This window comes from Tinamus guttatus, unplaced genomic scaffold, assembly GCF_059628265.1.
Source record: "Tinamus guttatus ecotype Peru unplaced genomic scaffold, ASM5962826v1 Tinamus_guttatus_pri_ptg000637l, whole genome shotgun sequence".
Classification (NCBI taxonomy): domain Eukaryota; kingdom Metazoa; phylum Chordata; class Aves; order Tinamiformes; family Tinamidae; genus Tinamus; species Tinamus guttatus.
In genome coordinates this window covers 340,275-448,889 of record NW_028289171.1, presented here as the reverse complement: position 1 = coordinate 448,889, position 108,615 = coordinate 340,275, and the positions used below count along the sequence as shown (strand labels likewise).

The 108,615-nt window shown below is 40.0% G+C and overlaps 4 protein-coding genes across 5 annotated transcripts; 2 read left to right on the top strand and 2 right to left on the bottom strand.

Annotated features, from left to right (window-relative positions):
• Positions 1 to 5,984: 5,984 nt before the first annotated feature.
• LOC104567561 (mediator of RNA polymerase II transcription subunit 18) lies at positions 5,985 to 6,812 on the bottom strand. The gene is made up of 2 exons (XM_088535618.1): positions 6,719 to 6,812; positions 5,985 to 6,638 (listed from the first exon to the last, which is right to left on the bottom strand). Exons 1-2 carry the CDS (start codon positions 6,789 to 6,791, stop codon positions 6,085 to 6,087), a joined length of 627 nt encoding a protein of 208 aa, XP_088391744.1. The 5' UTR covers positions 6,792 to 6,812; the 3' UTR covers positions 5,985 to 6,084.
• A 6,243-nt stretch (positions 6,813 to 13,055) lies between these two features.
• HMGCR (3-hydroxy-3-methylglutaryl-CoA reductase) lies at positions 13,056 to 25,670 on the bottom strand. Of its 2 annotated transcripts, XM_088535630.1 has the most exons (19): positions 25,472 to 25,670; positions 24,936 to 25,047; positions 24,390 to 24,477; positions 24,210 to 24,294; positions 23,412 to 23,517; positions 23,020 to 23,126; positions 22,339 to 22,455; positions 21,416 to 21,567; positions 20,479 to 20,723; positions 20,171 to 20,343; positions 19,432 to 19,626; positions 19,026 to 19,184; positions 18,686 to 18,843; positions 17,524 to 17,629; positions 16,407 to 16,577; positions 14,943 to 15,083; positions 14,685 to 14,843; positions 14,306 to 14,460; positions 13,056 to 14,154 (listed from the first exon to the last, which is right to left on the bottom strand). In XM_088535630.1, the coding sequence occupies exons 1-19, from the start codon at positions 25,634 to 25,636 to the stop codon at positions 14,100 to 14,102; spliced, it is 2,649 nt and encodes an 882-aa protein (XP_088391756.1). In that variant the 5' UTR covers positions 25,637 to 25,670; the 3' UTR covers positions 13,056 to 14,099. The 2 variants fall into 2 exon arrangements, with proteins under 2 accessions (XP_088391756.1, XP_088391757.1); XM_088535631.1 differs by lacking the exons at positions 24,210 to 24,294; positions 24,936 to 25,047; positions 25,472 to 25,670 and having other exon boundaries at positions 24,390 to 24,497.
• A 5,071-nt stretch (positions 25,671 to 30,741) lies between these two features.
• On the top strand, positions 30,742 to 85,139 carry ANKRD31 (ankyrin repeat domain 31). The gene is made up of 26 exons (XM_088535621.1): positions 30,742 to 31,310; positions 32,091 to 32,140; positions 33,490 to 33,572; positions 36,810 to 36,859; positions 37,403 to 37,497; positions 38,513 to 38,559; positions 41,749 to 42,399; positions 45,264 to 45,529; positions 45,853 to 45,983; positions 48,535 to 48,714; positions 51,339 to 51,481; positions 53,673 to 53,823; positions 54,200 to 54,261; positions 56,243 to 56,708; positions 57,284 to 57,539; positions 63,114 to 63,232; positions 64,302 to 64,444; positions 66,972 to 67,135; positions 67,187 to 67,201; positions 67,619 to 67,694; positions 68,129 to 68,213; positions 70,462 to 70,558; positions 73,129 to 74,176; positions 76,747 to 76,884; positions 77,510 to 77,606; positions 84,965 to 85,139. Exons 1-26 carry the CDS (start codon positions 30,742 to 30,744, stop codon positions 85,114 to 85,116), a joined length of 5,334 nt encoding a protein of 1,777 aa, XP_088391747.1. The 3' UTR covers positions 85,117 to 85,139.
• Positions 85,140 to 93,962: 8,823 nt separating this feature from the next.
• GCNT4 (glucosaminyl (N-acetyl) transferase 4) lies at positions 93,963 to 105,108 on the top strand. The gene is made up of 2 exons (XM_088535617.1): positions 93,963 to 93,994; positions 103,731 to 105,108. The coding sequence occupies exon 2, from the start codon at positions 103,732 to 103,734 to the stop codon at positions 105,097 to 105,099; it is 1,368 nt and encodes a 455-aa protein (XP_088391743.1). The 5' UTR covers positions 93,963 to 93,994; position 103,731; the 3' UTR covers positions 105,100 to 105,108.
• Positions 105,109 to 108,615: the final 3,507 nt, after the last annotated feature.

Below are 108,615 nucleotides of genomic sequence, written 5' to 3'. Positions count from 1 at the left end.
GTCTTACTCTTATGAAGACCTCCAAGTCTGAAGGAGTAAGAGTGTGAAAAGCTTTATTTTTTTCAGATATCTTTATATTTCTATTGTATTTTTCAGTTATGTAATGTGCTACAGATTTTTGTTATTAAACATGATCCAGAAATTTCTAGGTAGATTCTGTATGAGAGAGCATGAAAGCTAAAAGCTGGCTGAAAGCTAGAAGTCATCTGTCCATGCTACATGTGGACTGCTTTCTTGCATGGTATCCAAGACTTTTCTGAAGCTGTGAGAAAGGTACACTATAATATTTATTGAAGCAATTGGGACTACTTAGGACCACATTCCCAGTCTGGAAATGAGGATGAGTATGTTTTCTTATCCTGCATGTTTTTTTTCCCCTCATCTTAAAGCCATGCTATGAGGTTCATGTAGAAAATGTGAATCACTTTAATACTTACCTCTTGATCAAATATCCAGCAGAGCTGTGAGGAGACATAGTTCCTACTGGAAAGTTCCCCTTAGTTGCTGTGAGAATTTCAAAGTTGGATATTTTGCCTGCCTTTGATTCTGGAGATGCTCATTAGGAGAACTGTGGCAGACCAGTACTCACTTTCAAGGTATTTTTATTCTTGTCCTGTAGTTGGAGACTATCCGGAGACTGCCAGGTGTTTCACTAACGTATATGTCTCAAAATAAAAAATTCAGATATATTTTTTCAAAAGAAAGCCGAAAGTCTTGTTTGGTATATTATAGTAGGTGCCTGAAAGTAAAAGCAAGATATTTATTTAATGAAGATTTGGCAAATGATTAAATGCTATCTGCACAATGTTGAGAGAGGAGAAAAAAAAATAAAATAAAATTTTACCTACTCATCTTCTCTATGGAGATGGAAGCATACATAACACATTAGACATGCACGCAAGTTTCATGCTCCATAACTTTTCCTTTTTTTATTTGCCTTTCTCTAATGGTGTGCATGGAATATGCCTTATTACAGAATTATTCTGTTGATTTGAATATGTAGAAAAGTGCCTATATGGTAATGCTAGTAAGGCAAATAAGATGAAAATTTGTACATGTTTACTATATCACCAGTGAGCATTTTATATAGTGATGTTTTAAAAACAACAACAAAAAATATTACCTCAAATGTACTTCATCTTTTTACAATCAACCAAATGATGGTTCATTCACCATAGCCACTGATGGGAACTTTAAAAAAAAATACAGAGAAAAAAACATAAAGAAATAACATTGTCCAAAATAGAAAAAGTTTGATTCCTTATTTGCTATTTTTGGTATTGTTGAACACAGGTGAGTAACTGTTTCTTAATTTAATTGGATAGCTTTATTTTACAAAGGTATGGAAAGTTTACAAAGCAGTATATAAATCTTATATCATTAGTTGCATTTGCACTAAATGTGATGTACTTTTGTGATTTATTCTGTAAATAAAATTACACTACAGATGCTATTTGTAAAGAATACATTCTACTTGTAGAGGAAGGCACTGCGCTTCACTACAGCTAGCCCTGCCCAACCAGGTGGTAAGAGGCCTCTAACCCAATGTGGAAGGAGCTGCAATACGTGAAGAAGGTCGTGAAGAAGGTCAGTCAGTCCCTAGGAGAATATCTGTTGACCTTTCAGACTGTCCATCTGTGAGGAGCAGCTATGTCCTTTTTCCTGGAAGGCACCTTTTATGGGTTTAGGAGATTTGTTTTCCCCTGTCCCTTGAGGCCATCTGTTTCTCCAGTCACTGCCCCACATATGTGCTCTCTGAGTTCTCTTCTTCCAGGTGCTGGAGCCATTACATTTATGCAGTGATGGCTTTCTTCCCAGAAGAAGCCCCTGACTGTAGAAGTATTTTACAGACTGAACCAACTTGAAGGACTGAGAATGCAGCTATCCATTTTCTGAATGTTATCTGCCTCCATTCTGGAGAATTTGGATATGTTGCCACACTAGATCTGGAAAAAAAATCAAAAATAAAAATACTGGATACAACTTGTGTTGGCAATAGGGATGAGATATAGTCATTCTCCTGCCTGAAAATCTGACCATCTTTCACAAATTTTCTGTAGAAAAGATGTCATGCACTTTGAAAAAAAAAATGTACCTTTTACTTGGGCTGAGCTGGTTTGTCTGAAGTTGTGCTGATTCTCCAGTTCTCTTTAATCAGATTGTCCACCTGTATTTTTGTCAAGTTGTACAGATAACGCTGTATTTGAATTGCCACTCTTCATCTACAGACTGAAAACATGAATCATATTTTTGAGTACCCTGAGTGTGTAGAGTGTAACTGTTTGTTCTATAATAGCTTTATGATCCTAATGATAAGTTTTAAAATTTAAAGAAGTTGGCTCTTCCATGTTACAATCACAAATTTAAAACCAGTATTTAAAAGTGAAAAGTATTAAAAATATTATGAAGAAAAATCTGTGGTTTGTGTTATTTCTCACACATGGAGAAACCTACATTTAAAATGCTCGGCCTTGTAACCATCATCTAGGTTAGGTGTAAAATTATATATCATACTATCATGGATGTAAAACTTAACAGGAAAGCAGCTTTCTTGTGTTATTGAGGTTACTGAAATGACAACTTGTGAAATGACAACATCAGCTGTCTTTCAGCTGTCTAAAGCTGTTCTTTCTATAGAAGAGCTCATTTTGTACCAAGATCAGAAGCATGTTAAGAGATGTTTTATATTGTTAAACTGTATGGCAACAACTCCCCAAATGAACTGATGATTAGTAAACATTTCTTTTTGTCATGTTACCTTGCTGGCTTAAACTATATATTATGCTGGTGTGCTAATTCCACTTCAGTTGGCTTCAGGTCTTGGACTATCCATCTTGCTCAGAAAACTTGAACTCTGTAGGCACAGGTCACACTGTCCCTGCTTAAGTGTCTGTGGGGCTGCTTTAACCTAGTCAGTCAGAGCAAATTCCCAGGAAACTTACCCACTAAATCAGGTAGGGCTGAAGATCCCTTTAAGTCTAATCCTTGACATTAACTAGTTGTAGATCCCTAGGGGAAGGTGATACTTGAGAAGGGGCTTGTCTAGCATGTTCTGTTGTGAGGACTTATCAAAACTATTTAAGTAGATAGATTTTATATATATATATATATATATATATAAATAAATAAAATCTATAGATTTATTTAAAAGTTGTCATGGTGAAAAGGCCTATTCAGAGAAACAGAGCTTTCTTTTTAGGAAAGCTGAGTATTTTAATTAGCTTCTATTGTGAGATAGTATTTTAAAATATCTGTGAAATGTCTCAAAGATTAGTTCCTCTGCAGGCAAAGCCATCACCAAACAAAATTATATTTAAGTCTTTTGTCTTCTTTTGTACAGAAATAGCATTAACACTTCCATGGAAAGAACAGAGATGCGGAAGTGTGCGGAGAAGTAGGAAGTGTGAGTCAGGAGAGCACCCACAGCTTCGCATGGGCTGCAGGAGAACAAGCTTCCCCCACAGCAGGAATAGCTGGTGCTCCCTGGATCAGTAGTGGTCCTGCCTTGACTCGCTGGGCAGGGATCGCTGCTCTTCATAATCTAAACAGCCGTAGAAACAATGCAGGAAGGTGCAACTGGAGAAACAGTTTGAAGCAGAAGGTGTTACTTTTTGGACAAAAGGAAAACTTGCAGCTGAGGTCTTAAAAGATTTTAAGGTCTTAGGTAATACAATGCAGTAAATGAAAAGCCTTTACAAAATGCAGTTATTTTAGCCGAAGAAAGGAAGGAAAAGTTGCATTGTTGGTCTCACAGGTTATGCCTGTAACTTAAAGAAAAAAAAAAAAAAAACAGCTGTTAGCAAGAGGTGGGTTCTCCTGTAGTCACGTGTGTAACTAAAGGTAATTTGGCACTTCATAATGAATTAACAATAGGTTAACACTATAGCATGGAACTTACCAGTGTACAGCACTTAGATGAAGAAAAAAAAAGTGCACTTGAGTGCCTGAAAATGATTTCCCCCCCACCACCCTCCGGCTGCAACCACTGGCTCTTTCTCTCTACACATCTGCCTCTTGTACAGACAGACTGCTGCTAGAATAAACACAGCTCAGTAATACAGATTTCAGCAATTTGGGGGCTTTTTTTTTTTAATAGTTTTTAAAAAATTAAATTTTTATACCAAGTATCCTTATAAGCAATTTTTTTGTTAGACCAAGCAACAGTTAATCTGTAATCTAAAGCTTAAATTTCTATTAAGGGGACCTTTCCATTCAGTCCCCCTCGCCTGAGCTGATCTGCCTGGAATTTTTCTCTACCAGCATTAATGCAGCTGATTAAGAAGCCCGTTAAGAGATAAGATTAAAAAAAAAATGCTCAAATGTGCATAGCTTGGCTTTGAGCACCATATCATTGTTAAATTTTTAGAGAGGGGCATTTTTCTGTGTATCATAACATGCATATAGCTAATTGAAAGCAACCCTGAAAAGCTACCGTGTGGTGCTGAGCTTTTCTGATGATCCAAATTGCGTTCCACGGTTTCGTGTTGCAAGAGAGGCCGTGCGTCTCTCGCGCCTGTGGCAGGGGACATCTCCTGGCCATCCTGCAGCCAGGAGGTGACGCCAGCCCTGAGGAACAACCACCACCAGCTGAATCACAGGGCAACTCGGCAAGTTCCGCTCCCTCCTGCAGCCGGTGAAACCATGTCCTGGGACAACAGGAGTCACGTGGAATGATGCAAAAGGAACAGATGCAAAACCCCTGGGTCAGGTGTAGTCTCACGAGGGTAAGTCATGCTTCAGTATGGACAAAACAAGTGTAGATGTGTTCTCATCCTCAAAACATTTCAACCTTTGATAACGACCAAAATCACATAGGCTGTGTCACCCTCTGTATCCTGTTTGAAAAGCATTGCTACATATTAAACACAATGGTGTTTTCAGCTATTTGCCTCAGTGAAGCTGTGCTGGAATAGTCAGCGTTCCTGTGCCTCAGAGGACCATTTGAGAGGCATGCACACAGTGAGCACTAATCCAGTTAACAGGGCTTCAGCTGCCCAAATTCCTGTGATGAAAACTCAGTTAACTTGAGATTTCTTCCTAAAGGATTGGTATTTGGCAGCTACATACCCTTAGCTGTTACATATCAAGCAACAAGTTAAAAAAATGGCAGTGTCTCTGGCAGACATTGTTGCATTTTTAGTAGTAAGTGGTTGCCTCCTAAGTTTCTGTAAAGTATAAGAAATGTAAATATGCTTTTGTGAGCTTTGTTTTCCCAACGTTTTGTTTGAACCATATCAGAAAACTCTCCTACTTCAAGCAGCACTGAAATAAAGGGTAAGCAACTCTCCTTCCACTGAGATGCTAAACAAAATGATTCCTGTAATAAACTTGACAGCTCTATGATACTGTTTTTAACTAAACGAAACTTTTCTCTATCACCTGGAGGGTGTGAGGGTTCTAAAAAAAAAAGGAAGTAAATTAAAGCTCTTACTTACTATCCTATTAACTGAGATTGTCATGGACAACTTCAGTGGAATAAATGGAACAGCTAAAAGGAGAATTTGAATACCTCTTACGATTGTAATATTGTTAAACTGCTTTTCAATTCTAATTTTGGCTATTACCAGAAACAGTTTCCCTATAAAGTAGCTGTGTAACTATATTACTATTTGTCTGTAAATAGACACACTTAGTCTCTTATACGATGTGTAGATCCTGATTTTATTCTTATGTCAAACAACACTTTCCAAATCTTGCAGTAAGGGGTATTACTTGGAAGAAAAAGGATTGCTAGACAGTATAAGAAAACAGTGTCTAAAAAAGGGCAGTGATGAGATGTGGGTATACAGAAGGATGAATTCCAGTAAGTTTGATATTTTGGATTGTTAGGCTCTATGTCTTCTAACTCATTTTTTTTTTCCTGGTAGGAAGAAGAATACTGATATTAATGTTTGTTGGTCTTCTCAAGTATTTGCTTTTATTCACATGTACAAATGAAAAAAGAGTAATTGCAAGTGATAAAACATCCACGTGCAACCCTTTATTCCCCTCCCCTGTTTTAATTTGTCCTCCAAAGCTCTTTTAAAGGAATAGCTGCTTTGGATTCACTACTGCAACCAATGCCTTAATTGCCTGGTTTCTCAATCACATTAGCCTTTTGGGGTCAATTTTCTCCAGGTGAACTAAAGGCTTCAGTTGCTCAGCAAAGTTCCTCATGTCATCGGAAACGACGTCCTGCCCCGCTGGCGCCACCACGTTGAGCTCCACAAGGTAGGAGAGCGACAGGGGCTCGATGCTGTCGGTGTTGCCCGGCATGAGGATGCGGAAGATCTTGTACACGACGATCTTCATGATGCCCTTGCGGAACACGTGCCCCTTGGCCACGAACTCGTGGTCCATGCGGAAGCCCATCTCGACGAGGAAGTCGGTGAGGTTGTCGGAGGTGGCGATGTCGACGCAGTTGCGCACAAGCGCGTGGCGGCTCTTGTCGCCGATCTCGGGCTGGCCCAGGTAGCGCAGGTGCCAGGGCAGGCCGCCCTTGTCGAGGGCGCGCCGCGCGCGCAGCACGAAGGGGCTCGCCTGCTGCCCCTTGAGCAGGAACACCAGCTCGTGGTCCACGAAGGTCTCGGGCTCCATGTTGTCGCAGAGGCCGCGCAGGCGGTGCAGGAGGCTCTCCAGGCTCTGGTCCAACACGCTGCCTGCGGGCCGAGGGGACACGGCGTGAGCGGCACGGCGCCCTCCCCACCCCCCCGCCCCGCGCCGCCTCCCACGCGCCCACCTTGCAGCAGATACTCCATCATGTTGATGGTGCCGCCCGTGACGGGCATCATGGTGACGGGGGGCGCCTCCATGGCGCCGCGCCGCCCGCCGCACCAAGCGGCGTCACCCGGCACGACGCGGCGGGGCCTGCGCGGGGCCGGGCCGGGGCCTGCGCGGGGCCGGGGCGGAGCCGCCGCCGCCCGCCCCCGCGGCAGCGCCACCCCGCGGCCCGGCGGGGCGGGACGCGCTGAGGCGAGGGCGGCGCGCGGAGGGAAGGTGGGGCGGGGCGGGGCGGGGCGGGGCGGGCCCGGCCCCGCGGCCGTTGGGGCCCTGCGGCCGTTGGGGCCCCGCGGCCGTTGCTCCGCGCTCGGGGCGGGTCCCAACGGCCGCGCGGTTGGGGCCGCCCCTTGCGCGGCGGGGCGCGCTGAAGGCGTCGTTTGAAATCGGGTAGGGTCGTCGCGGACGTCCCCTGCTGGCTGCGTTAATGCTCGGGGTGAAGCTGGTGCCTCTTAAGCAGTTGTTATGATATGTATATTTATGTGTATATTACATTTTTTAACTGAGATCGTTTGTATAGAATCAGCATAATATGCGAGGGTAAAAGAGTATGTTGCTTTATGGCGTGTTCCCATATTTTCAGTTTAAATAATCCATAATGTGTTGTGTGTAACTGACTATTTTCTACTAATTTTTCTTATTTAAAAGTATTAAATTGCAGTTTGTTGATTTGGGCTGTGGAAAGGCATTTCTGTAAGCGCAGTCCCCAGTCTGACTCTAGCTGAAAGCAGGAGCCTCAGTGAAAACAGCAGGTAACTCTGGTGCGAGGTTTTCAGCAGCTCTGTCCCCTTCCTGCCTGCGCAGGGTGGCTGCGATGTCCGAGCATGAAAGGGGGATATGCAGTTCAGACAGCAGCAACACAGTTGCTCCGTTTCTCACGTTTCTCACCAGGTCACTATGGGCTAATTCCATTCAGTCTTGCAGCTCACAAATTTAGAGCTATTTTGTTTTTTCCTGTGCTGCATTTTGTGTGACTCTTGTCATTTCTGAACTCAGTGTCTCAGTATTGCAGTCCTTCATGTCCCATGGAAAGTAACCAGCACGACGTGTCTTTCCGTTACCGGTTAGTATCTCCATGCAGTGGTGGTGTCCCCTCTCTACCAAAAATAATATAAATGTTGACAGGGGTCAAACACCTCCGAAGAAAAATTGCAAAAATAGTAATAGGTTTTGCTTAAGCCCCGATAGGTGGGAGCTAGTCAGAAGCACAGCCCTAAAGGGCTCCCCGTAAAGTGTAGCAGGGAGAAAGTGCACGCGCGGTGACCGCCACCGCCTGTCACCCTGATTGCCCAGAGAGGCCTCTGTGGAAATACACAGAGAAAATAGTAAACAAAAGGCTTGACTTACAGCTTTAAAGCTTCCTTACGCTTCTAGGAACATGAATTAGATTTTCTTTTGTGTACGTAACAGCTTTAGTTAACATGGTCATAATGCAGTTAGGATGAAAATTGTATGTGTGTATAAAAGATAGCTAGGAAAAGTGAAAAAGAGACAAAATGCACTTTTCAAAATACAAAAGCATGTTTTGCAGGTACAGTTTGCATAAGACCTCTCTCTTTTTCCCCTTTTCCTTGCTCTGCTTAACAGAGGTATATGACAACATTAAAACAAATGCTTGAGGAAAGTGATATCAGCAAAGGGGGTGTCTACCTTTCCGATTTGACATACATGTTATTTGAAATTCCCTAACTGCAGCTGCCTCTAGTAACTCAGCCCCATCGTGTTAGGAACTATGCAAAACAAAGCAGAACACCAGTGTCACCCTAAAATGGGCAAGCTGCGGGTAGGACTAAACAAAACAGGTGAGCACGAGTGGCTTTTCCACCTGCACAAAGAGAACTCTCCCAAATCCCCTCACAGTTGTGTCCAAGGCAGCACTGACACAGTGCTGCCGCTGCTGGGCTGCTGCCCTGGAGTGCACGGTTATACCTGGAAGGTGTCTTGAATGGGGCCTTCTTTGCCCTTTCTGAAGATGGATGCAGAGGCAGAAAAGGCAGCAGGCCAGACAGATGGGAGATAGATAGAATTTGGGATAGAAATAATGAGAAAGCACCTTACTCCCAGCTACCTATTTGATTTCTGCTCAGTTGCTTTTGATGCTTTTTTTCTGTCTGCGTCAGGGAAACTGGATGTGCATCTTGGGCCAGAACATAGGCTCAACTCTGGATCCCAAAATTTCCAGTTCAGAGCAGAGTCCTCCCTGCAGAACGTCTGAAGTAAAATATCTGGTGAAATGGGTGATCAGCCCTTGTTTGTACATTGAAGTAGCATGAGCAGTAAAGGGAGGGTCTATTAGATAAAAGCTTAATGTATTCTTTTGTTCTGCTTTTTTCTTATTACAACTTGGACATTTTTTCTAGCCATCCACAGGCTTTGGGCCTGCCTCTCATTTTACAACTTCCTATAACAGAAATGCTTTCAGAGCAGGTGTACCACACTTTCCATTCATTGGCAGTGAATTCATAATAAAAAGCCTTCCAGCCCAGAAATCTGCATGCAAGACTGTTAAAAAGTTACTCCATTCAGCTATATAACGTATCATGACTCTATTACATAATTTAACTTTTTACAAATTGCTGACAGAATTTCAACACTGGGCTAATTCAGCAATTGCTTAACAGGTAACTCAAGAATGTTTCATAATTCATTTCAGCACAAGGGTATGTCAGTTTGTGAGGCACCATTTTAAGTTAATGGCATACATAAGCTTGCAGAGAATGACAGAAACCAAAGATGGCAAAAAATCTTGTAACTGATCACCTATAGTCATAACTAGTTTGTGTGATACAAATTACAATTTATTCTGCACCATGTAACAAAATAGGAAAATTTTCAACTGAGGTAGCTTAAAGAGCTGGCCAGCCTAAGCTGCGGTGGCTTCCAGAGTTGGCTCTTAAACCATGTTACCAAAACAAAAACTGAAGATCATTTTTGTTTTCATGCTATAAGAATGTGTCCACTTGATTTTTAAAAACATTATTACTATTTTTATTGTGCTTTGTTTTAAATGTTGAAGAAGTTGCCGTGAGAACATTTCTTTAGCGATGGTCGAATTAATTAGACTTGCAGAGAAGCAATTATCACATGAGAAAGACAAGATAGTTCCTGAAAAAATGCTATTCTGTTTATTCAGAATCTCTTCTGTCAGTGAAGTCTCTCCCTGGAGCTGCTGAGCCTGCCCATTCCGCTCACTCCTGGGCAAGAGGGTGGCACCATTGCCATTCGCTTTGGGAAGTAGGATTTTCAGTGAATCTTTACACAGCTGCCAGCAGTGACGCTGCCTCCTCCGGGGTGACTAAATGGCTGTTTTCCGGCAATGCAGATTAATGATTACCAGGCTACAACCCTCCCTTTTGGCCTTGCCTTCTGCTTGTCCTTAGAGCCTAGCAGTCTATTACAGGCTAAAGGGCAGCAATTTGGCAAACAATGTTGTGGTAGCAGTGGGAGCGCTAGAAGCTCCAGCTTCATACAGCTAGGCTTGCAGTGAGCACAAGAGGTTTGCCCCAATCTGGTGGCTCCAGGTCACACAGGTCATTGGTATCATTTTATGGCACAGTTACTTCACCCCTATATGATTCTCTGCAAGAGAGGTTCATCTTTATTTCTCTGTTGTGGAGCTCGGCAAATACTCTTGCCAAGACATAGTGTTTCTATCCCCCTGAATTGTAAGAATGGGAGTGTTGCTGGATTCTGGATTTGGGGGAGACTGATGAAAGCTGGGGCTAGAATCCTTTGTGTGCCATGTGGTAATTGAGCTGCTTGCACATAAATCGGTTGTAAAGATGGGAAGTTGTAGGCAATTTGGCATTATATGATGTATTCCAAAGGCACTGTGGAGATAAGACTGGTTTCAGAGGTTTCCTCCTCTCATGGAATAGGTTGCAAGCAGCAATCTCTCAAGGCCAGCAGTGACCTTTGCTGCCCAGTGAGACAGGTGCCAGTGCTGGAAGTGTCACGTTGTAACTGCTGTGGGCACGAGGCACAGCGTGCCTGCCAGGAGTACCTGCCCACGCAGCACTGCCTCGAGACTACGGGCAAGGGGAATGGCTGCTGCAGGGAGCGCACCCTCTGCCGCCCACAGCAGCATCTGCTGCAGCTTTGCAGCACCAGCACAGCCAGACCACAACCACAGCCAGAGAGGCAGGGAAACGGACACAGCTCCCCATAGCGCATGCAGACAGAACGCTTGTCTTAAGGTGCATGTTTTTAAGAGGGTATTTGTAAAAAAAAAAAGAAAGAAAGAAAAAAGGCTCTCACCCCACTTCAAACTGCAGCTGAATGGACAGAGAAGGGCTGTATCCACAGGATGGGGAAAGTTCCCCTGTGTAGTGCTGACAGTAGCATCCATCAAAGTAATGCTGGGTGTAGCAACAGCCCTAGCTAGACTTAGACTTGGTGCACAATGTCTGCGCGGAGGTCCTTGCTGGACAGACTTGCCCGCTACCAGCTCCTGTTCCCTTAGCTTCGGGACACACAAGTACCATAGGCATCATCATGGATCCATGTGAGCAGCAGCCCATAAGGCCCAGCAGCAAGCCGAGGTAAGGTGTAACTTAAGTTTTCCTCAAGCAGCAGGGTAAGTTAAGGGGGACAAAAATTCATACAACTGGTGCTGCAGAGCTTCAAAGCCACAGGCAGCTGAAGCTTTCATTGACAAGGAAAGGAACTGCAACGCACAGAAGAAAGGAGGTAAGTCCAGGTAAAGCAGGGAGCAAATTAGTTATCAAACACAGATTTACTGTTTTTAATTTCACTGAAGATTTTAAAACATTTGAAACAGTCTGGCTTTGCAGCGATCTTGAAATATTCTACTGTAATGTGTTTAAGTAAGAATCTTTCAGTTCCCTAAAGTTTGAAATGTTAACTGCCAATTCTGGCTTAATAGCTGTAGCACAGAAGAGACTGAATAAGAATCCAGGCTACACTGTATGGACATTAAGATCACACATGGGAATGAGCTCTAAGGTTTTAATAATTTCCAGGATCTTTAGTGGCATCCTGATTAAATACTGGATCAATGGGCTCGCTAGGATGCACGGTTATTGGAACTTTTAATATCAAATAATTCTTCATGTGATATGGCAGGTCTTCACTCTAAGTTGACCTGTCTTGGAAGAATAATATGTAAACTGTGCTATGTATCTTGATAGAAATTCAGATACCAAGTAACAGATAAAAAGTATTTCTCCCGATCTTTCAGTAGGCATGTAAGAGACTGCCAAAAGTGCAATTCTGCAGTCATTTGGAAAATAGAAGAAACACTCAAACAGGCTTCAACAGAAGGTAATACTAAGGCTGAAGTGAATCAGTTCTCCCATCTGGGCAACCTGCGTAATTCAACTTCAGGAAGGCTTGAATGAGAACAGGCTTCTGCCAGCAAGGTGAGAAGTTCTGGTAACATATCGCTGCTCTGTGGCTGTTATATGTCCAATCTTATTCTCCTCAGCCTTCTCCTTTTACGCCACTAAGACATTAATTAAGGTCAACATACCACAATTAAGCCAGTAGGTTTTCCATTGTTTTACTGAAACTGAAAAAGTAGTCTGTACCAAAATGTACACAATTTAGTAGTAATACAAAATGTTAATTCTGCAAGACAGAATGTCAGTTAAATTTACCAAAATGAACACTGAACCACCATTTATTGCCAGTGCAGTGTTACTTTAAATAATAATATCACTGAATGAACATAGAAACAAAGTAGTTCCACTCTTTCCTTAAATAAAACGGTAGCTATTAACAACAATACTGCAGGAAGATAGACATTCATGATATTTACATGCTATCACAGCATATCTAGCATGTAGTAAGTCTTCGTGCTTGCGCATTACTTTTACAAGATTATTACAATAATATTAATGTATCGATCAATGTACTACAAAACAACTCATCATGATTTGTATCAAATTTGCACATTAGAAGAGCACCTTTGCTAGTCACCCCCTTTAGAAACGCCACTGCATTTCTGTAAGAAACAGCTAGACCAATCCACTGGTAATTTAAGAAGCCAAAAAAACAAACAAAAACAAACTAACAAACTCCAAGCATACTAGCAGTTTTCCTTCTCTGATCACCTAAACAGGATGATGCATTTAACAAGCTTCCCAAAGATAAATTGAACCAGAAAAAAAAGGGTTTTCTATATTACATTAAGAACACCTGAGGTTGCTTCACTGGTCCAAGTGCAGTATTTTAATACATAAACTGTTTGTTTTATTTATCTGTCATTTAATTCGATTCCCTTAGTGAGCACTTCTCATTAAAAAAAAAAAAAGGCAACGTAAGAGTCTTTTAAAATAAATAATGTCCCCTCAAAAAAAAAGTTTAAAAATGAAAAAATAAAAAATACAGTATTAAAGAACAGTGTGATCCTCTGGCTTTATTTTATCTCAGTTTTCAGGAGTGGATACACACTTAACGGGGAATAAGTGTGAAACACTAAAAAATTCTGAGTATGCAAACACACTGTACTTAAAGAGATTTCTTTTAAAAGAAGTGTAAACATCTGTCCTTGACTCCTGTTGTTTGAATCCACTTCTATCAAAAGTAGTTTAACAAACTGCATTTAATTAAATTGTTTGACATATAATTTTTTTTTTGGAGTTCTAGTTTAAGATTTTTTTTTCTACCTGAACAAAATGACCTAACAGTAAAGATTATATTTAATAATTCTGCACTCTGTACATCTTGAATTTTCCTTAACAGAATAACCTAAATTGTGGAGTTAAAATATTGAATGCTGCCTAGCTAAAAAGCAGCAAACTAAGGACTATAGACTGATGCTTCTACAGAACTAATAACTTATAAAATTGTCTCATAGCCTAAACCTTAAGTTTAAACTGTGAACAAAATTAAAATTGGCAGTTCATAGAAGGTAAGTAAGTAGGCTTGCCATCACCTTAAAACATACCTTGCTAACCAGAAAATAAAGATGGCAAGGACCAGTGTATTCTAGCCAAATTTAGACACTTTAAAAAAATGCAAAGTACATTATATTACTTTTCACCTTGGTAGCAACTAGGAGTTTACTAGTCAAAATACTCTTAACCTGCAAAAACAGAAGGTTGACCCTTCAGAAAGCCATGAATAAAAGGGTAAGAATTCTAAAGCCATTCAAAACCATGGAGAGGACCTCTATCATGAAGTCATCTGTAACCGTTGGAGTAGGTCAAAGGCATAAGTAGTTTCACTGATTGCAAGTCCATTGATCTTTCAGTTTACCTTCCTCAGAAGTAATTGAACTGAAGGTGATTTTCATTTTAAACTTCACAGATTACATTAATTTTTCCTGTGCACTTTCTCTGTTGCTAAAATAATTCTTCATTTTAAAGCTGGTTTAGTATTCAAGCTGCTTTCTTAGAGCAGGTTCCTTGAAGGTCTTGCAGATTCATTTTTGACCTAACAAAAACAGTAAGATGACCACATTACATAGCTAAAGTGATATGTTACTATCATATTTTACAATTGTTAATGTAATTATTATGGAATCTTCAACTATGAATGAAAAAAGGGGGGGAAGCAACAGAGAAAAACAGATTTTTGCATTTACCTATTGTGGATCATGTGGCTTTTGACTAAATGCCCAGCTGCAAGAGCTGCCATTAGTGAGAGTTCCCCTGCCATCACCGTAGCACACACAATCCTGGCAAGCTGACGGGCATTCTCACCAGGATTATCTTGACTTGCACCTTGAACCCCTAGCATCTGAAGAGAAAAATTAAACTATTATAAATCCATTGTACATTTAGGCTAAATATAACTTCTACCAAATTATAACCGATTGACAAGCTTTATACTTCTTCAATAGTAAGTATATTAAGCTTTAAAAATTAGATCTCAAGTCCACAGATTTTCTAGAGGGCCCGTTCTGACAGTATTACCTGTGCACAACGCCTACACCATGGCAAAGGAGCTTTGTGAGTCTGTACCTGCAAGCAGGCCTGCTGCGGGAGCAGGTTGGTGCCTCCCCCAACAGTGCCGATCTCTATGGAGGGCATGGTGCAGCTGATGTACAGGTCTTCCTTGCTGGAGCCGGTGCGCTCCATCAGAGTGATGCAGTTAGAGCTGCCCACGTTCTGCGCAGCATCCTTTCGATTGAGGAAGAAAAACAAAAACAAAGCATTCAACTAAATGTCCAATTGAGAATTAACTGCTCTAAAAGGCTGATTTGGTACGGAGCAACTTACCTGACCACAGGCAATGTAGATGGCTGTCACAATGTTTGCTGCGTGTGCATTGCAGCCACCTATGCTACCAGCCATCGCGGAACCCACCAGGTTTTTGTTTATATTGACTTCAACTATATCTTCCGTAGTAGTCTTCAATACCTAGGCAGAGCAGTACACTTTAACTACACAGTTCCTTAGGCAGGAGTTAAAATACTCTATTTCAGGTTAATCAGGGCCCCATAGTTTACTTCATAGAATTCGACTCAGTGCCCATATCTACTTTTATTTTTTGGTCAAAAGAAACTTTCAGATGCAGAGCACCTATGAAGTAACAACAGAAGAGTCAGTGCTGGGGGTTTGGACTTGTACAGGCCTCTGAGGAAAAATTAATCAACTTCCTTCTGTCGCCTTTTAGAACACTCATTTATCTTCAGTATAAAATGTATAAGCAGTTTGGTAAAAACAAAGATGACAAAAACTTGCACAAGGATCTACAATACTGATGAAGATAGAAAGTAATATAGAGTTGAATACAGATAGATGTAGTCATATACATGTTTGAGGGCAGACGGAAGTCTAAAGTTACTAAAACTATGATGGGCTCCTCACTATTAATCTGGAATGAAAATCTGGGGTTTTAACAGATACTGTTCTTAGCACTTTTCTGAAGTACTAGTTATAAAGGTCAATAGTTAAAAATTAATCGAAAACAAATTCAGAAAACATAATTGTGCCAGTGTATAAATCTAGGCTCCAGACACCCTTTGAATACTGTATCCAACTGCCTCCAGATTTTGGAAATAATATGCTAGAACTGAAAAAGATCCATGGGTAACAAACACATGCAGTATACGCTAGAATAATCTGGTTGCTGATTCCTCATACAGACACAAGCTCATTTGGATGGGGTTTTGTTAGAGAGCTGTAAAAACTTGAGATTTACAGAGAACGTAAAAAGTTGAACAACACATGAGTGGCAGAGCGTTATAGGTATGGTGTATTAACCTCCTCCCTGGATCCTGTCTCTCTTTGCCAATAATTGGAGGTGAGGTTAATAGGCAAGAAACACCATGAGCCAACCTGGCTGACACATGTAGCCAGTCCTGCCAGCTCAGGGAAAAGAATCTAAGATAGCATCTACACTGCAGGATGTGTTTGCCAGGGACTAGCACTGGCAGAGCTGTAAATGCTTAATTTCATAATCTCTGGAAACTCAGGCAGTTTGGAATTAAGTGAAGCAGCTGACTATCTGCTTTTGTTGTACTAGGGAGGCATGTGAACTTTAAAGAGAATACCGGAATTGTGCAAAAGACAATAAAAGATGTTCTCAATAGAAATGGCTTATCCTACAGCAATAGTCTGAAAACAATACAACATGCGGAAATCACCCCTATATGGAACATAACTTATTTCATATTTAGGAAACACAATATCAGTTTCATAAAATATATGCAATTGGAATAGAAGAAAGCAGGCACTCACTTCTCTGACCACCTTGGCTGGGATGACTGCCTCACACACAACAGACTTGCCTCTTCCCTCTATCCAGTTTATGGCAGCGGGCTTTTTGTCTGTACAGTAGTTCCCACTAATAGCTATAACCTGAAGATCAGGAAACTCTTCGTTCAACCTTACCAGTGCTTTTTCAGTACCCTGTTAGCAGATACACAGATATCCTTAAAAAAAACAGTATCCCATTGTGGTTGTAAAACATTAATCAAGGAGAGCAGAACAGCGAGATTAGATTAAAACTTCAAACCATCAGTTACAGCCAAGAGAAGGGACAGGGTTTTGGGAAGGAATCTGAAGCAGTGAAAATGGTAGCATCATTGCTATTGTTTTAGTAATCACATGGAAATATGAGGAACAATAAATTGTAATAAATAAGTCCTTGATCCTTCCTAGTATGTCTGGCCTCTCTGGATACATTCTACATGTATCCAGAATGGGCACATACACACCTTACTGAACGTACAACATGAGCAAAGCTAAACATGAAGGCCGTGAAAATAATTCACTTTGAATGAGGTGGGAAGGAGCTTCTGTGTATTAGGAAATTAGACAAATTTCAGCTACAGTGCCTCTGACCCATTTATGTATTTTATGTGGGTAAACTGTGCATATGAGAGGCAGTCAGACGCAGCCAATACAAGGCTTTTCCTCATCCCGAGCTGCATCATGCCTCAGTTTCTTCCCCATGGCTGCGCTTGCTGCCACTCATCAGATTCCAATCCTTTCTTCACAAGGACTGATAAGCCCAGCAACAAATTAACTACTGCTGGAGTTTCCAAAGGAACTGAGCAAGCAGTCCTACACCACCAGGACTACCCTTAAAAAAACAAACACACAAGAAGAACTCCCACACAAAATGACTTTAACCTTTTGTCTTTCACTGTTTATAGCTTTACTTAAAAAAAAAAAAAAAAAAAAAAACAGGTTAGGTCAAACAGTTTTATAATCTTATGGCACTGCAAACAGATGTGTCCTGCCTACAAGTCCTATCTCATTCTGTCTTCACATGCCAGGCAGTCTCAGATGGGCAGTGCACAAATGTATGTTTCTTTAAAAAATTAGAAGACATAAGGAGACTGGGCCTTACTTTTGAAATCATATTCATTCCCATTGCATCCCCTGTCTTAGACTGAAAGCGGATATAAAGATTACGACCAGCCAAACTGATGAGAAGTTTTTGTAGGCGAGCAAATCTGCAAGAAAAGTGAATGAAAACGTTCAGTTCTCAATGAGAAAAAGCTTAAACTAACTCTATGGGCGTAACAAACGCAAATTATTGCATATCACTCTCTAAATTGCCCTGTGATATCTGCACTCTTTCTTGCTCAGCATGGAAAAATAAATCTTCAGTTATGTGCACGGTTATCTCAAAAGAACTTTTGAGATGGAGTTTCGAAATGTAATGTTTTACTACTCCTCCAAGTGAACAGCCATGGACTTTAATATGTAGGGTCCTGAAGTGCTAACACAAGTTTTACCCTGTCGTACTCCCCAAAATAGCTGACTACCAACCACCAACTAAAAATGAGGCCTTTGAAAACTCTTGGATCTTGCCCTTGGAGGGCAAAAAAATAAAACATTTTATCTTCCAGAAGCCAGAGCTTTATTCATGCAAATTAAAGGCAAGGAAGAACTGGAAAATACTCTTTTTAAAGAGCAGCACAAATGACTTAGCTGAGATCCATGTATGGCCTTGAATGACACTCAGATTAGTCAGAAGCATAACTGATACGGATAACCTTCCTAAAGGCAAATAATCACAAGTCTTGGAAGAGTCTTCTGACTAAAATACACTTATCTTTAACGCTATCTTACAATTCTTACCATTTCAGCTCTATGGTTTCTGAGGCCTAACATATTATTAATAATACCATCTGAAAGCTAGATTCCAGAAACTTTAAACTTCTTTTAGCATAGAAACTACTAAAAGCCTGAATAAGTCGTACATTTATTTTAAATGCTAAGACAAAATAAAAACATATAAAGTATTACTCAATTTCACTTTTTACTATGGTCCAGTCATTTACTACTTATAATCAGAAAATACTTATTACCACAGATAATAGGATATTGCAGAAAATCACAGCAACAAATGATAAAAAACCCTGCTGTTTTCTTACGTTCATGCTAAATGAGACAGCCATATGTAACTTCTTAAGCTACAACACGCAGAATTACAAACGGGAGCATTTTAGGGTTCATGGAAGTCTTGCATCAGAAAATAAGGCCCAGGTAACCATTTTACTAACCTACTTGTGCTGTCAAAAGCTTCTTTTATTATTTTAAAACCTTCAGAGCTTTCAAGCCAAACCTTCACTTCTGCAGCCTGGCAAGCGGTGGGCAGCCTTACAACAGGCCCTCGGGTCATCCCATCTGCTAGAATACGACTGCTTGCTCCTCCACCAAGCTAAAAGTCAACACAGAAAAGAAGCAAGATCACCAAATCTGAATTTTAGATTTCAGGAAACCAAAACATCCTTTAAATGCTCCCAGACCCCTCAAAAAGAAATGTTAAACATTTGTTTTATATAAAGTTTTTAAGTGGGTCAAGCAATTAAACAGTTGACCTTCTTTCTAGGAGTTACTTACACATATGGCTCTACATCCTCTATTTGTGCTTGCCACAAGACATCCTTCTGTAGTTGCCATAGGAACTTGAAACTCTTTGTTATCCAAGACCAGCGGCCCTGCTACGCCTACAGGAATAGGCATATAGCCAATCACATTTTCACAGCAAGCTCCCATAACCTTACAAGAATAACAGAAAAATCATCATTAAGGTCATATGTACGATATTATAGCACAGTACACATTACATCTGTCATTACAAAGAGCTATCTTAGCAAAAACTCCCAAAATCCAAAATTTGTGCTTGCAATTTTCACAGCAGCTTTGACCAAGTTCACTTTAACTCACAGACATTACTATGAGCAGATATTCCATGTATTTGGAAAATGTTTTTACATTGAGCTTTGCTTGTCTGCCTTCTACTCACCAAAGAGTAGTTGTAATTCCTATAAGGAAGATACTGCAAAGACGAAGGTTCAGGGAGTTTCTTAGATAACATCTGTCTACGGATGGACACCCCACGCTCCTGAGTTTCCATCAAGGTTTCCAGTTTGTATGCAGGAATGTGCTTAGCATTAACTAAGCTGATAACTTCAGCATCCGTAAGGAATTTTGCTCCCTTCTGAAAATGTAAAGGGTGTGGGGAGAAAAAGCAGAGATTCTACTGATGAAAACAATTTAAAATGTTTCCAATAGCAACATTTACTTTCACCATTATCAGACAGTATCTATGGAAGCTAACTGTCAGTGAGATTTAATAGCAGGCAAGAACGTGGCTAAAAGCCTTTCATTCAAATATCTACTAATATACACGATTTACGGTGAAGCTTGAATTACTTGGTGTGTCATGAATGACTGTAGAAACTGGCTTTGTACCCCTCTCATCTTGGGAATAAAGGGGGAAGTATTGTAACAAAGGATCATTAATTTACAATTTAAGAAAAATGAACAAATATACATTTTCTATCTGTATTTTTAAAAGGGGGGAAAAAACAATTGAGAAGCAAAAATGACTTCTAAAAGAGCAGGCTTAAAAGAGTGGTCTAGCATGCTATGCCATAATATTTACACATTCCCTCAGTTATAAAAGCTCTATAGATCTCTGAAGTAAGACATCACAATGAATAGGATCAAAATTTTTGATTTTACTCAAAAAAAGTCTATACCTCTGCATTTCCAAGTATACGAACACATTCCTCAATAGAACGTGGTTCTTTGGGTAACTCAGTTTCTTCTTCTTTTCTATTAAGAACTGCAGAAGTTTCCACAGGGTTGCAGCTGCCAACTACAAATGTAGCCCTGGCTGAAGACTCTGCTAACACAGGTTTTATGACTTCAGCTGTGTAAAAACAATTAAAATGAACTTCAGTTTACAAAAAACTTAAGATTTGGTTCTAAATAAAACAGGCTTTACAGAATTCACAGAGTTTGATATAAATATCTGGGAATAAGATTTTTAAATGCTCAAAATTACCATTTCCATCTTTGGAAATCAAGGTTTCTTCTACTGTATTAGATTTCTGGTTGTTTTTTGGAAGTCCAGATTGTTTCCTGCAACAATTCTCAGGGACCTTTTTCTGAACCATCACTGGCGATGTTATGGGATTCTTCAGAGAGAGTGTGGATTCAGTCTCTGTTTGCTCAAAGAAAATGTATTTCACAGCAAGAAGAAGGGCTAATCCAAGAGTGATTACTTGCTCAATATCCATACTGGCCATTCTGTAAATAAATAAATAAATAAATAAAATTAAAAGCAATCTCAGTGAGAGAAATTACTGAAAATATTCACTATCGAACAACCACATCAAATTCATTTAATAACCATCTCAAAATTATGAAGCAGGAAGATGCAGTTATCGTCCTTTGACAATCAGTACTACTATGGCATAAGCTAAGCTACTAGGAAGAGGGAAAAAAACTAAGAGAAACACTGCTGAGTTCTCTGAAATACTGCGGAATCACAATGTGCATTTCAGCAGAGCTGTGAGCCAATAGCATAGTTGAGTTGCACATTGCCTCTTATCTTTAGAGGAAAAAAATGCACAGAAAAGGAATAATGACACAGATTATCTTTTGTTTTGTGAGAAGGGTCAGAAATTCTGCACAAATAATTAACTCCCATGCTGTCACAAAAGTCTAGTCTTTTTTGGTCTGTTCAGAAATGTGCCAGTGCTAGCGGCACAACGCATCCAGAACAGCTGGTTCCTGACCATAATCACACTGTTTTAAGAAGATTGCAAGACTGTCACACTACTGAAACACCTCTCAGAAGATGCCATCTCAGGTTATAAGATATCCTGGAGCAGCCAGAGCTGGTTTACAGCAGCACAGTACCCTAAGGCCATCACTAGCAGTGCTGGACAGTACATTCTAATGAATTAAAAATACTTCTCTGCTGTGAAGGAACCTACCGAGAAAGATAGAACTGCCACAGGGAAACATTTGGTTCAATTCTCTTGGGCGCATTCTCATCCAGTCCCACTGCGTTTTCTACAGTGCTGTTTTGAGCTGCTGGTTCTGCTATCCAGCGGCTGTGGGCGTGAACGAGAACCAAACCTAGCGACTGTGGTAAAGAACAAAACAAAACAGCAATCATTAAGTTTTCAGCTGTAACCACGCATCTAATCTATTAAGATTCATTATTTATTTTGTACTTTAACTTCCCATGACTCAGAAGGCTAAGGTTAAAGGCCGATACTGCATGCCACTTATCAACACCATTCTCCAGCTGTAAATTCATTTACATGTTTTTGCATGTTTCATACAGAAACAAGTGTTTTATGGTCGCATGGCTTGAAACGTGTTTAATCAAAAGTTATTTGGGCAGAAAAATACCAGACAGAATAAAGCCGACCAGACAAAAATAAAGTGGAAAGAAAGATCTCCAAGAAAGATGGCGAGCCTCCACCAATTTCACAAAAACTAACAATGCATGGGAAACCCATCCTATCATGTCCTGAGTGTAGGGACAGCTACAGTATTAGCTCATCACATTTTCCTTAACTTCTTTTCTTAAAGCTTATCTTAAAGCTAGCAGCTTTGAACCAGTCCCAGCACACCCTTCCTCTTACTCAAGTAGCAAGAAGAGAAAGCTGAAGGTACTTGTACATGAAATAGGGAGGGAATTAGGGCACGTGAAGAAGCGACCAGTTGTGAGCAAAAATGGCATATGCAGGAAGACTTTAGATGCAGGTTTAGAAGATGTTAGAATTGCCACAATGAACAAGAGCACTGGGTTGCAGGGCACAAGTCTATAGGAAACAAAAGTTGTATTAACTGCACAATAACAGCTTATTCATTACATAAATACAAGTAAATGAAAAAAGCCACAAACCATGATCATTTTGACCCTCTGTGTTACAGGATTTGGTTTATTTTCTTCTTCTTCCAGAACACGAGCAAAATGACTGAGCTGCCATATAGGACGCCCTTCACGACTCTCTCGAGAAAGCTGCAAAAACAACAATTTAAAAACAGGCCCTATTCAGCACATGTTTGAAGAAACAAACACGTCTGAAGAATACAAAAAACTTCAATTTCACATTTTTGTTTTATTATTAAGAGTGAGCCTAAGGTAGCCTTTAAGTAGTGAAAGGCCTGGACACCTGTTAGTTTGACATGTGGATCGTTTACCTGGAGTTCAACCAGAATTCACACTATTGATTTAAGTCTTTGGCAGTAGGGTAAACAAGAAGAAACAAACATGTCTGAAGAATAAAAAAGCTTCAATTTCACATTTTTGTTTTATTATTAAGAGTGAGCCTAAGGTAGCCTTTAAGTAGTGAAAGGCCTGGACACCTGTTAGTTTGACATGTGAATCGTTCCAGAATTCACACTATTGATTTAAGTCTTTGGCAGTAGGGTAACAAGTCACTGTCCATCAGTTGCACCACTATAACTTTTCTTATGCCTCTTGTCCACTTCAGCAGGAGGACCAATGTGCTAGCACACACCTTAATGAAGAAATATGCATGGCCTGAGTACTACATTAGCTCTCTCATGAAACTGCTCTTACCTCTAATACTAAGGACACACAAGCTGGAAAGAAGGTCATGAAGACAAAGTAGTTGGCAAGAACGGACATGCAGCCAAAGCAGCACATGATTTCAAGTTGCCGTACCCCTACATTAAAAAAAAAAGAAAAAAAAGATTGGATTTTTTTAACATCTGCAGATTAATGAAAACCAAGTATGTTTAGTACTAATCATTTTGCAGTACCTTAGTTTAATGCATACAGTTAATAATATCAAGTGCCTATAAAAGGAAGGTAAATAAACAGCTAAGTAGGTATAGTCATTTCCCACTCCCACAGGTAACAGCTCTCCTTGGAAACCATGAATATCCCAATGTCTTTTAACATGTCTTTTTACACGAAAAGGTTTACATTCTTAGGATTTTATTACTCACCTGACATAGTACCAACACCGATAACAAGACACTCCACAAGGGCATCCAGTGTAAAAGTAGGGCCTAAAATTGCCATTCCACGTGAAATATTTTCTCTTACTTGATCCTAAAAAAATGAAATTTCTGTACATTAGCATAAAGACAAAAATGAAAAGTTGCACAAAATTTTTATAGGTAAGGGGTGCAGATACTTTGATTAATAAACTCAGTATTATTATGGTGGTAAGGCTTTATAAAACACATTGAGAAATTAATTACTGTGAAAGAATATATGTGTTAATCATTACAGCTCATACAAGCTATTATACTTACAAGAGTCTTTATTTATATCACTAGATTATTTAATTTTGGATGTCTCCTTTTTTGGCTAATAGGTATTCTTAAGTCCCTACAAAATCAATGCATACAGTCTTCATTTAACCTTTAAGCTCTAACTTTAAGCTCTGTGTGTGTGTGTGTGAGCACATGTGCACACACATGCATGCAAAAACCTGTTTTTGAAGTACTTCTCCAAACAGTACTTTAAAAGGTTTGTACAGCCTATTATACTATAGTACACAATTACGTAACATTTGATTATAGCATGTTATGTACATGTAGCATAGTCACAATTACTGTAAGTTGCCTTGCACATTATTTATATGCATAATCTAGTTTAAAATAAGTTGTATGATAGGCTATCTTTACTGTAAATCCTTCATATTGAGCTATGTGAATTACACTAGAGCATGAATGTCTAAAAAACAAAACAAAACCAAAAAAAAGCACACACACAAAAAAAAACAAAAAAAAACTGACCTGTGAGTTGGAACTTAGTGCAAATTTGGCTAATGCACTTGCTCTTGAAAGGTCGATCAGAAGCAGGAAAAATGGTAGAGCTTCACTGAAAGAAAATGAATATTTTAGGAACAATTTCAAGCTTTATTGTATGGGAAAACATTTGAAATAAGAAATCCAAAATAAGTACTTATTACTTACTTTAAACCTGTCAGTTCTTTATCCAAGAAGTGAATTACCACTGTACTAAAAACAAAACTTGAGAATATTGTGAAAAGGCCAGCAATACCTTAAAAAAAATAGAAAAATTATAAATCATACCTTTAGATAATTTCTGATCATAAATCAAAATTCTAATATTTCAGATGATATACACATAGGTTGAAATACAACCCGATAATAATGCTATTTTTACATGTATATTTAAAATCTATGCTGTATTCTAATTAATATTTAAGAAATAAAAGCCATAAATCATTTCATATCTGCAAGGATGAAAATTAGCTTAAAGAGTTTTACACAGTAGAGTTTTATCAAGAACTACATTTCCAATGTTTATATAATTCTATACAACCTCTCAAAACTTTGCTTTCATGTATGCAGAAGCCCAATGTTTATCATGTTATTTAACAAAAATATAAAGTAAGCCAATTCTGTATATTAACATTAGCATTCTCATTACCACTTTTTTAAGTTAAAAAAATACAATTGAAATGTAAAAAGCAAATAGAAAATCGGGTCCATTACCTAAGATGTATTTTGACCCAAGCTGCCGAAGGTTCTGAAACTGGAAGTATATGTAAAGGATTGCAATGCAGCGAGTGATTGTCAGGATGATGATGTCACTGCTCAGAACATCCTGCTCAAGACACAAAGTGATCTTGTTAGCCCTCCCACAAGGGAATCACTTCTTATGCTTTATTAGAAACATTTAAATTGTGAGGCTGTGTCCGAAAAAAAAAAAAAAGCAATTTTGGAATAAAATATCACTGTTAATCTCTCATTAATACCAAAATGTTTCCTCTTCTCTAGATATCCTGCAATCAAATATTCTATTTAATGAAAAGCTCCTGTGGCTCACTACCATTTGCATAGACCTTCAATATCCAGCATGGGAGAAGTAGGCAACAAAGAAAGGAATTTCTGCATAACTGCATTGTTTTTAATACATCATAGCCTGTTCATATTGTACCTCCTCTCCCCCCTGGAAAAAACTCTACTTAAGAGACATTTAAGGATCCACTGATTAAAACAAGTATTATAACATGAATGTAAATTCTTACTTCTTCAAGTTTTGGGCATTCATAATTCCAGCCACAGATCTTATCATTTCCGGTGAACATCTTCATGGACATCATACAGATGGTGAGAGTCACTGTTCCCACAATAACTTCCCATGGGTGAGAAGCTACAAACAGGCCATGCATTCGAAACAGTCTGGACAACATTTTCAAGTTTGTTTTCTTTTTCCAAACCTAGAAAATCTGCAACACAAGAAGATTTCATATAAGCAAGCAGGAGAATTTGGGGAATAAAGGATAAAGCTTTGTAATTTCCTGCAAGTCACCTCAAAATCTGTTTTGCTGCAAAAAAAATAACAGATGAATAAGGAATCATCACATCTTCATCCATCTACTTTCCATTTATAAGTACACTAATATTTTCTAATCTTCTGAAATAGAGTATGATCTGCTCTGCTGCCTTCTCAACCATAAGTTTTCACATCTCCCATAATCCCTCCATCTCCCTGGTTTAAGTAGGATTTCTTATTATCACCTCAAACACGCAAACAGAGGTTGGTTCTCCCCTTCACTACTCTGAGTGCTGGCAGATCTTAGCATCCACTATGGCCACACGATTTTGATACCATTTCAAACCCAACTTATTGTTTTGCATCACATCTCAATGAAAGGGCTCACGCAACCCTATTTCTTTATTTAGTCTTCTGATTAAAATCTTGATTAACTATGTAAGTTACCAATGTCATGCACATCACCAACAGCAAAACTTCAGTGTTACCCTTCTCTGACTGTGTCTCCCTTATTTCCTAAATATTCTCTAGTAATTGAAGTTAATCACATTTGAGACAGTTGTGCTTCCTTCATCTCAAAAATATGAATCCTTCTCACATACAGCATTCTGCCTACAGTTCTTTCGCACCAATAATCAATTCTCACATTACCAATGCATTTCATCATCCCTGTGTGCTTATAATAGATAACTAACACCCAACAGAAACTCTCACACCTTCACAAAACTGGCGGCATGGATGCTCTGTACATCCTTCAGTTACATAAACGACACCCTAGTCTGTTTGCTCTGCGTTGTAGCTTCAGACTCATCAAGGATGTTTAATCATGTCCTATAGCATAGAAATAACGTGCCATAAAATTCTCTTACATATATTAGTACTGAGATTTGGCTTTCTCATTGCCTATAATCAAAAACATATAAAGCTCTACGATGAATTGTAAATATGCAACTATATCTTAAAGTTAAAAAGATCCTTAAATAAGAACCTCACTTAATAGAGACTATCTGTTCATTATTTACACAGGCAAACCTGGTACTAGATTCCCATAAGGGATTACAACCTCTACACGTTATCACATCAAGGAAAATAAAATCTCTTTGTGTTATCCTGGTAAGTAACAACCTATCCCTTAGGCTTTAGGAAGACTCTATTTCTAATATTATTCCTTTTATTGCTATTACTCTTATTATTCCAAGCTCAGTGGTACAGGCAGAAGCACGACGGATGTGTGGCAGTCCTTTTGTGAGTGATGGAAACATTGGGACCATTTGGGGAAACACCATGGACTGCATTTTGCAGGAACAAAGTCTTTTATTTCCTGGCAGGAATCTTTATTTCTTCTGTTTCTTCCCCTTCCTCCCCACACCTCCTTTTCTAAGTCCTTTAAAGTCAGTATTATCTTTTGCTTTTCTCTGTACAATATAATGCCTACACTGCTTGGCAGATTTATGCTCTTGTAAAACTTCTGTTCCACATCAGTACTATGGACTTTCCTCTGCAGCATAGATGGTACATTTTAATTAAAATTCTAAAATAAAATAAAACATAGCAGAGGAATGTTTTAGTGCTTCTGATTTAGTACTTTAGTGATTCTGAAACAAAACAAAAAGAAAGGGCCTAGTAACAGCCTAGAGATAGAAATCACTAACGTTTTGAAAAATTAACTTTCTCCGAACGAATCAGAATTAGCACGTACCACATGAGCATACGAAGTCCTACTAGCTCCAAAATTAATAATGCAATGCCTAGTGATTTCAATTATCAGAATTTTATACTGGCCAATAAAAAAAATGGTATTAAATTTAAAAAGATTCCAAACCTTTCCTCAGGTATTTACTTCTGACATCTATAAGCAACACGGATGGAATTTCTGTGTTAACTAGTGTAAAATGCTTTCCCAAAAATTCATGATGCAAAAATGCATTATGAAAACAACTAACCATTACATTTATTATTGTCCAATATTCTTATAATTAACTGCTGCTATCAGTATATAAAAATAGAAGGTGTCTCACTGTTTACCATAGGCTCCATGGACTGGCAGCAACTCCTAACCTAAAAGCATTTTTAAAGTCCCTGTCCATTTTTGACAAGTGTTATTTTAGTTTATTATATAGTTGACATTCTAGAAAACCTTAAAGGAACACTCCACACACAGATCTTGCATAAATGCTGCACTACAGGGTACTTGTCAAAATCTCAAGAACCAAAAAACTTACGATCAGTTCACATTTGTGATCCTATTAACAATATTTCCTTGGTAAGACTGGCTTATAGCTCAAAATTAGCAAGATGTATCTTTAAAGAATGACGCTAAATTGCATCTTTAACATTATTCTGTTAAATGTCACAATGGTGGCTCCAAAGAAATCAGTCCTATCTGCTTCCTATCTACCTTTCTTGCGCAATCAAACATTGCCAGGAAAACGTTAAGTAAGGCAATTAAGTCTAGAAAGCAAAAAAATACAAAAATTTTGGACCAGAGCATGAAAAGCCAACCAGACAGGTTGGACATAATGGTTTAGAGCACTGATCAGGCACTTGGCTACACGGCTATTCGGCGTGGGCAGCCCAGATCTGCCACGGGCCTCGCCGGAGCACCATCCTCTGCGATGCCATTTGTACAGGCAGCACAGATGTCCCATCCTGTGTTGCCTGACTCAGCAGCAGCTACAGCGTGATGAAGGCACTCCGTGGCAAAAGCAAACGAGCGAAATCCTGGCCAGACCAATCCCGAGAAAAGAAAAAACACATATATATGGTTTTATACATATATATATGCATATATATGCGTGTGTGCACGACAGGACGGAGGCACCTCCTGGAGCTGCCAGGCATCGCGGCTCGTGCGCACGCAGGAGACCCTCGCCCGCCCACCCGCCCGCCCGGCGGCACCGCCACGCCCGGGGCGCAGCCTGCGGCGCGAAGCGCGGGCGGCCCCCCCGCGCTCGCCCTGCCGGGCAGCGCCGCCGGCCCGGGCAGGTGCCGGGGCCGCCGGTGTCGCTGGGAAGGCCCCGGGACACCGGCCTGACCTTCCCCGCCCGCCCCACGGCGCGGCGGGCGCTGCCAGGGCAGCGGCGAGGCCGGCAGTAACGGCCGCCCCCCCGCGCCGTTTCCGCGGAAACGCTCAGCGCGGCGGCAACGGTCGCGCCCGCCGCGCCCCACCGGCGTCCGCCGCCGCCAGGGCGCCGTGTCGCAGTGCTGGGCTGCCCGCGCCGCCCACCGGCGCCCGTCCCCACGGCGGCCGCTCACCGTGGCGGCCCGCGGCCACTGCCTTCCTCCTTCCCGCCGCGCCGCAGAGTGACGCGGTGGCTCCCGGCGGCGCAAGGACACGGGGCGCGACAGCCCCGGCGCCGCCGTCGCCCCACCGCGCAGCCAATGGCGGGGCCGCGGCACGCCCTGCCCATGGCGCGTCACTCGCCGCGTCGCCGGGCCAACGGCGCGCGGCGCCATCAGGAGCGGAGAACACGCCATCTCGCCATGGGCGGCCCGCCAATGGGCCGCCGTGCTGCCCTCGCCCTCTCTTCTGATTGGGCGGCGGCAGCCGCCTTATTTGCATATGCTGATGGCCCGAGAGCCCGGCCGCGCCCTGGGTGCGCGGCGCCTCGGTGCGGGCGGGCGCGTACAGCTTCCGCCGCCCCCGCCCGCCCGAGCGGCGGACACGGGCGTCCCCGCGCCCCGGGAGCCCCGGCCTGGCTGTGCCTCCCTCCCGCGCCGGCCGGGGCGGAGGCAGGCGGGCAGGGCAGGGCAGCGGTTTTAAGCTTGTGTTGTTCCAGAGCATCATTTACACACAGTGATGTCAACCCACCGTGTGCACGGGTAGTTACCAGGTGGGTGTGCTTCACCGCGCCATTAAAAATGCCACTGTGATTAGCAGCTTGTGGAAAGCACTGGCATCTCCTGGTGTTCAACAGAGTGCAACCCACTTAGACACAACCCACTTGGTTTTGTGGCTTTGGCCCAGATAAGGCATTCCTTCTTTGATCTGGCTTTTGCACATGAGTGTTTGGGACATATAAAGCTCCTCAGTCTCTTTCAAAGTATTGCCTCCTATGTATCACATGCAACCTGCTGCTCTTAGTTACAATTAATTATTCCCACTTTGTGTAGCCAGTTTGTGTCACCAGGCACGAGCAACTAGAGGTGCAAACAAAGTATTATCTGACAGGCCTTTGCTGAAGATAATTTACATGCCAGCTTTTCCAAAACTGCTTCTTGCATGTGCCATTTTACTCAAAGTACCTTCAAGTACCTTCACCATGTTGCAGAATGTAAGTGTAATCTTCAAGAAAGGATAAACTGATTAAAATAGATTTCCAGAGAACTCCAGAAAAATACATATTATCACTGTTTCTTTTTCCATGCTAGTTCTGTTATTGAATATGGCAAAATACTTTTCTCACATCTCCACAGTTACAAGTCTAAATCCAGATGACTTACTACTCCTTTTTTTTGCCTTTTTTCCAATGACTCCTTTCTCAACACTCCTGTCTTCTCAAGTATCTCTTTATTACCTAAAAAGGGTAAAAGATTCCTAGCAAGCTTTTTTTTTTTTTTGCAGTAATTTGATGATATGCAAAACAATTTCTGTAATTGCTTTGGGATAGGACCAAGTCAGACCAAAATAGCAATTTGTGCGCAATTATACATCTATGTATAATTGATTTATAATTGAACGTGACCTTTAATATCTTGCTATCTTTTCCATCCTTTCTGCAAAGTAGTTTGTTTTAGGTTTTTTTTTTTAATATTCTGTGGTGAGCTTAATTTGGCAAGTGATAAAAATGCAAATTTCATCATCAAGTTTCCTGGGAACAGGAATCATTACTATGATTTGGAATTGTTTCTGTGTAAATAGATGAGAAATTTTTCTGTCATAAGCCCTTTTGGTATTAGTACTTCTCTCCCTAGTCCGCCTACAGCTCCTGCCACTGCTGTGAGAGGCCACGGGAGCAGCACTGACAACTGGAAGAGGTGGAAGGCAAAACTGAGGCAGGAACAGGCCTGTCATCAGGGAGAATGCCACTGCCTTTTCCAACAGACGCACTGCAGCATCAGATCCAAATACTGGCAACTAGTCGGCTGGTTGCCCAATGCATTCCTTGTCTGACACACGAAGCATACATCGTGCTTGGGGAAGTGGCCTTGGCAGTGCGCAGGTTAGGAAAAAGGCACAACGTGGATGGAGATGCGGGTGAGGCAGGTGCGAGGCGCGATGCCCTGCTGCAGGCATATGTGCGGCACAGAGCTGCCATGAGGCAGCGGCAGCCACAACCGTCACCCATGGCCGGCACCATCCTTCCCAACACCTCCCAAGGCGGAGCTGCCTTTGGTTTCTTCTCGGCCGCCACGCTACCCTCGCGCGTGTTTGAGCAGCTCCTTCCTCACCTCCACGGGCGGGGCGCCGGCCGCGCGCGGAGCGGCGCTCACAAAATGGCCGCCAGGGCGGAGCCCGCGCGCCGCGGGGGCGTCGGGGGCGGGACCGGGCGGCGGCGCCTGCCTGAGGGGATCGGGGCAGCGGCGGCGCCATGGGCGAGCGGGGTGATGGTGGGGACAGCGACAGCGAGGAGACTGTGGTGGAGGGCTCGGTGACAGAGAGCGATGTGGAGGGAGAGGAGCTGCAGAGCAGGAGGTGACGCGGGCGCGGGGCCGGGCGGGCGCGGAGGAGTGCCCCGTCCCGCGCCGCCTCCGCGTGCCTCGGAAACACCGCGGAGCCGGGCTGCTGCGGGGCAGCCGCTTTGCATTGCTACTACACTGTTTCAAAAATAAGTATTTTCGTTGTGTGTGTTAGGGCATTTATGTGTTCTACACAAAAATAAACAGTTTTTGTTCATTTTCATACTGATGCTTGCCAGCTCTGAAAATGGACCCATTGGTTGTACATCCCGTGGGCTGTACATTTATATCCTACAGAATAACAGTCAGGGGAAGATAAGCATGCCAGAATCCTGAGTGGAGAAAACTAAATACTATCAGGCAAGACAACTGCCAAGGCAGCTCTTTCTCTGCAGGTTCCATTTCAGGGAGCTCCTGATGTTTTCTTTCTTCTGCGGGGTAGAGTCCGCCCAGCGGTTTCACTTTTTGTTTGCACTATATTTGTGCCTTAGTACAGGCCGAGTATGTGTAAAGCAGCAATGTGCTTCCTTGCTTAGGTCTCCCCACTGATTTACAAGATCAGGTGAATTTTCTCAGTTTGGGGATGCTTTAAATTTGGCATTGGTGTTAGAGGAGTCCTCAGTTAGCATGAGCTTAGTAGATGTCCCAGTCTGACTAAAAAAAGTGATGTTGGCCTCCATTTGCAGGGTTGATAAGATGATACACCTGCTTGACAACTGTTTTTCCTTCCTTCTTTCTTTTTTTTTGCAAAGGTTATCTTTTTTAAATAAGGATGTGTCAACTGAAATCAGAATTGCCAAAGGTAAGAGAGTTTCCTTTTTAAGTCTGTGTTGTTTTTTTTTTTCTGTGTGCTTTTCTCTGGATGTTGCTTGAGTCCATAATATTTTAATTTAATACATGAAATGTAACTAGCATATAGTATTGAAATAACTTCAATATTGTTACATATATCTGTTCTCTTTAAGCGTAATGTGCAACATTTGGATATGTGCATTTAAGTATATTATTTTGAGTGTAGTGTGTATTCATTTATTAAAGCCGTAATATCTTTGCAAATATTTCTCTTAAAAGTAGGTTGCATAAACAAACATGTAGTAGTTGCAAATGTTTTTACTGGTACTTCCTTGGCTTCTTTATATAATGCCTCTTACTTGTGTGTCGGTGTATTTTGTTCTGGTGATGCAAACTTTGACGGCCTGCTCAACAAGGTGTTCTTAGCGCTTTTCAAGATTTTTGGTTTGTTTGTCTTACCAATTTAAAGAGCTGAGTGGATTCAAAACTACCATTTTATACCAGCCTACTCTGAGGCAGTGGAAAACTTTTCCATAGCTCATTGAAATGTGTGAAAATCTTTACTTTGCTGTCATTCCTGATGCCAGACTTTTCCATGGTCCCTCCCTAGTGTTGCCTGTGGAAGGAACAATCCCCTTCTGAATTTACCTGTGGCCATCCACTGGAATTAAAGCTTGGCAACATTCAGTCTGTGGGTTTTAAAGCATGTTTATTGACTCACTGTTACATTGCTGAGAGTGAGGATTTTTTTAATCTCTATAAATATAATAGTTTACTAATGGTATTTTTAGGGTTCCACTTATGATAGTTTAGATTTAGTTTGTTAGAGTTAATATTTCATTATGCACGTAGCATATATTAATGCATGCTTGTGCTGTAGCACTGTGGTAATGAGAATGACCTACTTCAAAGGTAAATTTGTTGAGTGTTTTGTTAATGTCAGTAACAATGATGCAGTTTTGAAACCTAAAGGTCCAAATGTAAGGGTTTCTCTTTTTTTTTTTTAATTCTCTCTCCCTCACCCCGCCAAGAAGCACTTCCCCTGAATAGTCCTTAAAAAAATTCTGTAAAGGACTACAAATATTTTTAGTTAAATGGATTGGCAGCTTACTAAATTTCCTGTTCTTAATTAAAAAAAAAAAGAGAGAGAGAGAAAAGAGTTACTTTCTAGTATGGACTCGGGAAGAGTTTCAGTTACTTTCTAATATGGACTTGGGAAGAATTTCAGAATACTAAGGGATATAATTTTTTCCCCTAGCTGGTTACTATGATATGTAAAAATTTATGTAACCGTAAGAAAGTAAAAATGTGTTTAGTCAGCCTTTAATTACCTTTTTTTTTCTTTCTTGCCTTCCCTAGAAGGCAAATCTCCAGAGATCGGTTTTATGCATAAATTCCGTGATGATGCATACACTTCGAAGGAAGAAAATCAGATAAATTCAGTATGTATAGAAACAGCAAACTTTCTGCTACACATAGCTCCTAATAATTAATAAAATCATTGGGTGTTCCATTCCTTATGCACAAAATAACTTGTCGAATTAATGCTGAAATGGCTTTTGTGGGAGGATGGTTGCCAGATTCTCTACAGAAGGGTGCTGAAGTCTCTTGCCTGGTATGACCTTTCAAATTTGAGGAATGACAAGCCTATGACAAAGACGGAGAGCAGCTCTGCAGAGAAAGACCTGGGTGTCATGGTGGACCACAAGTTGACCATGAGGCAGCAGTGTGCCCTCGTGGCCAAGAAGGCCAATGGGATCCTGGGCTGCATTAAGAAGAGCGTCTCCAGCAGGTCGAGGGAGGTGATCCTGCTCCTCTACTCAGCCCTGGTGAGGCCACATCTGGAGTATTGTGTCCAGTTCTGGGCTCCACAGTACAAGAGGGATGTGGAGCTGCTGGAGAGAGTCCAGCGCAGGGCCACAAGGATGATCAGGGGCCTGGAACATCTGCCCTACGAGGAGAGGCTGAGGGAGCTGGGCCTGTTCAGCCTGGAGAAGAGAAGGCTGAGAGGGGACCTGATCAGTGTCTATAAGTACCTCAAAGGAGGCAGTGAGGAGGATGGTGCTGACCTCTTTTCACTGGTGGTCACCGACAGAACTAGAGGTAATGGCCACAAACTGAAACACCAAAAGTTCCACAAGAACTTAAGGAAAAATTTCTTAACAGTGAGGGTGACGGAGCACTGGAACAGGCGACCCAGAGAGGCTGTGGAGTCTCCTTCTCTGGAGATCTTCAAAACCTGCCTGGATGCCACCCTGTGCCACGTGCTCTAGGTGACCCTGCTGGAGCAGAGGGGTTGGACTAGATGACCTCTAGAGGTCCCTTCCAACCTTACACATTCTTACACAAGAAATCTTGGGGTAATACCAAGATAATACGTATTGCAAAATCTTGTTATATGTGATCTTTATGTAATATATTTCCTTCAACAGGTAAAAGATAACCATCTTGATCAGTGATGCCAGAATACACCCTTGGTTGTTCCAAGGTTAAATGTGATTTGATATTTGGAGAACTAAATATTTGAAAAAGAAACCTGGGAGTAATCTGAAATGCTGAATAAAATGCCTCTCTGCATGAGAAGGAGGAGAGTGGCCCTTTGCTTTCTCCTCTGGTAGCAGATCTGACAGTCTACTGACAGAGCTGAGTCCTTGGCTTCGTGGCTCTCACCAGTGTAGCCAGTCTGCAATCCAATTAAGTTGGCATCACTTTAAGCTCAAAGGCATTCTTCTCCCTAGTCTAACAAGGATGATACTCTTTTCCCCAGAAAGTTAGAAAATCGGAGAGTTCCCTTGTACTTCCCACCAGATAGCTTGGGTAACACTTACTATTCTTTTTTGTCAGATCTATAAATGAAGCCATGGACAGCTTGCTCATCCACAGTGTAGGGTCAGCATCTGATTTAAATCTTACTGAAAGCTGTGAAGAAACTAGCCTGTTATTGTAGATACTGGCATAATGCGATGGCAGCAATGTAGCTGTTCAAGCACTCTGAGAGCTGACATGGAAGGGGGACTCATAGAGACTTGTTCTCTTGCTGCATCCTCAGAAATTGTGTTACGTGAATATAATATCTTGATGTAATATGAGGATCATGCAGCCCAGAATGGCTGTGAATTTCTTCAGAAAATGTAACATCTGTTCTGCTTGTTTTGAAGAGTCCTGGACTGCTTGTGCTTGAAGAAGGTTGTGTGGATTGAGATTTGGAGCCCTAACTTTGATTCTATCGTGTATAAGAAAGTCAGTAAGGCTTTTCTTCTACCAGAGATGCAGCAGACCTATTATATATACAAACGAGAGAGTTTATAGCTCCTGGGTCCTTTCTAACTAGCCAGTCAAGTTATCTCCATTAATATTGTGTTCCAGGGTTTATTTAAGCAGGCCTAATGCCTGTAAACCTGTTCCTTTGCCTTGTTTTTTTTTTTTTTTTTTTTTTTTTTTCCCCTCCTTTGCCTAGTTGGGTGGAATGCTTCTAAGGTGTTGGGTGACACTTGCAACTTTAAAGCTTTTGTCTTTTTCTTTTGGAACACATCCAGAATGCGCTCAAGTAGGTGGCTGTAAAAATGCTAAAGTGGGAAAAATCAGTTGAAGTGTTGAGGTTTGTAGGAATTTTATTACAGGGAGGAAGAGAGCAGGGCAAAATGCTGTTCCTGTTACTTCCTGTCAGTGACCATAAAAATGCTATTTTTATAACCTTTATGACTTAAGAAGCACCCCCCTCAATGTTGATATGAGTGACTCACTGACTTTCCTCAGAGCATAATACTTTAACAGAGTGCATATCCCCTCATTCTCCTGACATGTAAATGTGGTCCATTGAGCTTTAAGTCTCAGAGCAACATTACCCGGGCAAAGAGATTTATTAGTTCCACTGCTAACTTCCTGACCTCAGCTGGTCCCTGGGTAAGGTTCTGTATAAACATCCATGTTGATTCATACAAAGGGTATATTTTGTAGTCACTGACTTCTTGCCAACTGTTTCATTGCTGTATTTTGGAATAAAATCAGTCAGTTAGTGTTGCACAAGCTGTTTCTAAATAATCTGTTCCATGGAGCCTTTTAGCAGTCATTCCTACTGGGTAATTTCTATCTGCTGTTCTTCAGATCATTATTAAAATGGTTGTCATTGGCTACTAGCTATACATGCATGCAAGTACGTTGTCATTTCATGCCCACACCAAGGTGTTCTTTGCCCATGTTTTCAAAGTTCTGTACACATTTCCCCCTATAAGTCAATAATTGTTTGAAATTGCATGCAGTCTACTTGTAAATCCACAGTCTTCCACTCACACAGAGAGCATCGCATATTGTTGATTGAAAGAAGAGATTATACCAAAAAAGGTCAAACTAGGAGTTGAAATAAAGCTAACTTGTATTTTGGTCTTTGATATATAAAACAGCTGAAGCCTTAAGCAATCATATCCTAATTAAGTAGGTGTATTTTCCTTTTGGATTCCTTTCATAGTCTTGATTTATTTTCCAATATTTTTTCAAATACCACAAATAGAAAAAGGACTTAATCGGAATGTCTTTTCTGTCTATACAGTTAAGTATATAAAGATCTGATGTAAAAATTCAATTTTCCAAAAAACTTAAAAAAAGAAGCAGCACGTAGTAATGCTGAGAAAATAATTTGAAAAATACTTCGTTTTACTAAGCTGTTATTTTTTTTTTCAAAGCAGATACCTCAGGAGACAAATGAATCTGACCAATCTCAGTCTCTACTGCAGTGAGTACAGTACATTACAAATACATTCCATTCAGCCCTACTATAATTAAACAATGTTCTTTTATTTCCAGTGCTCTGCTCTGAAGCAGTTTTCTTGCTTGCTTAGAGAAGGATGTGTGTTTATGCCAGAGGTACTTCTGTATCCAGTATGGGTCAAACTGTTTCTGTATTTTTTCTTATCGATGTTATCACATAAAGACTACTCAGTGAAAATTGTTATCCAAGAATTTATAATAGAGAGATTAGACCTCTTTGTCAAAAAAAAAAAAAAGGATTTCAATAGAAATAGAATTTAAAATAGAAGAAATAAAAATAAGTATTAAAAAAGGATAGCCAAGTCCACTTAGAAATCTTAGAAATCTGAAAATCTTAGGTTCTTCGTGTCCTTCTGAACTGCGCATGCTACCTCTAAAATGGCTACAATTGCTCTTACAAATAATTGTAAGCACAAATCTTCATAAATCTTAACTATTGTAAAAATATTCTTAAGATGACTAGATTGCAGTTCTTTCTGAACTTTTTTATTACATTATTTAATCCTAGGGGTTGGATAAACTGTCCCTCAGTTTCTGAAAAATTTCCTGAACCTGTTAATTCACTGAATGCTGCAGAAGGGAGACAGCAAAATAATTCTGTAGGTATGTTTTATTTTATACAAAACTGAAAGTTGTTCTAACTGGCCGAATTATATGAGATGCAGAAGATGAGTATCCACATAGGTTTATTTGGAATCTTACTATATGTGGCCTTGACAACAGGTTTTCATAGTTGTTTTGGAAGTATTGTGTTAGAATTCTTTGAAATAACAACTGCTTTCAAAAGGGAGTGATGCCAAGTTAAAATTGTTCCACTCCTGTGGAATTTTCTGATGAAAGTTACAGATTGAGGGGTGCCCAAGTGCCTTATGTAAGAAGAGCATGAATGTGAATAAGAGTCATTGAGGGTCCTACAACATGCTGCTTACTGACATTCCCTGAATCACAGATACTCCTGAGAGAAGTAAAACTTTTGCCAGACCTTTCCCAAATCTGGCCATAATGTAACGCCCTGCTGCTACTTCCTTTGTGCTCCCATTCATATCTGCTCCCAGCAAGGCAGTTCTGCCTCATGTGTTGCTTCTTCCCTGTTTGTACAAATTTGTGCTGTCCTAGTAGATAATTCTGTTTTGTTGTTTGTTTTCCTTTTTTTTTTCTGGGAAAACAAAATAGTTTCCCAGAAACTCTGATGAATATCAAAGTGAGATTATGGGAGCCGGGGGTGTGGGACCAGCCCATTTGAGCTTGTTTTGTAAATTATTAGATGGGCTCCATTGTGTTGTCTAATTGCATTGTAATTATGGAGCGCAGGGAACAGGCCTCGCCCTCTGAAGTGGGTGGTAGTTCCAGTTGCATGATGGTCTTTGGAAACACAAGCCTCCAAACTACAGCTAATAAATGTAAAAAGGTGACTCAGGAATATAATTTGGTGATTAATAGAGCCTACATAGAGAACTCATTGTCAGTTCTTGTCAGAGAGCTTGAATGCAGTTGTTTTTAAGAATGTTGGAAACTTTAGCATTTATCAGGAAGAAGAGGTCGTTTTATTAGAGAAGATGAGAACTTTCAAAAGTGAAATTCAATGACAGTACAACTGAAATATTTGTTTACATCCTAGATTTAAATGCCAAAGTGGTTGGATTTCTGAAAGATTCAGAGGAAAAGGTTAGTGTATTTTCATAATTGAATGCACATAAAATATCATTTGACTGAATTAGCATTGGAGAATATTTTACTGCAAAACAGTACATTCTGACATTTTAAAACGCAGATGTGTAGCTGTCAAAACCTACACTGAGTACATCAGGTTATTTTTTTACCTTGTTTCACTTGAGTCTTTCTCAGCTTTTTACTCTTTGGGTCGGAACCACACTTAGCAAGCTTATTGGATACAAGTGTAGGAGATGTACAATAATGAAGAAATATGAAAGATGTTGTAATGAGACAGGATCCAGAAGAGCTATGCCTTAAACTAATCAGAACCTTCCTAAGAAGCTACAGATGGCATCATGTTTCCAACAAATGAAAATTATGGAAGAGACACTAGGAAGATCTTTGAGGAGCAGTAGAGTATTTGTAACTGCCTTCTGTTTGTGAATGAGTCACTTGTGGCCAAAAATAGGTAGTACCAGTCTCTATCTGTTCTCTTTGCTAATCCTAGGGCTGCTTGCAAGTGATGAGTTATACTGCTGATCACGTAAAAGCTAAGGAATAGCTTCAGAGCTACATTTCACCCCATATGTCAGCTTCCTTTTTCAGTGATTTTGAATCCAGGATAATTCCACCACAGTTTAAGCCTATCTAATTGGCTGGTGAATGGTACTGTCAGTTTTCTTTGCCATGTATTTCTGCTGCTTCCTTTGGGTTTGTTTGAGACCAAGTGCAAAATGTGTTTTGGGGAGCTGATTGTCAGACACCGTTCACTTTTTTCAGTTGGTTTAGTAGTTTTCTGCCATCTTATTTCTCAAGCTAGTTTACCCAAAGATTAGACAACTGCCAGTACAGTGCAAGAGAAGATGCACAAATTTGTACTTAAAAGCAGATTGAAGGATGCAACTGTAGAAAAGCTAATTTACATAAGCTTGGTAAAACCTGAGTGTTATGAATATAACTCACAAAGAATACTGATTATTTTGGTAATTACTGGCATGCACAGAAAGAAAACCTTGGAGGATAGAGGGAATCCTCCATAGCTTGCAGAAAAGGCAGTAAGAAAAAATATCAACAATGTAAATCCATCAATAATTGCAATAAAGATAATAAGTAAATCACCCAACCCAAGAAATATTTGAGCAGGAGTTGAAGGTTCTGCAACCGCTCACATTAACCCCCTCTTCGCTATTTCCTACCAACAGTCATGGTTTGAAGCTAGTGAAGTCTGGGCAGCAGAGAGGAACTTGGAAAGGTCTGTCTCTAAGCAGCAGAGCAGCATTTTATTAAGGGTTCTTTGGCTTTGCCTCGTTATCATCTGTCTGTATACTGTTGTTTGCAACCATGATGCTACTTACAGCTGCTCTGCTACCTCTGCATTGTTCTTATTCCACAGCTGATGTAAGCCCCTTGGTGGTTTTTGATTTTGGTCTGAATTCATCCCCACCCAGTTCACTCATTTCAGGTCCATTTTTCCTGGACTAAGAAGCTCTCATTGGAATTTGCTCTGTTGCTGGTTCTACAGCAAAAAGGCCCACTGCAATGTTATGTTGAGTTGTGAGCATTTCTACAGCACTGCTGAGATCAGCTGCAGGGGTCTTGGAGAAAGGAGTATGTGTAAGTGTTGCTGCTGTCTGCAGCTTCTTAGGAAAGCTCCCATTTAGCTGGCAGTAGGGTAGCAGTTCTGGCATCTCCACTCTGACATTCCAGTGCGGAACAGTTTCTTGGCATGTGCAGAGTAATTACCTGCTGAATAGTCTATGTAAATGATAGTCTATAGCATTATGAATGTTTTGCATACTGCTATAAGTTTGTTCCTAAAAAAGGTATTGTATAAATCAATTTTATTTTTATCTTTTCAAGAAGCTTGAGTAGTTAGGTTAATGCTGGGGAAAAAACATAATCTACTAAAATTTGCCAAAGAAAATATTGAAAGTACTGTCGGAAATTTTATGTTATCTTGTAGCTGATAGCATTACATTATATTATTGCTTATTTTAAAATAAATACACATGCACAAAATCCCAAATCCTCTAATCTATTCCTCCTCTTTCTAGAAAAAAAAAAAGAAGACTTATGCCAGGGCTTTCTTTTTTTTTCCCCTCAGTCCTTTAAAGACTGCACAAATTGGGAAAATGATCTAAAAACAAACTGTAAATCAATATATTAAAGTAAAAAGTACTCAATACTGGAAAAGGAGCAATTAGCTACACATGTACAAGATGGAAAACTGCTGATTAGGAAATATTTTTTCAACAAAGTGTCAGGGATTTATAATGGCTTGCAACTGAATCAACAGCATCAGGTTTCTGCCCTTTTTGTTTTGTTCTATTTGAGCTTTGTCAAAATTTGTTACCTTCTACTTCAAAGAATTCTTGCAGTGCACAATATTGCCACTTGCTGGCAGCAAGAGTCTAAAAATGTACTGAAAGGGGAATCTCTTTAAGAGTTCCTTAAGCAACACCACTGTTTTACCCATTATACAGAAAAAGCTTTTTAGACTTGCTGAGGTATCTGATTTTCTCCAGCAGAAGTGGTTCAATGACAAGAAATTAGAAAAAAGAAATGGTATAAAAGTGGGTGCATCTCCTAGAAGCAGATCAAAGTCATTAGAAAAACAGCAGAAGTGTTACCTTTCCAAGAACAGTTGTATTTTTTTGCTTTTGTTGCTCGGTGTGGAAACTTAGACATGTAGCCCCCAAAGATACTCCAAAGATTTTGAGCTTAAGTTTATGAGGCACAAGTGATTCCACACCATCTTGGAATCCACACCAACACATAAAGAAAGCTGAAAGAATATATTGTGTTTTACTAACTGCTTATTATATTGTGTTATGAGTATGTCCACTTCCACTGTTTTGGGATGACAGAAATTTTTAACTCCTCTTAACATTTCATGTCATTGTCAGTAGCATTATATGACTTTATAACATGGTTCGTCTGTCTTGTTCTTCAGTTTTTCACTGCAAGGGACGTCATCAGCTGAAATGATCTGCTTTTGAAATTGGTGTCCCAGTCCCTTGCTGAAAATTTTTGTGAATTTTTAGTAAAGGCCTAAGGTTCTTGCAGTTTACTTTATTCAAAAATTGTAAATAATATATATGCATATTGATAGTTTACAAATTAAATGTTGATTATGTGCTTTTTAGAAAAAGAGGTTCCATTCCTTCTTTTTTTTTTTTTTGTAAACTTTTTTACATTTAGATTTCACAGGTATTAAGTGATGAAGATCTCTCTCCAGAAACAAGCCAGTTCCTAGATGCATTTCTGGAGGAGCTAGTAATGTTTCCAAAAGAACAGACACTGCAAGAGATATTTCCACAGGTTTTGGAAGATTGCCAGAGAGCAAACATGACCGTTATTGACACAGATAACGCAGTAAAAGAACATTCCCATAATAATGATCCAGATCTCTCATTGACATCGTTAGGGAAGATTTTCCTGGAAGTATTCTCTGAACAGAGTGCAGTTCCGGGTGAATTTGCAGTCAGTGATTTGTTCAAACCTCCCAGTGACTCGCAGAGCCCTAAAATGCTAAACCCCTTGCCTGACGTGTTAGAGTGTCAGGGTTATGCCTTGCCCTTCAGTACTCTAGCAGATGAGAAGAGCGATGCCCTGCCAGCTGAGCTGCTGACAGCTCTCAACTCCTTCTCAGGATCTGTCGCTCCTGGAGCACCAAGCCAGAGGCAGCTTAGTGCTGAGGAAGAGCAGCTAAACTCAGAACCCAGTGCTTCCCAGCTACATGATGACTATACACAACTAACAAATATGTTTGAGCCTCAGCTTCCCACAGTTCAGGTGGAAGAAATAAAAGCCATGACAGGATCTAACTTGCAGAGGACAATGAATGAGCAAGTACATATGTGTTATGTATATCTTGTATAAGTTATGCATATCTTAGAATATTTTATAGAATAGTCAAAACACTTGGAGATATAAATCTTAGTAGAGAACAAATTGGTATCATTAATTTACATGCTTAATATCTTCTCATTGTTTTTGTTTTAAAGTTCCTTTTTTTTTTCTTTCAATATATTCTTATAAAAATGTGTGAGTTTGCTAGGATAGGAAATCCTGGTAAATTTGATTTTTCTATTTTTTTTTTTGTTTCGAGTTGTCTTTTACTCAGTGACTGCCATGGCTAGAATTAGCAGAGGAATTTTAAAAACTCCTGTTCCCTTCGCATAGTTTATCTCACATCTCCAAAGAAAGTACCCAAACGCTATTCTGATTTGCCTTGATAGCACACCTGGCATAAACCAGCCAGGTTCAGCCTTTTCCCTACCTTATCCTCTTCTGTTTACTTTTTCATGCCACAGTGTGCTGGGTTTTATGCTTCTGTAGCTCCCACCACTTGTAGCATACAAACACTTGCATATATTAGGAAAAACACTTATAGCCATCTCTTCCCTTTAGACTAGCAGGGCTAGTGAACATTCTTTCATGTATATATTTCAGTGTGTTGAGTGTCTGTGTTTTTTAGCCCTGCCTACAAGAGACTGACTGCAGAAACTGAGACTAGGTTTTATGTTTTTGTCCTCCACTCAGAATGCTAGTATGTGTGGATACAACCTGTGATCCCTCTTTTTATTTTGTCTCTTATCCTGTGCTCTTCACAACATATGCCTTGTCCTGCAAAGATGGTCTGCTACAGGTCTTTTGAATTTAACACGATGAGGCAGAAGTCTAGAGGGGGATGTGAAAACAACATTAAAATCTCTTCCTGTGAGGTTATCATGATGGAAAGAGTAAGACCTACATGTTGTACTATGGAGTGCAATAGCTATCCCTTGCAAACCTGGAATCAGATCCTCTGCTCTGCATAATCTGTTGTTGTATATCAACAATAATCCACTGTATCTAGTTAAGGTGGTTTTACAGCCACTTTTCTTCCACTCAATGGCATAAAGCACTCAAAAATATCAATTAATTCAATCTTTTATTGGATACATTATTTGAGTATCACAATGTGTAAGAAATTGTCCTGCAAAGGTAGCTAATATCAGGTTGCTGAAAGCTCAGAACCATAGCCACTTGTAAAGCTTGCTTCAATGAAGTGTAGATTCCTGAAATATGTAGCACAGATTGTGGAGCTTAGTATACAGATTTATTCAATGTTGCACTTAAGATTTTGAGTCAGGGTCTTTGGAGAATGAGATCCATAATCTGTTTTTGATTAATAATTTATTTTAGCTTTTTGATATCTTACTAAAGGCAGAAGGTATGGAAGAAGTTTAATGGGAAAATACTTCAGGCTAATTTCTTAGTAATTGTTGTGTTCTGATAATATATTGCTTTCTCTGGTCTTTCCTCGACCTTGTTTTTTCACAGTATCCTTATTCTGAAATAAGGATGAAACCGGTACCCAAAAGAAGAGAGCCTGTATTGTCCTACAGACGCAACCATAGGACTATATAGGCCTCTGTTCTGATATATGATCCGTTATAGCATAAATGGCATTTTTTTGTCTGTTTTCTCTTCAAAATACTTGGTTTCCAGCAAATTTCCTGTTAATGTACCTCATGTCTTTACCAAGAGGGGTAATTTCTAGGGATGCATATCACCCCTTCAGGAGACTTTGCTGAATATATCAAATAAAACCCACCCCCAAACGAACAAACAAAAAACCCACTAAATCTTCCATTTCTATCTGTATTCTGCAGCAACACTGGCAATTTTTCCCATGTCTCTGCAAAAGAATCTGCAGAGCCCCTGTGCCCATGTTGATGTGCACCAAGGCTGTGCCCTAGGAGCGTTGCGTGCCACTCGAGGGGGTGATAAGGTGATGCGCACCGAGGCCGTGGCAGCAACGGGAGCGATACGCAGCGTGCGCACGTCCAGTGGGCTGAAATGGAAAATCGACTGGAGTAGCTCAAGCTATCTACCCCGTGATAATTCATCCTTGTACAGGATTCCTCTGTGTTAGAGCATCTGGAGGAGCATCTAGAATACGTGTATAACCGCCTAGTTAGGATCCCCCTGACACTCTTTAGAACAAGATGAATCAGTCTGTGAAAGGGGCTGTTCCTCTTCAGTGGTGATTGGAATGGAGGGAGAACCAAGATGCATGGTGACATCTAAGGTGTCTGACTTCTTGATGGCTGCAGTCAACTGAGATAGGTCTCATCTGTGGTGGTGATAGCTCAGGACTGGGATTGTATGTTTTTAGAAATAGCTTCGCAGCTAGAAATTTCTGAAACACTGTTTCTGACCCTGGACACATTTCTGGACTTGTACAAGACTAGAATTAAAGTGGCTAGATAAGGCATCTTGCACATCACAGTTTTTTTTCAAGAAAGGAGCTCGTGTCTGTAGGGAACTAAAATGCATCTGTTAGGTTATTTCACACATCCAAGTAAACAACTTTCAGATAACGGTTTTTGTTCACTGACAGCCAGGCTAGATTTATTATTTGTGTTTTGATTCCGAGTATCCTACTATCCTTCTCTAATTCTCCCAGTGCTGCATGATGTGGCAGTGCTTCAGGATCCTCTCTAAAAACCTGTCTGTGGTGTCTGTAGAATTCCAGCTATTACTTAAGTAGACCCTCTATTCTCTGTGGTTTTTTTCCGTTGGCTGTGAGCACATATGTAATTTATAAGATGCTGTACTTTGAACTCTTTGTATTTTTAGAGCTGTTTTTTTAATAGTTTGTTTCCTGGTCACTTGTAGTGTTTTTTTTTTTTTTTTTTTTTTTTTTTTTTTTTTTTTTGCCACAGCTTGTGGGTGATTGGCAGAGAGAGAAAGAAGTAATTTCAAGCTACTGGTGTGGCAACTTTCATGAAAAACCTACTGGGGAGGGAATTTCCCATTCAGTGGAGACCGATTTGTGTGCACAAGCTACCAAAGCAACATCAAAGAGAGCAAAGCAGTTAAGAGGGACCTCTTCAAGAAAATGCACAGGTTGTGATTCCCGTTATCGCCAGATACTACACAGGACTTCTCACAGTGGCAGCACAACAAGAAACAAAGCTAAGGATTTTGAGTATGAGAAAATTATGCATAATATTCGTAAATTCCTGCTTGTATTAATGTAACAAATGTGATGCAGACTGCTCATTCCTCATGTTAATGATTTTAAATGATCCAAAGGTAAAGGTTTTAACATTTTACTTGCAGATCTGAGAATCAGTTTTTGCCCTAATTTGTTTTCTTTCCAGTACTATCAAAGTTAGCAAATACAGGTTAATACTATTATGTCATTTTAAGGTTAAATGTATTTATATTTTTAATTGTACTATAAACCTTGATTTAGTGTATATAGAGAAAATAATATTTTTGTTGATTCTAAAGCAAATCTCTTGTCAGAAAAAATCAGAAATCTACTTCTAATGACAAGCAGGATCTAGCAACCAACATATGTCAAAGGATGACAGTTCTGAACAGGAATAAAAATGCTGAGCGAACAAGGAGAAGTAAAAGAATCCAAAAGAAAATGAGTGAGATGTTCTTTGATATTTATTTATCTTTTTATTTGAGCAAGTGTACTGAATAAAATATAATTCATAGCCTTTTCAATATATTGTGACACGTGTTTATTTTTAAAAGATGCCGTAAGCATTTTTTATTATTGATAAATTATTGATGATTTACACAATTTCCTTGCTTATATGTACATCTTAGCAACATAACGGTTGACTGGTGTAGATAAACCTGAGCCACGAGAAACTTTTCAGGATGCAAGTTTTATCACATAATATTATAAATAAAAATTATAGGGTGTATTCTGAAAAGCAAAAGTAAAAATATATTCATATGGGGTGAAGTTGTAGATTCTGATACTGTAATCTAATATTCTTGCTGCAATGTCTTTTTGAAGGCAATGCCACCCTCAGGAATTGATCTATAGAAAGCGAATTATTCTATTTTAAATGCCTGTTGTTATTCTGTCTGTGTTAAATATAGAGCCTTCACTACCACAGTCACTAAGCGCTCTTTGAAGTGTTCTGCCTTCCAACATGCTTTGTCAGAGAAAAAGATTGCTATTTTTCATCTTTCAAAGATGAATTGGCAAGCAAAGAAATCCTCTGGCTTACCCGGGAAGTGTGTGGGAGAATACAGAATTCATCCGTGTGCTCACTCCAGAGCAAGCCTTTCTTTAAGAGAATAATCTTTAAAGTTTTTTTTTTCTTTAAGCCCACTCAATTTGGCTTTATCAGTGCACCTACAGCATTTAAACAGCTTACAAAGTTTGGAAGTATTCAAATTGTAACAGTTGTGTTGCAGATCTTGTAAATATGAATAATTGTACTACCATTTAGCAACCCTTCTCTTTTTTTCATTGTTTTCATTATTCCCAGTGGAAGCACCATTTTTATGAGATTCAAGGTTGAATGACTAACAAGACTTGTATTTCAAGTTGACTTAGTAATTTCCACTTGAAAAACAAGCTGTTGGTGTTTTAAGCATGATTTCTACAGAAGGAATGAGCCTGCAGAGGTAGCTTCATGTTAATCCAACCTGATGTGGTTACCTCCATTTTGCAGCAGATCTAGTACTGTCAATCAGCTTTGCTTGATAATTCACCAGTAAAACAACCCCACAAAAGTTTGTTTGGATCCGCAGGCATGACTTGCGTTGCACAATGGCTGGATCTGACCCAGGGAAGGCAGGTGGAGGTGACAGGGAGTAAGTCCTCTTTAAGTTACAGTGTACAGTCAAAACAGATTAAGTGTAGCATAAAATGGCCCGTCGTTCTGCTTGTATCTAGGTGGTTTTGTCCTTCCTGAGCTGCCTGGCTCATTGAAACCAGTTTTGACTGGGGACTGTAGTATCATGCATGATTAAGGTCTTGCAAGATTAGACCGGTAGCGAAGAAATACTATCCATGTGCTCAGCTGAAAAGGTGCTAAGTAAATCCATACCACCTCATTTCCAAAAAGCTACATGGGACCTACAAAAAGCTACATGGGAATGATTTATTCTGAGCTCAGAGTCTATCATGATGTACAAAGCAGTAGAGACAGGAGTCTTGATGAGTTCCAGCTGTAACCGAAGGACCTGTTTTTCACGTAATGCTTAAAACAATATGTCTATGCCTGCTACCTGGTAGAGTTTTAGGGCCAGTGAGCTACATCTGCTGCCCACTGTCCTTCTGAACCCAAGGTTTTTAGCTAATAGTGCCCGAGCCATATACTGTGTGTTCCTGCAAGCCCTCTGTCCCTCCTTGTCTCCTTCCATCCCTGTTTTCTAGAAGAGGCGGTAGTACAGGTTCTCTTCCCCATAGGCTGAAGAGGTGCTGGAGGGTTCTCTGCTGGTAAAGTATGGCTGCATAGTGGGAGATAGATTCGAGCTTGTTAAATAATAAACTAATAATTAAAATATTTGTTATATATGCATATTTAATATCCAGGCCTCGGAACCCAAGGCAGGGTAATTTGCAGGGGGATAGCTAATGAGGGTTTTGTCCCAACTATTCACTTTTTCCTCATTACACACCTAACTGAGCTGCTGGTGAAGCAAAGGGAAAAGGTAAGGTAGTCTGAGGAGCTCATATCTTTCGCTATCCTAATATAAAACCTCTCTGCCAATGCAGCAGAGGCTTTAAAACGTAAATGAGTACAAACGAATTGCTGATAAATATGGTTTTAAGAAAAAGAAAATTATTAAATAACTGAACAGCTATTGAAATGCTCATCTTGGAAAGAATTGTAACCTGCAATAGGAATTTTATCAACCAATTGGAAACAATGCACTTTGCAAAAATGTTATTAAAAATCAAAAAGTCTAAACTTAATACATTTTTTAGAGTCTTGTTCTTCTGTGCTGAACTTCAGTTGGATTTTTGCTATGGAATTCGTGATAAAAGGCATATTTTATTGAAAGGGATTATTATTTCATTGGTAACATCTCTTTTGATATATTCATTGCCATTAAACTAAATTAACATTATTTTTTTGTCTCCAGAAAGATTGTTCACTAACTGAAATGCAAAGTAAAGCCAGAGTAAGAGTTGAAAGTTAATTCTAGACCTTTTGAATTATTTTTCAGGACAAGAAGCCTCTATTGGGAATTCGGCAAATCCTATTTTACCCATTCCACGGTGCAGAATAAATAGGAGGAATATTTTTGGAGAGACCTTGCTGCATAAAGCTGTTACTGATGAAGATATAGACCTTGTTTGTAATATAATAAAATCTGGTGCAAATGTAAATGTTTCGGATTATGGTGGTAAGTTGCAATTGTTGTTAAAAATAACCTATTTTCAAAACGGGTACCTGGATATAAGTAATAAATGTGCATATTACAAATTTTTAATGACATACAATGAAGATAATGTAGTTTTTTGGCTAGATAGTAGATTATTAAAGTTCTGATTTTTAGAAATTACCTTCTAACTGTTCATAAGAAAACATGTAGACCCTATATATAAAAGCATACCTAGAAAAGAAAAATTTCCTGAAAAAGTGAGTGCTCAGAAGCTTAAGAAATGCTGACACGGTTTACTCAGCCTTAATTCGACAATCTGTGCATGCTCATCACGTAATAGCTCTTTCATTAGGCAATCAGTGAAATATTTTACACATTTTTTTTTCATTTTTTCATTTCAGTGACTAGCTTGAGATTTCGAGGATTAGATGCCTCTTGCATGTTAAACTACATAGCTTAGAACTATTTTAATTCCTTTAATTTGTGAGTGCCTGATGTTTTTCATATTTTGTTTCATCTTGGGCACAAAAAAAATGAATGACAAGCAATGGCCAGCTGTGCACATTTTCAACAGTTGTCCATTTCCACAGTTCCAGTTTCATATGTGATACAATATGGCAAAAAGCGTACCTTTCCTGAAGTATCAGTTGCTTGTTTCAGCTGCCTCATTGGATAGAAAACTGTCCCTCTCACACAGTGGCTGAAGACTTCAAAACTGTTTTGTGGGAACAGAAAGAAAAAAGAAAAAAAGAGATGTGCAATTAGTTATTGCATAATGCATGACTATAACCAACCAAAATTAAGTTAGAAGTTCTGTCTTCTGAAGCCTACTGACTGACAGATTGATAGGATTCAGACTTTGCTGTTTGAGCTAGCAATGACCTCGGTGCTAGAGGTAAATGTAAAAAAGATTTTGTTCGTGGGTTTCGAAGCCATCTGCTGACAACAGAGCAATGTTGGTACCATGGGTGCGCTGCAGGCTTTATGGAGGAGGGCACTGAAGGGCACTGCTTCCAGATATTGACCTCTCTCCTGCTTCTTTTTTCTCCTTTTGCATCTTTTGCTGAGCTCTGGTTTCTTCATTCGCCAGACTCTGGCCGGTCTCTTTTGGTATGAAAGGAACACAAGTGCATGAAACGTGTTTTAAGTGAACCCTTTGAAGAGATGAGAGGCTGACCTGACCCTCCTTCTTTCTGTTCTGGTGAAGGAGGTGTAATCAGAAAGGAGTTGCTGGACCTGTGCTATTCTGAAATGTGCTTTCATCTCATGGGCTGGGAATAACTACTCAAATGGTTATATTCTGTCGCTGTGCCCTATTTCTTTCTTTAATGCCCTTCACTGGCAATTATCCATATCTTACACGAGGCTTTTTCTTTTCATCTGCCTCAGTGCTCTGCTTCAGTACCTTACTGAATTCCTGTTTGTTTGATTTCTTTTTCTTCACTCTCTCGCTGCCTGGGTATTAGTACAAGGGTTATAGAGAGAGAATCTACGTGCTCTCATTTTGAGTATTGATTCAGAGTGTCTAGAGGGAGCTGAAAAAGTCGTTGCAAGGAAAATTCTGCTTCTTAGTCTGGAACATGCACAGAGCCCTTAGAGAATCATGTTGCTAAACTCTAATGATTATCTATTAAACATGAGCTAGCTGCAATCTTTCAGAAGCTCATTATAGTATCAGGATACAGTGTAATATTTAATGGGAGAGAAATAGGCATCTTCACCCAAGTGAAATATCTTTCTCCTCTCCTTCCAAGATTTCAGGTTTTTGTTCCAAAATGCGAAATCACCAGATTTTATTAATGAAATAGCTTTAAGGCATTATAAATAGAAGTAAAATACTCTATAGGTGATGCTGTTAAACATATTCATATTGAAGCACTGTCAGTGTTAAACAGTATAATTAAACAGCTGAGTTTCAGGCAAGTAAGAGCAGCACCTTATAGTAGTAAGTTTTTTGTCAATCTAATGCAGTGTACTTTGCCCATAATAAACCAAATTCTGTACATAAATACATTATTCCAGGTTGCTTGATGGATAAGAAAGCCTCAGAAGCTTGCTTCTCGTTTTGACAGCATTAGAGATTTTCATTTAACAGTCTTAATAAGCAATCTATATTTAGTAAATGGTTCTATATTTAAATTTATTTGTAAATCTATATTTAACTCTAGATTTAGGATGTGCGTTAGGCCTGGACAACCTTTCAGTAATGGGAGATGGTAGAAGAGGAAGGTGGTTCATCAAAATAGTTTTCTGGAGGGTGTGCTAGTTTGAGACTGCAGGATATAAATTGGAAGGTCTCCTGTCTTTTTTGCTTTTCTCACCCTACAGAACACTGTCACATAATGACTATTTAAATAGCTGATACAGGTCTAAGCAAAACCCAGTTCAAAGTCCATCATTTATTTTTCCTCAGTACCGTCTTCATGGGTGGAATCATTCTATGAGTCATAAAGATGATGAGATCTGGTAACTTTTTAATACACATTTCTTCATACAACTTACTGTAAAATCCAACAATTTTTATCATTTTAATATATATCTGAAATCCTGCTGGCACTTTAGGGTCATCTATTTGGTAATTTTTACGAAGTATTTTATGCAAATTTGAAATACAGGTTTCATTTGCCTGTTTTCTTCTTTCATAGGCTGGACTGCCCTACACAAAGCAAGCGTGGAAGGCCTTTATAGGATAGCAAAGGAGCTTTTGAAAGCAGGAGCTGACGTTAATGCTAGAGGAAGTAAAAAAATAACACCATTACAAGACGCAGTCAGAGAAGGTCATTATGAGGTATATTCCAATCTGTGTTCACAGATTATGGTTTAGGAATGCAAATTCTTGTTGTCAGTCCAGAAAGGCAGGTAGTGTTGTTACATAGGGGCTGATCTTTTCCTATTAGGAGTAAATTTAGGAGATGTCAAGTCCTTTTTACCCTACTTCTGTAGGGTAAAACACACACTTTATAAGATTTGCAGCAGCAGAAATTGATTGTCTTTCCAACTGTTAGTGACAATGGGTGACATACAGAGGAATAGGTTACTGCTATTTAATACTAGTTATTTTACTTATTTTATATTCACATTGCAGAATCATTATATGACCTGAGCAGTTTTCTGGAGTTTTAATTATTTTTTTTGTTTGTTTGTTTTGTTTTGGTAAATTTGTGGTATGGTGTACGGCCACGCATGACACTTTCTGTGTATCAACACACAGCATGGACAACTATGAAAAACATGACTTTATATTTTATATGGTCTTAAACAAAATGTCAACTGAATGACCAATGTGAATTAGTCAGGATTCTTGTTGCCAAATGCGGTGGTTTCAGTTCTGGACCCTCTTGCAGTCTGACGCTGGTTTCTTGCATGTGTCTATGCATGTTCCTGGTGTCACCAAGATATATGCAGGAGTTCTGCATGTCTTGCTTGGCTGCTCGCTATTACCTTCTTTGAAAGGGTGCATTTACTGTCTAATACTTACTCACTTACGAGTTTTTAAATGTTTTGTGGAATGTATTAAGTTCTGTCTCTAAGTATTACCTCAACTGGGAAATTGAGAGAAAGGAAATGTTTAATCTGTTTTTCCTCAAGTCTCTCTAGAGCAAAGAGCAACAGTAACCTTATGGTTAACGTTTTTTTCCAAGACTTGAGAAACCTGAACTTGCTTTCTCCTCTGCTCCATGTTCTCAGCTTGTGGAGTTCTGACTGTTAAGGGTTCTTGAAATATTTCTCAGAGATCCATGAAGATACCATGGTCCATGGTTAGACATGCAGGGCTCTGCATCTCCATGGATAATTTTCAGGGGTCGGCAACTAGAACAATGTTGGAAACTATCATCTCATGGAGAGCATCAACATCATTCAGCACAAAGCTGTCTGAAGGAGTACATGAACTTGTGTGTACCCAGGGAAGGGTGCTGTAAGGTGGGACTGTGTTTGCTTGGGGAATTACAGCTGCAGCTCTGCAGCAGCCTCCACGAGTTAGTTTTTTGTTGCTGCTGATTAGCCCAGGTAGAGCATCGTAGTGATTCAGTAATATGACTTTTGATACTCGGAGCTGTTGTTTTCAAAGTTATGTTCTCTGCATGGTGTAGTTATTGTTATAGATAGGAAATACACTTTTTGACTGCTTTATCCCTTTCCCTACCTATAATATGGCAAAATCTGATTTGCTCTTTCAGATTTGCTCTGATGTTAGGAGAATGTGTCGATGGAGAAAGAACTTCATTAGTGATCCTCTCAGTGAAAGACTGCTTAGAAATAATGAGGGAATTTTAATGCAGGGTGAAGGATGTGAGTCAAGCCCAGTCTGAAATGGTAATAGATATTGAAGAGGGAGAAAGGCAGAGATACAAGCAAAAACATTGTAGAGTAGAATAAAATGGCAGGATTGGCCTCAGAAAGACGATCATCAGATGAAATTTTTTCCATGACTTCTAAAAGTATTCTACAGAGGTAGATGAAATGTTTTGATAGAGTAGTCTTCTGCTTGAATAACAACAGGTTAGGCTTTACATATTTGTAAAGAAATTATAATGTCAGTAAGGAACTCTGGATGACTTTCATCTGTATTTGCAAGAAAGAAATAGGCACACCTACAGCACAAATTGTTTTCTCCTGAAGCAGGCATCTTCAATAGGTGAGCTGACTCATCCCCTAAAACCATCATTTTTTTCCACCAATTAAGAGCTTAGGGAAGATGAATTCTACCCTTTGTTTGTTTTTTTTTAAAAAAAACCTTGGCTTAAGACTGGCATGTTAATCACTGAAACCAATTTATAAAAATGAATATAGTAAGATGTTACGAGAATGACACATCTAGGGGAATGCTTGGGACGTATTAACTGGAATAGAGAGGGAATATTTGGGATAAACCTTAGACTTCTTTTTAGTGGTTCATGGAGTTGTGCACATTAGAGAGAAGCCTATGCAAGGAAAAATACCTTTAGAAGAAAAACAATCTGAAAAACTTATTTTTCTAGTTGACAAAATTATTACTGTGGTATGGAGCTGACCCTTTATTGAAAAATGAGATGGGAAGATGTGCATTAGAAGAAGCTTCTGACCAGTCTATGAGGAACCTACTTAAAAGCTACATAGCAAAATCTGGAAGAGGTTTAGAAGAGATACCAGGTAGGAATGAAGTCTTCTGGCATACTCATCACTATTAAATGGAGAATTTGAAAAAGTCTATTTCACTGTATTTCTTTAATTGCAACTAATAATTCATTGTCTGATGCCTGAGTTTGTGGTACAGAGAGGTGCCATAAGGCTACTAGGAAGACTTTATTAGATATTTTAATATGTATTTTATATGTTTATGCTTTTTTATGGTATTTTATATGTTTATGGTTTTAAAACTCGAAGGGTTTTCTCTATTTTCTGGCTGGCTATAGGTGGTTGGTGCTATTCTTACAAGATTCTGGGAACAAGATCCAATATGCATTCAACAAAAGATTATTGTCCTTTATCAGTACTTGTTGCTCGTCATCTCTCATTTTCTTTTCAGCTGCAGAGGATGCCGAACGTATGTTAAGTGCTCGTAGTTCAGACCATACCGGCCTGCACCAGGTACTTCTTTAAAGGGATAGATGTTAATTGGGTAGGCTGCTATGGGCTTCAGTAAACTAAAGCAGAAGAGTGTTTCCGAAACATGTTTCAAAAATAATGCCTAACCTACTCAGTGCTTAACATGCACCGAGCATGGACTGAAGCAAGGTTAACATTGCGCAGATTCTTAGGCAAAGAGCAGCAGATGCCTACTCATCTAGCTGCAGCCTCGTGAAGGCGCAGGATGCATCCTCTCACTGGCAGTGGTTCCTGTTGAGCTTTTGCAAGTGCTGCAAAGACAGTTTACAAGAAGGATGGTACCTTGGTGCCTCCTGGGACTTGCAAAAACCTAACTGAAGTGACCTGTTGCCTGAATGGTAGTAGCAGAAAAACTTCTTGCTTCCTGCCTGTGTGCACTAGGTTGTTGTGTTTGTTTTGTGTAGAAAAGGATAAGGGAGCTTCTGCCTTGCAGAGGGGTTGCCTGGGTCTGCACCTGAGAGGCAGAGCTCCCTGAGCTGTGGGAGCTGCTGCTTCACAGCAATGGGAGGCACCCTGGGAAGCTGCCTTGTTGGCTCTACTGCGCAGCAGCTTTTGGTGCTCGCAGAGCTTAAAGCCACATTCTCTCTCTCCCATTTTCTCCACTTTGAACACTGATAACTGGTAATACCTGAAATGCATAGTGCACCGCACAGATGATTTTTTCCTCCTCAGTGGGAGAATTCAGGTAGCCACATGCCATTAGAGTAGTTCTGTGGCAAAATAGTGAAGAATTAGTAATTCCTATTTTTGCTGTGTTTTTTACCTTATTTATAATTTGCTGAGCTCATTGCAGAGAGGGTTTCCCAGAGGATTTAATTATTAGAAGGCAGAATGTTAAATTGAATTCAGATAAATTTTAACAAATAAATAAAAATGTAAAGCATTAAGTAATATTTTGATTTCACTCATTAATTTTTACACGTTTACATATGTGCTTGTCAGTTCTTTAATTTCTCTCTCCTGTTCTCTTAATAAGTTGCACAAGCAGAGGAAAGCAGCTTATATTACAATAGAGCAGTTTTTTTCAGTGTATAATAAAATAGTTTACCCAAAGTGAAATGAATTATATGTTATTTTCTAGACAGAATTAAATGTGGATGGCACAGTTCAACATGATCATACTAAGGCATCAAAGGAAGGCTTTGCGAAAAGTGACCAAAGCAGAAAAAAAGAGAATTTGGTGACATATACAAAAAATAAGGTTCTCCAGGATTTGGAAGACAATGGACTGAATGAAGAAAAATCGAAAGATACAAATTCAGATTCAAAAAAGACAGATAAATCTGTTATTGATATGGCAGAGGCTGCTGCCAAGAGTAAAATTACTGAGAAAAATAATAAACATGAAACATATGTATCTTCTGTACATCCCACTACAAACCAAGGAACAACTGAAAAACAGAAAGCAGTTTTCCCTGATGTTAGACCTAATGAAATGAGCTTCAGTGTAGGTATTTATGATCATAGTTATTGCAGAACCATTGATGTTGAAGGAAAAGTGAGTTTACCAAATCAGACAGAAATGCAACAGGACTATGGATTCAATAGTGGTAACAATGGAAAAACCAACCGTTCTCCAGAAGAATGGAAAACAGACAGTGAAAGCACTGCAAGTTTCCTCATTACAGGGAAGGAGATGAACAATTGCCCAACAGCATCAGTGTCTGCAGAAAGAATGTCCCTGAAGCAGTCTGAGTCTACTGATGTAACAGAACCTTGTTCTGAGACAATACTTTCCACAGCTTTGCCTCATGGCATGTCACCTTCCCAGTTACAGCAGGCAGTCAAAAGTCATGAGAGTGATCAGCATAGTCTCAAGCAGACTAGTAAAGACAGCTTGAATGGCAGGAATCTAAATAGTGGTATGAGAACAAATTCAGAACAAATTAAATCTGATGTGGATGGAAACAAAATTAGTGGAGAGTCTCCAAGCTCAAAAATTTCCTTGCCCCTGTTGCAAGAGATTTCTTTACAGGTAGATGAGTCAGAATCAGCATGTGCAAATCTTAGTGATTCAGACAGCACAGATATATCGCAGCAGACTACGGCAAATGGGGTGCAAAACATTTTTACAAATATATCTGAAGAGGGAATCTATTGTACTCAACAAACATTTCAAATAACTCCAGAAACGCTGTTACCACATGAACTCTTAGCATCTACCAATGGAGAAGGTGTTTCCAAAAGTCCTGTAAATTGCAGCGGTAGGGTGCTAAGCTCTAGTGAACAAAAAGACCAACAACCAGAGGAGGGAAAGAGTGTCCTGCTTAATGCAGAAGAAAGGGCTGTAGAGTTTCTCACTGAAACACCTGAAAATACCATCAGTTCAGAGATGAGGTCTACAGCTTTACAGCTCCCAGAAAAGGAAGCACTTCAAAGAAAAAAAGAGGATCTTCAGAAGACCAACCAAAAAGCAGATTTTCATTTGGGTATTAATGCAGACAAGTCTGAGCAGGAAACTTCCCAGAAGACAGGTGCCTTGTTTTGTTTGAAAATAATTAGTTTAGGAGTTTTCTGAAAATTTTATATAAAAAAATGCAACTGTGGATCTCTAGAGTGTATATATCACTATAAATAAATAGCAAAAACATGGAAGAGGCTGTATTATAGTCTCCCATGCCAGATGAACTATTTTGTGATCTGTATTTTGTGGGGCTGTTCTGTATGCAAGTCCAATTTATCAAAATGCAACCAAAATATTAATTACATTAATAAGAATGAAATTCTTAATTCCTTATTTTTTTAAATACTGAGGAACAATAATTGCCTCTTTCACAAAGAATCTTTGAACTCTTGAAATCAATTTCAATTTCAGTAAATAGTGGATAATGTATTTATTATATTGGAAAGATTTTCAAAAATTGAATTGAATGAGTTACTGCAGGGATATTTTAACCAAAAGTAGGTGCTCATTTTGGTAATAATTTTTGATATCAGCTGCTGTTTCTGAAATTACTGAGTGTTATGCCACAAGATACTCTCAGTTCTTTTGTTCAACCAACAGATGAAGAAGTGTTTGCTGAAAGAACTGGAACAGAAGACACTGAAAAAAACAAAGAAGAAAGAAATGCAGAGAGTGATGTGCTCTCACAGTTTACTGAAACAGAGGCAATCCAAACTAAAAGAGTAAAATTAGACCCTCGGGAGACAAGCCAAAAGACAGATTTGTGTTCCAGTGGCAGTAAAAGCAAGGTTTCATTGAATCAATCACAGTTCAAACAAGGATCAAAACAGAAAACATCTAAGAAACCAGGTGAAAAATTAATGATATTTTATAAGGGCTTTTTTCTTCCAGACATATAAGAAGAAAACTTTTTAGTACATGAGCAAGAAGGTGTGGAAATATCTTTATAGCAGGTAGAGCAAATACTCCAGTGAGTTTCAAATTCCTGAAATATTGCTGAAACATCTGTACAGAATTCACATACTTGTTGTGTTTTATTTATGCTGTGTTCATCATCCTTTTCAGTGTGATAACTTAAAGGGCTGTAGAATCATAAATGAGAGCTCAAAGTAGGGTCCAATAGGTCATCAGCTAACTACTTTATGTACAGTAGAATAAAATCTGTCTCCTCCATTCTTTGTATTTGGCAGAAATATATCCACTTATGTTTTAGAAATCATATCCTCAGCAGTTACAAATCATCATAGGCTCTGGTTGTTTTGATAGCAGTTTTAGTTCTAGCTGTGCTGTACAAACTTACTTGTATATGGATAAAGGATCTAGCGTTTATTTCTGACAAGTATAATTGCTTATACCTGTACATAGAGTTTTCTATTTGGCAGTTTTGTCCTGTGTTTAAGGCCTGTATTTATCTTTGCTAACCTAGATAAAGCTCAGATCCTATGATTACTGATCATAACCCACAGGTGTTTTTCTCTCGCTCCGCTGTTTGATAAAGCTGGCATGCCTCTTGTGTATTTTGTTTCTTTCTGGAATTTCCATAGCCCTCTCAGACTTAGAAACCTTGTCTCTTAAAACTCTTGGATGCAATGTATCTGGACTGCTGATTCTAAAAGCATTAATCTTCCTATCGTCTGGGATTCTCATTAACTTGTACTGAAATTAAAAGAAAGGTGTCAGTAGATGATAGAAACACTTTATGGCACTTTGCCTTGATACACAATAGAGCATTTGTCCTTTTTGATTATCTTAGACTTTTTATCATTTGTTTATAATCATTCTAAATTTGGGGAAGATTTTTAAAAATTGTCTTCTTAAAATCTTAGCTGGTCGTGACTCTTTCCTTGTTGTTTTTTTGTTTGGTGGGTTTCATTGCCCTTTTCTGCAATTCCATATTTATAGTTGCTGTTCAGTCCTCATTTTTTTCATTTCTCACTTACCGATGCTCTACAATTCCATTCCTAAGATAGATTATTTTTTGAATCAATGTAGCTTTTTGTCTTGAGTGTGGAAAATGTGAAACATTTCGTAGTTATTCATATTTTTATACTGAGATTTTTTTCTGCTGAATGGTTTTTAGTTATAGTTGCTTCAGCTTCATGAAACTGTGCTTTTAAAGAGCTACAGGGTCAGTGTAAATGTGTGCTTGGTATATAGGTACATGAGAAAATGTATATTAATGATAGAGATTTATAGAAGTATGAGTGAATGTATATGACATTCAATTTTTTTTAAGCGTATTCACTTTTTAAAGAGGATTTGGCTTCAAAAAATTTACTGTTTTACTTGTGCTACAATTACACATTACTGTGTTCTATGGGTCAAACTTTGGTCAGATTGTCTCTGAGTGGAACATAACTTGATACTAGCATTAGTTCATATATATTTTGAAACTCAATGGGTTTCTTGCTCCTACATTGATTAAATTGTTTTTGAGGCAGTGTATATGTTTAAAACAGTGTAATAGCAACTATGCACACCCACCCTTACAGTCTCTTTCTCTCACAAACACACACAAAATATGGATACCTCCACAGGCATCTGACTGAGATGCTCCTTTATTTCCCCCCCCTTTTTTTTTTTGTCTGCCTAATACCCTCCTGACTGTTCTACAGAGAATGGTACTTTTCCTTCTTCCTGAGGCAGAGATAAACCAACCTTCTAAGCGTTGTGTTTCATTGATGGTGGCATGATATTCCAGAAAAATGAGACCGCTTATTTTGTTCGTGGAACAGAAAGGATTTGTAAGGATTGTCAGAAGATTTTTTTAGATGTTCTGTTTTTCAGCATTTTGTCAGGTTATTTGAAGTTGTCTGTGATATAGGAAGAGGCCAATAATACAGCGTTAGTACTGCAAATAATAGATATAGTGTTACTATTGATTTCAAAAACCTGCCTTTCAGAGCTATATTGGTTTAATTTCTGCAAAAACTGTTTGTGTTTTGCAGGTTATTATTTCCATCTCTGTCTTCTCTAGCAAGGATTATTTTCTGGTTGGGAACTTTTGTCTGGCTGCTTACAGGACTTGTATGTCAAATTAAGGAGTCATCAGTCAGTCTCTGCCTTGCCCTGTAGCGCTCACCATGCCATGGCCAACACTTTCCTGGATATCCCCAGCTACGTGAAGTTCTTGCCAGTCCTTGTCTCTTTGATGGTCACAGGCTTCTTTTCCTCTTCTGCTTTTAGCTGTACAGAATGTGGTTTCCTTTTCCTACCTCAGGTCATAACTTGTTTCTTGTTTGCATATTGGCTACTATCTCCTTGATTTTGGAGGTGGAGGAGAGGAGGAAAAGAGCAGGTGCTTCCTCTTGTTATTTGCCCTCAGCTTCTGCAATATTTGGCAATGCCAGCACCTAACTTCCCCGCTTCCAACCTGCTTCCTCTTGTTGTAGGATTTCCTTGTTACTTCAACTCTCTCTGGAAAGAAAGGTGATAAATGTCATCACCTGCTATTAATTACTGCAAGAATAAACACTGAACATAGAAATAATTTCCTTCTCTTTTTGCAGCTTCTGTCTATTCCTGCTCCATCTTGAGCTTGATTTTTATTGATAGATCTATAATGCATCTGTATTTATTTTATGTACCCATAAATATGTGGGATGTTTTCCCCCTTTTTTTCCTACTATGAATACAGTTCTTAAAAAAAAAGCATGGGTCTTGCATTGTGATCTTCTCTGGAATATCATTTCACAGATCACCTTTTCTACAAGGGAAATTCTTCACATAATAGTTTATTTAGCTATAATTTAATTATTTCCATCATCCCAGAAAAAGGTAACTGTTTGGAAGGTCATGGGGGAAAGTGTGGCCCTCTGTATAGCTTTGGGAACAGGGGCAGTAACATTCAGCTTGCAGCAGGGAAAAAAAAATAAAGAAGAAAAAGAAAAAAAGACAGGATAATGTTTCTTGACTTGGGCAATTCGTTGTTGTTGTTGTTGTTGGTAGTGATTTTTTTTCTCTGTGTCATTCCTCTTTGTCATTAACTGGCTTTTGTATCTTATCTGATTGTCCTCAGTGGTCTTCTTTACAGCATTCTGTTCTTGAATAAAAATCTCTTCTTCTGAAGTCATCACCTATGCAATGTCACCTCGCCTGTCTACAGTCAGTCACCTCCTAAATGACTAGGTTCTGTGTCTTCCTGCTCCACTTATATATAGAGGAGAGGTACAAACACCTTGGTTCTTTTCTTACAGTTTGAGCTATGAAAAGAATTACTCGTCAACCAGTGGTAAAGTGTCTGTTTAAAGCATGATACCCCTGAAATACAGTACTCCAATCTGGTCCAACTGCTGGCTGCAGCAATCTCTCCACTTTGCCTTTGTACACACACTCCCTGGATTTTGTATTTGCCAAGTTCCTGATGGTGCCTCCTGCCCCGCCTGGCAATGCACTCCGCAGAGAGCCGGGCCTTTAGGATTCCCATAACAATGGCCCTCCCTCTTTTGTAAATGTTTCCTGGCAAATGTGAAGAAAACTCTTATGCACGACAACTTAATTGGAAAGCTTTGTAATTATTTCTGTTCACTTGCAGCCAGTATTGCTGAGGGTCATTAGCTTAATGGACTGTTGTGGGCCTTCTTTTTGCCTGCCTCTCCAAGGAGTCCCTAGGACATTCTCCCATGAATCGGAGGGGACAAGAAGTGAGAGAGCAGGGGAGCAGGTGATTGCTCTGGGAGTCCCGACCTAGAAGCTTTCAGACAAAATACATTATCTTACAGAAAAGGAGGGCTCAAATTGGAGGAGCGTGTTGAATAATGTGAGCTCTCTACATGCTCTAGAATCTCAATTTTCATTCTAAAAAGAAATCTTCATGTAGACCCACTATAATGTGGGCCAAGTGTAAGCATGCAAAGATGGGTGCCTGAGTGCTTTCTGGCAGGTTAAAATAATCTCCTCTCAACTCCATGCTGCTGTGCTCCAGCTGCAGCAGTACCTGAGCAAGCCAGTTTAGAATTAGGATGGATATAATCTCGCTGTTTGTCAGTCTTCAACATGTTGCAGTATGTCTCTAAAATGTTTCCAGGCAGTCTTGGGTGACAAGCTTAGTACTTTAAAGGAAACCTTGGAAAAGGCAAGAGTAACTTAGAAAAAGTCTGCTGTCAAATCACGGAAAATTTTTGATAGCAATAGATACTGATAACTGGAAATATTTGAGGAGACAGCTTGTCTGCTGAGAAAAAGAAAAGTTCGGGATGCAACAGCAGTAATTGTTCGTATGAAATTGAAAACACTTATGCAAAAGTTTACAATCCCATTTATTGAACAAATTTTCAAGAAATCAGACAAAGAACCCGCTGATTTTCTTTTTTTTTTTTTTCTTTTTTTTTCCCCAATATTAAAGAAGCAGAAACAGAGGCAAGAAAAAAGCTAACATGCATGGCAGATTCGCCCATATATGTACTTTTTGGTAGCAGTTTTTTAGACAGGGAATGATCGCATGTCCTCACTCTATACGAGGACTCAGTGAGTGGGTTTTTAAAATCAGTTATTATCTTTTTATCTCTTACAGTTTTGTTTGTTGTCTTTTTATCTCTTGCAATTTTGTTACTTGAGCTCTGAGGGGTAGCTTATTTTTTGAGAATCGTGTGATGAAATTTCAAGCAGATGTCCTCTGTTTTGGTGAACCTGTAAGAGAAGGGTTATTTCAAGTTTATTTTGAGTCATGACTTTAATCATGAACGGGGTGAAATTAAGAGGCAGTTGAGCTATGTCAGTCCCCATTTGTTGAAGATTTGTATGGTTTTGTCACACCACAGCTGCAAAAAACACAGGATCGTAGAATCACAGATTGCTTAAGGTTGGAAGGGACTTCTAGAGATCATCCAGTCCAACCCCCCTGCACACGCAGGGTCACCCAGAGCACGTGGCACAGGAAACCTTGCATATACCTTGCAAACTATACCTTGCATAGAAGCATATCTTTTGCTGAATGCAGGGTCAGGAATGGGAAAGAGGTGACAGTTAGGTCTTCACTTTTATATGTTTCCTTAAATAACCCTTATCTGTATGCTTTATGTATCTAACAGGCACGCCTGGTAACTTTAAAAGAGTCCATGAAGAAGTGTGACATATTCACTACCTTCATATAGTGTAAATTTGCTCAATGTTGCTTAATGGCCTTTTTTATCCTTAATCTCTTACACTATTGTTAAATCACTTAGATCTGAAATGTAAATTCTTTGGCAAAAGGTCTGTGTGTTGTCTGATATATTATGCAGTACCTGCTTAATGCAGTCAATTAATAGTAATGAATAAGTAAGGAAAAAGTATTACACAGATTTACGTTAGTGCAAATGAGCTAGGAAGGTTAATTCCTTGTTTATAATGAAATAATTTTAATTGTTCCTAATGAGAATCCAATATGTTTAGAACGGGCAAAAAAAGAAGCTCTAGTTTCACATGTGGCCTATCAGACAAGAGTTTGGACAAAGAAGAGAAATGCAAAAGGAGAAAATCAGCTACATATTGCTGCTATCAGAGGAGATTTGTCTTTGGTGAAAACTCTAATATCAGCTGGAATTTGTGTCAATGAAAAAGACAATGCAGGTTTGAGTATTTCTCTCTAATGACTTGGTTTGAGATATAGTTAGTATATAATTTTGCGTAATTTCTTACAGCTTGTATAGTTTCATATAATTTATGTATTTTTATATAATTATGGGCTCTTGATTTGTGGTATAATTGTGGTGATTCTTGAAACAATGCAACTGTAAAGCTTTAAAAGGTGTTGGCTCTTCATTATTGTTATTTATTCTTGAATAAGAAGCGTAGATTTTTTTTTTTACAAAGATTTCAATTTCAGATATTTTATAAAAAAACTGTCAAAGAACACGATTTTTTTGAGCATACATCTATTTACATATGTAAATTTCGGATTGAATCCAGACTTTTCAAAGTGGGGAGAGGATGGGAAGAAGTATTTGAGGAGCCCAAGCGCAGCCTTTCCTCAGCAGAGGCTTTAGTGAGCCGGGCTCCTCTGCGCAGGAGCCTGGTGGCAGAGAGCGAATTGCCAGCTGGGGCAGGTGGCAGCTCTGGGCACTAGGAAACTAGGAAACAAGATGGGAATCAGCTTGGCTGGTTTTCTGAGTGTGCTGATGCCCTCTTCTATTCGTATGTCTGTGAAGCACAATCACACACACCTTATTTCTTCAGGAAATAAGTCTAAAAATCAGCTTGCAAGATTATTTTTCCCTCTTTATTCCTAAATGTAGATTCCTAAATGTTTTGTAGTCTCAGAATGGGTGCCGTTCCATTCTGGATTCCCGGCACACTTGATATCACAACATGTATCTGGGATTAGAAATCAGATTATTAATATAATGCTTCTGAGTTTTTATATTCTTCCTACTCTGTTGTTTTATTTTTTGTTGTGTAGTAGAAAAGTAAACAGTGTTTTTCCAGTTAGTACTGGATGCATTTTTCTCTGATGTAAACTAAAATAGACAAGAAATAATTCAGTATTTTAGGATTTCTTTGTTTAGAATTTGCCTAAAAGAGAGTAGTCTGACATTTGTTGTACGTTAAATACAGCAAAGTGTGTAATTGCTCATTGACAATCTGTATGATTTTTTTTCAAATCAGCTGTGTGTTTTATATGTCATCTTGCTTTTATTAGGCTGGACAGCACTTCATGAAGCTTCTGTCAGGGGATTTACGGAAGTGATGTTAGAGTTGCTGAAAGCTGGTGCTAGTGTTAACTGCAGAAGTCTAGATGGTGTTTTGCCAATACATGACGCTGTTTCTGGCAACTATTTGGAGGTACAGTACTTTTGCAGTAGTTTTCTTGGGCCTAACTTCCAGAAAAGGGCAAGCAAAGAAAAGTCCTCATTTAAATAAGGGAAGTCAAAGAAGTTACCAATACAATTATAGTGTTGGTTTGTGCTTAGGAAATCAACATTCTCTTAAGTAATTAACGTTAGATGAAGAATTTTTCTTCAGCAGGTAGTTGATTTTTAAGTCCATCCGTCCATCCTTATTCTCCCCCCTCTTCCTCACCGCCCAAAAATCAGAAATCTCCTGCTAAGTAACACCGAAACCCACAGTATTCTCAAATTAAGTCATGAAAAGATGTAGGTATTTTTAAATAGATGTGTAGATATTTTCCTTTTAGAAGAAATTAAAGCAAATGTAATTAACCTCACAGAACTTACTTTAAGAAGAAAATGATAATGTTTGAAGAAAGCATTAGATTTTTTTTTTCAAAATATGATCTTTTCAGACAAACATGAGTGTCAGTTTTAACCAAAATTAATGAATAATTCTGGTAACGCCCATACCTGTATATTTTGGAAACTAGACTCAGTTTAATCAGAAGAATTTCAATAAACTTTGTTGAATACATCTCCTTTTGAAAATTTTGGGGTTAAATACATGTACCAGAAGATAAAACAGTGCCTTATGAAAGCAGGGACCTTTTGCGGGCCAGTAAAAGAGGCAAATCTTTATGAGTTATTAAAAAATGACTGATTTTCAAATAGGTTTTTTTTTTCCTCTTTACATGAAATCAGGAGTAGCTTTGCTGAAGTGAAGAAAGCAGTGCAGTAATCAAAAAAAAAATTAGATCTCTTATTTAAAAAATGCATTCAATCATAATTTTTCTCTTCTGGTAAATTATTCTGAATTTTTTTTTGGCCTTCTGGTTTAAAAATATTTCAGTTTACTGTGAAGGAAATTTATCTCAACTTACATCCTATTTTAAGAGCATAGGATAAATTGTTATGACTTTTGAACAAGGCAAAGGATACATTTTAAGATCCCTTAACACTGCGTGCGTGAAACCTGCCAGTGGCCACGCTCCGACTGGTTGTTTTTAAAGAGCCAGCTGTCAAAAACGTATTTCTGGGAACAGTTCCAATCAGAAAATAATCCTACATGGGAGAGCCTTGCTGATGTTGCCTTGCAGTTGCATTTAATTTGTCTGGGTTATTTCCCACTTTCATTTCAGTGAGAATGTAACAAAATTAGCAAAGGAATGAGAAAATCGTTGCTATAAATAAACATTGCATCTGATTTTTTTTCCCTATATTTAAAACTCACGGGTGTCTATAGGCACTCAGAAAGCTCAGGGAGCTGAAATACCTACACACTAATCCTACAAAAGCAAGGCTTTGTTTAGATCAGCTCCCTAAACCAGCTGAAGAACCATGTCAGTGTAAGGGGAGGTCATGGGGCTGTGTGGCCCCTGGCAGAGGTGGCAACCCCAATACAGACCAGTGTCGGTGGCCGTGGGGCTGAGACCTCTGTGCCCCTGGGTTCCCCAGCCTGGAGACCTCCCCTGTGCAGCCTGGGGCTTCCTCTGAGCTTGGGAGCTGAGAAACATCAGTCAGGGGAGCTGCTTTAGATCCCGCCTTTGCTTGGCCAAATGTCTGCCTTTATTTGAATGAACAAATCAAATATTTTGGCACAGTCAGTTGTAGGGAACTAAAAAAAAAAAAGCCAGATTGGCTCAAATGTACCACCTCTATTCTGATTTTTCATCACACCTTTTCAGTGAGGAAAGGTAAAATGAAGAGATGATTTCACAGGCCTGGTATCTCTCAGTAGGGTTCTTAAACATTTATTATTCAGTATTTTTTTTGGTTTGAAACCAGCAGAGAAGGTTATGACTGATTACTGCACTGTTCTGAAGACAGCACAAAAGATTTTGAATGTCTGTAAAGTATTCTTCTTTCTGACGTTTACCAGCACTCTGAATATTCATCACATATCCAAAATACAAACATAGGATAGAAGTGGAAGTGCTAAAGATGGGAAATGATAATACAAAAATTCTTTAACTTCCAAGCTCTGACCCTGTCAATACTTTTTTATGAGCTGAATTTTAAGGGATAGTTGTTTCTACTGATACTGCTAATATTATTTCCACATTTTAAAACTAAGCAGAGCTGTACAAGTTGGACAGAAATCTTCAGTGCACGTAGCTGAAAAAGAGAATGACTATTAAATGTCTGGGAAAAAAATCACTTATTTTCTGTACTTTATCCAGTTTCTTTTAAGTTAAATCTTTCATGTTTCCTAACTGCTCTCTATAGCTATATCTTAAAGATAGTAAGCTTAACAAGTAGTGAAATATTTGTGTATTTTAATGGAAAATTGAAAGTGTAAAATGCAAATCTGTTCTGTTAAAAAGCCAGTTAAACATTTAGATTGAATTGTGAGTGTAAATGTAACAGATTTTAGTATATCTTATTTGAATCTTTATTATTCATAGCTCATGATAGATACAATACACATAGTTGTATGATATGATATGTACACAACACAAATAACTAGCAATATATAATAGGCAGTGAGAATTCTACTGCAACATGGAGCAAATCCTCATGAGAGAGATGATTCTAGTGAAAATGCTCTGGATAAAGCTCATAATGATGAAATGAGAGAACTGCTTGAGTCTTTCGGTGCTATTGACTCTGGACATTCCTTGGAAACTATTGGGGTTGTAAGTAAGTTTGTTTTCACAATGCAAATCCTAGGTTGCTACTGTAGTCTCAAGGAAAGCAATAAAATTAGGACGTTGCTGATTTGCAGAGCGGCGTCTTTCCTGACCCTGATATTTTTTTAATTTATCAATTCTTAGTTATTGTTTATTTGTAGACAGAAAATAGGATATGTGATTTTTCCCCCTGGAGAATCTGAGGAGCAAGGGCATAATTGGCTCCATAGATTTTCTTTATCTTCCATATTTTCCTTTTCATGAACCTTGTATTTTTGTAAAAAGTATTAGTACCTTTAAGGACTATTTCCGTAGACTACCTAAATTTGATTTCATTTACATGTGCAAGATATTTTCTCATTATATAATCTGCTATTGCATCTTTGTAACCTGTATTAGCTAATCTAACCTGTTATGCTACTGTAATTTGTTTTTAAATTATATTTATTCTTTCTTAATTATGGAGAGAGGAAATATAATCATGCTACTACATCAAGAAGATCAAAGCTTATTTGTAATGACTACTGTAAAAATGGTGATGCAGCTTTGGTGCCACAATATGAGAAATGCAGTGTGGTAAGTATGAAAAATAGAAGAGCTTTGTAACACTGCTTCACAATGTAGTACTGTATAATGTCATTTACTGACTGAATAATATTAAAATATCATTAAAATAGTTAACCCTTTGGAGTCTGTATGGAGACCAGCATCATGCAGAGTAAGTGGTTCCTCGCAGTATAGTTTGTAAGTTTGTACATTACCACTTCTCTGTATTCATGATTCCTACACATTTGAACTTATTGTAGGAAAACACTTACATACTTTTGTTATTGCTCCTATGAATGGAAAAAGGTCAGCAATCCTGAAATTCTCATCAGATTTTCAAAATGCTCCTTTGGAAGTGTAAGGATTTTTTTTCATGAAAATGAAAATATCTAGAAATAGTCTAATCAGGGACTGTATTGTGTGGTGCATTTACCTCTTAGAATTATTTCTCTATTTGTTAGCATGAGTCTGATGCTGCCATACAAGATACAGAACAAAAGCAAAAGGAACTGTTCCTTCTTGAACTGAGAACTTCCAAAGATGCAGGTAGAAGTAAATTCAAGCTGCTTTAGTGTTTTTGTTTTTTGTAAATTATCTGCTAATATTGTTTTAAAACTAGTGAGCATCTCCTTTTGGAAAATACAAGAGTGTAACATTTTAATAACAAATATAGGTACAGAAGTATTTCCGTTTTACATGGGAATGGGTATGATAACAAGAAAAGGAAGCATGCCACCTGGAGACATGCAAATAATAGTATGTGTTTCAGATGCATCTGATGGTCTGGAAAGGGATCATTAGGTAAGAACTGTTGGCTACACTGCTTAGTCAGGAGTGCCTGGGATTCTGCAGGAGCCTCTCCTTGGCCAAGAGCAGCTTTTTCTGTATATGCAACAGTGGGTGCAGCAGTGGATTTCATTATAGTGTGGCTGCATTTTCAAGGTCTAAAAATAATTTCTGAGGTAAAAAAAAAAAAAGAAAAATCATAAGCATTGTAGATGATGGGTAGTTTCGGAGATGCTGGTGCCCGGGGATGTCATTTGTCTTAAGTTATCAAGCCTCAGTTCAGATTAGTCTCCAGCGCCTCCTAAGTGACACTGACTCCCTGGGAGATCACAGTGCCTTTTATAAAGTCTCTCTCCCTGACTGCCTCTGTCAGCTGGCCATGGCTTTGTAGGTTGGAGCAATTGTGGCCTGTGAAAATATTTCCCCCTGACAGAAGGGAGGTTCCTTAATTCCCTCTGCTGCCCCTTCCAAGTCTACTTCTAAGTTATTTTCTGCTACTCAGAGCCCAGATCTGTGACTGTGTTTGTGGGATCTGCTGTAGTTCCCCAGTTGGAAATAGCTTGGAGCTTTCAAACTGCTCAAATTATATTTCAAATAGTCATCCTTTTTAAAATAACTGTGAAATATGAAGTTATGCAGCTGTATAGCTTCCAAGTCAAATCTATGCAGTAGGAAAAGTAATCAAAATCACTTGAAAAAGTTCTTGAAAAAGATGTTTGACAAACAGATAGATGGTATAATATGCCGAGGCCTGTATGTCTGGAAAAGCATTTGTGCATGATAAGGCAGAAACAGATCTATGCAATTCCCTGAATCAGGAAAAGAAAAACTATCAGACTTTTCCTGTATAGGTGTGTGAGAGAAGTGAGTGTGGTGATCTGTAACCATTATTGGCAAACCCATTCACATGGTTTCACAAAACCATTCTGGTGCCTCTCAAATAAAACCACAGCTGTTGCCTGTGAGGAGGCCAGTGAAACTGAATGAGACCACAGAAGAATACAGAGTTTTACAATATGGAATATAAATCTCAAGGTGTTTACATGCATACACTATGCTCTAAATAATAGAGCCTTTCTCTATTAAGCTACTTTATTAAGAGAACTATTTTAATATTTTTCTATTTTAATAAATAAGTAGATGTTTGTAGGTATCATGAAACAGCTTTCTGGAAACATTTTATAAATGTCTTTTTAAGTCCTGCAATTTCCTCCTTTTCAACAATAATAGAAATCTTTAGTTTCTTAATTGAGAATTTAAATAAATAGATTATAGGCATTTAGCTTAGCATATTATTCTAGTGCTATCCCCTAGACATGACTGCTAAGCTTCCTGTTATGTTTTATGTCTAAGAAAAGAGACATAAGAGACATTCTTTAGACATAAGCCTAAAGAAGAATTTTAATTGATGTTCTGTTTAATGTTTAATTGCTGCAAAGAAATGTAGCTAACACTGAAGGAAAATTTATAAGCCATTTTCATTTTATAATATGTAAATGAAACTGTGTAAAACTGTGGTACATGTCTTTCTAGCACATACCTGGAACAATCTTAGCTCATCGAACTATTTTATAATTCTTAAAACATAAGCGTTTTAGCCACTTTCTTAAGACTGCAACCTCTGCAGGTAGGCTCTCATATAACTGTCATGTTGTACAGTTTCTCACAACACAAAGACTTTCAGAAAGTTTTAGAGCTTATCAACCATCCAGTAGTGCTTTTATCTGCCCTGTTCTCTTAATAACTTCCTAAATGAGGGTCTTGATTATCAAAATTTTCTAGTACTTGGATTACTTACCTTTAATGTAAGTTTGTATTCCATTTTTCCTATGAAGAATTTAATTAAAAGTACTTACATGTAAATAGCTTTTAAAGTGCATGAAAGTATCATCTAATGCTATAACAGTATGTTCATTCTTTGGCTGTATACTTGCTGCATCAAAAATGTTATAATTATTCTCTGCTTTTTATTGCCATCTTCATTTTGGCTATGTCAAAATATGGACAGATGCATATATCCAAAAACTGTCTCAGATACAAGATACTTTGAATGAAATGCTTTCAAAACAGAAAAATGAAAGGGATGCACTTGCTAAAAAATACAGGTAGGTAGAATACAAGGTTTGCATTCATAGAAATCTGTCCTTTTTTAAAACAGAGCAACACTGATTAGGTTGTTAGATATTAAGTTAGAGACTATAAGGTAACAGGGAGGAAAGCTTTCGCTAAAGCGTGATTCATATTAACCTCACTTTCCTGCAATAAGACTGCACATCAAGGAAGAACTTCAGGATTTAGGTAACTCACGTTAATCATTTACTGTACACTCTGTAAGCCCTACTTTTAGGTAGTGAACACAACAAAAGCTGAAAGAAAAACTGTAGCAGAAATTAGGGGGTGGCGGTGTGAGCAGTTTCATTTGACTTTTGCAGCATGATGAAGGAAAGTGGTAACAACTCACATGCTACCTTGACTATCCCTGTCTCCAGCAGGGAATGTTTTTTTAGCAATCCTAGCCTGGGAGTGATCACCCAGCAGCTCTCAAGAGCAATTCAGAACAAGGCTTGCAGGGCTCACAACTATTTCCTTTCATTCTCTTTCCACTATCCTCATTCTCTTTCACCTCGGACGTGAGCTGGGAGAAGTGGGGACTGTAAGAATTGTCAGCTTCTTGCTGCTGTATCTGAAAAGACCTCTTGCCTGAGGAAATTAATTTGCTTTCCTCTAAGAGTGGTTACCTGAAGACTGGTCATGCATGAGTTCACAGCTAATAGCATGGCCTAATATTCACATGCTGCTAGGCCATCTGATATGGGTGTGTGTGTGTAGCTTACGTGAGCAGTTTCTGTTTGGTCGTGTAAAAGCTACAGTATACAGCTTTCAAATTGTTCTGTAACAAACCATACAACTTGTCTGATTGAAAAAGACTGAAACACCTTTGTCATGAAGCATTTTCCCAGCTATAAGTGATAAGATATATAAATTACATAGATAAGAAGAGATTTTTTTTGTATATGCAGAGAAGTTAGGATTCCACATCATCCTCGGGAACAAACCAGTGACTATATAAAGGATAGCATAATTAACTTAGCATTTATAAAAATGTATCTGCCTTCTAATATTGAGAAAACTGTTCCAGAGCAGGGTGATAAATATTTCTGAAGTAATGCAGATGCCCTGCAGCTAATGCAACATCTATCCATTAAATGTAATGAGCTACATGCCAAATTACATTATATTTTATTTTTATTATTTATGTGGTGAACAGTTTATTTTTAACTAATTAGTATATAACTTTTTGCCTAATAATATATGAACCTACATGAGATGAAGGAGCATCAGCCTGTTTTCCATTTTTCTGTTGTTCAGATAGTTGACCCTGTGACAGATCCCACTAATACTCCTCCATTTTTATTTGTTGCTTTGAGGGTGTTAAAATGTGTCTCCCCATTAAAAAGGTGAGCCAAAAAAAGGCACTGTCTGTGTTAGTATCTGTGAGATACTTTGCCTGTACCATTCAGATCATCATTATCTTTCCCTCACTTGCTCTTCAGTTGTGGTTGTATCAGGAAGCTTTGCAACTTGTTCTGAGCTGTATAGCAACAAAGCAAGAGCTTTTCTGAAGAAACACTGCTACGAAAAGTGTGCAGGGTTCATGGCCAGTCCAGGCCAGGGCTTACTCCTTACCCAGAGACAAATGTGCTCATATGCTGATGGTTTCGTGGTTTATGAATACATGCAATAGCAAATAATCTTACAGCACAACACTGGGCACCGGTACTGCCACGCTGTGATTTTAACCGTGTTCTGCACTGAATGGTCTTGCTGTGCGCTGGACCCCTCGCAGGCTCGTTTTGACGCAGTGGTGCCTGCACAGCATCTCTGCTATGGGTGGAGTGAAAAGCCAACTATATTGCTCTTCTTTTTGCCCACACGTTGTGGTACTCTTCTGTCTCCAGTAAGGTGTCAATCAACTGTCCCAGGAAAAGGGCTTAGGAGAAAAGGCTCTTATGGTGGATTTGTGGCTCTAGTGCCAAAAAAAAAAAAAAAGAGAGAAATACATGAAATTCCCTTCTAGTATCAGGAAGACCCCTGGGGAATGAGGAGATATCTCACAGGGAGATCAGCTCAACATCAGAGCAGAGTCTGAGGAGAGAGAGTCCCAAACTAAAATGTCCTAAACTGCTCTGACTGCTGATCTCAAAGTTTTTTTTGGTATTGCTACAACTGTGGTTTCCCAAAATGTTTTATGGTATAAACACAGTATAAAATTTCTGATAATATAATCTGTTAGAAGCTCATCCTGAATCCAAAGTCACTGAATTCAATGAACTGATGTGTTCCTTGGTGATAAGAGACCAGCCAGTGATAATATAGACCACGCTTTAATTCTGTGAATTAAGAGAGATATAGGCTGTTACTGTAGTTTTTGTGCTTTGCTTTGCAGCCCACTTCTAGACAGGATTCTGCAGTTTGTCATGCATAAGGCCTGGGTTTTCAACCAAAAGCTTGGTACATGATAAAAAGGTTGTCCAAATTTTGGAGGCTGCCAAAGTAGCTTTAAGCATATTCCTGTTCTTTGTGAATCTATGTTTTTTGTGTGTGTGTGTGTTTGTGTGTGTGCATGTTCAGAATCTGTGGTGTCTGTTTATTTTTATTTTTCTATTTCCTATAGGGCTTCAGTGGAGTCCTTCAAAAAAGGAGCACTAAGAGAACAATTAGTTAAGCTTGCTTCTAGGCAAAAAAGTCTGCTGATTGTTGCCCAGAACCAGAAGGAATTAGTCCAGAAAATACAAAACTACAGAAAAGAAAAGCAAGTATTTGCAGCACATTCAAAGAAACAAATCTCAGACGCACTTGTTTGCTATGGAAATAATAAAGGACAAGATTTAACTGCTGATAAAGTGACATGTCCCGATGCGGTTACATTTAGTACAGGGCCTGGTGCCAGCATGCCTAATGGAAACAGAGTAGAAACACATCTCTCTTTAGAAAATAGATTTTCAGCTCAGGAATGCAGCCAATATCCAAACAGCTGTTTGGCTGAGAGAGGAGCAAATAAAGAAGCAATTACAAGCGAAGAGGTTTCTGATCATTTTCATGCATCTGAAAGTGGGGTAAGAGAATATCCTCTCAACACCATAGCAAAGGTGACCAACGTTGTAGAAGTGGTGACGTTACCTTCAGAACCTACTGTTTCCACTACTGAAACAAAACGCTTGCAGCAAAGAGACATCGATCATGTAGTAACTGCAGAGCAAGGGAACAAGTCTGTAAATCCCATGTCAGTGACCAACACATCAAACATTTCAGAAGCCCGAAGCGCTGTTGTCAGTAACAATATCTATCAGCCAAGCCGTGACTGCGTGCGAGTTCCTCCTGCTGAGGATCCACTCCGAGGTGGAAATAAGAAGGACACTTCCCAGCAGCAGCAAGCGTTTGCATCAGCATCCACAGACAACTTTCCTAATGCTCTGCAGGAAGTGATCTGTTGGAGCAGTGTTGACTCATTTAATGCCAACTCTGTGCTTACAAGTCTGGTATCAAATACAGATTATCCAATAAACTTCAGCCAGGAATCCTCACAGAGCGGTATTAGTCAGCACTGTGAACAAAAACAATTGAAGTGCAGAGGAAATAATAAGAAAAAACTTCAGTTGATTGATCTGCTTCAGCTGGGAAGGATTAAGCCAGGAGAAAATGTTCTAGAATTCAAACTTCAGGTAATTGGTGAGGTAAAATAATGTTTTTTTTAAACAAATTAATGAAAAAAACAGACTTCTAAATTGAGAAGCAGCAGTTCTCATAGTTCAGTCTGTTTCTTTAGCACCTAATATTGAAAATTATATTTATAAATTGCAGATCATATTTTGTGAGTTTTGATGGACAATGCTGTATTTGATGACATGGTCTGTCAGACAATGATTTTAACCCCCAGAATATGCATGTGTAAAATTTGTGTTTAGCTTTGCCTGTTGGTTTAACATTTGTTATTCCTAGAAACAGTAGAATGGATGGGCTGTATTGTATAATACTCGATCTTAAAATTGGAAGATTTCTATGACTAAATGTAATTCTTGGAAAGACCAAAAATTCCATAGGAACTTAAAGAAAAATTTCTTAACAGTGAGGGTGACAGAGCACTGGAACAGGCTGCCCAGAGAGGTTGTGGAGTCTCCTTCTCTGGAGATCTTCCAAACCCGCTTGGATGCAGTCCTGTGCCACGTGCTCTAGGTGACCCTGCGTGTGCAGGAGGGTTGGACTAGATGACCTCTAGAGGTCCCTTCCAACCCTAAGCATTCTATGATTCTATGATTCTATGATTACAAATCCTTCAGATCATGAAATGTAATATCAAAGATTTTATTGTGCCATGATAGACATGAGTATATGCAAAGTTACTTGCTTACATGCCAGCTGCTTCTATAGTTTACACATTGGTATGCACTAAACCTGTTTAAAAAAAAAAAACAAAAACAAAAAAGCAACTTCTTTTTAATGTTAAGGCATACCCCTGTGCCTCCAGGTTTAGTACAGAGCAGATTTACACAGCAGCTGCCAGGGAACCGACTTAGTGCTTAGCGAGTGATGGAATTATTGAGGGCTGTTATTGACTGAATTCCCAGCTGTGAGCTGGTTAATTTCCAGGGCAACATATTGATCAGAACATAAAAGGGTCTTTCCAGCTCTCCCACTAGGTGTAGTTAATGTAGAAAATACTCCTTTCTTCTGCACCTGTGATCTGCTCAAGAATACTTTTCTGCTGAGGTTAGTGATTTTGTGTGTTCTCATGTTCCGTAACAGTGTGAGTAGGTCACAAACTGCTCTACACTTCATCATACCATAGATATATGATAGATGTAGATATATACACAGTTGTTATTTTCTTTAAAGGACATGTAATATTCTTCAAAATGCCAAGGTGACTACACTGAAGGATGAGGAATTCAGTACGCTTACTGTCATCTCTCAAGACTGTTATCTGTGATACTAGCTTGATGGATGTGGGTCTTAGTTAAAACTCACCATAGAAATATTGATATTCTGGGCATAGAAAAGTTAATCTCTTTTACTCTGAAAATGGCTGTCATTTTTTATATTGGTAGGTAGCACTTTGCTACCTTGCGGAGGCTGAAGGTCCAAGGCAGTATCTATTGCATTTCAAAGACAAGATCAATAAAGCTTTCTCCTATATGGTTATGGCTACCTACTTGGCAAGAAGCTACAGTTAGCACATAGTCTCTACCTAAAGTTAGCTTTGGGCAGACAGGATGCAGTGTTTGAGCATTATACACCCAAGTGTGAAACTGTGAACTGGATTTAGTGTTCATCACAGTGTTTGAGTTAAACATCTTTGTTCAAAATCTTATAGATACAGAGCCAAGTCATAGCATATGGTAAGAAACCATTCAATATTTTCTAATGGATCATTCTCTTATTCTAATTGTTTAACCTTGTATATACGAAGCAACTTTATTAAGTTATGATGCAATTTATCAGCAACTCATTTTAACATCATTTAACCATGTTAGCCTACCAGGGCCCAGTATAACAAACAGATATAAGCCCTGCTTGCTCAGGTACATGTGTATTTGCAGTACAGGGCTTTGGTTAACTAAAGAGAGAATAACAATACATTGTTTTCTAATTAATTTTGCATAATTTCAGACTATCAGTTTCCTCTTGAAAAATTCAGTAACTTATCCTTAATAGTTGATATAGTGTAGCAGTTGGCAGTTCTGATTTTAGTGTCTGTTGGCATCAATGAAATGCATTTTTTTGCAAAATGCATGTTTCTTCTTTGAATTATTGTCAGTACATCATTCTAGCATGCATTTGTTCCACACATGTTAGGGAGGTTGATTTTGAATAACAATTTCTTGGAAGACAAACTTGCTCCCTGTGAGTTCCTGAGTTCATCATTGCAAGTTAATTGTATTCACAGCTCCCTTATGTCTAAGAGGAACTAAGAGGCAACTAGTGTCCTCCTAAGCACTTGCTATTAAAGGGAATATTATTTCACACATAGGGGAATTTGTCCTCTAGCAGTGGTATCTTTGTGACCAAAATGTCACATTGTGAAATAAGTCATCATAGTTTATATATCATAGCTTATGGTAATGGCATTGGATTCTTTAAAGTTTCTAAAGCAAAATATAGAATGAACTAGCTGTAGCTTCTCAGTAATATGGTCCTACAGAACTTCATTGATGTTTTAAGGGTATTAAATCAGCTTTTTTTAAAATGTAAAAGTTGCAGTTTTATTTCTTAATTTTTCTTTTTTTTTTTTTAGGAATTTAGTCATAAAGCTACACTCTTGGAGAATGGGAAGATCAAAATCAGTAACAGAATATTTCAGAATCCAGTTCAGTGGGTTAAAGAAGTACTAGGAAATGATATTTCAGTGACTTGGAAGTATGTGTGGAATAAGGTAGGCCTGATTTTACTCCTAAAAATAGTAATAACAATTTGGAAAAATATTTCTCACAAATGCATAGTTTATAAAGTAAAAACAATTGGGGAAATATTTTCACCGTTTTGGATCTCCATATAGTTCTTAAAGCAAAAAAACACACGAGCCCAAATTAAATAAAGAAAAAGACTCTTCTTACAGTTAAGAAATAATCTGTAGACAAAGATCCATATAGCCCCTCAAAAAGTGTAGCTATGCTGTGATGAAATTCTCAAAACAGAGTTGAGTTGAGAACTCACTCTCTGTGAGTTGTTGGTGCTGTTAAAGAATAATTTTAAAAACTATAAGACCAGAGGAAAAAAATGGCTAAAAAAAAAAATGCTAAAAGAATAAAAAATAGTAAACTCATCAAAATGTGAAAGTGCCAGGGACACATGTTGCAAAAGTAGTGGCAGAGTGTAGAGGGCTTCCCAGATGTGGTATGGTTTTTCACTTTCATTCAGAATTCAAATTAGCAGAATTGCTGCTTTATCTTGATAAATATAGATCAATCTGTTAAGTGCATAAACCCAATTTTGAAACTTATCACAAAACCTGTGAATAACTAAAATGACCAGTTATCCATTTATATTTGCTTGAACAGGTTACGTATCTTGGTATGCAGTTGTCAAAATTTCTTGCTGAAGAACTGTCTGTTTCTAATGACCTGGAATTACCATCACAACAAAGAGAGCCTGTGGGTATGTACCAGTTGAAATCCAATATTCACAGTACTGGAAGTAGCCAAAAGTGATTTCTAAAGAGCTTCAATTCCACAGCTTCACTACTCTGTGTTGATCTCTTCTGAGCTGCATGTCTATCTCAGGACCCCTGCTTGAAACATGTAGTGACAAAGAATAATTATTAATGATTAGGTGCTAAGTTACTTTATATTTAAGGTTTAATACACAGAGAAATAAAGCTTTTAATAACCTAATATAGTACTTATTTACTGTACTGTATTTACTGTGATGGGAACTCAGATACATAAGCATAATTTTCAATCACATGTACATATGAAAATCAAAATAAATAATCTGTGCTGGTAGAGATCCCACATGCCTAGCTAACAGTAATAACTAGGGGAATATTGTATATTTATATATATTTATGTTTTTTCTCTAAAAATAAGCAAATCATAAGAAACAGAGGATATTAATTTGACATATAACACTGAGCAACTTTTTCAGAACTGCCTAGCAGACTTAAGAATTTTAATTTTGATAAAGAATGGTTTTCAGAGAAACCTTATAATCAATGGCACTTAAACGTGGAAAGGTCTTTTGGATGGTTGTGTCTGTTTATTTTAACTTGAGGAGTCAGTGCAGCTCATGTGAGCATCAGGCCTGGTCTGTGAATTACTCTTACTGAGAGTAATTTCAAATATCATAATTTCAAATATCCAATCTGATATTTGAAATGCCTTGTATTTGTGTCAGGCTAAGAGCATCCAGGTGGTGAGTTACATTGCCCTGATTCAGTTAATTATTTTTATCATAAATAGTTTAAGATGACAGTGATGCTTCATCATCAGCCTTAGGTGGGAACTTGGGAGAGGGAATGCCAAAGACGATGATCACACTGGAAAGGAGGCGTTCTTGGTTTCACTTCCATTTCAGACGCTGTGTGGCCACACATACACTGGGAAATTGAGCAGTGCCTTAGAAGCTCCAGAAGATGATTAATCTACACCATTATATTGTGAGAACAGTTGAGAACATTTAGGCTCTTCCCAGGCAATTTTGAGGCCTGGTTTGTTAGTTAGCATGTTCCAAGTGACATTTCTAAAGAACAGTTTACCTGCTGTGAGCCGGCTTGGAAGCATGGGAGAGCTTAGTAGCATGGATGTGGGCTACTCAGTGTCATGAGCCCAGGGACATTCCCAGGCACTGTTTGATTTTCTAGTATACTTACACTCCCTGTGAATTCTGTAAAGTAGAAGTTTATTCTGATTTTTTTAAGCAATTGATCCTGTCTTTCTGGATTAATGAACTGTACTTTTTCCTGGACAACCTGGAGCATCTTTAAAAGAGAAGGCAGGGGTTTGGTAATTTGAGCATGTTCAGAGGAGGAGGATCCCCACTCAACCCTCTAGCTTCCCATGTCTTAGCTCTGTATGATGGTCACTGTTGTATGAAAAGGATAGGGAATTTGAAAGAAAATAATACAGACTGTAGTCCTGCTTCTTTCTAGCCATCCATTTTTAGTCAAGTTTTTAGAAGGAAGCATCTACCATGGAATTTTGTACATAGCCCAGTTTAGGAAGCATGTCATAAAAACTCAAACCATGTCAAGGTCACTGGGAAACATGTATGAAGGAGTTCCCATTCTGGAAGTGCTAACAGTATAAGAAAGGTACAAGCTTTTTGGTGCTGATGAGACTCAGGTACCTCCAGGTTTGCACAGCAGCAGGATTTTAGGCACCTGAGTAAAAGTAATGCAAAAAAATGTAGAGCCCATGAAATAGAGAAGTCTGAGAGCAATGCAGATTTTTTATAAAAGCTTTATGTGCTGCAATTTTGGAGTTAGACCTCTAAATCCTAACTAAAATTGACTTTAGACCTATATGTTTCTTTGAGTGTGGACCTTTAGTCTCTCCTACAATCATGCTAGCATAAAGCTGTAATTACTCTATTCAAGTGTGAGAGAGAACAGAATATTAAGGAGATAAAATAGTATTTCTAGGCTATCTCTATGCAGGAATGCAGAAAAGACTGTGATTACATAGCTTGGAATTTATCTCTCTTTTCTGACACATGTAATAGAGACTTAATGTTTAGCAAAAAATAGCCAAGAATAAACAAGGATTAAGGAGCAGATGTCAGCTGAATAGCAGATGTCATCTGCAGAGCAGATGTTGGTGTCAGAAATTTCATATTCAGATTTCAGCGAAGTGGTTTAAAATAACGGCATAGGTGCACTTTTAATAAATGCAATATGAAAATTCAGAATCTTCTTTCACTGGAAAACGCTAGTATTTTGCCCTCATGTTTTTGGAGGAAAACTGAGAAAGATAATGAATGTAGTTCGGTAGTTTAGAAATAAGGACACAGACGAAGAACCTCAAATTTAAAATTGCTGTTTTATCCAAATATCATGACTCAAAGGAACTTGACTAAGCATAAATAAATCTTTGGGGTTGAGTATTGTTGAAATAGTACATCATTGCCAGCAATAATACTAACAATAATAACATAAGAGAGGAGAAATGTAAAAAAAAAAAAAAAAAAAGAGCATCTGACAAATGACTTTTCTGTGTAACCTGTAGCAGAATATTCTATTAACTGCACTATGTCCCTGTTTATCTGACTGTGAAAGACAGGGAGATATACTATATTTACTTTATATTCTGTACTTCGGAAACAAAATGGGATGGTAAATGAATAACTGTACCTAGATATTTTTCCAACTCATAGACATTTCAAAGTATGCTAGTTATTTGAGTTCTGGCTTTAAAATGAATCTTTGATGGTATTTGAATGTGTGCTGTGTTATCTTTTTTAAGATATATAGACAAAATACTTAAAAGTATTTTAAGTAGGGTAGTTACGTACTTTGCAAAGATGCAAGTAATTCTGCCTGCAGAATTTACAAAGCCCCTCTTTTGCAAGAACTTTACACACCCATGACCGAAGCACAGGTTTATGCCAACAACATACTTGTCCTTTCCAAAATCCTCTACTTACTCTCATTTGACCATCAGCTGATAATGAACGTTTTACCATGACTGGCTTGGAGATGAGCTAAATGACTATCAAGACCTTTAAAAAACCCATTTTTTTAGGAGCCCAGAAAGGAAAGAAAAAAGCTGTTAAAAGCTACATGTCATGTAAGCCTATTATTCTAATAATTCAGTTCTAGTAATTGGATATCTGTGATTTCTTATCTGTAAGCCAGTTTTGTTTGAAACTGGCAGATCACTTCAGAAGTGGCTAGGTGGCAGTCAGTGTGATCCCACAGAATTATTACACACTCACAAAAGTTAGATGAGACCTCTGGAACTTTCTAGTCCAACATTTGCTCAGAGGAAAGCTAACTTCCAAGTTAGGTCAGGTTACTTGTGGCCTGTTCAGTCAAATTCTGAATGTCTCCAAGGTCTTTTCCCTGCATATCTGTATAGCCTGATCCAGCAATTAACTATGTTCACGGTGACTTTTTTTTCCCATATATCTGGTTGGACTCTGTATTGTTGCTGCTTGTGACTGTTGCATCTCTGTGTACAGAAATCTTATTTCCGTAGTAAACTCAGCTAAAAGTAAACAAAATGACTCCTAGTTAGTAACTTTAAACATCGGCTTTCTGGCATTTTCACTTTGTGAAATGTGTTGTAAAAGAAATCCTTTGGAAATCAACCCATCTTCTTAATTCATCAACTAATCTATAAAATTTTCATCTGCTTCGGTGGGCCTGTGAAAACAGAGAAGACTGAGACGATTAGATTTGTTGAAAATATTCTTCCTATTACACGCACCCATCTTTTCCTATCTTATTTATGAAAGTAGTAAAGGAAAGGGAATGTGGTAAACAGCCAGCCTTGAGAGCAGCAAGCTACTGCCCTGTTTGAAACGTCTCTGAAGGAGAACACAGGCTTGAGCAGCGTCAAAGGGGGCTGCCCATAAGAGACTGCGCTGCTCGTCCTGCTCACCTTGGCGGGCCCTCAAACACTTCTGTGCACGCTTCCGTTTTTACTTTTGAGAGTGACTTTTAACAAAGTTGGGACAAAGCTTCTAAACAAAAGAGAATTCAGTTTTTAAATCATACCCTAATAATAACCTGAAGGAAAACTCTAGAAGTCGGTCTAAGGCTGCACATAAAATCCACTGAATGAATCACAGATCCTGTAGATTTTGCCAGTGTGAGGGGAAAAAAAAGAAAAAGTTATTGTTTTTTTTCTATCAAATAGTTGTTCTGACCTAAGCTGTAATTTGATTTGTACTTTGTCTTCTTGTCTGGTTCTTCCAGTTTGCTCTTCAGTGTTTTATAAACCTCAAGAATTTTAAAGTAAGTTCTCTTCTTTTAATTGTAGAAGATGGGCCCTGGGACTGTGTCTCATCCTTAACTTGACAGACTACATTCAGAGTTTATAAAATGTTTCAAAATAATTTTCTTTTACATAGAAATGACTATCCAAATGAGTCACTGCATAAGCAAGTATACAATAATTTGAAGTAGTAGATTAAAAAAAAAAACATAGTTTTTGCAAGCAATGCCAAAAAATAGTCTCCCAATTACTACTTTTAAAACAATCTTACTTTTTTTTTTTTTTTGGCAGAGGATATTAGTGAATACACTTGTTGTTATTGAAAAACACATTTTTTATTTAAACAAAATAGAACTAGATTCATTTGGTGAGATTGGTAGGTAAAGAGCTCAAAGGTTAAAATTTTTCAGACCTGTTGGGGGCTAAGGATTGGGCAACAGAGAGTTTATGCCTGTGCTCTTTCAGCAGAAGTTGTTTATTTCACAGCCTGAGTCCTAGAAACAAGTTGAAAGCGGCTCATTTAAAGAGGTTACAAGTTCCACAGTTTGTGCTAAATGATCTAATGTGCTCTGGAAAACTTCTCAAAGGCCTCGTGATATATAAACATAACATTTCCTGGAATCTGGTAATAACAAAGCGCTTTTCATTTTGCAATTCATTGATGCATCTTAGGCCTGAGTTCATTATTAAAGCAGTCATATGCCATGTTCTCAAGGTATATATGTATTTATCTGTATATATTTAGAACAATTTTTATGTGAAAAGGCACTATTAGGAAAGAAAACATTTCCAAAAGTAAAGGAATGTCTTTCCTCCAGATATGGTTTCTCAAAATAAGTTGTTAAATTAACTTAAGACTTTGACAAGAAAATTTCCTGTGCTTAGAAACAACATATGGACATTTAAGGAGGAAAGGGAGGTTTTTTCCAACAAATCAAAAGAGGTTGTAGTGACACCTGTCATGGGAATTGGCACCAAGTATACTACGACAGATTCTACATTAAAGATAACCTTTCGGCTCAGTTTATGCCATAAACATGTCCATGTGCAAAAAAATCCCTAAGCTGATTTCAAATTTTTTTTTTTGAAGGGGGGAGCAAGGGAGGGGTGTTGTTGTTATAACTCCCATGGCTTCTCACCCAAGCATTCCTCTATATACTATTTGACACGTTTCTTCTGGTAGACCCCGTAGGTGACTTCTTACTACAGTGGTGTGACCAACAGCTGCTCATTGAGAGTGAAGGCTCTGTGTGAGGAGCACTGCAATCACCTCCTCTTGGACTGGACAGTCTGTGTGTTTGTCATAGTCTGGGGCACTTGAATATGCCCTAGATATCAGACTGTGTCTTCCTCCTGCTTTTTGTTCCGTTACGTATTATATATAACAGCATGATTCAACTGACTTAAGATACTGGATGAAATCCTATTTTCGCTGTAGGTGCATTATTTCATTGTGAATGTTACAGGCCTGGAGCACTGTGTATCCTGCTGCACAAGATTGCCTGTTTGTGGCTCTGAACACGTTGCTGCCAGTCGTAATTTACCAGTTCCCTCTCCTGCTGCTTTGGGTGGTGAGATCCTTGCAATGAGGAAGTAGCAGGCAAATCCCCATGGAGTGTGAGATGTAGATTTCAAGGGGGATGTAGATTTTAGACTTAAAGAAACTCTAGAAGATACACTGATTCCTATCAGTGCTGTCAGGTGTGTTAGCATCATGTGTTCAATTCTGAAAGCAGTGTAGATGATTAAGTGAAGATCAGTGAAGATGATTAAGGGAGCAGAACATCTATCTTCTGAGGAAAGACTAAGCAAGTTAGACCTGTTTAGCTGGAGAAGAGAAGACAGAGGGGATCTTATACCCTCTGTACAAACATCTGCGGGGGAGAATGTAAAGAGGATGGGGCCAAACTCTTCTCAGTGGTGGCCAGTGACAGAACAAGGGATAATGGGTACAAATTGAAACACAGGAAGTTCCACCTCCTTGTGAGGAAGAACTTCTTTCCTGTGAGGGTGACAGGGCCCTGGAACACCACTGAGAAACAGTGGTGAAAAAGACTAACTTTTGCAATGTCACATTAAGGCAAGAAATAAGTGCCATCTAAATGAACAACTAGTGTATCTTCAAACATGCCTTATCTGCATTTTAACAATTCGATTAGACCCGGCTGATCTGGTTGCCTCTGAAAATACTTGAATGTTCCCTGAACACTGGTTTTGTTTTCTTCAAAACAGTAGAGGTCATCCCTTTTATGAAATGTGCCCTCCTTCTCTTAATAGCAGCTGCTAAACATTGACGGTTTTTGTGGTGGGATGGTTGTGGCACCCTAGTTGCTTAGCTGATGTTGTGTGAAAAGGAAATTAAGGGATAGGGATGAAGATGCACAAAAGCAAATGCCTCTGAAAACCCAAACAACTTTTGTATTCTGTACAGTCATAGAGAAAATGTCCTGTAAAAATTGTTACTGCTGGATTGTCCTAATGTTATTTTGTTACTGATTTTACCTCTGAAAATGGAAACGCAAAGGTCAGATTCTCATGCAGGGACACTAATGCTTTAGTTTTTGCATCACAGTAATTGCTTCAGTCCAGCAGATATTTAACTACTGCAGATACCTGTTGCTCAAACTCCTGCAGTTTCTTGTATTCAGTGTGCTTCTCCCTCTTTATACAGTTCCCTCAGGGCTATAGGAAGGGCATGGTGGGAGGCATTCCTTTGTTTTTGACAAGCAGGCTAAACTTACCCGTTTGTGGAGATAAAAGTGAAATTGAAGCAATATTGAAGAAGTGTATTTTTATACCTATTTCCACAGGGGGGCAATAGTTGGAAATGGCTGCAAGGATTGATTTCTCACCCTGGGCACCAAAAAGTGTAACACTGCCCTTGTCTCCGTGAAGTCTGGGTGCAGTGTTGTGCCTGTACCACAGGTGATGACATGGCTGTTACAGGGTTCCTAGGGCACAGGGAACTGTAGTGCTTTACTTGCTTCTAAAAAGCTATTAATCTAGATAATAGTGCTAGGAATTGCTTTCCATTCTTTTAATATAACATTTCTAATCATTTGCTTTCATTTTCAACAGGCTCACCTGTCCGGTTCAGCTCATTAGAAAATCCGATGCATTTTCTTCAATTCAATGAGATAGTAATAGTGCATAAAGATGAGTTTCTACCATGTCATATAATGGAAAAACACTGGAATTTCTACAAAGAATGTGAAGATTTTGGATTTTAAAGACTTCTTGCATGCTGAGGCTTTTTTGCATCATCATTACTTTAAGCATTTTAACTTTTAGAATTAATTGCTTTGTTGCCTTCATTTTGGTAGACCATTTGCCCAGCACTTGGAGTGAACTGAAAGACTCCTCAGATAAATGAGAAACTGGAGGGTACTTTGTAGCAGGTAACAGTAACTGTCAGTAGTGAATTTTGTTCTGTAGGATTATGAAGTGTAGACGTAGACAAGGACCTGTTTTACGCTGATGTTCACTGAGAATTGTATTGCATGCTGATAATTTGGTATGATGCTCCACTGATTTCCATGGCTTCCTTAACTGGCTGTGCTCTGTGTGACTCCGTGGAAGCAGGTAGTTATCAACACTGATAGTCACTTTTCACATATGACTTCAGAAGTAGTCTGCCTGAGTGTATGCTAGCAGAAATGGCTGCAGATGTTTGTATAATAACATAAGCTGTCAGGTTAAGCAAAAATGAAGATGGGCAGCTTCGGAAATCACAGACAACTTTGCTTTACATGGTAGGTTGTGTGCAGACGTTTGAGAGGAGGTGTACACCGTGAGAGGTTAAAAGAAGGATCTCTCAGGGAAATTCCATTGAGGTTCCAACCAAATACATCTGATGATAGGCAGAAAATGGAAAATGTGCTAGCATATGGCAGGAAATACAACGAGCTCATTTCTGGTAAATTAATTTTTCAATCTAAAAGCATCTTAGATACTCACCCTGATCTCTGGAGGATTTCTATTTGTTTTAATTTTACGATATGTGAAACTGCCTCAGTAACATATTTATACACATTTGACTGTCATGAGAACTGTCTCCATTCCAACTGTGTTCTCATTCTTCCATTATCTAGAATATAAGGAGAGATGTAATAATCATACCTACCCCTCCCAACTCCAGTGAATGGGATGAGGAATCTCTCCTGTCAATATATAACAAGCTCAGCTAGCTGTTTGGAGTGGCAGGAGCTGTTCTGCAGGGATTTTATTAGTGTCTTAGGCAGAAGAAGGTTTAAGAAAGAGACACGGGGTTCTGATGGGCAGGGTGTTAATACTGTGCGCTAGGATGCATCAGCAAACACTGCTATGTGGGACTGCAAGGGTGAAAAAAAAATGAGAAAACTGCCAAAAGCCAAAAAAGGAAAAGGCTACTGAGTGATAGGTGTTTAGCAGAGGTTCCACACAGAAAGAAAATGGAACCTTCTCACAGCCGCTGCAGCCAAACAAACCTAAAGGTACATTGGTTTAAAAGAACTGTTCGTTCAAGTAGCGCAAAACATCTATAGAAGAGAGTGTCAGTTCCTCATTAAAAGTGAAGTATTTTTGACTGTTAAAATTACTGCCAAATTGTTCATGAGTTTGTCTGACATTTTTTCTTTGTTATAAGGTGTTTAATAAAATTAATGTGTAAAAGCTGGAAGGACTTGATAGTAATATTTTTAGTTCATTGTATAAACATGACTATGTGACCTACGGCAATAATGAGATGCAGTGTCAAAAAATCTGATTGATTCAAGATGGGTGAAGAGGTAAAAAGGCAAAGGGTTACATGAAAGCTGCTGTTGCTTACTGACACCACTGCAAAAGTAAGTTATAACTTTTTCTTAATATTTAGGTAAACGTCTTACGGATGCTAGCTTGACAACATAATCTGTTTTAATATGACTAACAAATATAGGGTTCCACCTGCTAAATCTTCTTGTAATAATGAATTTTCCGAATTCTGTCTCCTTGAATCTTTATTTTTAATGTAAAGACCTGTTAGGACATGACAAGATCCATCATGAATAGAGTGTTTTGTTTTCTCTGTTTAAATTTGCGCTGTGTCCTTTTGCATAAAAAATAAGCTGTTATTACAGGTCAAAAATAAGCAACTAGCGTTGATCCCAGGTACAGCAGAGCGGTATTGCCCCGCTCGCACACGGCCAGCAGCTGTGGGTAGGTCCTCCCAGCTCCTCACGTTCCTGCCATAGTCACTTCTCTTATTTAGTGACCACTTCTCTACTCCTAGGCTCTGAATTAGTGTGTGTTTTGTGCAGAGCAGAATAAAGGAGAACAGGACATGCAATGCAAAGAATACAAAAAGCTGGCATTCTGTCAGCTGCTAGTATCCAGGTAGAGAGTCAGAGGAGAAAGAGATGATGCAGGGAAGAAAAGCCACGATTTCAGATTCATATTTCCACTGTTTTTTTTCTTTTTTTCACCGAGATGCAGGGAAAAAAATCAGTAGGAAGATTAATACCATTGAGAGAGAATGCAAGGCACAAAACAAAAGCTTGCGAGTGAGGAGGAAGATAAGCAGCTGAGAGGCAGACAATAGGACACAGACTTGTAGGTTTTAAGGCCAGAAGGGACCAATGTGATAATCTGACCTCCTGCATAACAGAGGCCATAGGTTATTAAATGGCACGAGGAAGGGAGACCAGGGGGAAAGAGGCACTGGAACAAAGCCAGAGGTGTGGATGGTGCTACAGTCACGCCAGGCAGAGGATCAGCACAAAATATTGCACCTCCTTGCCGCGCAAAGCTGCATTATTTAGGAAGGATAGATAAGGTAAGAGAAACGGGGGAATAAAGGCCAGCTTTGGAAAGGTATTTAAAGCGCTGTAAGATGCAAATCCCCGTTGGCTTTTTGATGGTGCTGCCTACGAAAATACTACTGAAAATGGGGAGGCAAAAGAGGCAAAAGAAATAGCAGAATAATTTGCTATGGGAGTTGGAATAAGTTCTTGAAATAAGTTGATAAGTATTTTATAATTAGGGTAAGGAAATGAAGTTTTTTTCTTATTTTTCAGACCTTTATGTTAATTGAGGGAAAACACTTATTCAAATGATTAAGAGAATGAACAGTGTACATAGAGAGATCTAGGCTTTTTTTCTGGTCACCAGTCCTCAAGTAACCAGTCAGGCAGGAAATCGTACAGATTTCCTGGAATATCTGGAATTTAAATGTTTAGGTTTCTGACCTGTTTCTTTCTTTCTTTCTTTTTTTAAATAGCATTATTAGAGCTGTTATGGTCTAAGCATATATGTAACAAGTTTTATATGAGGAAATAATATCCTTAAATTATGGGGGGAAAAAAGAGATTTATTAGACATTTTAAGTCCTTTATACATACAGAAACTTTAAGCAGTGTTCTTTAGGCTTAATACAGCAGATTAAGACTTAAAAGTCGCCTGCTCATGGCAAGGAGGCAGCGGGGAAGTGGCGACAAGAGGAGGGAATCCTTCCTTCTCCTCACGCGCAGCGGAGGGTGCCGGGCCGCGCTTGCTGGCTGTGTCGCTGGGAGAAAGTTGTCCCGCTTACAGCAGCATTACTGCAGCGGGCGATGACCCTGCGGGCCGTGCGGCGGGGCGCGGGCCGAGGGGGCAGCCCGCGCGGGTACTGAGCACCGCTCGGGAGCCGCGAGCCGAGCCCGGGGGAGCCGAGACCGGGGGGAGCCGAGCCCGGGGGGTGCCGAGCCCGGGGGGTGCCGAGCTCCAGGGGTGCCGAGCTCCAGGAGTGCCGAGCTCCAGGAGTGCCGAGCTCCAGGGGTGCCGAGCTCCAGGGGAGCCGAGCCCGGGAGGTGCCGAGCCCGGGGAATGCCGAGCTCCAGGGAAGCCGAGCCCCGGGGGGTGCCGAGCCCCGAGGGGAGCCGAGCTCGGGGGGTGCCGAGCCCCGGGGGATGCCGAGCCCCCCGGAGCCGAGCGCGCCCTGCCCGGCGCGGGGCTGCGGCGGGAGCCGCGCGCGGAGCCGCCGCGCTCAGGCGGCCCCCGCGCGGCGCGGGCGGGCGGGACGCGGCGCCTCCTCTCCCCACACGTCACGGGGCGCCGCGGCCGCTCGCGCTGCCGCCGCCCCTGCCTCCCTCCTGCCTCACCGGCCGCGGGCGGCGGCGGCGCCTCCTGCCGCGGCAGCCGCGCGGCCCGGGACGGCCCCGCCGCGCCGCGCCCCGTCCCGCCGCGGTGAGTGCGCGGGGACGCGGGGGGAGCCCGCGGAACCCCGCGAGCCCCCGAAGTTCCGCGCGGGCGCCGTGCGGCTCGGGGAGGGGGCGGGCGGCGGCCGGGGCGCGGGGCTGCGCGCAGGTGTCCGCGGCGCCTCGAGGCGGCCGCGCAGGAGGCGGTGGCGGCTGCGCGAGCCCCGCGCTCCTGCCGAGCGGCCGCGGTCACGGGCGGCAGCTCCGCGCGGGGCTTCGCAACAAACCGACTTCGGCGCGGCGGTGGCGGGAGTTTCTGGTGTTTTGTCACTTCTCAGGAAATTGCTAAAAATCGTAGCGTTTGTCTGTTGCTTCCTCCAGAGCGCCAAGAACACCTACTCTCTTCTTCGGTACAGGAAGAGGGCTTTTTTCTTTATTTTTTTCTTGTGGGGAAATGAGAGTAGCAAAGCACCACGAAAGAAAACTTACTTTCCTCAAGAAGAGAATCTGGCAGTTTAGGTTTCTTTACATGGTGAACCTGACAGGTCCCAGACGAAAGGTCGTGGAGGGAAGCTTTAAAGCAAGTTTTCCTTGAAGATTTATGTAACAGGACTTTTAAAGTTAACTACTCCAGTGTGTCCCATCCGAGGATGCATCCCCTTGAATTGTTATAAACATCTGGTCCATAAATCAGCATCATCATTTTCCTTTTTTTTTTTTTTTTTTCCTTTGCTGCTGAGCCTTTAGTATTTGATAGCCTGGAAGGGAAACAGCTGAGTGGGAATGTGGTAGATAAACTTGTCACTGGAGTGAAGGTGGTAAAGCAGAAGCAGTTGTTCGCTGTTTTTTCAGAACACAATTATAGCAGTCAGTTGACACTAGAAGATGTAAAAGAAGGAAGGAACAAAACAAGCAAGCAAAAAAGAAAAAAGAAAAAAAATTCTTCTACACAGCCCCCAGGTCATGCAGTACAGTGCTTTGCCCGGCAAGTTTTTGAATATCAGAAAATTTACATGGGTAAAAAAGTAGCTGGACTTCCTGGACGAAAAATAACTTTGGACACCAAAATAAAAAGATATAGTCCCATGCAGGGGCTTTATAAACTTCTAAGCCATAAGTGGAGGTTGAAAGAATATGCGGAGAAAAATACTGGAATGCACTTGCACTCTGCCTGCTCCTTCTCCTCTTCCCAAGCATCTGCCTTTGGGTACTCCGACATGGGTGGACACTGTATGTGCGATCTAATGTGCCTCTCTTCCTATATATATCACTTCTCTTTTAACAACTAGGTTCACCTGAGACTTTTGGTCTTTTTTGGCTTAATATGTGAAAACAAACATGCAAGTCCATAGGTTGTTGGTCCCACAGATCTTGAGTGTCTGCCAACTGATGGTTGAGGGTTCTTCAGGAAAGTTAGATGAAGGCAAAATAAATATTTTGGAAACATGCTAGCTGTTGCTCAAAGCTAGGAACTGAGCAGCAGGGAGGTTCTGATAGAAATGCTCAGCCCTTATTTCTGGTAGTTTCTGTGTCCACACACAGCTAGCAATGAAACGTGAGGTAGGAGGGTGGAAGGGCATGGGAACTCTCCTGGTGCAGTCAGTCCAGGCTGACTGACGGAGCATGTTTGGTCTGGGTAATAGGAGGTGCTAAAAAGGCTTTAGCTGAAGTTTATATTAAGGCTACAGAAAGGCATGAGAAGTCAAACAGTGACTATTTAGCACTTGAGGTTTCCCATGAAATATCAGTAGAATAGGAACCAAGAGATGCAGCAGATGAGTCACAAAGAAGCTCATTTCTGGAACATAAACTGCAGGGCACCGGATGGCGAGGGAGATAACTTTTGTGTAACTCTGCCAGCAAGTCAAGACTCATCAGATCTCTCTCTGAAAAATTAGAAAAGGAACAGCAGCTCAGAGACCTGCAGTGTGGCAAAACACTATGTGCAGGTGTCTCTGCCTCAAGTATTAAAGGACAGCTGTGAAGCAACTGGAGATTCCAAATCACTTCATACAAAGAAAGGTGCTTTATTAAGTAGCCATTCCATGCCCCAGATGATGGAGTACGAATCAGCCCTGATCTCTATTGAAGAAACGGATGTCCTTGTGCTCTGTCTTGCTGCTGCAGTGATAGTGATTGCTGCAGGCTTGCCTAGCATGTGAAGGAGTTTGCCCACAGGCTTGGGCAGGTTTCACTGATGATTTAAAGGACCTTTTCCTTTTGGATTGATGTGTGCAGACCATGGTTGACCTGCCTGTGGTGCAGCATTGTTTGACAGGGGTCTTCTAGTATGTTTGCTTTCCAGGCAAGGAAAAGTTGACAACCAAAATCTTATACAGAAGCAGCACAGTTATCTGAAGACCTTTTCTGATTTTGCACGTGCTGAGAGCTTTTGTCTTGCAGGAAGTTCCAGTCATCTCTGTAATAGCCATGTTGCTATTTTTTTTAATCAATTCGTATCACTAATGTTAATGTTATTGATACAATTTTCAGCCTTCGAACCCAGTCAGCTACTGTCACACAGCAGTGTGTTTGATGCATCTAGGAAGTGCCAAATGTTAGGCAGGAATTTGGACGCTCTTCCTGCCCTATGAATTCATACCAGTAGGTCCATCAAGCTATGTCAGGACTGCTGGTTCCAAGGGCAATCAGAACATTAGGGGTTGTGTGGATCTGCAGTACCCAAAGCTCTCTTTGGAGAATCCCACCAAATGGGAGAACGCTGCACAAATCTCTGCTCCACAGAGATGAGCGAGCAGTTTGTAAATCTGTACAAACTGAAGGGCTGATGAGCATGAGGTTAGTATGCAAATATTTTGGCTGAATTCTGGATGGAGAGAAGGAGAGTTTTTTTGGTCTTTGAAATATACAAACATTGATACATATAAACATCTAAGAACTACACCTACCACAGCAGGTGTGGATGCTAGGGGGAAATAATGTGATATTTGTTTGTTGTACATATGAATGGCATAATTTGTAATTCCTCAAATTTCTTTATAACCGTTAAACACAGGAAGTGTAGTTGTACCACAAAAAATATTTCCTTTTTTTTTTTTTTTTTTTTACCATGTACAAGGTTACCATATACCACATAAAGTATTCACATATACATGATCTTGCAAAGCAGGTCATCCTATTTAAACAAGGTTTCAAAAAGTATCGCCAGGACTAAACAGATGATAACAGTAGCTGGAATTTCTGGTCTTGCCTCAATAAGGAGGCTATTTTGTGCTGAGGAATGAGAGGGCCTTGGAGACGTGAAATCGAAGGACCGTGGGGCTGGAAGGAGCTGTCCCCCGTGGCCTAGTGGCTGGTAGAGGATCAGAGGTAGCAGGTTCGTGCTGAATCCGGGTCGCTGGGGGGTCTGGCTACCACCGCGCTGTGAACGGAGGCAGCGAGACGGCCCTTGGCTCTGCTACAACAGGTCCCCTCCGCCTGTAGCCGGCCCTGCAGTGTCCCCGTGTGGGTCCAGCTGAGCCCACCTGCTTGGGCCCTGCGTGTCCCCTCCTTTCTCTTGTGTGTCTCAGGGTGAAAGCTCCTCTTTGCAGCCTTGTAGGTCCAGTATCTTCTACACTTCCCCAGCTGGCTTGTGGAGATGCCGTGTGTGTCTTCATTTCAGTAAGGCTTTTGACACAGACTCATCTTTTTTCCCTGTCCACAAGTTCTGTTAGTCTGTCGCAGGAAGAAACTAGGATACTTTGACAGGATTTATTCTTTTTATGATTTTTTTTCCCATCTTCTCAGTGCTTAGAAATATTATGTAAGTAAGCATAATATATATGTTTATTATAAAAATAATGGCTTCTGGGATTTATCATAAAAATCACTACTTTTCAGCTGACATTTTATACTGTTTTTTTTGCTATCTTTGCAGCTAATAATGTTGTCCTTGCTACTCATGTACATACGTCTTCGTACTCGCTTGAAACATGGATAAACCTGAGTGCTGTGGCTGCCGGCAGGATGGAGCCGGCAATCAGACTCTGCTTAACCACCGAGCTGGTTGTGCCTGAGTAGTTCTTCTTGGACAAAGCATCCTAAAGAACTTTGCGAGGGAAGGATCTTGAAGCAAAGCCCAGAAGGTAGGTCGGGAAATTAAATGTTGTTACTGATTGGACAACTTGAGCTGTGAAGACTTTGACTTGGGAAGAAGTGGCTAGAAGTGTGGATTTGTAGCGAGGGCTCACGGAAGAGCCTCTGCAAGGAGCTTGGTAGAGATGCGATCACCAAAGCACTGTTTGGGGAAATGGAGAAAGGTATTCACCTGGAAGTTTCAGCTCTTCTATAGGACTATGCAGCTTTTCCTGCCTTCATTTCTAACAGGAAACTTCCACCCTCTCTTGCATTAATCCTTGTTTCCAGGTTCACATCTGCTGCTGTCCTTTCCTTGGCCCAGTCCAGGGAAATGCAAGTCAGAAAACTGGATGGAAAAACAGACAAACTTGATAGAATCAACTTATCTAGATTTAACACCAATAAAAAGTAATGCTACAGAAGCTCTGAGATCACTGTCAATACATAAATTTGCAATGAAAATAACCAGCTAGCAGCAGTATGTACTAATACACAAATAAATTAACTTTCGCAGCTAGCAGCATGAAATAATCAACTGGAGATGAGAGTTTTCCTCAGCCAGATAGTTTACAAAAAAAAAAAAAAAAGAGAGAAAAGTTTAGCAAAGCTCATCAGTACTTTTCTCCTTCCCCAGCTTTCTGGGAACATCGTCTCTTCTACCTCCCCCAGAGACCTATCAACTGACTTGATTTGTAATGAGTAGAGAGGAAAGCAGAAGGAACTAACTACTTATTTCTGCAAAGCTGTTAGTGGAAGCAACCAAATTTGCATTGCTGTGAGGAGCAGTAGTGTATTAAGCAAACAGAGATCTTTTATCAGGGAGAGAAGAGAGGCAGTCCTTTCCCAAAGAGTTTTTGCCTAGAGGACAGAGAAGTGTTCCTGTTGTTCCTGCTGTTAGAAGGTAATGCTGCTGGTTTACTGAAATGCACTATATCCTGGTTTTCAAAGGAAAATGTAGACGCTGGTTTTGCCTCAGAGACCTTCCAAGGGTAGAGGAGTGGCATGGCAGACAAAGCACCTGCTTCGTTGCTCTCTTTGCATTTTGTTTTAATGCTGCCTACATGAAAGCACCTCATTGATTCCTCTCTCCATTCTCCTCCTCCATCATTTCCCAGCTTCTGCTCTGGTGGTTTTACTTTTGTCAGTCTCTGTTCCCTTTTTCTTTACAAAAATGATGAATGAGGAGCCTGGTTCCTGCAACGCATCTGCAGAGGTGCTTTTACATGGGGGAAGAAGTAGAATGGGCTGGGGCTCTCCAGTTCCCCTACATCTGCTGTGCCTGCTTCCTTTCACAGACTCGCATTCAGTCCTTACCATTTCACTTAACTTCTGCTGTGTGACAAGCGCAAAGTGGTAGTGGTAGTATGCTAGTATTTTAAAGTGAGTGCTCTGTATTTCGGACACCCTGAGCAGAAAGAGTACTGCCTACTTTCTGCTTGAATTTTCCAGGAGCCCTTATCTTGGGAGCAGCCAATGTGCCTTGGCCCTCCTCGCTCTGGTGTAACCGGTCCCAAACTGGCCTGGTCTGGGCCACGTGGGTGAAGAACCGGTTCCTGCCAGCTCTGCCTGGCATGGCACCAAAAACCTTTTGCAATGGTTGAGAGCTCCAGCCTTCTCAGATGGGCACCACCAAAGTGGAAAAATAGAATAATATAGGGATAAAGTGTAGGGATGTGCTGTAAGGGAGATTCTGGCTTTTGTCTATGTATTTGGAACTTTAAATTGTATTTACTGTAGTTCTGTATTTACTCAGAGAACAAGTAGAATATCCTTCAGGAAGGACTGACAGAGATTAGTGTAAGAGAGGCAGTGGATAGAAGCTGATACATATTTTATGTTCCTCAGGAAAGTTGTAGTGCATTGATTACAGTAGGCAGACACATTATGAGTTTCCTTAGATAGCTCTGCCCTCTGTGCGCTCTGCTGCTGGCTCTGTTGCTTTCAGAGCTGCGGCAGGACCTTCTTCCCTTTCCTCCAGGCTGAGCAGAGAGCCCTGCAGTGCCAGCTGTTGAAAACCACCTCCCAGAGCAGCACCCTCACCCTTCCAGCAGCTGGGAGGCTCCCTGCATGTCCCAGTTGCTCCAGCTCTTGGCTTCCCATCAGGGATCGTGGGTGGTTTGTGAGAGCTGGGAAGGTTCAGAGGGTTTGCGGGCCGTATAGATCTACCTGGCAGCTTCTCACTTTCATGAGTGAAGCACTTGCATTTAGTGCAGCACAAGCCATAACAGAGGAATTGCAATGAAGAGATGGAATGAAGCACTGGGGAATCACAGACTTCCGTATAATCTCAAATAACCTGTGGTAGATGAGCTCCTAATAGTACAGCAGGCAAATTTAAACAATGCATCAGAAAGGTTGGAGGAAGGGTTTCCAACTAACTTTTGTGCAATGACATGTTTCCTTTCTCGGACTGGTTAAACGGAACTTTTAACCAGGTACTTCTTAGCCTGACGATTACATATGGTCTTGATCAGAAGTAGTTTCCCAACTCTCACTGTTTTTCTTGGTTGTCTTTGCCCTGCATGAATGTTTGCTAGATGAGGAGTGGATGAAAAGAGTGAAGGTTAAAATAGTAATATCCAAAGGTCTTTTGTGTTAAAGAAGAGTACCTTGAGTAACGTGTTATTTTAAAGGAATAGCTATTTGGAAACGGCTTATTTCCCAAGCAGGCTGTTTCCAATAGCCATACACGAGTTATTTGACAAATAGAAGAGAGGCTTCTGGAGGGGCTGGGGCTGATTTTTCAGTGATGGAGGGGTCTGGTATCTTTTTTTGCAGCGAGAAAGGCAGTCAGTTTTCATGATCTTCCGATCTGTTCTGCTGATAGAGGATTCAATAGGTGACTGATTATATGGGTTTCCAGCAAGACTTACTGTGCAGGACAAGAGGAAGGTGAAAGTCTGTAATTTGTTACTGCTGCAGAGTGAAGGGAGCTGCAAACTCCTTCTGTGCAAAAAAGATGTTGGCGTTGTTGAGTTATCAAAACTGGGATTTGCTATCACTCTGTGTACATGCAGTTTATGGAAACAGAAATAGTAGTGCGAGGAGCAGCAATAAAATGTTAGGCTCTCTCAGGGACTTAAGTCTTCCATATGTAAATCATTAGGATGTTAATAAAGTGGAAACATGCCTCCAAACAGAGATGCAGCACAGGCCTGTGAGCTTCTCTCCTCTGCCGCAGGAAAGCTGTCCTTTGCTGCAGGCTGTGTAATTCCAGTTTAACCCTTTCCAGTACGGCCAGCGGTCTGAGTCTGGTGGTCTTGGTTCTCCAGCAGCCCCAGACTGCCCTACCAAGCCAGCAGTGTCCAGGTACCTTTCTCTAGAAGCTGTTTCTCTGGAGCTCTTGGATATCACTTTGGAGCAGCTCTGCCGCTGCGGGGGAATTGCTGCTGGGCTACACGCAGGTCGGGATCCCCTGCAGTGCTGCTGGCTGCTAAAATGCTTCAGACTGGCAGCCCCTTGGCTGAGCGGCGCCGCTGCGAGCAGAGCGGGCAGAACCTGCGGCGCTGGCCCAAATGCCGGGGCATCCTGTTGTCCCGGGCGGGAAGGCCTCCCCGCATCCATCCCGCCGCGCTCCCGACGGGAGGCACTCAGCCCTCTGGGCGCTTCCTTGCACCTTTCACTGACCACGGGGAGAGCTCGGGTGCCCAGCCTGACAAACCCTGGGCAAGATGAGTCGTGTAGTACTACAGGGTGTAGTACTGTTACCTGAAAAGAGCACGAGTTCTTTGCTGCTTTTTCTTTTTTTCTTCTGCAAATCCAACTCAAAAGCTGTAATTCAAAGATGCTACAGGTAATTAAGTTGAATAGCATTGATTTTTGGTACCTGCCATAAAATATTCCTAGATATTGTCTGAAAATGCCAAGCCATTGGCGGGAGATAATATACGACACCACAGCATGGGTATATGGTTTCTCTTGTGCCATAATCAATATGAGTGGTACTTTAAACTCGGCTTTATTCTGAAGGATTGCAAGTGGATTGGGAACAAATGTGGTTCCCAGTAAGTTAACTTGCATGCCGCATGCTTGCAGGAGGGCTCTTTAGGCAGAAGTTTGCCTTTGGACTACCACATTTCATATAATGTGCAGGTTCAGTAGGTTAATATCTGACTATTTTGTACCTTCTCCAAAAGTCAGCACCAACAGCTCCTATTTCCCTTTCCAGGGCTGCAAGCTTGCGCAAAATGGGGAAGGTGGTTGCTCATTTTTCCCCTCCTAAAGGTCTCCTTTCCTACAGGGAGGAGATGTTGTGCTAGGTGGGAGGTAACATCTGCTCTCCCAGATTTGCAGTTGAGCAGGTGAACCCCACGGATTTATTTGTCTGCGCAGCACCCAGAGAACATAGCAGTTCAAAAGATCCAGTTTTGTAGTGATAGAATTAAAACAGTGAAAATTTACATATATACACTCAAGGCTGTGTTAGTATATACACTGAAAGCTGTTATTATTTCCACAGCATCTTAGATGTTCAATGTTGCAGAAGTATAAATAATACAGATTAAGTAATGTGGGAGAGTTACAAACCTGACCTGAAATTACATTACTACTTCTGTAACAGTGTACTTTAGCCAGCCTATTTAGGGTAGAGTGTAATAAAATTCATATAGTATGTAGCTGAATTGGCATGAAAGCTTGGTAGGCAGGCAGAACATCACTTCTTTCTAGACTTTGTCGTGGAGACCACTGCTACGTTTTACCGATTTTCAACATAAGAGAATTATTTAAGATTTTTTTTTTAGCTATTTTTTTATTATGAAAAATGCAGACAAATAAATTGTTATTACTGTTATCCAGCAAGTTTGAAAGAAATATGCTGACTTAGAGGCAAGATGGTTGGCTTTTTACTTATTGGCAGTGCCAGTGAAATGGAGTTATCCGCGCAGCCCGTAGAGTGGGAGCTGCAGCCCGGATGCTGGGGTTGCTCGGGCTGCACCTGGCGGTACCAGCACACCCGCTCTGTTACGAACCCTTAGGATAGCTGCCTAAGTCTCCGTGTCACGAAGGCCCAGCAGAGCCCTGCTTTCCGTTAGAGCAGTTGTGGTCAATGCTGCGGTTCGTGAGTGAAAGCTCTTAGCTGGACCACTCCCCAGCCACTACTTTGCTCTTACACATGAAGCCGGAGAGCTGCAGATGGAATCTGCTCCTCTTCCTAATTGCTTCATTCATTTCTGTACCGTGATTGAATTGTGAGCAGCTGCCTGGCGTTATGAATAGAGAAACCTTCGAGACAGCCATCTCTGCAGCCAGGGGCAGAAAATACTCTGTAATAAATGAGGATAAGAAGCTGCAGTGCGTACTGCAGCTGGATGGATACATTGCCCTCATCCATTTTCTCTGAATACAAGCAGCAGTTAGGAAAGGAGAACCCCTTGTCGGAGTGGTGTTTTTTTTTTTTTTTTTTTTTTTTTTGAATTGCATTATGGGGCTAGCAACTTGGAAAACAGACCTGCAGAAGCCTAGAGCTCATGATGCACCTTGCGAGTTCCTGACAGTGAAAATGCTCTAGCATTTCTTTTTGCAGGAGTCGAGGGTGGCAGGGATGGGGTCCCCTGAGGCTGTGCTGTGCTGCTGGTTCCTGGCTCCTCCATTCTCCACTCCTAGGAGCAGAATCCCAGAGCCCAGATTGCTCCTGGGTCAGAATGGGAAGGAGAAGGGGTGAAGTGAAGTGCTGGAGGTCTCTTTTCTTCTGCTTGAGGCAGATCTGGACTCGCTGCTCCCAAAGGAAGGTGTATTCAGAGAAGTGCATAGAGTGGGGGTCTGGCACTGCATTCAAGTGCTGTGAGTCTGTCAAGCTAGAATTATAATTGATTTAGTGCCTTCTTTTTTTCCTCCCAGAAGAATGATAAAAGCAGGTTTTAATTTACCTATAATTAGCTTTTCCTTGGGCTTCACCTTGCAAGCAGTTAGCATTTGAAGTGGTTACAACCTCTCGACAGAAATACAACATTTCTGTGCTATAGTAGTCCATGCAGTAAAAACCATTAGAGAAAGAGCCACCACACCAGTTTGCCTCTCTGGTGCTGTAGGTGCCCTTTATTTGTTTTCAACTATCACACAAGCTCAGTGTCAAGTGTGCTACATGATTTATCCAAACAGGTAACCTGTGTCTGGAGCAGGGGTGCAAATGCTGCTTTTTGTGTTTCTGATGTGCCTTGTATAAGGCTTTGCATACTTCTGGGTATTCTGCAACTTCACCAGCCATTAATTTGTATTTACTGAATGCTGTAGGATTCACTAATTGACAAGCAGGAGCATCAATTTTTACCAGAATGACAGCTATCAACTAGACAACTAGCTGACGGCAGCAGGAAGTAGCAGGTCTTCTGCATTTATTCCCTGGTGGTCCATCAGTACTTGGCTTCACTCCCCCAAACCTTTGCTGTGCTACTCAATTTAAATTTGAATTTAATGCTGCGTATACATACACATATCTTGTGTACATATGTACATACATATGTATTATTACATCTGTTTGTATTTCCATATCAGCTCTCTCTTTCCCCGTTGCTCTAAGTTGTTGGAAACAAAGGTCTAATTCTAGATTTTGTCCTTATGTGCATTTTCTAGCATGCTTCTGCTTGCTGTTTGGCCCTCCTCCCAGGTTTCTTAGCTAGCTATAGCTGTGTTCATAACTTTCAGCACTTTTCGTACTCTGTGAGTTCACGAGGCTGTGGAACAGCTGCTGTGGAGGAAGGCTGCAGTCCTGCTTTCTCACAGGCTTCCTATCAGTTTAACTGTGGTAAGTTTAACTCTGGTCAGCCTGTGTAAGGTGAGTCAGAGTCCGGTTTTCTTGGTTAGTGTTGAGGAAACATTCTCTTTTTCTATGGGCTCTATAGGATTTCATGGGTGTTGTGTGAGCCCCAGGAGAGCCTTCTAATTCCCTGCAGTGGCCAGAGGACAAGGTGTTGCCGCTGGGTGGGCGCGTGCAGGACGGAGCGGGGCTCCGTCGCGCACCCGTTTTCTGACCTTCCCCAAGTGCAGGGAACTGACCTGAGTGGACACAGAGAGCTGGGCCCCTCACGGGGTGCATTTGTGGTAAAGACTGAGAACTTGAATTTAGTGCATCGCGCTCAGCCCTCGTTCGATCCCCTTTGGGAGGGTTTATCTGGGAGCTGACCTCTTTCTTGGGAGCTCAGTGTTCTCCCTGACTGCCACTTTGTACCTCTTCTGTGTAATTGCACAGTTTGCAAAATCCAAATGATGTTAAGTGTTTGAGGGTGTATAAAACTGCTCAAAACAGCTTCATAAAAGGGAGGAAAATAAAAGAGAGAGGCGAAAGAAAAGATAGAGAAAGATTCCAGAGGTAACCCAGCCATTGTCTGGGTGGAATACACTTATGGTTTTTGTGCATGTAGCTAGGGATGGCTGTTCTGGTCAAACAAAATATTAAAGCATATGCCGAGTGTGGAGCAATGCTAAGAGTAAATTTCCAGTTGGACCTCTGAGTGGCTTGTGGTTGCCTATGTCTTGGTTCCAGAGAGTTTAGCCTTCTGTCTCTATTTCTCTCTTGGCTAATACTCCCTGAGCCAGTTGCCTAATTCTTGCTTGAATCCTGCAGAGTCAGGGTCTTTAAGTTACCTTGTGACAGGCTGTAATTACGAGTTGTGTAAGAAAGTGTTTCCCTTGTATTTGTGGCATAACAGTTTTCTCTGAGCGTTGCTTGCTGTTGCATTACGCGTGCGAAGGGTAAACAGCAACACCCCACTTACCTTCTCTGAATCAGTCAGTACTTTTCAGCCTGCTCAGTAAGTCCCCTGATCATGTTAGACACCGTGAGTGTTTATGTGCCGGCTGTGCAATGTGGTATGGGCTGCAAAGCGTGACCAGTCTCCCTTCATTTCTCCAGGAATCTTCTCACACACACACAGAAGTGCAAGGGCAAACATTTTACAAAAGAAAGCAAGATGGCAATGCTGTGCACCCTTCCTAATATGAAGTTCTTGTACAAGGGAGGGGACATCGATCCTACATATAGTAAAGTTTCTCATCAAAATAAAAAATATTCATGCACAACATCAGCAGAGGTGATGCCTGGGCAGTGCTGCCTCAGATGAGGCTTTGCCGCTGCTCCAGCGAGTCGGATCGTTCCTCGTGGCTTTAAGTGCTGCAGGCTTTAAGATACAGGAGCTCTGCACTGAACCAAAAGCTGACGAGATTTGTGGAGACCCTTCTAACCTGAGAAATCCTTTCTGTAGTCTTGCATCATTCCTCAAGATATCCCCGTCTCTTGCAGAAACTGTCTTCATCCTCATTAGAGGCAAAATACTTGTGCCTAAGAGCAGAGGTTTTGCCCTTGTAACAGTAGCTGGATGTGCTTGTTCTAGCCATGGTGTGTGCTGTGTAGGAGGTAATGACTGGGAATACGAATTTGAAGTGATAGGTCTGTGGATGGAGCAGGAGGGTCAGGGAGGTGTTGGTAGTGGCAAACCACACTGATGGAATGATGTTACAGTGCTTAAGGGATGGGATTTAAGGGTTCTGTTTCAAAAGGCCTCTTCATGCACACCCTGATACTCTCTGAACCGCCTCAGTGACAGTGATACAGCTGTGTTATAAAATACCGTTGTGAATGGACTATGAATATTGGTCCTATGCTCGTCAATAGTAAGATGAAATCCTCAGTGCCATCCAGGTGATTTCTTGTATGTCCTGTTTTGACTCCAGATTGTACAAGACTCCAGTTTAGGTCAGTTTCAGATGGGTAAGGGTGGCTTTTCTGTTAGTTTGCCTAGGAATAGGAGGTTTGATGTTAGCTGTTAGAACTGACCTACTTAGATGCTTTGGGAGGAGAACTAATGAAACGGTTCAGCCTTTACAGGCTGAGCTCTGACCGTGCAGCTGCAGCTTGAGACCTGACATTTGAGGATACTTAAGTTAGTCTCATGATATGTTTTTGCAACACTTAATCTTACACGTAGAAGAGGAATTTGCAGACTTGTGAGCTACTTCTTCTGGTCATAGCATTTTTTTCCACTTAATGCATCTGTAAAACTGAGGAAAGGGGGAAACAACCCAACATTTGGCACATTTTGATCCTGTATGTGGAAGCACAGCTGCTACTGAACTCAGTAGAGTTGTGGAGAGCATGACACAGAGCCTCACAGGTATTTGCACTATGCTTATTGCAGGAATTAAAGGAGGAAGGTTGTGCTGATCCATCCAACCACCCAGCTCAGATGCTGGGCCTGACAGAGCTCTTTTGCCACAGTGTTATCATCATTTGCATGACTTGGGGGACCTCAGAGCAGAGCGCACCATGCTGTCTGCAGCCCCTGGAGTGAAGAATGTAGACAGACCTAGAGACAATGTCTGAAGATTTTCCTATTGCTGAGACTGTACACCATCCTCCTCGATCTTCCCTTTTCTTTGCAAACACTTACAATGTTGCTGCACTTAGCATTCTGTTCTGGATTGAAGCTTTTCTGGTCTTGTAATGGCATTGCATGCCACTTACAACAGTTTACCTGTACACCTCTGCTGATTGTGCACTTAAAAATTTCAAAGCCAATACAGGTCTGAACATAAGGCTGAACAGTGAGCAGCTGTTTCCTTCACTCAGAAACATACTGGAACAGCTCCTTTTCAAAAGAAATATATTGGAGAGTTTTATACGTGAACAGGTCCATTAAGAGAGAAAATAGACTTTAAACTAGTGCTGGACCTGGATGTGAATTCTGGTATAATCTAAATTCAGTGATAGCACCAATGCTGTATGCACTCAGCTTGTAAAAAGCAAAAGTGCAGGGAAACAGGATCATTGCACTCTGCTTTCCTTGCAGTAATACCTCAGTTGGAAAGTTGCTACACAGAGATGTATATTATTAAATACCACATGAAAGCGGATTGTGTCTGGGCTGTTGCAATGCACAGCCCAGAGTTGCACCACGCAGCAGAGAGCGAGTTAATGTATTTTAGCTGTCTGCTACCCTTCCTGCCCTTACTCCCTCCAGTGGTTAGAGGTGTTGTGGTTTCATCTCCCCTTGGAAGTCTCGACACAGGGACTTCAAACATGTGAGATCTCATAGGAAGGGATGAGAAGGAAGTTAATTGGACGTGTTCATGGCCCAGCCCCAGGGCTAGAGACAACGAGGATGCTCTGACTGACTCTTAAAACTTTCAGCTTAATGTTTTGTTTTTCTAAATAAAAATACCTACCATTAAGCAGGCATTCTCTACAGATTCACAGGATATTCCCTTGCTACTCCCATTGGATTTCTTGGACTTACTCAGGAGAATACAATCTCCTTCCTGAGTTATACTCAAGAGAAAAAACTCAGAGTGTTTCTATCCAAGAGGAGTTTGCCCTCAGGTGATGGCTCATAAGAAATAAATTTTTTAAAAAAGTTTGGAAAATAAAGGTTAGGAATCTTACTCCAACACTCTCTTTCTGTTGGATGCTATCTCACATCTAACTTGTTTTCTTGCCTTCAGTCAGCTAATTTCAAGTAAATTACAACTGTTTGCCAGTTTTTGAAATAACATGAACAGAAGAAACTATTTGCAGACGTCCAGTCCTTTGTTATGCTACGTTGGTATTTATGCTACAGCCAGACTAGTGTGCTCATGTCTCTGTTAGCAGATACCTCTGATGAATTGTTCCTGTTTTAAAGTACTATATCTTTGTCTTTCTACAGAATGAAGAGACATAAGTGTCCCTACAAATGTCCCACAAGAAAGAAGATTCTGATCCTGTGTTTTACAGGGTGGCTGCTTGCACTGCTGAAGCTCCTGCATGTCGAAAGACTCTTTTTTCCACATAAGGGCATTTATTTGGTTGAACACTTCCTAAGCACTTCTTCTTATGTTAGAAACAGGTATTCCTATCTTAGAAATGACTTGCATTATGAAATCAATTGTTCTTCTATATATGAACAAGATCCTGGTGAAATTGGCAAGAGCTTAGAGATAAGAAGAAAATATATAATTGATTTAGATGACGAAGACATTGTAGCAATGACAAGTGATTGCCATCTGTATCGTACACTTAGGAAATACCATCTAAAGCCTGTTTCTGCAGAGGAAGAGAATTTTCCACTAGCCTATTCTTTGGTTGTTCATAAAGATGCAGTAATGGTAGAAAGGCTTATACATTCACTGTATAGCCATCAAAATATATACTGCATCCATTATGACCAAAAAGCAGCAAAAAGCTTCAAATCTGCCATGAACAATCTAGCTAAATGTTTCCCCAATATTTTCATTGCATCAAAATTGGAAACGGTGGAGTATGCACATATTTCAAGGCTGCAGGCAGATTTCAATTGTTTGTCTGATTTGATGGACTCCTCAGTTCCCTGGAAGTATGTTATTAATTTGTGTGGCCAAGATTTCCCTCTGAGGTCGAATTTCCAGTTGGTCGCTGAACTGAAAAAACTCAATGGAGGAAATATGCTGGAAACTATAAAGCCAAGCAGTAGCAAAAGAGAACGATTTATTTATCACTATGAACTAATGAAAGTGCCTTATGAATACATGCAGATGCCTGTAAAAACCAACATTTCCAAGAATCCACCACCCCATAATATTGAGGTTTTTGTAGGCAGTGCCTATTTTGTTTTAAGTCGAGAATTTATTCGATACACTCTTGAAAGCTCCCTTGCAAAAGAGTTTTTTGATTGGTCAAGGGACACTTACTCTCCGGATGAACATTTCTGGGCCACTCTTGCACGTGTTCCTGGGGTCCCCGGGGAAATCCCAAGGTCGGCACAGGATATAACAGATTTACAAAGCAAAACTCGTTTGGTGAAATGGAATTACCTTGAAGATCACTTGTATCCCCCATGCACAGGCACCCACCTTCGCAGCGTGTGCATCTATGGGGCTGCAGAATTACGATGGCTTATGAATTATGGGCATTGGTTTGCCAATAAATTTGACTCCAAAGTAGACCCTGTCTTAATAAAATGCTTGGCAGAAAAGCTGGCAGAACAGCAGGAGGAATGGGTTCGCTTGTCCTCTGACAGCTATTTTCTGCACAGAAGTCCTGGGAACGTCTCACGATAGCAGCACTGTAATCCCTGCCAGTACTGTGTGTGTTATAGCACAGGGCCTGAAGCTGCTCTGCCTCACCCTAGTGCAAAATGCTAGCAAATTAAATGTTCATAAATGTTCATTCCGTATAAAGTTCAGGGCTCTGGAGAGTCAGATACCTGGTCATTTATTTATGAAAAATCATGCCTTCCTGATTAACGGTTTTCTAGCTTGCTACAATAATCATGTAATTGTTCTGCAAGGGGATTTTTAAAGAATAAGGTTTGATTTGGGAGGCTGCAGCACTGTCCGTCCTAATGGAATATTTCAGAAATGTGTTTCACATTGAGTTTGTTTGCATCTTTCCTAAGAAACCTCAACATGTCTCTTTGCGGATCTCCTTTTTCCTCAGTTTTGTTTTTCCGAAATGTTTGAAACAAAGACCTCTGTATCTGCTGCCACAGGAAAACTGGAAGAGCCCAGCTGCCAGGGAATCTAAAAGAGGAAACTGTGAGAGCAAGTGAGCCGTGTGGCCTGGCTTAGAGACCTGAAGTCCCAAGCTTCCCGTTTGTGGGAGTTAACAAAACTCTGCAATGTCAGTATGACTGGATGATATAAAGGAAGAAAAATCCTTAGGTACCACACTACAAGCAGCATTGTTCTCTCTTTCCAGCTCATCTCTGCTTTCAGATTTTCCCTCTGTGAAATTTGCGTTCAGATGCTGTGCCATACCTATGAAATTGGTGGTGATTCCTTGAAACAGTATTACATACTGAAATCCTTTGAAAGCAGTATGGGTGCATCCTACGTGCGGTTGCTAGAGCCCCTTAAAGGGGAAAAGGCAGGTGTCTGTCTTCATTTCTGTCTCTTTCAGTAGAAAGATCCTCCTGTGAGTTCTTGGTCTTTTTCAGGCAGTGTATTTACATGCAGTGGATAACAAGTGCTATTTCTAATCAGCATTCAGCAGTGTGGTGCTATATTGAAATGTAAAACACGTCAAATGCAGAAGTCATCATAAATATAGCCATATTGCAGAAATAAAGACCCTGTGGAGAAGTGGCTTTCTCTGCAAGTCTTGGGGCCTTGTGCTGCCACGATGCCTGGCTGCTGCGTGGCCGGGGCCTGGTGCAGCTTTAGAGCCAGGGCCTTGCAAGCAGCCCACGGGCTTCCAGAAGCCCCTGCAGCCTCTGCCTGCTACGCTCCTCGTGCTGCAGCGTAAGGAAGGTGCTAATGCAGGGACTTCTGCAGGAACTCCTTCTGTTTTGGCAAATTCTCTGCAGCGTTGTTCCGCAGCAAGTTCAGTTTTGGTGGTTCCAGGCGCTCCTGGGATATAGTTTACTTAGTGCTGCTGTCCCATTTCTATGCATCTGACTTTCATTATAGGGCCTCTTCTCCTACAAATCTTTGGAATACCTGATTAATTTGCAAACTGCCACAATAGTGATCAGCTGCATCTTCAAGATTTTTTTTTTCTTATTTGAGTTGAAAGAACTAAGGACAATGAAAATAAGATTTTTGATCTCAATTTTTATTTATGTTTTAATCATGGTTTATCCTTCTGTGTCTTGAGGATGACTTTGAGAGTCAGGGGCCTTTTGTCCTATTTCTGACACTGATTTCCTGCCAGACCTCAGACAAGTCATTTAACTTCTCTGTTTCAGCTGTTCCATCAGTAAATGAGAGCAACAATGACCTAGCATCTTGTTAAGCACTTAGAAACCTATGGATGGTGACTGCTGTGGGTTAGTTGTACAGTGTTAATTGCTTATGAAAACTATTTATGAGGCCTGTGAATTCCCGGGTCAAGTACTTCTTGATGTACTTTTTCTTAAATAAATGGGGATTATTTTTAAAGTGTGTGTTTATCTGTTGTTTACTTACTTTGTAGATTATGAACTATTGACAATATTTACAGGTTCATACATTAGTACTTATAAATAATGTAGGAAGTTCCTATATGGAAAGAGGTTATTTGAAGAGAGGTCAGGACGCAAAAGAGCCAAGCCTTGGCCTTCTGTACACAGAAATAAATAATTAATTATGGTTTTTAAAATCCTGATTTATTTAAACTAGCTTTGTATTTCTATATATGTTCCCTAAAATAATATTTTTATATATTATTCACCTATATATGTTATATATACTTTCATTTCTATGTGCATGAGTTTATATGCACATCCTCTTTACTGTTTAATCTGAGTGGTTCATTCTAACATAAGTCTATCAGCAAAAATCAAAATCTATCAGTATATTAACTAATTCTAATCAACATGCAGCTTTGCAGTACTTTAACTGAACTGGATTGAACCGTATCTTTTATTCAGCTCCTCTGAAATAAGCCAGTTCTTGCTTTTTTGGTGACGAAGCAGATGCAGAGGTGACACAATGTGAGGTAGCAGCGCACATATATTTTTGCTAATTAGTGGAGTACAAGTTGTGCACAGTTAGAACTATATGAAATGCAGGTGTCCTAATGAATTCTAGTAATTTTTGTTTTCTAAAGATGACATAGAGGGTATCTAAGCTTGTAGAAAGGCAGTTCTCAAAAATCATAGAGTTGTCCAGTTTGGACAGGCCCTCAACAGATCATCTAGTCCAACCTCCCACTTGAGGTAGGGTCAGCACTGAATTCAGCCTGGGTTGGTTCAGCTTTGTCCAATAGTCATGCAAATGTCAAAAATTCTGCAACCTCTTGAGGCAACCTGTTTCAGTGTTTCCAAGTGAAAGAATGCCCAAATAAATATAATTTCCTTTACTTCAGGATTTTTAAAATTCTTTTTTAATTTTATTTTAGCAATATAGATGCTATCTGAGGCCCCCTATGTGACTAGACTTTTATGGCAAGGCACAACTTTACTATTTACCTTTGACTTCCTTGTCATTCTCTGCATAGTTAGGTCTTTGTTGAATCCTAGGGGACTTGAGGCATGTTCCACAAGCCCCTTTCTGTCTGTGAAAAAAAAGTGACTGAAACTCATTTATGTCACAATAATAAGAAGCTTTATGTAGGCTGGAACATAGATTATAGGCAGTTATCTGGCATTCTGGCTTTGTTTTGGCATTTGCGAAGGTCAAACTTTCCTCCCCTTTCCTCCTTCTCCCCTTCCTCACTGCTCCCCCAAAAGATTATTTTTGTACATTATTCAATACCATCTGAAATGCCTGTATGTTTGCATGTATTAGATGGTTCCTTCTGGTTTTGTTCTGTTAGAGAAGCCACATCCTGCCCTTCTTCCGTCCGCTCTGCTCGCACTGGCAGCTGGACTGTCATGTAACCTGCGTAAAGGGCATTTTTTCCTGTGTGAGAAGGGTTAGGACATTAGTGCCAATCCGACCTGTCAGAACAGGCACATGGATCCAGCCCAATGTTTTGTTAGTGGCTGAAAATAAACAAAAATATCAAATGTCTTCTAGCATGAAAATGTTAGATTAAAAAGAAGAGGAAATGATGAGCTTTGAAGAAGAGACATGGAGGCAACATTTGTACAACTTGTCTCAATAATGAACTTATTAGGGTGGACATGGAGTCAGGAGGATAGCAAGTATAAA

Excerpts from the sequence above, each read along its gene's own strand:
- LOC104567561 (XM_088535618.1), bottom strand. The coding sequence starts at position 6,791 with ATGGAGGCGCCCCCCGTCACCATGATGCCCGTCACGGGCGGCACCATC. Across the intron at positions 6,639-6,718 it reads GATGGAGTATCTGCTGCAAG|GCAGCGTGTTGGACCAGAGC; the intron begins GTGGGCGCGTGG and ends CTCGGCCCGCAG.
- HMGCR (XM_088535630.1), bottom strand. The coding sequence starts at position 25,636 with ATGTTGTCCAGACTGTTTCGAATGCATGGCCTGTTTGTAGCTTCTCAC. Across the intron at positions 20,724-21,415 it reads TGGCAGTTCTATCTTTCTCG|AATGGCCAGTATGGATATTG; the intron begins GTAGGTTCCTTC and ends ATTTATTTACAG. Across the intron at positions 17,630-18,685 it reads GCTTTTGACAGCACAAGTAG|ATTTGCTCGCCTACAAAAAC; the intron begins GTTAGTAAAATG and ends CTTTTCTTGCAG.
- ANKRD31 (XM_088535621.1), top strand. The coding sequence starts at position 30,742 with ATGCCACTGCCTTTTCCAACAGACGCACTGCAGCATCAGATCCAAATA. Across the intron at positions 31,311-32,090 it reads AGACTGTGGTGGAGGGCTCG|GTTATCTTTTTTAAATAAGG; the intron begins GTGACAGAGAGC and ends TTTTTTGCAAAG. Across the intron at positions 38,560-41,748 it reads TGAAAGATTCAGAGGAAAAG|ATTTCACAGGTATTAAGTGA; the intron begins GTTAGTGTATTT and ends TTTTACATTTAG.
- GCNT4 (XM_088535617.1), top strand. The coding sequence starts at position 103,732 with ATGAAGAGACATAAGTGTCCCTACAAATGTCCCACAAGAAAGAAGATT.